The sequence below is a fragment of the Caloenas nicobarica genome, chromosome 12 (assembly GCF_036013445.1).
Source record: "Caloenas nicobarica isolate bCalNic1 chromosome 12, bCalNic1.hap1, whole genome shotgun sequence".
Taxonomy (NCBI): domain Eukaryota; kingdom Metazoa; phylum Chordata; class Aves; order Columbiformes; family Columbidae; genus Caloenas; species Caloenas nicobarica.
In genome coordinates this window covers 2,750,390-2,872,285 of record NC_088256.1, presented here as the reverse complement: position 1 = coordinate 2,872,285, position 121,896 = coordinate 2,750,390, and the positions used below count along the sequence as shown (strand labels likewise).

The 121,896-nt window shown below is 47.6% G+C and overlaps 5 protein-coding genes and 1 long non-coding RNA gene across 8 annotated transcripts; 3 read left to right on the top strand and 3 right to left on the bottom strand.

The window, feature by feature from the left end:
• Positions 1-7,441: 7,441 nt before the first annotated feature.
• On the bottom strand, positions 7,442-16,871 carry LOC135993484 (APC membrane recruitment protein 1-like). Its single transcript, XM_065643393.1, has 2 exons — positions 16,787-16,871; positions 7,442-15,456 (listed from the first exon to the last, which is right to left on the bottom strand). Exon 2 carries the CDS (start codon positions 15,360-15,362, stop codon positions 12,051-12,053), a length of 3,312 nt encoding a protein of 1,103 aa, XP_065499465.1. The 5' UTR covers positions 15,363-15,456; positions 16,787-16,871; the 3' UTR covers positions 7,442-12,050.
• A 1,278-nt stretch (positions 16,872-18,149) lies between these two features.
• On the bottom strand, positions 18,150-22,598 carry ASB12 (ankyrin repeat and SOCS box containing 12). Its single transcript, XM_065643411.1, has 4 exons — positions 22,429-22,598; positions 22,207-22,290; positions 19,686-20,532; positions 18,150-18,678 (listed from the first exon to the last, which is right to left on the bottom strand). The coding sequence occupies exons 3-4, from the start codon at positions 20,473-20,475 to the stop codon at positions 18,545-18,547; spliced, it is 924 nt and encodes a 307-aa protein (XP_065499483.1). The 5' UTR covers positions 20,476-20,532; positions 22,207-22,290; positions 22,429-22,598; the 3' UTR covers positions 18,150-18,544.
• Positions 22,599-22,738: 140 nt separating this feature from the next.
• LOC135993539 (uncharacterized) lies at positions 22,739-30,897 on the top strand. Its single transcript, XR_010606887.1, has 2 exons — positions 22,739-23,201; positions 26,616-30,897. It is a non-coding gene; the product is annotated as an uncharacterized LOC135993539 (long non-coding RNA).
• MTMR8 (myotubularin related protein 8) lies at positions 30,624-54,245 on the bottom strand. 3 transcript variants are annotated; one of them, XR_010606886.1, is made up of 15 exons: positions 54,146-54,245; positions 52,483-52,605; positions 51,649-51,811; positions 49,204-49,361; positions 47,543-47,671; positions 45,899-46,033; positions 43,868-44,000; positions 42,082-42,191; positions 40,669-40,794; positions 39,054-39,103; positions 36,855-37,055; positions 36,294-36,422; positions 35,287-35,413; positions 33,582-33,939; positions 30,624-32,572 (listed from the first exon to the last, which is right to left on the bottom strand). XR_010606886.1 is itself a non-coding variant. In XM_065643464.1 (14 exons), the coding sequence occupies exons 1-14, from the start codon at positions 54,167-54,169 to the stop codon at positions 33,649-33,651; spliced, it is 1,899 nt and encodes a 632-aa protein (XP_065499536.1). In that variant the 5' UTR covers positions 54,170-54,245; the 3' UTR covers positions 30,624-33,648. The 3 variants fall into 3 exon arrangements, 2 of the variants coding, with proteins under 2 accessions (XP_065499536.1, XP_065499537.1); XM_065643464.1 differs by having other exon boundaries at positions 30,624-33,939; XM_065643465.1 differs by lacking the exons at positions 51,649-51,811; positions 52,483-52,605; positions 54,146-54,245 and adding an exon at positions 50,093-50,245 and having other exon boundaries at positions 30,624-33,939.
• A 21,077-nt stretch (positions 54,246-75,322) lies between these two features.
• Positions 75,323-84,752, top strand: LOC135993518 (APC membrane recruitment protein 1-like). The gene is made up of 2 exons (XM_065643444.1): positions 75,323-75,407; positions 76,738-84,752. Exon 2 carries the CDS (start codon positions 76,832-76,834, stop codon positions 80,141-80,143), a length of 3,312 nt encoding a protein of 1,103 aa, XP_065499516.1. The 5' UTR covers positions 75,323-75,407; positions 76,738-76,831; the 3' UTR covers positions 80,144-84,752.
• An 8,280-nt stretch (positions 84,753-93,032) lies between these two features.
• On the top strand, positions 93,033-94,567 carry LOC135993325 (protein shisa-1-like). The gene is made up of 2 exons (XM_065643095.1): positions 93,033-93,303; positions 94,083-94,567. Exons 1-2 carry the CDS (start codon positions 93,033-93,035, stop codon positions 94,565-94,567), a joined length of 756 nt encoding a protein of 251 aa, XP_065499167.1.
• Positions 94,568-121,896: the final 27,329 nt, after the last annotated feature.

Here is a 121,896-nt window from a genome sequence, read left to right as displayed (position 1 = left end):
CAGCCCTTGCAAGCAGCTCCCACGGGCACCGTGCTCCTGCCTGGGGCGGCACAGGCAAGGAGATGACATTACGCATCATTAGTGGCACCGAGTCCCTCCTGATCACCCACTGGGAGAAGATTTCAGAAAAGAGGGGCTGGGGAAAGTCAATGCATGGAGCGCCAGCCTGGCAACAAGAGAAGGGCAGAGCTGGGCAGAGCTCAGCAAAGGCTGGGATGGACCTTGGTTGTGGGCAAGTGCCTGTGCAGGGAGAGTAGCCAGCAAAGGATCCTGCAGGAAAAATACTTCAGGGCTGTTAGTCCTTGTCCTGGAAAACCAGGACTTGAATTCACAGTTGGGTCAGTAAGACGGTGTAACAGCCCCCAGGGCTGGCTGGGGGTGCGAGCGCTGCCTTCCATCCCAGTCAGCCAGAGACCCTCGTAGCCCAAAACCAGCCGGCTGTCGACTCTGAAAAGCTGCATGTGTAACCGGGCAAGTCATACACAACAATGTCAGTCTCACTTCAAACAAACATTAACTCTGGGGCCAAAAGCTGGCGATATATTTGTCAGGCTCTGTTAATTTAGCTGTCTCACCACAGAAGCGCTCAGCCAGCTCCACTTCCTACATGCTGCTTCTCAGCTGCCAAATCCATTGCCTCTGATAAAAATCAGAATTATTCTCTTTAAAAAAAAATATAAGCAATCCTTTCTTGCAACCAATGAGGTATTGCACCAGCCATTGGGTCACACTCCTTTCTGGGGGAGGTCGGGCAAAACCCAGAGCAGCTGCCACGGACCAGCATCCCTGTGCATCCACATGGCACCGATAACATCGGCTCAGCCCTATGCGAGAAACGGCTTTGCCAGGGGCTGTGGCGGCTCCAGGGGTTTCAGCCAGAAGAAATTCCCTGCTGATTCCTCCATGAGGAAAAAGCAACAGCTTTACAACAAGCCCCGCTGGGGTTGGCTGCCAAATGTGTGACACTGTGGCCATGGTACAGATGCTGAGGTCACTTTATCCCAGATTTAGAGCCCGTCTCAAATAATTCCTGTTCATGGCCAGTCTTGCCTCTGTTACCTGGTGCCTTGGTCATCACAACTCTCCTGCTTCAATGAGCTCAGTGTCTCTCCTAGGCAGAGATGCCAGCATCTCTCCTAGATGCTAGGAAATTGTAGGACTGGTTTTGTTCTGTTTAATGGAAAAACAAAGGTAAACACCCACCTGCACAAGCCCAAGCTAACAAATCTACTGGATCCTCTTGTTCTGGGGATCTCATTACATCCACCTCTCCTCCTTGGTACAGGTCTCTCATTGCCCTCAAAACGCCCAAAACAAGGGGCTGAGGATGCTGTGCAGCAGCCAAAAATCTTCCTGGGGGGTCAAATGTTGTAAGAGGATTCAAGAGGAGCAAAAAAAGGCCCTAAATAAGGGCTGACAGTTGACGTGTCACCAAAAAACCCCACCAAGTGCAGAGTGCCCAAACCCATGCTAATGCTTCATTACTAGTCACCAAGGGGAGATCACCTGCAGACCAGCAGTTTGGCCCAGCATCAAGAAGCACCTGAGCTCATGCTGTTTTGAGGAAATATTGGGGCATTTTTCTAAAACACAGCGCAGCAAAATGGCACAGCCACCTCCCTGAAGGGGTCTGTGGGCTGCGATGGGTAGGAGCCTGGAGAAGCCGTGCTGTGCCACCGAGCAGAAATAGCATGCTGTGAGGCCAGGGGAGATGTTCCAGGGGTAGAACAGGAGCAGCAAGAGCTGGTTTCACGCTGGGCACTCAAACTTCAGCACTTCCCCACGGCCAACAGTGTCGTGCTAATGAACAATCTATGGGCGCACACCAGGGAGTTTTCTTTTTTAGATTCATTCATGGGGGTTTTTGGAAGATACAATAACAGAAAACAGCACTCCTCCCGCTCCCTGGGTCTGGCTCGATTCCAGACTTCACTTTCCCCCCGCCCAGTTTCACACCAAGAAGCACTTTACTTTTTGCAAACAAATAATTTATCCAAAAAGGAGGAGCAGCCTGTAGAAGATAGCAGCACATCCGTGGCATGATGTTAATATGCACATGGAATTTAACTTCCTCGTGTTGCAAAAAAGCACAGGGAAAAACATAGCAGAGTGCAGCAGGGAGGCGAGAGATCAGATCAAACGGATCAGATCAAACGGAGCAAACCTCCCGATCAAAGCCAACATGACTTTGCTCGTCACCGTTCAACAGCGGCGATGCAGGGCGGAGGAGAAAGGTCCTCAGACATGCTGGAAACACGCGCGGGCACCAACATGCGAGTTCCTGCCTTCTCTCGCCTGGCCTTGTGCGAGAAAGCGCCATTTCTTCCCACCGCCGAGCCCTCTGCACCGACACGCAGGCAGCGTGCAGCGCCTGGGGGGCTGGAAAGACATCTAGCAAGGTTTGCAGGAGGAGGTGTTGGTACAAAGCCCCATTGTCCTGGGTGGGGTATTCCCCAGGTAAAAAAAAAAATCAGGGTGAAGCTGAGCACATGAAAACTGAACAAAGGAGAAATTGCCCAGGAAACAGATGCAAGCAAAGGGAAGCAGCAAACTCTCACTTCTTAAATCGCTGGAAGGGGGTTAACCAAGGCATAAGCAGAAGATGGAGCACAAACTACGGTGCCTTGAGCTGGAGCCACATCGTACAGAATCAGAGAATCATTTTGGCTGGACAAGACCTTTAAGGTCATCAAACCCAACCATCAACCCAACACTGCCAAGTCCACCTCTAAACCGCGTCACTAAGAACCCCATCTACCTGGGGGCAGCACACAGCCCGCATGGTCAAGAAGAAGCCAAGCTCACCACCACCACCACCCCAGCAGCAGGAGAAACCTTCGCTGCAGATCCAGTTGAAGCAGCGCAGCCTTGCTCCCCATCCGCACTCACCCTTTGGAGATGCTAAGTAATACCCTGGAAACCTTCCCGCGCATTTCCGAAGCGTGGGGAAGAGAAGGGAGTCTTTCTCAGCCAGCTCTTGGCATGAGAACAGACACAGCCAGCCTTGTGTGGCTTTAGAAAGGATTGGTTTATTTATATGTTGGTGGCTTTCTGGCATCCTGCCCTTTTGACATCCCTTCTCCAAATACAGCAGCCCTTGCCTGGCCCCAGAGCACCCCTTAGGGACATTTGAGGTCAGCGGTAATGACACCAACGGTGGTGGCCAAGGGCCATAACCCAGCTGGCAGGGCAGGAGCCAGCCCCACAGCACCTGAGCAAGGTGAGCAGGATGAGGATGGTGGCCAAGGCCAACCAAGGCACATCCATGGTGATGAGGCAGCTCCGTGGTCAGGCTGGGAAGTCAACCCACATGTCAGGGTCTGGATCAACAGGGTCCGTAGCCAGGGATAGGATAGTACTGAGCTGGAGCCTTGCAAGACAGCCCAAGCAGGACTGGGGAACCAAGGCTGAGCTTAAATGGGCTCCCGGGCTCATGGGTGTGAGTGGGGGTCCCAGGTGAGGCTGTTCAGAGCCATTAAGGGCTATTAGTGCCCTCAGGGTCCTGGCAGCCTGACTCCAAAGCTGTCCCGCAGGAAGAAAGAAGTGCCATGGCCAAAGTGGATAAGTTGATGCAGCAGGAGTTGGGGTTCAGGGAGGGGCCGGTCATCGTTGGGGACCTCGTGGCTCTCAGCAGCCCCTGTGGGGACAATACAGGGGAAGCACAAGCCATTGCCACCTTTGCTTTGCCCTGTCAGGCCAAATCCATGCACAGCACCTATGGAACAGCAAGAAAAGCTGTAAGAAAGACGCAGTAAGAAACAAAAGATCTGACCCAAAAGGTCTAAATGTGTCCCATCCAACATGAGGGTAAATCATGGAGAAATCCTCCCCAGCGGTACCTGGGCTGGGAAATACTGGGTTGCTGGGACCAGAATGTTTCAGTCCCCAGCTACGTAGCTTTCAGCAGGCTCCATTCACTGTGACAAATAGAAAAAACACAGACAAAACCCCCACAAAATTCATAAACAACATCTGTGAGGTCTGGTTTGCATCAGACAGACTCGGGCTCTTCAGCTCAAGCCGTTTCACCATGCCAAGCAGGCAGTGAAATCCCTCTGTTTCTCTCATAGGATTTTTTCCTTGAGTCCTGTTTTTCAGAGCCAGCCTTTATCACCTTTTAATCATATTTGAGTCTTCTTTGCCTGAGAGATGCTTCCCATATAACAGTTGTCCTGTCATCCCTCCTGGGGCTCCCACACAGGGGCTACAGGTCTCATTCAAATGAATGTGTCCTTCACGTTAGTGGCTTCTCCAGCCCTGGAAAACAAGGGGAGAAGTTCAGAGCCTCCAGCTCTTTTTCTCCTCTTTTTTTTACGGCTCGGATGAAACGCCACGAAATTTTGTTTGGTGGAAAAATAGAGGGGCAAAAATAGGGGAAAACGGAGAAACCCATGAGGAAGGCCCGGTGGGGACGGAGTAGACCCACACGGAGGTGGGCATCCAGCCCGCAGTGCTGCGGAGCGGCAGGTCTGTGTCCCCCATTGCCGCGGGTCTGTGTCCCCCAGCGCCGCGGGTCTGTGTCCCCCATTGCCGCGGGTCTGTGTCCCCCAGCGCGGTGCCGCCCGGTCCCCGCGTCCGTCGCCGTGGGGCGACACTCGGGGCTGCTGATGCTGAGGGCTCAGGGGACCGAGGGAGCCCGGACAGGAGCACGAAGCTCCGGCCGGCCGCGCGTTCCCCCCGCCGTGTCCCCCGCAAGCGCCCCAAGCCCCCGGGCCGCCTTTGCGGCTTTCGGGGGGCCTTTCTCCCGGCTCAGCATCGCTCCAGCCCCAGAACTGCAGGAACTGAGCTCTCCCTTAGAGGTCAGCCCAGCGCCAAAACCGGCCCAAAAATCCACCCTGACGAATGGGATTCCCACAGAGAGCAGGAATTTGGTTAAAAAGGCTGCTCAGGGAGGGCAGGGGACGGTCCCCAACCCCCGCAGCCCCTCGCCCTGCCGTTGCCGAAGGGTGTTCCCAAAAGCTGAGCTCTCCTGCCCACTGGTGGCCTCAGCTGCTGCCTCCGTCCCTCCCCAGCGCCACGATGTGCAGCTCACACCAGCGTGCGGTTGGGACAGAGCAGGGATGGACCTGCCCAAACCCCTGGCTCCAACCCCCCTTCTCCTGCTTCCCCCAGCTCCTATTTTGGGCAAAACTCATGAAAGCTGCAAAGCTTCTATCCGCTCCCCAGTTCCTTCTCACACGCTGGATGTTCCAAACCCCATGTCTACCCCTGGTCGGGGGGAGCCCCCGTCCCAGGGGAAAGCCTGCCCAGCTCCAGCAGATAGCTTTGGGGAGCAGGAGGACCAGAGGCTGGTCTTGCTGCTGCTGCTCACACCCCTGTCACATCAGGCAGGACGGGATGGGAGCTGAGAAGCTCCGCTTGAGCTGGATGGGGAAAGAGGAATGGGCATAGGGAAGAAGTTAAATCAGCCGTAGCAACTGCTTGCAGGATCTTCCGTGGAGCAGAAGATGGAGATACGTGCTGCCACCAAGCTGCAGGTGACATGAAGGCCAAAATCAAGGCAATCAAATTAAACAGTATTCCCTGAAAATAAAACAAACAGTTTCAAAACAAATATGAGGCCTTGGTACTTATTTTTAAAATGTTCTTTAAGCTTCAATGATTGTTTGCTGCTACCCTTATCTACAGTCATGCTGAATAAAGCTATAGCTAAATGGAAAGTTAAATGTATTCACAAGGTGTTTCACATCGTATTTGCAGTCTCTCCACCTGCCAGTGTGGTTTTTTCAGCAGGGCCTTGTTTGCAGTGAACAAGTGGATATGTATTTACTAGCAGGCAATTAAAGCTGAAGGTTTGAAGCATCCCTGGTGGGATGGGCCAACCCAAGCCCTGATCATGTCACCCCCACCAGCAACACTCTGCTACCGTGGTCAAATGCTTCTCCTGCCACGTGTACAGCAGGAAAGCAGCAGGAGAAACAGAAAGCAACACCGGGACAAGGTGAAATCCATCTCCTGCAGCATCCCTCTGCTGAGCTGTGCCTGGTGGCTTCCAGCATCCCCTCCGGTACCTGGTCACCCGTATCCATCACTCTGCCAGGGGGCTGTTACTTGCTGCAGGTGAAGCCAAGGGGAATACGCCCCAGGCACCACTTACAACGTGGTATTAAACACCTGCAGTCATAAGCATTGCCAGCAGTCCCCCGAGTAACCCCTTCCCTGCCGGGAACCCCAGCTGGCACAGCAGGATTTGACATTGTCCTCAGCAGAAAATGCTTTTGCAGCTTCAGGAGTCTTACATCTCAAAAATGGGATCTGGAAAGCAACACAAGTGCTTTGGGGTACGTGTTTTAAGCCAAGAAGTGTGTAAGATGCAGGAAGCATGCTCAGAGTAACAGCTGCCAAAGAGGCTGGACAGGACCATGACTCCAGAAGGAGAATCTGAAGATGAGATTTGAGCTCACGACCCAGGAGCCATCAAGTGCCACCAGGCACACAACCCTTGCCCTGCTCAACCTTTTGAACAGCTTTTTTTTTAAAATTTCCTTTCTGGATGAGATTTCCATCCCTGGTGGGGGACAGCCCATGGCAGCGCTGACCCAGCCTCATGTTTCATTTTTCCCAGCTGATTACCTTCCAGACTTCAGCTCATGTTTAAAATGAAGGAAAATAATTAGAGCCCAGCAGCAGCAGTCAGCGCCTGCCCTCTGCCCTTTCCCTTGCCTGGGTATTTCTTTTTTTCTCCCTAAATTCAGTTTGGGATGATCAGGAGAAGTCCTGGGCTGGTGGCCTCTCCTCTGTGATGGTCCCACTCTGCTTGTCATCAGAGGTGGCCTCACCTGCTGCCTCTGTCCCCCAGTGTCCCCAAGAAGTGGAGGTCACACCAGTGCATGGTCCTGCGGGATGGCTGTCGGGGTGGAGCTGCCCAAACCCCCCTTCACCTTCTCCCTCAGCTCCTATTCCCAGCAAAAACGCACTAAAGCTGCAACCAACGTCAACCTTCCTTGGTGACGTGGTCAAACTACGTCCCTGAGACAGAACAGCCAAAAGGTCCTTGTTTAAACCCAGAGGGAAAGCACCTTGTGAGGACAGACCCACCAGGAACACTTTGTCCCCCGGGAGCCAAGCGGTCTCTGCTCCCGTCACCCACGTCACCCCAGCCAGCGCTTCAGCCCAGCGACAGCACAGGACGAGACACGCAGAGGGAAAGTTGGGCTCTGGGGCCGGTGCCTTCAATGACGGAGATTCTGCGGGTTCACTGAACGGCACGGGGTTTGGCCAAGGGGCATTCCGGACCAGCGGCGTGCTGCGCTCTCTGAAGCATCTCTTGTGTTGCCTTCTCCCACTGAAAAAAACACTTCACTTGCAAATAATCAAGAGATAGGAGGGGAGGGAAAAGGAAAAGATTAAATCAAGCATAAAACAAGCCAAGGAGAAAACCAAACCACAAGTGAAACCCACTGTTGTCTAAAAATCTGAAGTTTATTCATCAGAATTCAGTGAAAGGAACATTCATTTTAAAACACAATCAATGCATTAAAAAGTTTAAAGGACTAGTAGCAACGAGAGCAGAAAGACATCAGAAAAAAACCCCAAAGCTCAGACAAGTTGGTCACCTGGGAGGAGCCGCCTCTGCTCCCCGGGCACCCGCGGAGCAGCTGCCGCAGCGGGACAGCCCAGCGAGCACGGGCCGGCCTGGACAAGGGCCCAGCAGGGCTCTTCTCTAGAACCGAGAGGCTTTTCTGGATTTTAATTTATCACTTCACCCCAGTGTGGCTTCTGGGTGACTCGGTATGGGCGAGAAGAGCAGGCGGCCCCAGCTGGAGAGGAAGGAGCCGCACAATTCAGAGGCAGAGGGAATGTGGAACGCGGCACTGGTCCCAGCAACCCAGGAACGTTTGTCCAGTGACCTGCCCGTCCGGTCCCTGTGCTGGGAACAGGGGCAAACTCACTTAGGAAAAATTCAAAAAGCACCATTAGGTGAAGGCTAATTAATTAGAAGACCAAAAAAACCAAAACAAAACCAAAATACTACCTAGAGCCAAATGTCTCAGCAGCAATTGCCATCTCTGCTGGCATTGGCAGGGGGGCAAAGAAGAGGCAAAAAATCTGCTTTTGGCTGTAATCTTTCAGCTTTTCAGCATTTAATTTTCTTTCTGCGCGTCACTGTTTGACATCGTTCTTGTTTGCTCCATTAATCACCGTGGCCTTGTGCAGAGAAGTTATTTCAGCCCTTACACCCTAAGCAGGGTGACAAACTCCGCAGGGCCACAACTCCTGCAGAGCCGGGCAAACGCAGCAGCACATCGTTTGACTACATCAAAAACCAGAGCAAGAAGAGCCACGTTACCGGGGGGTGGGTCTCAGCTCGCCAGAGCTCTCCTTGCGTTTCTGATCCCCAGGTTCCAGGCAGCGTCGCTGCGGGAGGACGCGGGACTGACGCTGGCGATGCCGGCGGCACAGGAGCTGCCCCGGCTCCGGCCCCGCGGCGGGAGACAGGAGAAGGTGGAAGCCCCGCTGGGCCTGTGCAGACCCCGCGTTATTTAAAGAGCAGGTCTCAGACCCGGAGCAGGCGATGCTGCCCATGCCAGGGGGAGAGCCGAGTCCCAGCCCGGCCAGGGAGCACCGCGGAGACAGAAAACTCATCACCGCTGTCACCAGCATCGCCACGCACCCACCAACAGCATCTCCTGCCCGGGACTGAAGAAAAGCCTCAAGTTTGGATAAAATGATTTAAACCCCAACTGAAATCTCTGGTTTTCTAGTTTAAAGACGGTCACAATTCTTTCAGGGAGAAATCACCCAACTCCACAAATTCAGATTAAAAACAAAGCTCAGAACAAAAGACATGAAGTAGACGGGAGTGACAAAGAGGAGGAAAGCCCCGACGCCCAGCGGTGTCTGCACAGCGTGTGTGACGGGCCGGCTGCCGGTGCCAGCGCTGCCCGGGGTCAGTGGAGCAGGAGGTGCCGGGACAGAGCAGCCAGAGGTTCCCTCGCATCGCACGGGCAGCGGCAGCAGCACAGTAATGGCCTTTTCTCCATCGGAACGGGAACCACAGCACTTGAAAAGACAACGCACACGAGTAAAACCAAAGTCCGTAAAATTTCCCCATGAATATAAAATGCAAAACTATACAAAAATAGATAAAATCCACCGTTTTCTTATGTGTATAAAAACCAACAAATAAAATCCCCAAGGCCCCCAAAACGCAATACAGAATTACTTGGTAGACTGACCCGAATGTCAGTGGTTTAAGCGTGGATTAGCAGCCACAATTCATCCCTCTAAGGCAAGAGCTTCCCTGGAAGGGATGTACTCTGGAGAGTCCCTCGAGGGGAGGTTTTCCTTAATATCTTGGCAAGACGACCTGCTGTTCCTGACTCCTAGGACCTACTTCTGGTTCAGAAACCCTTTTTTCATAAAAAGCCTCAACCACCCCTCTCCAGTCTGAGTTCCTCGGTAAGGCAGGATTGGACTGACAGCCTGATCCGCATCAAGACCGGAGGATCTGCTCCTATTTATCCCGGGCAGACGGGTGTTGTAGGAAGAGCAGCACGTCAGGCAGCGAAATCCAGTCGCTCTACGGCAGTGAGAATTTACAGGCTGGGTGAGCACACTGAAAAGTCGGATTTCTTTGGGTTAATGGAGCCGAATGCACCAATAATCCAGCAAAGGGACACCAAAAATGCTTTTAGAAAACTCACTTTAACCCAACAGATCTTTGCTTCATTTAGTTCACATCGATTTAAGAGGAGGAACCTTTGGTATAAAGTCAGATTACCAAGTCTTGGCTGTATTGCTTTCACACATTCAAGTCTAGAAGCTGTTTTCACTAAGCCCTTCCATGACATACCTACACCCAGAAGAATTATTCCTAGAGACGCGCGTTTGCAACGGAACATTCATTTTAGCACCGAGACGCTTTCATACGTCACCAGGACTTTGGCAAAGGCTGCACCACGTCTGAACAAAACGCTACGCAAACCCCTTAACCTGCGAGAGCCTTTGGTGACACCCTAAAATAAAACAGCGATTAAAACCCAGCCCGGGGCTGCTCAGGCCGAGCAATTCCTGTGAGTGCCCGTCTGTGTGACAGTGGCCCCGATGTCACCAGCGGGGTTTGCTGCGGGTTTTGTGTTGTGAGCGGCGGTGAGACGTGCGGTGCCGAGCCCTGACCCTGCCCTGGCTCTGAGCAAGCGGGGAGCCTGTGCCAATGAGGCACGATGTTCGTTAGCAGACGCTCACGCGCTGCGCTAACGAGGGGTGACCGCACTCAGCACCGGGAGGCGAGGGGACCTTTCGCTGGTGACCGTGTTCTCCTCTCCAGGTGGGGGATGCGGAGCTGGAGCAGCATCGAGCGCCGGGTTTGCCCCACAAAATCCGCTCCGGTTGCACACAGGGATGGGAGGAAAAAACCACGGCCCGGCGGGTTCCTGCGGTAAGTGCCTGCAGCAGGACTGGTAGGAAAATCACAGGTTTGCCCATGGACACTCAGATGGGTCTAGTCCAGCCTCAGAAATCTGTCCGGGAAAGTAAAACAAAACAAAAAAACCCAAACCAAACATAAATAAGTTGGACCACAGGCAATTAAAGCCTGGCTTTGCCTTTCCCTGCTCCTTCACAGGTACACAGGGGCAGGGCTGTGAGGAGTCTCTTCTCAAAAAGAAGTTTTGGGACCTCATTTTGCTTGGGGGGAAAAAGAATAAACCCAAAGCAGCTCCTTGTGCTTGTAAACCCAGCAATGCTAGGGAGCTGCTGACTGCTCCAACCACAGCAGGGTCCATAACTTGGGGCATGGGAGAGAAACCAAAATCATCATCAGTAACTGAATTAAAAATCAGAATACAGAGCTTGGACAGGAGGAGGAAGCTTTGCGAGTCACAGACAGGGAGGTTTGCTTTAGAGACAAGTGTGTCTGAGATCCCGGAGGACACGGGAGACGTCTCGAGGACCAACAGCCTGAAACGGATGTTTCCAGGAGCTCGTACGACCTCCTCAGACAAAGTCCATCTCCCCCTCCCCGCTCCTTCCAAGAGGAGAAAGATGCAAAACCTGCAGCAACCTCCAGCTTTCCTGTTCCCTCCAGTCAGGAGGAAGAAGTTGTGAAGCCTAATTTAGGCTGCGTTACATCCTGTATTCCAATTAACAGAATACTTTCCTCATACGAGTTTCTGCAAAGAAAACAACAGTAAAATAATAATAAAAAAACAACCCACAAAACTTCCTTTTGGTGAAAGTAACAGCATCCACAACCTCGCGGCTCCAGGCACGATGCACATTTAGCTTATTTCAAAGACCTCGTCCGTGTGCCCACGGCCCGGGAGAGGCGAGGAGCATGGGACAAACACAGGAAAGGTTCCAGCGCGAATTGTGCTCCGTGAGGGCAGAGCAGGCAAAGAAGGGACCGACACGTGGATCCTAAAAGGGACACCACCGACAGCACAGCTCTCCGAGTGCGGTATCTTTGAGCAAATTCAAACCAGACCTGGAAAACGCTATCGGCACGCACACAAAAGCTCCCTCTTTCCTTTGGGACAACGGAAAAAATAATAAATAAAAATGTTACCGCAAAGTTCCCCTTTCAGCTGACTCGCCTCCCGTCCTCGCTCTGGAAATACCCGGCGTCCTTCCTCCCAGCCGGCCACGTCGAGACCGAGATGGAAGACACTCAAAGTGAGTCTGAACCAAAACATCTCACTGAGAAGATGAAGAAAACACCCCAGTTTCTCTCAAAGGTTCCCCCAGCTTGCTCCCACAGCTCCAGCCCTGCAGAAACAAAACCAAACCTGCCGCGCTGGCCGTGGCTCCGGTCCCAGCGTTTATTCCAGCAGCAGCACGAACGTGCCGGGGCTGCCGCCGCCCTTGGTGTTTGAGAGGCAGCGACGTGCGCTGAAAACCAGAAAGTGCCTCAGCATTAACGTGCGGATCCCGAGGTGGCTCTGAACCCCCCCAGCACCCACAGCAGTGAGACCCCGCACCAGAGCTGCAGGAGAGGAGCTCGTCCTGATCCGCCCAGCTCTAAACTCAGGTCACTCACCAACTGCTCCCTAATCTTTACGTTCTCCCTCCCTGCCCTTTGCAGCCCTTTTCACACCATCCCCGAGCAGCTACTCGGCTTCGGTGACGCTCAGGGCAGCGCTCCAGCAGCCAGCGGGCAGCGCGGGGCCGGCTCTGCCTTTCAGGGTCTCTCCGCAGCGCTCTGGGCTGTTCCCGGCGTCGGAGCTGCCGCTGGGGTGCTGGGGCATCCCCTGGGCGATGCCCACGGGTCGGCACTTGGCGCGTTTCTCCGGGGACAACGCGAAGCCAAAGCTGGGGGGCAGCTCGAGCTCTGTCTCTCCTCGGGCTGACACGCGGGGCAGCTTTTTGGCGGTGACTTCTCCGTGGTACCTGCAGGAACCGGCCGCCTCCCGGGCTGGCCTCGTGTCGCTCTGCAGAGGCAAAGTGCAGGGCCTGGGCCGGTGCCGGCTCGGCTCCGGCTCTCGGGGCCGCCCAGCCGGAGTCTCTGCAGTGACGCTCCGGGAAGGAGACAGAAGAAGGGACGCGGTGCCCAGCTGCTCTGACGGCTCCCAGGCGCTTTCCCCCGCAGTGGCCGGAGCGAAACCCCAGGGCTCCATTTCCCCGGCAGCCGTGTCGGTGTCGAGCTGGAGCTGCTGCCAGCCCGGCCAGCTCAGCCCGCCCTCGGGAACCGCCAGCTCGCCCTCCTCCTGGCTCCTGCTCCTCCTCGCTCGGCCGGCCTCCTGTTTGCCACCCTCCGGCTTCCACCAGAGCCGGCACGGCCCAGGGCCGCCCTTGGCAGCCTGCGGGTCGGCCAGCTCGAGCTCCAGGCTCTCCGTGTCCAGCGAGCGGCTCCTCCGGCCCACGCAGAGCGGCGCCGGCAGCGAGGGGCTCAGCCCGTGCAGGCGCAGGTGCCGGGGCAGGCTGGCGACCCCCCAGGGGCAGCTCTGCAAGGAGCCCAGGGGGTACCCCGGGGACATCGTCTCCTCGCATTCGGCCAGCGACTCTTGCTGTCCGTAGCCGTCGTCAAAGTCCTCGGCGATGTCCTCGCCGGCGTTCATCTCGGGGTGCCGCTCGCACTCCCCTTCTCCTTCCTGCTCCACGTCCACAACGTCGAAGGTGACCATGGTGGGGAGGGCAGGGAGGTTCTGGGTGAAGGAAGAGCCGGAGCTGGAGCTCCCCAGGCTTTCCGAGAGGCTGGAGAAGAGGGTCCCGCTGCTGGCGAACTCCACCAGCGCCTGCGAGAAGCTCACAGCGTGCTCGGGCTCGTGCTCGCTGCCCACCGGGGGCTGGGGGCTGCTGGCCCCCGCTCCACCGCCACGCTCGAGCTCGGCGAGTCTGTAGCCGGGGAACATCCCCGCTTTGGCTGGGGCTACGCCGCCGGTCACGGAGCCCCCAAACAACCCACAGTCTGGGTCCAAATCGAACCCCAGGTTGTTCTTTGGGAGCTGAATAAGGCAACTTCCTTGGGCTTTTTGGCTGTTGTAACAGTGTTCTGGACACAGAGTCCCTGGGAAATCCCTCCACTCGGGATTTTCAGCTCTGGCCACCGCAACCCCGCCGGTCACAGCCCTGCTTGGGGCGTGCGAGGCTGCCTGCTCACTACCAAGGCCGCTCTGATTCTTGCCAACCGAGCCGGCAGCTCTAGTTTTACATTCAACGCGCTGCTGCTCCCGGGGACACTTCTCCTTGCTGGGAACATCCAGTCGTTTCACGACCGGTTCCCGCTGCAGCTCCCACAACAGCAGCTCTTTCTGAATGGCCGCCAGCCGCTCTTCCTCCGTCTCCATCAGCCCTCGTTTCTGCTCCATCAGCTGGATCAGACTCTTCTCAGCAGGGAGGCACAAGTCCAAGAAGTAGCTGAAGAGCCCCGGGTGTGGGACTTTGCTCTCAAACAGGGATTCCTCCCCGTGAGAGGGACTCAGCAGCGCGTCAAACTCATAAAGTGCATCCCCGCTGTAACTGTCTCTGGGAAGACGCTCCTTCTTCATCTCCCCGAGCCCGTCTCCAGCTTCGTCCTCCAGCCCCGGCGTGGTGGAGTCGTAATAACCCTCATCGCTGTTGGGGGCAGACTCTTGCTGCTCGCTCTGTGGCGTCAGGAGCTCAACGCCGTCCATCGCGTCCCCCACGTAGGGCTGGGCCTCCGCCTCGTGCGAGGCGTGTGTCTCCAGGCTGCTGCTGGACATCTGCGCTCCGTAGCTCCTGTCCCCCGCTGCGCTGCGGGGCCATATCTGGGGCAGGTACTCCCCCGCCTCCTCGGGCATGGCCATCTCCTCCCCACCGCCCTGGTAGGTGACCAGGCAGGAGCTCCGTTTGGCAGCATCTCTGCTGCGCTCCACGGAGATGCTGCTCTCGGCGATGTCGGGCTCGGCGATGTCGTCTCCGCAGCCCGTCAGGGAATCGAAGCTCTTCAGGGACGCGGCGTCTCCTAAGATGAGGCTCAGCAGGTCCCCAGAGTGCAGGCAGGGAGGGTCGTTGTCTGTGAAGTCTGCGTGAGAGGCCAGCAGCAGATCACCACGGTCAAACTCTGCGCAGACACTGGCGTCAGCCTCTGATTTCATATCCAGAACGTCTCCGTTCCCCGGCATCGCCACCGCGTCGCCCTCAGAGCTGCCGTCAGCAGCCGGGACACAGCCGGGCTCGGCAGCCTCAGCGCAGCCGGCAGCGCTGCCCCCCGAGCGGTCGCCCCCCGAGCTCCCCGGGCCGGGCGCGGCAAGGGGGACGGGTCCCAGTGCCCTGCCCTGCGCGGCGCCTCGGCTCTCCCCTCCGGCCCCGGGAGCTTTGCCGGCCTCCTCCGAACCCCCACTCCACTCGGGCGCCTCGGCTTTCTCACACTCGGCAACCTTGCTCTTCCGGTGACGCCGGATGCTGTTCAAAAACCCTTTCAGGCCTTTTCTGGGCCTGGCAAAGGAGGCCTTGTCCCCATTGGGCTTTTTCTCACAACACTCGGCACTCCCGGCCGGAGAGCTGTCCCGCGGGCCAACGTCAACCTTGGCGCTGGTGTCAAGGGCCACGTGAGCGCTCTGGGAGCTCGGCAAAGGGCAGGGACGCGAGTCCCCGCTCCCCTCCGAAGGGCTTTCCAGCTGCGCCCCGTCGCAGGCAGCGCCGCTGAGCCCGTCGTGGGTCTGACATTTGCTGAGGCCCTTTTTCGAGGCGACTTTCCCCTGGCCTTTGCTTCTGCCTCCAAAGAAACTGGGCAGCGTGCAGATGCTCCTCTTCCCTCCAAACAGTTTGAAAGCCGTTTTCTTCATCTTGCCGGGGGGCGGCTGAGGCGGCTGCGGCTCCGCAGCCACGACGGAGGCATCGCCCCGCTCGGGCAGCCGGTCCGCGTTCTCCTCCCGCCGCTGGTCCCGTCCTTCCCGCTGCCCGCAGACCAGCGACTGCGACCTGCTCCGGACGGGCTCCTCCGCGCAGCCCGTTTCCATGGCAGCCGGTCAGTTTGGGTGCATCTAGCTGGAAACGATGACTTTGGTAACCGAGTCCACTTCTGGGTGCAGAGCTCGAAGCATCACAGCTGATCTAAAGCAAAGAGAAAGGGGACAGAGCTGAGGAGACGGCAGCAGACGGTGCAAAGACAGAGGCGCAGGTGGCACGAGGCCAAGAACTTTGTCAACAGCTGGAACTGAAGCTACAAAAGCATCCGACAGCCGCTCGGATCCTCCACTCCTTAAAGCCGTGAACAAAAACCTCGTGATGTTTAAATTTACCCGTGTGCAAGTGCAGGAAAACCAGGTGTCTCCATTGCGCAGCATCCCCGCTGCCCCAGGGCCGGGCAGGTCTGACCCCTGAGCCACCTTGCTCCAGCCCCTTCGCCTTCCCGGCCTTTTTGCCAGCGGGGAGGTCGGGTTCGGTTACCAGGCGCCTGTGAGCGGGGACACACGGGCTGCTCCGTCCACCTGCCCCACTCAGATCAGCAGCTGGGGCACAGCTGGTGGGGAAACCTCCTGCCCACCACCCAGCCGGGCTGGTCCAGCTCTGCCCAGCAGCCCCAGATGCCTCCAGAGCCTCCCTGGAGCCTCTGCAGAGATCACAGAACCCTGAAGGGCCCGACAGGGACCCACAGGATCATCGAGTCCAGCTCCTGTCCTGCCAGCACAGCCCCGAAGTTCACACCGCGTGTCTGGGGCCGGGGCCAAATGCTGCTGGAACTCTGAGAGCCGGTCGGACCGGCCCGAAGGAAAAACCACACGCACAGTGTGCGCGCAGGGCTGGCAAAAAGCAGAGGGGGGAATGGAACAGAAACACCATTCCAACAGTTCCACTGCAAAATGCTTTCGCTCTGGCTCCACGCCAGCCCCGGCACCAGCAGACGCTGCCGGACCGCACGGCTGTTCAGAGGCGCTCAAGACATAAACCCCTGTCAACAAATCGCGAAAACGGGGTTTACGGAACAAACCGCCCGATGCCGCAGGAAAAGGCGGCGGTTGTTTCCCTGCGCCCGGTGTCCCGGGCCGGCCGGGGCCGAGCTCGGCGTCTGGCCGGTTTGGGCCCCGCACACGGGACGAGCGGGCCCGGCCGGCCGGGCCGGGGCAGGAGGGGCCGGGACCCCCCGGAGGCTCCACCGCCCGGAACCTCCCGAGCGGGGCCCAGCGGGGCCGGAGCTCGGACCGACCCCCGCCCCTGCCGCCGTTCGCCGCTCCCCGCCGGGCTCGCCCGGCTCCGGAGAAGCCGCCGCGGCCCCGCAGCGTTCCCGGCCGGGCGGGCGGGGGAAGGCCGGGCCGCGGCCGAAACCCGGGGAAAGCGGCGCCGCCGCCCCGGCCGGCAGCACAGGCGGGGCCGGGCCCGCTCGCCGGCCGCAGGGCAGCCGCCCCCGGCCCCGCTTCCCCGGCGCCCGCTCCCCAGCCCTTACCGGCTGCGCGGGGCGGCGGCGTCCGGAGGCGGCGGGAGCGGGTCCGGCCCGGCCCGCCCGGGCCAGCCCAGGGACGGGCGAGTGGCCGCGGGGGCAGCGGGTCCGCCCGGCGCGCGGGAGGGGCGGGCCCGGGGGCGGAGTCTCCGGCACGGGGGCGGGGCTCTGACGTCGCGCTGGGTTGTGGCAGGGGCGGGGCCACGGGTGACAGCGGGACACGGGCCGCGTGACGCTGCACGGGGCCGGACACGCGGGGTGACCGCGCCGGCCGGGCCCGGCGCTGCGGGGACGGTTCCCGCCCGAGCTCCGCACGGTGAAGTCACCGCGTTCCCAGCAGCGGGTCGGTGCCGCCGCCCGGCAGAGCCGCGCTCCCCGGGACACACCTGGGGGGGCAGGGCGCACACCCTGCTGCCCCCTTCCCTCCTGCCTTTAACCCACCTCCCCCGGGGAAGATGCTGCTTCGGGTTGGTGGGAGACGAGCGAGACCCAACGGATCCCTCGGCCCCATTTCCCAGCCCCCACTCCCTACAGAGTCATTCCCAACACTGTCCAGGCTCATTCGAAGCCCTGATGCTCACGGAATCCCAGAATGTCAGGGGTTGGAAGGGACCTCGAAAGCTCACCCAGCCCAATCCCCCCGCCGGAGCAGGAACACCCAGATGAGGTTACACACGAAGGTGTCCAGGCGGGTTGGAATGTCTGCAGAGAAGGAGACTCCACAACCTCCCTGGGCAGCCTGGGCCAGGCTCTGGCACCCTCACCATAAAGAAGTTTCTTCTCATATTTAAGTGGAACCTCCTGTGTTCCAGTTTGCACCCATTGCCCCTTGTCCTATCACTGGTTGTCACCCAGAAGAGCCTGGCTCCATCCTCCTGACACTCCCCCTTTCCATATTGATCCCCATGAATGAGGTCACCCCTCAGTCTCCTCTTCTCCAGCTCCAGAGCCCCAGCTCCTCAGCCTTTCCTCACACGGGAGATGCTCCACTCCCTTCAGCATCTTGGTGGCTGCGCTGGACTCTCTCCAGCAGCTCCCTGTCCTTCTGGAACTGAGGGGCCTCCCCTCAGGAGGTGCTCCCACAGCCTAATCAATACAGGCTGATTAATAGATTCCGCAGCATTTGATACAAGCCTATAAATAATGCAAAAAGGCGCCCACATTTTGCAAAGAGCAATCCTCAGAGCCACATGCCTCTGCCCCAACAGCACCTGCGTTTGAGATGCGATTAGGGTAGGGTGGACTCAGCTGGAGGGGACCTGTTCTGCTGCATCCCAAAAGCGGTCCAGAGCATCAGCGGGAGGCGTGCGCTGAGCTGTCGAGGGCCAGCTCTGATTAAAGGATATTTCACTAAACAGTTAACGATAGTTTAATAAGAATAGCAGCAACAGTTTTAATAAAAAACCAAACCAAAACAAACTCCTCTCTCTGCCCTCCACACCTTTTCCCACCCCCTTCTCAAACCAGTAGCTATTAAAGGTGTAATATCCTCCAGTGAAGAGGGTTTAAAGCCAAACCCAGCTAAATCAGATCCTGCTCTGCCATCACCCTGATGTGGAGCAGGAGCTGAGGTCTCCTGTTTTCTCCCCAGCATCCCTTACCATCTTTTCGCACGGGCATCGCTTTTTGGAGACACTTCATAAGCAAATATTACTTTGCAACCACAAATTCATGGCAGTCTCACACTGCGCAGATGTCAAAGCAGCTTTCAGTTCGGGTGCTCGACACATGTCCGGGGCAGGGGGCTCTTGTGGGGGCTGCGCGTCAGGGCTGGTGTCGGAGGTAGTTCACCAGGGCCATCGGGATCGCCAGCTCGCCGAGGGCGTGCGGGCGGCCAGTCTGCTTCAGGAGCCGTCTCATCGCCAGCCGGGACTGAGACATCAAGGACTTGGGATGAGCTGCGTAAGGAGAGGGAGGAAAAATGAGACGGTCACCTCCAAGACACACAACCCCACTCCTCTCCAACCCAGGCATTGTCCTAAGCAAAGGGACACGGATAGACCAAAACTAAATATCTTTGCTAGGGCTGCTTACGCCGTGTTCAAACACAAGCTTTGCAGGATGTGTTTCACCAGAGCTGGGCATACAGAGATGAGACCTTCCACCATCATACAGAAATAAGTGCAGTTTACCTGGACATAGGCGGTACAGGAGAGGCAAAGCTGAGCAGCAGAAAGGAGAGGAATGGAGAAAAGCAGCCTTTAACTCAAAAGATTTACATTAAGGGGAAAAAACAGGCTGTGGAAATCCCCGTGTGCTCCAGACCAGCACCGACGACCCTCAGTGGAAGCAGCTCCTTTAGCAAGCATCTAGAAATACTCATGAAAAGCAGATGCTGCAGTGAGTCTGAGAGGGCAGATAACACCGCAAATGCAGGTGGTGGTTGCACCGATTCACACCTCAGACCCACACCAAGGTCGCCTGCCTCCCGCTGCAGCCAGTGGTGGAAATTTTGGACATTCGGTGGATATTTATTAGAAACAAGCCCTCCTGTGACAGTGTCCCCCAAATCCCAGCAACTTGTTTTAGGAGTTTCCTGCAGCAGCATGGATATCCAGCCATCAGATTGAATCACCAGTGGTGAACCTATGCTCCATAAACTTCTAGTGTCCTTCTCTTGCTGTGTTCGGTATTGTAGCCTTGGGTTTTTTGGCGTGAACACAGCAATCATTGTAGGAGAGGGAGGAATAAAAGTTCAGAGCAAAATAGTGATAATACTCAAGAGTTTAAGACTAGAGAGAACCATGAGCTCAAGTGATGCTGCAAAGGGAGTCAAAGCTTATAGGAAATCCTGGGTGGGGCTATTGGGAGAGAGACAAAAAAGAAGGGGAATCTGAAGGAACTTGCACCCAGATGAGCAAAATTAATGCTGATTTCCAGCCCTGGGGCTACACGTGCAGATTACCTCTCGCCTGCAGCAGCAGCTCCAGGCCCTCGCTGTGGGGTGCCGTCTTGTCTACCGTGATATTGGGCAAGTGGACGTTGGCTCCAAAGTCAATGAGCAGCTCAATGAACTTACTCCTGCAGCCATGCCTCAGGCAGGTTTCCAGCAGAGTCTTGGGCTCCTTGATCTGGGCGATCACCCTCTCCTCCGTGCAGTTATAGTCGGGATCGGCGCCGTAAAGCAACAGCAGCTTGAAGCACTCCAGATGCCCGTACACGGCGGCGAGGTAGAGGGGACCAGAACACGCCGCCGAGTTGGCAGCCCACTCGGGCAGCCTCGCTTGAACGTTGGCTTCCGCGCCGTGGTCCAGGAGCTGCCGCAGGATGTCCGCGTCCCCGTCCCTCGCGGCGAGGAGCAGCGGCGAGCAGTTGTTGTAGATGCTGCCGGCGGGGCTGGCCCCCGCCTCCAGCAGGACCTTCACGCATTCCCGGTGGCCGTTGCTGACCGCCATGAAGAGTGGGGTTTGAGCCTTCACGTCCAGGCTGTCCACCTCTGCCCCGTGGGCCAGGAGGACCTCCACGCTCCTGGCGTGGCCCTTGGTGGCAGCCAGGCGCAGCGGGGTGCTGGGTACCCCCCAGCCACTCCTGCGGTTGATGAACTTCTTGTACCTGTCCTGGGACAAGAGGTGATCTAGGGTTTGGTAGTCATCCTCCAGTACTGCTCGGTTCAGCTCCTCACTTTCTCCGTTGTCTTCTTCATCTTCTCTGGGCTGGAGCATGGAGAACATTTTAGTGATATCCATCAGGCTCATTTTTTTTTGCTCTTTCTCCCACGTACTGCTTTCATCGTAAATGGTAAAACCAAAGATCTACGGGACAACAAAACCAACATCACCAAAATGTTTGAACCAGCTCCCTGACACCAACACCACCTTTTTATTCTTTTTTTTTTTTTTTTTTTTGGTATACAATTTAAGGAAGTTTCTAAAAAGAGAAAGACAAATACTGTTGGATTATGATGCTTCTGACATGCTTATTGCCCTGTCACCACAGGTGAGGAAATCCACGCTGGTGAAGGGCTAAGGCAGTTTGTTGCTGTAGCACATACATGGGCCGCTTCCCCTTGAAATGTTGTGATCAAGAACACGCTGAGATAATTAGATTTGGCGTTCGAATGCTACATGGGGGAGCTCACAGCCTTTATTTTTTTAAAGCTCTTTAATGCTGTACTTCTAGCCCCTGAGGGGGCGAAGGGTATGAGACTACTCATGGGATACTCAGACCTTGAGCTCAGGAAGGCTCCTGGGTGGCCACAGGCTCCTGCAAGGACTCTGCACCCCACTGGTGGGTGAAACCGCCCGTTTTCCCAAACCCCTCAGAATTCACCCCATCCAGCTGTTCTCTGGGGGAGCTGCCGAGCGAAGAGCACGTTGGAAAACAGCAGGACTCGAGCCTGCTTCATACCGGCCAAGGCTTGGAAACCTCGCCAGCACCTGCACTCCCAAAGCTTTTGGGATCCATGGAACACTCGGAGGAGTTTTAATTTAGGAGCTGGCAGCATTGCAAGGTTTTTAAAGGGACTGGATTTCAAACCAGAAGATGAAGTGAATGTGAAGGCGGCTGGTTTGATTAAGGACTTTCAGCCTCACCCTTCCCAAAGCGACATGGGTGTTTGAGTTCAGCAAACCCTCTCCTCTGTCCTGCCTGTTTGAGCCCAAGGACCGTGGCTGCAAGAAGGATCTGGGATTTTTCCAGCAGGAGGTAGGGGCTGTTGGGCGAAGGCGAGGGGATGCTGAGCTGATCGTGCCGGAGCTGGGACCAAACCCCAGCATGTTTGCCAGGTGCTTGGCGCAGGATCTGGCCTCGCGGTGGCCGGGCTGCAGTGGGGACGAGGAATGTGACACCCCGGCCGGCACCTGAGCAGCTGGAAACGCCGCCCGCCGGGAACGGCCGAGGAATTCCTCACCGCGTCCTGGCGTCTCGGATTTCCTCGGGGAGAGGCGGCCGCGGCACAGCTCGGTCTCCCCGGGCGGCTCCTCCGATCCTCCCTTGGAGGAGGCAAGGAGCTGCGCTGAGCAATTAGCCTCTTTCTGCAAACGAGCCTGGTGGTAACGAGGCGGTCACAGGAGGCTCGTCCCACATCGCCCGCGGGGGCGAGACGCGCGAGCTTGGCGGAATCCCCCGCGCAAGGCCGGCTCCATGGCTCGGTCAACGAGAGCAAGCCTGATGGCAGCGAGCGACAGCAAACTTGTGCTGCGCTTCCACCTGTTCCACTAACCCAGATAAATTATGTAGAAATATGTGAAATTATAATAGTACTGTTATTCACTAGACACGCTGATAATGAGCTCGGGAGCTTCGGAAACCCCTCACCCATGTGGCTCATGGGGTGGGGTTTTTTTTGCAGATTAGATTCAAAAAGAAGGCGCGGTTATATTCCCAATGGAAATAGTCTGGAAAAGTAAAAAACCATCTGTAACATTTCCTGAAAGCACAAATAAGCATCTCCAAAGGGACGTTACCGCGACAGCGTAAGCACTCACGTGGGGAGCTCAGAGACGTTCCTCAACCAGAAGAGCCCAAATCAGATTTGTCACTTCTTGAGCTGAAGAAAGTCGTCCATGCACCTGCAGAGCCCCCCCCCAAAAAAAAGGTTACGACTGGAGCTAAAGGTGGCGGAGAACAGACCCGCACTTTTACAACTGGTTACCAAGTCACCTCCAATTGCCGAACGCTGCCTGGGCGTTATTCTGCTGCCGCCTTACCTTGGGGAGGTAGGTGATGCTCACAGCCCGGCTGAGCAAGGCAGCGGCGGTCCCGAGGTTGGTTCCCCCTGGGTTTAAACAAAAATCAGGAGGAAAAGCGAGCGGGCGCTGCCGCGTGGGGCCGGGCGCCCGCTCTGCGCGCCGCGGCAGGCTGTCGCGCTCACCGCTGAAATGCCGCTGCAGGGGGACAGGCCAGGGCGCCGGGGCTAATTTTAGCCCCTCGAGGGTTTTATCTTACCACTTCCATTCTTGGAAAGTTCCCCCGGGGTAAATATAGAGAGGGGCAGCGAGGCGGGGGGAGGCTGGGACAGGTGCTGGAGGCTGCTGGACCCATCCGGAGAGACACAAAGCGTTTGCTTCACCGTTTCCTTGCAGAAATCGCAGGGAATGGGGCAGTTCGAGTCCCCGGCCAGGGCAACGTGTTCCCTGCCGCAGCGCCAAGCTCTGCCTTGTCTTGGTTGCTGCCGATCACCCCAACGGATCCCCTCTTCCCGCTGCTCCCGGCCGCCGCCTCCACTCTCAGAGCAATACAAATGACCACCTGCAACATCCAGAATTGTTTGTTGGGCACGAGAAGGACAAAAGGCCCTGCAGATGGTGCAGATTTCTGACCTGAGCTTCTCCGCAGGCTTCCCTCCCCGCTACGCCCGCCAGGACAAACGTCTTTGGCTTTATAAACTTAAGCAGCACATCGCAAGGCGGAAAACTTCGCAGGGGCAAACAAAACAAGCAGGGAGCAGTGCCTGGGCTGTCTTATCAAAAGCTGTCAGCTGGTAAGTGTAATCGTATTTTGTCCAGTTCGCTTTAAAGCTTTTCCAAAGTTTTTGGTGGTGGAGCAGGAACAGTGTGACAGTTTGAGGCAGCGTTATCAGCGGTACCAGATAACGAGAGGGGAACTGAATTATCCAGCAGAAAAATCTCCACTGGTGCAAGAAGTAAAATCAGGGGGCTCTGCAAAACATTTACGGTGTTCTTACCGTCACCACCACACTCATCGTTCGTAGCGACACTGTGGAAAGCACGGAGAGCAGCAAAATGTTCAATATTGGTAGGTTTTAGACTATTGGCTTCCTCATAGTTTCACTCTCTCTAAATTCACTCAAAATGAGGTTGTTGCTTTAAAAAAAAAAAAATCCATTTCCTGAAGTCAACGCTCTGAAGGGAATTATCTAGTAGGAGAAACGTGGATAAACATCAGAGCAAAAGCGGGGAGTTCAGGGTTGATTAAGTGTCAAGAAGCTGCAACCCCAACGGGGATGCTGCAGTTGGAAATGCCAAGCCTGGCTGGAAACCCCCTCTACAAAATGCAGAAATAAAAGCAGCAATTAAAAAGACAGTGTATTATAATGGCAAAAAAAAGGGGGATGCAGACAACAAAATGAATATACATGAAATGCAGGAAACTGTAATGGAACTTAGAGATAAAAGGAAAATCCTTGAATGGAAAATTTCATGATAAACTGCATATTCTTTTGTTGTTGCTGCTGCTGTTCAGTTTTTAACCGAGAAAACAAATCTTAGAAACAAGACCAGTTCATTGGTAAGGAACAGAGACTAAACCGAATACTAATGAAAGAAAAAGTACAAAGTGCTCGCTGATAAATCCGTCCCAGCTGGAAGAAAGCAAACTGACAGACTCATCACGCTCCCTTAACAGCCAGAGAGATGCGTTAAGTAGCGTCCCGCGCAAATATGGAAATCCGCAGGTTCAGATAAACGCCAAAAGGGAGCCCAAGGGGAGGCGACTGATAAATCTGACCTATTTCGGACAAGCTTCCCAACTCCTCAGACCCCAGGGAACGCTGAGGGGTCGGGGAAGCCTCACCTGCTCCAGGCACGAGCCGCTGCCTGACCTGACGTGCTCCAGGCAAAGCAACTTCTTTATCAGCTGCCCATTAACTGGAGAGGAATTAACGGGCAGGAGGATATTTAATGCCAATCAAGAAGGTTTTTTGGGAAGGTAAATCCTGCCCAACAAAGTTGCTTCCATTAAAGAGATTATAGTTATTAATGCAGCTGGAAGGAGGTAAAGAGCTTTCTGATTTAACACCACTAAGCATTCTGCTTTAAAGGTTTAGCACTAAACAGTACCAAATAAATCATTTTGCGGGGATGAAGGGTTCACTAACAGCCCTCAAGGTCAGAAACACACAGCTACTGCGCAGGGCTACTTCTGTCTCCTGCCTTTGAACTATAAATCACTGCCAAGCCACAGCAAAGCCTTTCACCGGGGAGCGTCACTGTGATGATCAGAACATCCGCTCACAGTTTTCCAGCACTTACACCTGCCCGTTGCGTTGGCACCTTCTCAGCACCCAGCTTGGAGGTGGCTCCAGCAGCAACGCGATGCAGATATTGACCGTGAGAGGGCACGAGCCCCCGCAACCACCCTTTGCCTTCCCACCCGCACAGCAGCAGCTCCCAGGGCCCCTTCTGAGGCACTGCACACTTTAATCATCGAACCTTTTTGGTGGGAAGAGACCCTCAAGGTCATTGAGTCCAACCATAACCCAAATCTAGCACTGCCCCATGTCCCTGAGAACCTCATCTCCGTCTGTCCAGCCCCTCCAGGGATGGTGACTCCAGCACTGCCCTGGGCAGCCTGTTCCAATGCCCCACAGCCCTTTGGGGAAGAAATTGTTCCCCAGATCCAACCTCAACCTCCCCTGGTGCAACTTGAGGCCGTTTCCTCTGGTCCTGGCGCTTGTTCCTGGGGAGCAGAGCCCGACCCCCCCTGGCTCCAAGCTCCTTTCAGGCAGGTCAGAGATCAGAAGGTCTCCCCTCAGCTCCTGTTCTCCAGCTGAACCCCCAGCTCCCTCAGCCGCTCCCATCACACTTGTGCTCCAGCCCCTTCCCTTCTCTCAACTCACTCCAGCCCCTCAAGGGCTTTCTTGGTGTGAGGGGCCCAAAACTGACCCCAGGATTCGAGGTAATGGGTGCATTAACATCAAAATATGTAGTTGGAACTGAAGGATGAATCCAGCAACTGTTTTCTCCTCCTCCTCGAGCTGTGAATCCTCCAGGGGTTTCAGCAGCGCTGGAGCCCCAGGAGTCGGACAGCACGGCAAGGTGGGTCCCGGCTTCACCGCCGCCCGGGAGCCGCTTTCCTTTTCCACGCCGGAGCCAGCAGCCGTAAACCGATGCGAGAAGATGATCACGAAGGACCCGAAACTCAGAACCCCAAGCCAGCAGGTGCCCGCCCTTCGTCACGTCAGTTATTTGCGTGACACCGATGGTTCACATAAATCTGCCTGTTGGTCTCAGTGAGCTCCGGGGCTGGCAACACTTGGAAGTTATTCCTGGAGGAACTAGAGGGTCTTCTTTGCTTTTATTTTACAATATTGAAATGTGCTGGTTTTCATTCCAAAGCTTTGAGGAGGAAGTAAAGCCCTAATAATCAGCTCTGAGGCACGCCACCCCCAAAAGCCTCTTTGCCCTGAGATCACAAACCACATACTCAATAAACAAAGGGGTTTTTTAATTATTCAAAATATCGGGCAATAAGAGGAGGCAGGGGAGAACTATCTGCTCTTAAAGGATTCTCCAAAAGCAGGAAGGCGGCAACAACAACCTTTCAGAAACGGAAGTTCTGATCTGTGTGAATTGCCAGATTTACCCCAAACACTTTTCCAAGCCACACACACACTGAATCACTGTGCAACAAAAAAAAATCATCGCTTTCAAAACATTCTTCGTCATCCAAATAAACAAACCAAAACCCAACCAACAAACCAAAACAAAAACAGGAAAAAGAAAAGTACCAACTTCTAAAATGCTGTATGAAGGGATATATAAATAAGACAAAAACCAAGAATTGGACTAGATTTCCTTAAATGGCAAGTGGAGTCTCTGTATCTTTATCCCCTCCCTGGTTTTCCCTTTGACAGGTGAGATTTGTGAAAGTCTCTGTTGTGCTCAAGTCCCTTTAGGTGCCTCAGCAGGGAGGGGACCGCCCCGGGGTGCTGTACGAAACCTGCAATGCTTGCAGAATACTCGGATTTTAGAGACTCAGCTCAGCCTCGGCCCCTGGTCCGTCTGTCCGGCTGCCGGTGCGTTTGCCTGCGAAGCCATCGGCCGGGCAGCGCCTGCCAGCTCTGCACATCCAGACGTGGGGCTTTCGCAAGGGGGCTTGTGTGTGCATTCTTATGGATTCCCCTCACACCGGACTTGCTGCTTCTCTCCCACAGCTGAGAAAGCTCCAAGATCTGTTCAGCCTGGAGAAGAGAAGCTGAGAGGGGATGTTATTTCTGCTGATAAATATCTCCAGGGTGGGCGTCAGGAGGATGGACCAGATTCCTTTCAGTGGTGCCAACGACAGGATGAGGGGAAACAGGCACAGACTGAAGCACAGCACGTTCCAGCTGAACATGAGGAGAAACTTCTTTGCTGGGAGGTGCCAGAGCCCTGAACAGGCTGCCCAGAGAGGCTGTGGAGTCTCCTTCTCTGGAGACATTCAAACCCGCGTGGATGTGACCCTGTGCGATCTGCTCTGGTGACCCTGCGCGAGCAGCAGGTTGGACTGGGTGATCTCCAGAGGTGCCTTCAACCCCAACCACTCTGCGATTCAATGACCTTTGTTGAGAGAGAAAGAGGAAAAATATCACTTTTCCCAGACCCACTGCAGCAGGTCCATGGGGCCGTGGTCTGACTCACAGAAGGGTTATTGCTCTGTAAGACTAGGGGGTTTTGTATCCCCTCCATCCCTTCAACTCCCCCTCCGAGTGAAAGAAAATACAAGTTACAGGAGAACACTTGCATTTAGAAGCTGCTGGCATGTGAGAGAAATGACAATTAGCACACCAAGGCCCAAGCACATCTCCGCTCGGCCGGGAACAGCTGCGGTCAACAGCCATCAACCCAGAAATTTGGAGTCTACCTTCGATATCAGAGGAGTTGATGCGTTTTACATCTATGCATTTAGCCTTAACACCGATATACCTCCAGCAAATCATCACCAGCATCTTTAACTGCTGGGTAACGGCATTGAGTAAAACCGGAGTACAGAGATATGTTGCTGCTGAAAAACTCAAGTTTATACAACAAAATATTGCCCGATAATGAAAATGAATCAACATTTTAAGGTGTCCTGGGCACATGTGAACCTCAAAAAACCCCTAGGTTAACTCAATTGCTTTTTCTGTCTGAACTTGACCTTAAAACAGTGGGTTTTCAGTACCTACTTCCAGTTAAGTTTACTGATCGGTATTTTTACTCAGCATAAGGTATTCCCTGAGAGCTGTTAAAAACACATGTCTTTAGCAATACTCCTACGACGACTCTGAACGGAACCTGCCCCCTCAAAGCTGAAGGAGCTCCAGCGGGGAACTTCGAAATCCTCCTCAGCGAAGATGCTGCAAGATAGACACTACATTTTCCCCAAATGTAGATGACAGCTTTATCAATTCTAGTCAGTGTTAATGCTAATAACCCAATTCGATGCCAGCCAAGTCTAATTTAGGTAAATGAAGGATTTCACTGGCAACATTAAGAACATTTAAAATTAGCAAGGAGGAAAAAAGGCTTGGAAACATCTGGGGACTGAGTATCCCCAAGTGTATTTTTTGCCTCAATACATAGAAAAGAAATATCTGTTTTTAATGGACTTACGTGGAAAACATCTATCAGGGCTGGGTACCAGGTACCGCTCTGGTGTCTGTTCCTTGTGTTTGCGGTTTTACCGAGCGAGGAGGGACCGTTCGGAGCTGTTTGTGTTCAGGATTAAAAGCTGAACGCTCTGGTGCTAAACTGACCTGGGAAAAGTGGTTCCTCGTCCCTCCCGCTGACATTCTGCGTGTTCTTCTGCCGGTCACAGCCCTGTCGCTCCGCTCCCCCACCTCCCACACGGGGCATCAAGAATATCCACACACTTACTTTAAAATTAATTACTAAAATAGCCTCCATTGCTTTGCCAGGCCCAGACTTAACCCCTTTACGTGGATTTACCGATCCAAATGGCATCCTGAAGCATTTTGTGCAACCTTTTAAACATCCAATTAACTCATTTCACCTAATTTCTTTGCAGATCTAGATTTAATTGCAGGATTTGACTGTTACTACACAGTTGTAGGTGATGAAAGTTATTCCAATCTTGGTTATAAACACGAGGCAAGTTTTGTACCTGGAATCTCCCTCTTCCCTGAGCATCCTCCCACCCCACAGTGAGTCTGCGCTTAAAAAAATCCCACCTTGACTCACTACTGAAGTTATGATTGGAAAGAACCGGATCAAAGAGCATTTTTAAATGATACCATCAGCAAACGGGCTGCAGATTCCTCACTCCGTCGGAAGAAACCTTAGAAACCTTCAGCTGGTACCACGCAGTGCCCACAAAGGTCAGCCTTGGTTCCTCAGAGATGAAGATTTAATACAGCTTCATTATATTATTACTTTTTCCAAAGACACTGAGCAGTCCCTCCAGAACCGTGAGCTCACCCAGTTTCTATTCTGTAAAAGAAGGGCAAGTGGAATCTCAGTTTAAGACAAGTTCACTACTCAAGAGTCTTTAATTGACGTCACATTTCAAAGTGTAAAGTTCTGCTTCGAGTTCAATTATAACCAATAAACAAGACTAGTCGTTTACTTGAAAAAGGCAAGGGATTTATTTTTGTAGGGAATAAAAATAAACTGTAATACAAGTGAAACTTCATGGAACAAATACATTTAGAGAAAAAAAGACACAGTGCTCCTCTAAACATGGTACATTTATTTTTAAGCAGTGCATTAACTAGGGTGACTGACGTGTGTACAGCCATCAGAGCACATTCAAGAATATGGAATTTCATCATCCACAATTTTATACAACTGTCCCTCAACAGACACACCGACAAAAACAGCGGTTGACTTACAGAAACGGCAAAAACATTTACAATTTTCAGCTGAGTTCCACACATAATTTTAGGTACGTTCCTACAAAGCTCCATTTGTGGATGACTGGAAAAGCACGTATGCGTGCGCAGTGACACAGGACTAGATCCAGTGCTACACGTTATTCCAGTAGTACACTGCTACATTAAATACAGACGCGTATTCACAGATACATGATATGGGAAGAGATAGAGGTGAACCACTTCAACCCACCCGCTTTCTGCATTGCCTTTGCAGCTCAGAGATGCCGAAAGGACGCAGCGCTGTACGTTCAAATAACAAATCACGCCGACTGCAAGTGGCGCTGACCTGGCTGCTCCTAGTGCTGCAGATGCTTACAAAAACTTGCACTTTAACATCACCTGCTTGGAGACATTCCTCATCTAATTAATCAAGTGCTGTGTATTAATTAAAACAAAACTACTACATTCAGAAGAGATTCTTCCCCGCAGTGTGCCCCGAGGCGCGGGAAGTGCCCGTGTGTGCGGGAGGACAGCAGATAAACCAGGAATAACTGGGTTTGGTCCGTGCAAAAACTGATCCCAGCAGAAGGCCGGAATGGCAGGAGGGAAGAACAGCAGCACATCGGGAATCCCCCCGGTCGCTGCTTTGTCTGAAAAAAGAGGGCCAAGGGACAACTCCAACACCTATGGGCAAACCAATCATTCCTTTTATTTTTTTTTTCTGTAAAGCAAAGAGCACCAACTGGATTTTCTCTACCACAGGCGACAATTGCAAAACAAAACACGATTTAAGAATTGTGAAGTTCACATTAAGACATTTCAGCTGAGAAATAAAGCTACACGGGTCCCTCTTCTACTCCAAAGCAGCAGCTTTAATGCAGAACTTGACAGGCGCTTGCCTGTTTTCTCTCTGCTTGTAACAAGACAGACACTATGTACGGGCATGACACAATGGAGTATCTTGGTAAAGCAAGAGATGCTCCAGAAAAGGAGGAGTTTTACACAAACGGGGCCCGTCCACAGCAAATAGGGTCCCTCCTCCCTCCCAGCGAGAGGAATCCATAGGGAAAGCAGCAAGTTGCTCTGTTCACCTCCCAGCCCCAAAGACAGACCAGCATTCGTGACCTCACAATGGAATAAATAAGTTATAGTGAGTTATCACCTACACAGCGCTCACATCTGAGGATTCCTACATACCAGCTTTTAGATCTCCAGTGACGCTTTTTGGGAACAGCCACCGAGTGGCCCAGCGCTGGCAGCAGGACAGGCCCGAGCTCAGGCCTCCTGCCAGGCTTTGGGAAGCCAGGCCTAGCAGAGCAGAGACCTGAAGACACGCTGCAGAGCTTCAAATGGCTTTTCATTTCTGGTCGTGAAACACCCAAGAGTTACTGTCAAAACTAAAAAGCTTCTAGCTAATTGGTTTTTAAACCATGGAAAGCCAGGAAACCCTGGAATCTTTCCCAGTTCTGTACATTTACAGCACCAGCATGAAGAATTTTTAATACGTTGCAGACTTTGACCAAGTCTGTACACATTAAATTCAAGAGGTTTAAAAAGACAGATTATGACTTTTTTTTTTTTTGGCTAGGTTTTGCATTTCAAAGTATAAAGCCATTCCTTGTGTTGTTACTGAAGGCAAAAGCAGCAAGATTACTAAAAGCTTACTAATATTTTCAGTGTATGAAGTAATCTTTTCATGGTTATATGCACCTGTAGCAATATAGTATTCAAAAAGGATTTATGGAGACGTCAGCATCATGTTTTTGGAATAAGCAAGGACTATTACACTTTTTTCAAGGTAATCTATGGTAATTCAGAAGACAAGGCAATGTGTAAACATCTATAGAAACTTTCTGCAAAGCATTTTCATACAAAAATTAACCAATGGCATCTAAATCCTTCAGTAGTCAGTCAAAATTCTCTACAATTCTCTCTCTCTAATTTTCATTAGAGATCGCATTAAAAGAACCAATGACATCTAAAACGACTGGTCCTAAAGAGAGGTGTCCCCGCTCACGGCCAGGGCTTGGACTAGACGAGCTTTGAAGGTCCCTTCAACCCAAACTGTTCTATGATTCTATACAAAACGGGCTCCAAACCACCAAGACGCTTCTCCACTAGGAAGAAGCAACGGGAAATAATCTCCCCAGCACCCTCCAGTGAAAACCCACCGCGGATTCTGCACCCTGGGTGTCCACAGCACCCACAATGAGACGTAGGGTGCAACCTCTTCGCTTGAGTACGTGGGTATGGCCAACTTAGAAGGCTGGTGGACTATCTGACTTAGGAGCTTAGCTCCTTTTAGTAGCTCTTTTTAGTAGCAAAGAGACTCAACAGCAGATACTCACGCGGAGATTGAGAAAACATGCATTTGGAAAAGTGCATCCTTCAAAATAAAATACATCGCTGCTGCATTTTTGATACAAACATCTGCTTAAGCAGATCAGGTTCAGTATTTTACGTGCTTAGTTCTCAAATCAGTTGCGCATTGTAGTTCTCTTGCTCCTACCTCAAAACCAACTATTTTTTTTAAAGGAAGTAACGTTGAAGTAATTTTAAGATTGAAAAACCTGCAACATTAAAAGAAGTTTCCCTTTGCCATTCTAGTCATTGAAGAAACTCTGTTCTCGGGTATTGCCCTTTTGCTTTGGGTCTTTTGATATGCTTCATAAAATATAGATATTTGCTCACCCAAAGTGACATACTCAGTGGAGTTTTTGGTTTTGTGTGGTGGGTTTTTTTGTGTGTGTTTGTTATTTTTTGTTTGTTTTTTAAGTTTTCTACTTTATCTTGAACACTGGAACTAGCTTAGTCGTTTCACCAGAGGTCATAAGCACATGAGCAATGGCTATCGCATTTTACGATACTATAATGGAATGTTGCCACTATTTATTCTAGACTGGGAGTGCTACCTTAGAAAATATTTTCAGTTTGTTTCATAGTTTTATAAAACAGAAAAACTGATTTTCAGAGCTAACAGCAGCATGTAATTTAAACAAGATCCAAGAGCAAGCAGAAAAGCATCTGGACTGAGGCTGCGGGTCAGGGCTCTGTGCAGTGAAGCACAGCTCGAGGGGCTTGTCCGGAACAAGCGCTGCGGCTCCTGCTTAAATGGAACGTACGTCTCCGTTTTAAACCTGCAACTTCGAGCGAGCGGCTCCAGCTGAGATCGCTGCAGTTCACGGAAGCCGAGTAGCGTTAACAAGCACTGGGGTGAGTCCAAGCTGGAGCCACAGCCACGGTGTCCGCTTCTTGCTCCAATACATCCCTGATTTTGTCACCAGCTTCACAAAATGAGGACGTTCATCTCCCCGCGTCTTGACAGCACAGACAAAACATCTCTAAGGTTCATATAATTTTTAACATCCAAGATTACATTTGCTGTAATCACTCAGCACATGATGTGAAGTAATCATTTTAGGGCCCGTTTCTATAATAATAATCTGTAATTACTGCCTTCTCAATGGGTGTGAAGAAAGCACATTGATTCCAGCTTAGAGAAAAGAGTTCCTTCTCTTGCTTCAATTTAACCAAGATCATAAAACAAGAGAGAAAAATTCCATATAATTTTTCTCCTATGTTTTCTCATTTCTAATCCTCCTTCTGTCAAAACCTCACAGGTTACAGGCTGTCTTTGTGGCTTGCTGCACTCTCACATCAGTAAATGAGGTGCAGAAAATCTTATTCTTTGAAAGGTCGGCTTAGAAAGAAGATACTGAACTCAGGGGATCCGCAAAGATCCTGGAGAAGCCAACAGCAGGTAAAAAACCTTGTTTAAAAATACTGACTACAAAGAAGACCGAATACTACACTCTACACTACAATAATAAAAATAGCACATTGTGTGGCTAGACATTAAAATGGTCTCCATCAAAAGGCACAGGGGGGTCTGTTTTTGTTTAACAAATATGCATAGGAAACAAAAACCGAATCAGTTCTGCCACAAGGTGAGGATCCATGCAGAGATTCATTGACAGCTAAGATTTTTTTTTTTTTAATCATTTTAAGATAAATTGAAATTTATCATTTTAAGATGACCTGGCACCATTACCGAGAATAAATGGATAGCATCTCTCCTACTCCAGTGATAAACACCGCACAACTCCATTAACTGGCCAGGATTTCTTTCAGCTTGAAATACCAGCGCTGGCAAGTGGTCATAACCTCAAACACACGCTGTGCCTCCACTCAAAATTAAGGTTTACACCGCTCAGGGCAGCCTTCCCGGCAGCTGTGCGCGCATCTTCATCACTGCAAAACAACATGAACCAAACCAAATGCAGACTGTTCCCTGCAGCGAGCGCAGCTCCCTGCAAACGTACGTACCAGCGCCCGGCTGTGAGCGGTTTGGTGGGGGCACCCTCGCAGGGATGCAGTTTCCCAAACGCCGCATTCAGAGCCCGCCAGCGGTGCAGCTGCTTCCCGTCCTCGGCTCCGAGTCCAAACCGTCAGCGGTGGCGTGGAGAGGATGGAGGTTCTCGGAACCAGACAGGTTCTCTCTGTGCTTTTGGTCTCCATCTGACATAACCGAGTCCTCTGCCGAGGCACCGTTGCTCAGCGCAGGAGGCGGTTCCTCTTCGTAATCCTGAGGAGTGTTGAGCATCGGAGTTTTGGAAGCAGCACTTCCCACTTTAGACAAGGAGCAAGTTTCAGCGGGCAAAGGACCATCAAGGAAAGGAAGTTTCTACACAAAGACATGAGGAAAAATTAATTAAAGCTATTGTTCCCAGATGGCAGTGATATACAAAACAACTGTCAACACAATAGCCCTGTGTCAGTGCCTCTTTTTTGGCTCAGTTATCCAGCATTGAAGTACATGGGCATATTCCTTACATGTCTGATATAAACATCACTGTTTAATAAACAGCATTGTTAATAAAACAAAAATTTTCAGCATTCACATTAACCTAGCAAAGGATGCTAGCTTCTCACTGGTATATTTTTAGATGACTCTCATACTACCATATTTTTAGGATTTTTTTTTTTTAATATGCATAGAAAGGATATTGCAATTAGAGCCTGAACATAAAAGAAAAACCACACTCATCCTGCCAGGCAGCTGCACCGGACTGTCACCAGCTGCCCACCGAAGCTGCTCCATCACTCCCTTCCTCAGCAGTGTGGGGAGAAAATAAGAAGGAAAAAACCTCTTGTAGGTCAAGATAAAGGCAGTTTGATAAAGCACAAGCAAAGGCCGCACATTGAAGCAACGGAAACCAAAATCTATTCTCTACTTCCCATCAGAAGGTGATGTCCAGCCACTTCCTGGTTGCTCCAGAAAACAAACGTAATGATGAATGTTCCCCCTTCTCCTCCTCCTTTCTCTGAGCTTTTACAGCCAAGCAGACACCATACAGTACAGCACGTCCCTTTGGTCAGCTGTCCTGGCTCTGTCCCCTCCCAAGCCTTTGCTCCCCCCGCCGCCTGATGTAGCCACTTGGAGAGGATAATTCAGCCTACGCAATCCAGTTACGTTTTTGCCATTACATGAAACCCAACTTAAGTAACTCGACTGTTCTAATACCGGGTTGATCACCGGTTTTTCCAATGTGTCTTGTGAATGAGGAGGCAGGAGAAAAAAATGTGGGGGTGAGTAGAAAACAAGAATATTTTTGTATATTCACATTATTTATGTTGGGAGGAAAAAAGCACACTCATTCTTCTCTCTCCCTTGAGGTTTCCTGCGAGCGGAGTTGAAGCCCAGATGTTCTTTTAACACTTGCTTTGTTTAGAGAATTAGAACATCATGAGCCTGCAATAGGACTTGACCAAACACAGCTCTTACCTAGCAGGTGAGAATTTGGGGTAATCAAACCTATTTTTTTTCCAGTTCTTAGGGACATGGGTTAGTGCCAGAGTTAGGTTATGGTTGGACCCCACGATCTTGAGGGTCCTTCCAACCAAAACGATTCTATGATTCTGTGATTTTGCCCAGCATGTTGCAGCAATTATTCAGTGCCAATGTTCAATCCCAGTTACATTTGCCAAAACCATCACGTGATTTTGAATATTATTAAGATTAAGGACTCACATTTTCCAGTTCAGACGCATTGTCCTCCAGTTTCACCCTCTGGCTCATGCAGCTGAGCAGATGATCCAACACACTCTGTTTTGGGTGCATTCCTTTATCAAAGCGATTATACATCCCACACCAAAACCTCAAGAACAGGGCAAGAAAAGAGAATTAGGTGGCTAATCATACAATACTGGCCAACAAACTACATACTGCTTAAGAAAAAATTGAGTTTAGCGATTGATTTTAAAAAACGGCCACAGCCTTGGATTATAAAATTCAGTATCAACGAGCAAATTTTCATAAAGTTCAAGAATACTTCTGAGGAATTAAGTACTTCTGCCTTATGATCCACATGCATTGGCAGTAGGTATCAGCATAAGATGAAAATACACTTTTTTCTATGGCAGACTCACCGGAGGCTTGGGCAGTTCACCTTCAGCTGAGTTTGCCCTACTTTTCACAAAACCCTTTGCCCGCCAGTAACCACACACGGCACATAAAACCACATTTGCATCCCCCTCTCTCTCAGCAGGGAACAAACAAAGCAAAGCCCTGGGCAAGCAAACAGACACGGCAACAAGAAATCCCTTCTTGTGACCCCCCCACCTGACCGCACAAGCCTGGGGGTGACTGGGTGCTGAAATTCCTGTTTGAAAGACTTCCTTAATATGTATTAAAGAAGAGGAAAGCAGGAACGTTCTTTAACAACGGCCTACCCTATCACATGAATTTGACAGAGCAAGCAGTCAGGGTGTGTGTGGGGGTTGTCTATCTACACATCTGAAGTTCTTTTCCTTGCCTTTCCCCACTCTCTTTCTCAACATCAAAGAAAAATTATTATTTTCAATAACAGTACCTGCATGCACTTAGCAATTACCTGTGCACTACTACTCTCAGTTTAGGGATGAGGAATGGAGATAAAACCATGCTAATCAGTGAAATTTTATTTTATTAAACCTGAATTAGCAATCTACATTACAATGAAAAATGTCTCACTTATTCCCCTTAAATAAGCAACTTACTGGAAACTGAAAGGCAGCGTGTTTGGTTGAAGCTCTTTGTAAGCTGTAAATCCTCTGTACAAAGGATTTCTCAATTCCTGCTTCTTCTGTAGGAGGAAAGGCCACAGAGAATGGGTCTTCTCAAAAATTCTGTCGATTACAAATAACATCTAATCACTAAAAAAAGAATCAAGTTAAGTGGGCTAATAACAATGCTAGCTGTTCTGAGCAGAATTAGATTGAGGGAGCTAAGAATTATTTTTATACAGCATCCAATTCATTTTGCAAACACAAGATACATCACTGAGGAATATGTAATAACTTAAAGTGGACATCATCCAGTCCAAAAGGGGTATCTATAACTTATTACTGAGCTGCAAATTAGAATTTACGGATATAATAAGTCTCTGGGGACTAATCTGTAATTTTTTTTTCACGCTGTAGAACATAAGCATCTATCAAGACAATGTTACCCTTAACCAGTCTACGATTACATTAAAAACACACAAACACACACAACCTGCCCCTCTCCTGACATTTAAAGTGACTTTCAGACTGTTGGCTCTATAAACTCCAACTCACTTCAGATCCTCACGCTCCTTATGACAGGTCCCGAGGAAGTTGCCAAACTGGCAGGAGTAGACGTGGTCATGGATTTCAAGAAGGAAACGCTCGTTAAACTCAAACGTGCACGGGAACTGCTGCATGAGCTGCCAGACACACTCCACAAACTGCGTGAAGACGGGGGACACTTCTTTGGGGTCACCGTACAAATGGCCACACCTGGAGAGATGCAAACGCAACAGGGTTAAGTCCTGCACCACCCCACGAAAAACAAGAATCCCCTTGCCATTAAACACCTGGGAGGTTTTCCTCACTATTAAGAGTAAGAAATTATTCTGCAGAGTCAGAAAACAACCCCCTGGGGATTATCTTGCAGCAACTGTGCCACCCTCAGCATTACGTGTTCTCCAAGGGTACCTGGTAGGAGCGATGAGAATTGCGTGATGTCCGTTTTTCTAAAGTAAAATTCGTGATGGAAGAGCCCACGTAACAGACTTGCAAGCATCACACAAAATATTTGCAAAATAGAAAGCCCTGAGCCTATGCTATGATGTCAGCACAAGGAAAAACAGGAAACATTCTCCAAAGAAACATCTGTTGCTCAACTATAAGAGCCTAACGATAGCCCTTAATTGGGGAAAAAAATGTTGACATCAGTGGGGTTTTTTCTGTCTGCCAGGAACAATAAGAAACGGTGTGGGGGAAAAAGTGTCCTTTACAATCTTTTATGGATGTGAAAGTATTTTGTGGTGCAGGTGTAGCCACAATGGGCTGCAACAGTCAGAAAAACCTCATTTTGCTTCATGTGGGCATCAAGAATGAAATCCTGGTAAGCAATTACTCAGAAAGAAAAAGAAAAAACTCAAAGAAAACTCTAAAACAACAATCAAAATATATTTTTACAGCTTTAAATGACATTCAGAAGAACCCTACTAGTTCTGCACAAATCTAGCCAGGATCTATCGGTGTTCATTACAACCCATCACAAAAGAAAAATAACCAGAAAAGGCATTTTTGAAAGCAGCCAACACTCTGTTATACTGTAATGACTGTTAGTGCTTAAGTGAAAAAAACCTGGGGCAGAATTCTCCTTTTCTAGGATGGGATATAACCTGGGTATCCACTGAAAGGAACATGCTATCCCCAAACTTCAGTGGAATAATGAAGATTTCTTACAACGGAGATCTGAGCTGACGAAATCTCAGTTCCTTGTTCTGCGATTCCAACCACAATACCCTAAGCAGCAGCAGAAAGAAGGACTGATTTCCCTCAGAATTGTACAGCACCAGCCATCACTATAAGAATTATTTTGTCCACTGGAATGCAAGTTCATATTCTCAGTCAAAGCTGAAATTCATGTCTCAAGTACTTTCTGTACCCACTGCCAAGTTCTTGTATTTGGAACAATCCTTTCTAATAGAAGAAAAGAAAGTAGTGGTGAGGTGGTTGGTTTGTTTGTTAAAGCAAGAAATGTGAAAAGAGTCCCTAAAGAAGCAGAAACAGTGACCACAGAACATTCATTTGGCCAATAATGACCAAACAGCAGTTTCTTTGACTGCTGCTTCTTATATACCAGTATAAGGCTGTGCATATTGCTTATTTTCCCCAGATATGCTTTGCAGAAACAGATAGGTTTTATTATTAAAACCAGCTTCACATCAAGAGCAAAGCTTCAATCAAGTTACTATCACTGAACAGACTGGTCCCTTCCCTCCTCATAGTCTGAAAGAATATCTCAGTTACTAATTTTTATATGATAAATATATAAAGTAGTAATTGAAGGTAATATCCACATTAGATGCAGGCTATCAATTACAGGAATGACAGCATTTTTAATCTGCCTAGAGAACACAGGTCAAATTGGGTTTGAGCACTATGTTTGATGCAAGTTGATGCTCTGAACTTGGTAAGAGTCTTGAAAAACATCAGCTGAGATTTTCTTCCAGGAGATGATTGCAGAAGAATTAACATGCCGCGCCGGAACACTCCTCATATAACACAAATGCGATTTTACGAGTAGGAAAAAAAGCAGAATTCAAACAATTTGTCCAAGACCATATGATACAGTAAAGTAAGAAGAAAAAGCACTGATGAAATAACAACCCCAGCAGATACTGCCTTTACGTCATCAACTCCAGTATTTTCCAAGTCTTCTCTCCTCTGCCCTGTATTTTCATTTAATTTTTTCTCTACACCCAAGATAACATGTGCTCTTACCTGTGTGCAAACTTGTGGCCCATTGCAATCCACTCTTTTTCGATTAGAACCTTCAGTTTCAAAACAGAGGTTAAAAAAGAGCATTACTTCGGTTAGAAAAGGCAAAATGAAGCATTTAACGTTAAACTCTCAAAAGCTTACAACCAGTGCTACCTGCTGACTCTACTGTTACTATTTTGAGAGAGTTTCTATATTGTTAAAATCATAAAATATAAACACACAGAGCTAAAAGAATTAAGAGTTTAATATTACACTACGTGCTATTTAATTTGGAAAAGAATTATGGTGATATTCAGCAAAATAAATCAGCAACTGCAATTCAACAAACGTTTAACACACAAATAGGAATATAAGTAGTACAGCTGTGTATTGAGGAGCTCAGGATGAAACCAGAAACACCATATGGCTCTCTTTTAAATAGAATGTCTTTACCATATATAAGAAAACAACAAGAAAGCAGTATTTTCCTTAAAAACATGTCTCCTAAGGAACCAAATGACTGATGCTGAATCCATTATTACTTGCCTCGCTGGATCATATTTAAAGATCAATTCCTGATACCATCATCTAGAGACTTAAAGAACAAGAGGAAGACAGAAATTCCTTTGAAAAGTTATATTGCTTTTCAAATTTTTCCATTCTTTACACTTCTGTTGTGTTCATTTAGGGATGACCAGTTGTAGGATTTGTGTGTATCAACCATTTGCTCAGAGGACAGACAAGCATTTGTCTGGTTTAGTGACTGTTCCTGGTCCTAATCAAAATAATGTTCCTTAGTTCACACAGGATTGTCCAGAGCACAAGCAAGGCCCAGGCACATTTCACACTTTGATGTAATTTTAACTGTTGAAAGATTGCAGTATAATCCAGATGCAAAACCAATAAAAATGGCACGAACTCAAGGAAACAGTCCTGGCAGTGCAACACACTGGAGGAGGCAAAATTTGCATTGTTCTGATTTCAAGGTTTCTTTTAAGGAACTCTTCTGAGGAAGAGCAGCAACCTGTATTTCAGGTATTTAACAAAAGGAGATAAATGGAAAGATAACATCGCAGATCGCACTATAGTTACACAGTGACAGCTTCAAATAAGAAAAAGTCTGCAGTAGAAGCAAACAGCCAAATTCATGTGCAATGGCTTTAAAAAAAAGGTCTTAAATGATGCACAGAATTTGACGTGATACACAGAATTTTACACGATACACAGATTACATGCTGCTCTGTGCACAAGAGTGAGCCCACCCAATTTTAAAACCCAGCAGATAGGAGACTATTCACTATACCATTCTTAAACAACAAGCTTCTTCCCCAGTTTTTTGTGGATTGCTGCCAGGACCGCATCCTTTGCTCCCTCATCTCTTGCTGAAGTGTCTCATTAGTGGCTCTCGTGGACATTCAAGGAAACAAAGATTTGGGAATTGGAAATCAAATGCTGCCGTTTTGTGCCCATGCTGTTCAGAGCAATTAAAGCTTGTTTATAGAATCAAAGCTGGTTTTATATAGGTCACCTACTGTTCACTCCCGGAAACGGCCTAAAACACTTAATTAGGGCCTGTTTACATTTCAAACCCAGGAAGCACTTTTTGTTTTTGAAGTTCCATCATTTGTGTTCTTACCATGAAGCCTTTAAAAGTCCTATAAAACGGATCTAAGAGGAGGCTGGCCAGGGAGCAGACCTGCGCCGTGCGATCCCACCCATCCGAGCAGTGCACCAACACGCTGGCATTTTCATCTTTCACGGCCTGCGAAGGAGAGAGCAGACACAAGAGCTGAGCAGCTTTCCGGGTTGGTTACTGTAACTAAAAGCTATCCCTTCATCTGCATTTACCCACCTGGCCTAAAACTCAGAGGCAAAATTTGTCATTTCTCATCTGGACATAGAAGTCTGGGCACACAGCCATCAACCTATCGGAAACCCCAACAAATAAAATGCTGTAGCATGAATTGTCAGCACCACAGACCGTCAAGAAACAAAGCCCCTCTCATCTCAGAACATTCTGTCTTCTGAAAGGCCAAGAATTCTCAGTCCTCTGAGGAAAAACTTGACAAATGAGTAAAGAATAATAATTGGACACATGGGGACCAAGAATTTCTCAAAAAATAATTAGAAGAGCTCATGCCAGCTTCCTCCCACACAGATCACCTTCTTCCCTTTGTACTGGTGGCAGAAGAGAAACACAAAAGAGCTGCTTGCTTGCTATGCAGGAAAGTTTTAAGAGAGAAAAGACAACATTTACAAAAAGTCACTACTCCTTTACCATCACTGAGGAGCCATGGGACTCAGTGACTTTTCTCCACTTGCCTGACCTGCAAAGCCACAAGCTCTGCGGAAATGAGGAGGCACTGAATAACCAACGTTGGCAATCCCCACATTGCAAAGAACCAGCAGAAAATAAAACTGATCTGAACAATCCCCCATTCAAAGCAGAGCAGTTTAATAACTAAAGAGCACAAGGTTATGAGTTGTTTGCACTACTAAATATATTGCAGCATTAATAAAGGTGAAGTTCTCTGTTTCAAGTGAGTTCTACTAAAACCTGGATGACTGCTTGTTACAAGACAGTGAACAGGAAAATGTCTCGACCCCTACGGTATTTCATTTAATCACAGGCAGCATCTATCCTGTTTCCACAAAAACAAGATAGAGTCTTCTATTAATTTTTGCTCCAAAAGATGCTTCCTTTTTACATGGATAGCTGCCTGGACACTATTTAAATTGACGTTATGAACTGTAACTAGGGCTTATTTTTGGAGTAGGGCTTATATTTCGAGCATCCTCCAAAATCCCGAAAAAAATCATGCTAGGGCTTATTTTTGGGGTAGGTTTTATTTTTGAGGAAACAGGGTAGGAGAGAGCCAGCAGGGTGACCCACTTGATGTCCTCCAGCTGCAGGCTTGGTTTTGAGAGCTGAGGCCAATCTGAAGAGTTTTCCACCCTCTCTCCAGAGACAACTTCACAGCCTTGGAACAGTCCCTAACAGACAAGTACAGATTTTTTAATTCATCTGCAGGTTGGAATACAGTTTTACCTTGGCAAGAAAGACACCTGCATCCATCACAGCCTTAATGTGCCGTAACCAGCCCGAGTTCTCCAGCCCAGTGAGGAAATCACTCATTGAGGGGGACTTTGTTTCACACACTAAAAACACAAACAAAGGAATTAGCTGACACTCCATTAACACCACCTCTTTCTTTTTCCCACCTCCTCATCGTCTCTTCACAGCAACAGAGCTGGGTAGATCCTAAAAGCTGTTTTTTTAATCAGCAGCAATATCCTGTCTACAGGACACAGAAACTACTGTTTGCATGCTTAAATACACAAACCGGATTTTTTTAGCTGTGAAAGAACGTAAGAATCTGAAAATATCTTTTTTTTTTTTTTTTAAATGGCAACTACTGTTTTTCAGCTGAGTTTTTGCCAACAAAGGAAGTGTTTAGTGATCTGTTACTTGAGTATAAATCCCCATCGCACACACATCTAATGACCACTAACATGCGGTCACCATCACAAAGATTTGAAGCAAGGAAGGTTCTAATTTAGAGAGAGAAATAACAGGCATGACCTTGAAGGCAACTCAGATGCTATGCTGAAATCCAGCATAGAAAATACTTATAGTAAAACAGTTCAATAGTCCATAAGCACCACCACCAGAGATTTTATCACTTTCAAAGAAGAACATGGGAACAAACCAATATTTATTCTGCCTCTTCTTCCACCACAAAATAAATCTGCCAGGAACAGGCAACTGAAGGTTTATTTGTGATCAGGCCAATTTCTTTGTGCTGCGAACAGCCTCATTTTTCTGCAAGGTCACCACAGATCCTGCAGTGTTACCTGGCCGGGCACTTGGCAGCATCAATTCTTCAACTTTTATGAAGCAAGATGATGACCATTATGCTGGTTACTAAAATATTAAACTCATATTTTGAATGACAGCACTTGTATTACATTTTAGAAAACTAAGCACAGGGACCAAGCAGAATGATTTGCAGCATCTACTCTGGTTTGAGCCAAGCTACACCATTGCCTTTAATGGAACTTCTCCAGAGTCATTTAGTGAAAATATGGGCTGGGTCCACCTCGTGATCTCCAAGGGCTCAGGTAAGTCTTTCTTCTGCCTTGCTTTGCATTTTTCCCTAAGATCAATCTCAGAGTAACTTAATTATGTGAGCTACTCTGCATTTTAACATATTTTAATGTATTAAAGCATTAATTTAATATATATTCATGTGTTAAAAACAAGTTTGGTTAAAGAAATCGAATATATTAAAACCAAGAAATACATATGTATGAGATTAAAGTCTTTGGGAGATCATGCCAAAGTTTTATTTCAAACCAGAAATATTGTTAGCACTGAAATACTCCAAACTAAACATAGCAAACCCCAGAAAGCTATTTCCTCAACAACCTATGCTAATTTTGTTTCAATAGCTCACAAAGTAACCAGGAGACTCTCTTAATGGTAAAACGTCATATTTCTCTAGCCTTTTTCATTTAATTTGTCACATTTAAGAAACTCACATTTTATGTAACTGACACAATTAAGGAATGTTGTTAGCATTAGTTACTATTTTTGAGCCACTATAAAACTAAGCACAATAATAAAAAATGTCTGGCAGGAAAGCATTTTAACAACATCAATACTTTCAGCCACCTCAATACAGCAAATAAAGTAAGATATTGACGTCGCTTATCTGTTTCCAGATAACAGCCAAGTCCACGTGCACTTGTGCACGTAGCATTTAGATATTCAGCAAAAAGTTCTGCCCAAAAGTAGGTGATGAGCAGTGGTCCCTTGCACGAACCGTACCCACCTTCCAGGAGTTTCTGCAAGCTGTTCCGCATCACGTGGATGTTCTCTATGCCAATAAATTTAAAGCGAATGTTATCATAATTATCTTCATTCTCATAACCCTTCCCGGCAGCTCGGTTGGCCATGGCATTTAACTGTCAAATTCAAGGGAGTGGGAATAGGACAGAAAAGAAAGAAAATTACAACAAACAATACACAGAAATGAGCCTGTTTTGCAAGTCCTTCTGTTTTTAAAATCTCCCAGAAAATATACTGAACAAATTTGTTACTCAGATGTTCTTCCCCACCTCCCAAACGTTACTTCCAACTGTTTCACTAAAATTACGCCAGTGTCTCCAGTCCATTAGTCATATGTAGAGACTCACTAAGCCCCTGGATAGAGTTTCTTAGGGTAGGCAGAATCAGAACTGTGCCTAATTTCAGAATATTGCTGTCATCAAAACAGGTAAAGAGACATTGAGTCTGTCTTAACTGGGAAGCTACGTAAAAACAGTCAGACAGAAGCATATGAAAGTTAAACTAGGAAAGCCATTTTTACGAGTAACATACATACATGGTGGTATAGAAATAGAAAGAGAATTCCAAAGCTTTTCACAGACATACATGCACAGATGAAATAAAGCCACCTGAGGGAAACATAGAAATATTAAAGTTGAGCAGAAAGAACACAGCACCCAACTGGAACTGCAGAAAAGAAGTAGAAAAGAAGTCAGTTGCTCTAACAGTTACCCAAACCAGTTCAAGAGCTACCAGGAAATCTTTAGCAGCAACCCAAAAACAGAGCATCTCAACCGCCCACATATTAATTTGGTAAGAGGAGTGATTTGCCTCCATAGAGAGAAGGAAGAGTTGGATATGTTATATACATCTTTAGAACAATTAAATAACCCTAGTGCTTCAGTTCTACCATTGTGTTAGAAGGAGAAAGGTGATGAGTTATAAATTCTCCCTTTTCCACCAAATACTTCAGAACAAAATTACCATCGATGATGCATTTCAGTGGAACATCTATAACACTGGAAGCTGTCTATACCAACAGAACATGCAGTGATTGCTATAACCTATTCTGTAATTATGTGAATGTTTATCTCTAGGGAATGTCATGCTACAAAATGCCAAAATACATTTTGGAACAACAGATGAAACATTTCCTTTTTTCCCCAAAAAGACTTTTACCTTCTTGCCTTCGCCATAGTTTAACTAAATCTGTAGTTTCTATAGAATAACTGGAATATCTGAACAGTGAAGCAGTTTCTCAGAAAGCTCGATTTTAAAATAATCAGAGCATTTTAAAATCTTTGTATTTAAATAATTGTGTACTACGAAAATCCCTGCATTCTAATTTGCTTATACCAACAATCCAAATCAATATCCTTACAAGACAATAATTTGAATTGGTTTCTAAATTCAGTTCCTCAAGATGACAGTCATTAGAGACTTCATTTTGTGAATGTTTCTTCAATATCCTCTTACATGAACACCTCAGCAACAAAGTTCTAGCCCCAAATAGTGGCTACAGGCCAGAAGAGCTGAACTGTATTAAACTCCAAGCTATGCATCATGAGAACATTGGTGTTATTTTTACAAAGGCAAAGAAATGGAGGAATTGCTTTTCTCAATTGTTATCAGACTCCACATAGTCCCACTTCTTCCCAGGCCTGCTGATAAAAGCACTTCAGCCTGGTGGAACCGAATCCTAAGGCTTCTTTCTAACTCAGCACATTATGGACCTCGCTCTCTGGGGGAAAATACTTCACTGGCTCAGCCAGCTTCAGCTCATCCTTCAGACAAACCTCAACTCACAACAATCCAGAGCACAACATTCTTAACAGCACTAAACAGTTTTGTTATGCACAAGCATTCATCATGTTAAGATACCAAACGAGGAGCCCGATACCAAACTCAGGGCTGACACAATTTGACCTAATGCAGCAGAAGAAAGCATTAGCAGAGTTGCGAAAGGATGAACTGGAAACAGCATTCCAAACTCAAAGGCGAGCTTTAAAAGTAGCCAAACACCCCAGGCAGATACCTTTGGCCTTGTGTCTACAACATACATGAAGGGGCTCCCATGGTTGGCTTCTCTGATGGCCTGCAGCATCTGTTCATCCTCCAGACAGCGTGCACTGAACCCGGCAAGCGGCTGGCTGCACCGGCATATGGCAGCCTGCAACACAAACAACGCGAGGGCTGCTGCAGATTCGCTGCTGCACTGCCCTCCACAACACAAACTGGTCGGTTTTAAGCATCCTCTGTTTAACAGAATCACAGAATGTCAGGGGTTGGAAGGGACCTCGAAAGCTCATCCAGCCCAATCCCCCCGCCGGAGCAGGAACACCCAGATGAGGTTACACAGGAAGGTGTCCAGGTGGGTTGGAATGTCTGCAGAGAAGGAGACTCCACAACCTCCCTGGGCAGCCTGCTCCAGCCTCTGGCACCCTCACCATGAAGAAGTTTCTTCTCATATTTAAGTGGAACCTCCTGTGTTCCAGTTTGCACCCATTGCCCCTTGTCCTACCACTGGTTGTCACCCAGAAGAGCCTGGCTCCATCCTCCTGACACTCACCCTTTCCATACTGATCCCCATGAATGAGGTCACCCCTCAGTCTCCTCTTCTCCAGCTCCAGAGCCCCAGCTCCTCAGCCTTTCCTCACACGGGAGATGCTCCACTCCCTTCAGCATCTTGGTGGCTGCGCTGGACTCTCTCCAGCAGTTCCCTGTCCTTCTGGAACTGAGGGGCCCAGAACTGGACACAATATTCCAGATGCGGTCTCAATTCCAGATGCAGTCAACTGAAAAGCTGCTACTTAAACGGATGTACAGAAATACTACTGGATTATTTCTCCAAAGTAGAAGTTTAGGAATTTTGAGAAAGTAGTGAGGCTAAGGAGCCTCGCTGCAAACTTTTATTGCTGTGTTCTCAAACCCGCTCTGCCTGATGATCAGTATCCCAAATGTTAGCATTTCTTGTTTTCTACTTAGTTTCTACTCTCTGAAGCATTATTTTGTACAACTTTGCTTATTGGTTGTTACTGTTCCACACTCAGAACTGCACTAAGTACGCTTCAGGGAAATTTCAATAGTTGCCAGCACAACTACATAGAGTTGCCCAGGTCAAAGGACACTTCCTCAGGAAAACGACAATTTGATGTGACAGCATTTTGCTGACATCTGCATCAAAACACTGCTGAGACAGCAAAGCTAAAAATTTACATTCTGGTCTTCAGTGGAGAGGAGGAAAAAAAAAAAAAAAAATCAAACTGAAACCTTCACTTATTCTGACCTAATGGGGATTTACTTCAGGGTGGTTCCCTCCATCAATTCTAAGAAAATCCAGCTGAGTTAACATGTACCTTGTTAAAACATTATTCAACATACCTAAGCAGTAGAATTGAAAAATCCCCACGTAACAAGGCATTGCTGAAAGCTGATAAATTTCCAGACAGGAAGCTTGGAAAGTTTGTGCTTTTTGCACAGCTGTGGACACATCCCAAGTGTTTTTTAACCAGCTTATTCTGCGATTCAGAACAAACTAATACTAAAACTGTTAAGAGAAGCACAGTTCTCAAATACAAAATTAATATGCTCTAATAATTATCTAATTCTTTCACTGGAAGGGGACTGGACAAGAAGGGGAACCCTTACGCCCCACAAAGACAGCAGACGAAGAACTAACATTGTTTTCTTTGTATAAGTAAGAAAGCACCGGAATCCGCCCTCTGCTTCTGAACCTTGAACTTCCGATCACCACGGCCTTATTAGCAGCTCTAGGCACCACTATTTCTGGAGGATATGTGTTGCAAACCTAAGTGAGAGGAAAGAAAAAAAATCCAGATATCACTAGCAATTCAAAATTCATGACAAATCCGTTTTTAGCTTACAATCTAGCATTTGTAAACAACAGGAACAGATTGTTTGCCACAGCTTATCTAACACAGTCAACATCTGAAGTTTCGAGCCGTCAAGATGCATTTCAAAAAAACAACACAGGAATAGGAGCAAAATAAAATAATGTGAAGGAAACAAATTTTGCAATTGAACCTAAAAAAACAAAACAAAACCAGACTGCACAGTACACGATACATAGTAAAAGTTCTTTAAATCCATAAATTTTATGAAAGTTTCTGATTTATCACGAAAAGAGAAATTAAGAACAACCGTAGTTTAAAAGTTCCCTCTAAATCCTATTCAACTTGAAATGAGCTTCCAGCAATCAGGCAGCATCCACAGAGACCAGCTTTATCCTTTCTCCTCACAGTACAGTCTTTTCAGCCCGTAATTCACAGATAAGCTATTCTCCAAGTCCGGCTTTATTTGAGGCTTGAAAATTTAAGACATAAGCTGGAAACCCTGAGGAAATTATAAAGCGCTGGCACTTCAGAGTTACACATTCACAAGTGAAGCTTCAAAGTGATTAATGATTTTAGATGCCCACATTCAGATACCCGAATCAGCTAATGGAAAAAACACCTCTGGCGTCATATCTCAATTCAGGTATCCAAGATACAGTCATTTAAAATTACCAGTCGCTTATGATGGCACAAGATTTTATTTCTTCAACCCAAAGCATAACAGTAAAGAAAATGAGTGGGGAAGGGAGTGGAGAGCAGGGGGAAGGGATTCAAGACTGAATATATTGGTATCTTCCTTAGAGTTATTTGCTTTGTCTTTTAGACGAAAACATCTGACTGTACACAACATCCAAAGAAATAAAATAGGAAATAATAAGAAGCAGGAGTTTGAGTAAGTTTCCTGAAAAATGCTTTTCATTTAATGTTGTGTAGATCCAACCTGGCCTTACAGGGAGAAAGAGAAGAAAATTCCAGCAGCAGCCAGTTAGGACCGAAATGACTGAGAGCCCTATTTAGCAGAAGATCCAGCCAAGCAAGGAAAAAAAATGTCTGTTTTCTGTTACTGTTTCTTCCTTCCTTACCTAGTCCCTTTCCACTCTGGCTCATTCCCCCCCAAGCCAAACTGCTGCCATTTATTTCTCTTCCGCACATCTGTCACCAGCCTGGTGGGACAGGGTTTGGAAATACCAGAAGCAGCTAAGGGTACTTCAGGCTTTTCAGAACAGATGGTTTGACATCTCTCTGGAAAAATGAGTATCTGGTGCTTTGCCAGGGGGATCAAAGCAAACCAAGGTGACTCTGCAGCTCTGTTCTGTTCTTCCATAACATCGTTATCCGCAAGTTCACATCAAGACGATGCTGCTTCGATTAAAACCAACTGAGCTCATTCCTCCCCAGAGGCATCACTTATGCAGCAGTGGAAAGACTGCTGTATGTCATTAGTAACAGATACGGCACCTAAGTGGCTACTTTGGGCAAGAATTACCTCGTAGTCTTTATTAGCATCCGTTATTTCCCAATAGTCGTTTGGAATTCCCATACGTTGGTAATCTACTTTTAAATCAATCAGCTTCCATCCAATCTCCCGGTTTTCTTTAGACATTTTAGGATTATAAGAGAAAGCATAAAGTTCTTCAGGCTTCGCTGGGAAGAAGAAAAAAATAATTAACTAGTTAGAAAGAGATACAAAGACATAGGGAGAGGTCAGCACTTCTTCCTAAAGCCCAACTTTTGGATAATCCCACTGTGCAAGGCAACGAGCTGCAGGCTGACCACTACTGATAAAAGGACTGAAAAACATTACTCAGTCAAGAAAGATCAGGAGACTTAGAAATTATTTACTATAGAAGCCAAAGGGCCATGCCACTGCACCGCACAGTTGGCTATATTTTAATAACAGCTATTTTGCTTAGGCTTCTGCCTCCTCAAAGATCAGAAGCATGAAGTTTTCTTGTATCACTTTGCGTACTTCACTAATCTAAGCAAACTACTTTAGACTGATTCTTGCTCCTTAAAAAAACCCCAAAAAACAAAACAACACCTGAGTACCACACAGAGGAATATGGATATTTAAAATTTCTCAACCTCACATTTACAGGTTTTTGTTGGGGGTAGTACCAAGTGCCGACAATTCACATTCAAATCCTTGGGAATTTCCAATTTTCAGTTCCCATATGCTGGGAGATACGCTGAAACATTTTGTTAGAATTAATTAAAACTTCAAAGTAGTAGTTTTTCCTGAACAAATTATTTCCTACTGAATTTACTGCAACGGGCATGTTAGATGAGATTTACACAAGAATTAATCGATAAATGAAAACATACATTAAAAGATATATTTTCTGTGAAGAGTTCGTAAAACAGCTCTTGCGCACCTTTAAGTTCATTGTTTAACAGTGAGTTCTGAGCCACATGGAAAACTTGATGGATGTCTTGAATATTACTGTCAGCCCAACAAAAGCTTCAGGCTGTGTCTGACAAATGGTAATTTCTTCCTCCCTCCATCTCTAGCATCCCAGTTTCCTTCCCTCTCTTCATAAAATGCAAATCCAACCAATCTCTCATTCAGCTGATTCCCAAGGCAGCAGCAACAGAGTGAAACCTGTCAGAGTCTGATAAAGTAGCCAGGTTACCGGAGACGTAACCCATAGCTGTCAGTCATGCATTTGCAAATCATAAATAATTATATGCTCTGCCAAAAAAACCACAAAGGAAGCATACGTACAGAAATTTTAAAGCAACAAAAGGGAACTGTTAAAATCCATAAATAGAACAAAGAGCTACAGCATATTACACCAATAACCACAAGACAAAAGAAACTGATATAATCCCCTGCAGTGCCAGCTCCCACGCTTCAACATGCTACGTAGGTCTCTAATTTTCAAAACGGAAAGAACAACGACAGCTTCTAAACATAACACCAGAAACTTGCCAAGTACAGCATTAGAGTTAGAACTCTGGAACTAAGAAAACTCCAAAGCTCAGAGGACAAGAGAGATGCTGGGAATAGACACAAGCCTTAACTTCAATCAAAAAAACCCCGAACTTAGCAAAAACCATTTCTACCACAGTATTCCTATTCAAGTCCTATGTGATGGCCAGCATGATGCAGACTGGTGCTGTCAATTCCCTTCCCTTACACTTGTGACTTAATTACAAAATGCAATTACAAATGGCCTCCTTATAATAACATCGAACTCCAACTACTGGTTCGACAAAGGGGCACTTCAAAAACCAGAAGCCGCCGTAGGCAGAAGCCAGGTAGGAAACTTGGCGGAATGCTGTCCTGCAAGAACAAGGAGCCTGAAGGTCCATCTGTGATGGACCAAATAGCTGAAGCCAAAACAGAACACAGGCTTTTGAGGATGTTTTTCTTAGGAGCGACTCCAGGTCAGGGCAGCCAGGGTGAAGCACAGCACTTCACAACTGAAAGGAGACAAAAACTAAAGAGCAGCCTAACATGCTATTAGGAAACAAATTAAAGATGCCAATGTTTAAAGCTTTATTTGTGGGAGTCCAGAATTCTGTGAACACCTGGATCAACTGGAAAGGGCAGAACAACACGCGGCCAAGGGGTAAGTCACAGAAATGCTTTACGATGACCCAGCATGAGCTACAAGAAAAAAAACCTGAGGTGCTGCATACAGCCTGAGTCGGGAAAACGAACTTTGTGTGGGTTTCTCAGAAGTTACTTCTGGGAGACCATCTCATTCCCACTGCCACAAAGATTTGTGTTTAGTTCAGAAGCCAATGCCCCGGTCCACAGGGCAGCACTTCACTTACTGATTGTGTCTGGCAGAGGAAACCGATTCTGATTTCACATCCTTCCCCTCATGCACTGACACCGCAAAACCCACCGTCGGGCAGGCAGACGAGCCTTCCAGCTTCAAGCATTTCAGGGATTTCCAAACCAGACTCCCATCCTACATACCTGGTTGTGAAAGTTTCAGCAGTGAGGTATACACTTCATGGCAGTCGCGTTCCTGCCCGATAACAAAGTGCGCCATGCGGAAGTTCTTGCAGTGAATAAGGAGTGGATACCCAGCCGTGGTCAGAGGCAATTTTTCTACAGTTGCAATATGGTGATGCAGAATCTGAAAAACAGGAAATAACGTTTTTCAGAAGCCACTGATAAGGTTGCGAGCAGTACAAGCAGATATTAAGTTCTTGCAATACTATTGGCTATTTATGCTTAGTGCATCTAACTAGCCGCAGAAAATGAGTTTACCTGTGATATTTATCAAACAAACATAATAAACATCCAGACTGTGCACCCAAAGGCTAGATAACTAAGCACAAGATCTAAAAAATACAGACACATAATATAAATTACTTTTAGAGACTGATCTGCAGCTCAGTTTACCAGGTTCACTTTGCTTTCCCTCCACTCCACCATATGCAACATGTTGTCATCCCTATTTTACTTTAGAGTTAACAAAAAATGCTGCTAATTTCAGTGCTAAGTTTGCACTTGTAAAAGCTGTAAATTCAAGTTTGGTGGCTTAGTATGTTAAGTTTGAGATAGGAAACTAGACAAGGTTTTTGTATTACTGGAACTAACACTAACTCAGTGAGTGACCTCCATCAAGTTACACTACCATTGCGTTCATTTCCTTCCAAAACAGCTGTTTCTGTTAAGCATTTGCTATCAAAATGCTATAAAAGACCACTACAACTTTGGAATTCACACCTGTTCATTCTGGATACAAGATATAAAGTCATTTTTACACTCGTGTTTAAACAGACTCCCAGTATCACAACATACCCATGTTTCTTTTCTGACTTCAGCAGAAGCATCTACATAGATGAGGTGGGTGGCTGTCAGGTATAACGTCCCATTTGCTGCCTTCCTATTTGTATAGCGATCTAGTAATTTCACATTTTCAACCTGCAACATAAAAATAGTATGAGAAAAGGAATTTAACTTTGACCCAGGAAATATCTAAGCACCTGTTGAACAGCAGTCACGTAACTGCTAATACACAACACAGGAAGAAAGACAGAAAAATATAAGAATTAAAGTCTCCCCCACAATATTAGTTCAGCTTTACACTATAAATTCAAATTATTTCCCCAGCAATTAGAGCCAAAAAGGTTAAGCAAATAGCCAAGGTTTAGCACCAGTGTGAATAACAGGATTGCTGGATTTGGAGCCAAGATGATCGCAGTTCATTACTGTGCAAGGCTGCAGAAATAACGAGACAAAGGTCTGTGAAAGGAAAGACTGTCCATGTTCAGGACAACCACACTGTTGCTGGGAAAGAAACAGCCCTCTCCAGTCTGACTTCCACCTGTTCAGTCGCTACAAAAAAGTATTAGTAGCTACTTCTTGTAACATACTTCCCAGGCATGTAAGTGTCCTTCATAAACCACACTAAGCTAATTAATAAAAAGTTCTAAAAACATCAATGCAAACATAATAAAATATTGAAGTTTTTTAGATTATTTGTTTGATTCTCTCCTGGCCGCTTTGCTTCTTAATAACCGTAGATGGAATTTTTCTTTCATCATGAAGCAAAAGTAATGGAAAAAAATTTTTGAAGGACAACGAAAACGGACAATTTATCAATATACGATACATTAATTCTGGGTATAGAATGTGTAAGATTTCCTTAGGGGGTCATTGGTCTGAGAGAAAGCATGAAACATGTCAGCAAAAAAGAGCAGAGGTCTCAGCTGTATGTTTTCCTAGTACATCATGTTTTTCAGCACATATTATTATTATATCTAATATTGCCCTTTTTCAGGTCTCTAGAGACAAGCAAGTCCAGCAAAGCACCTTAGGCGCACGGGTAACGAGCATCCCCAAACTAATATCCTAAAGAATAAAACAAAATAAAACACAGCACCCTTTGTGGTATTAAAATAAACAAATGAACAAATGGATAGGCAGTTGCCTGGAGTAAATACACATTTTTTTTTTAGCTGTCATGAGCGCAGCATTACCAGAGCTCCCGTTTCGCTTCGTTCAACTGGAAAAGCACATTTTAATTCACTTCTTCAGAACGAAGGGGTCTGTGCACTTTGATATAAAAAAAGTTCACGCGAATCCCACCCAAAACCACCTTTCGACCGGTATCTTTACTAAAAATTTCCTTTCCAACACCACCAGAGCAGGAAACACCTCAACAACCACCACAAGCAGCTTTAAGCTTCCCAGGCTCATCCGTGACCCGCCTGAGAAGCACAAGGGGCGGTCGGCGATACCTCTGCCTTGAAGGAAAGCGAAGGTATCTGGTTTATTGGAATTCATCACGACCTTAAAATAATAATTTTTTAAAAAAGTAGTTGGAAAGGCAGGGCGCTGCCCGCCCAGCCCCGCCGCCCCTCAGGGGCTTCACCTCAGCGTCCCGGCCCAGGGACCCCCCAGCGCCGCGGGGATCCCGGCGGGAGGGCGGCGAGGCTCCCGGGGCGGCGCGGCCCCTTACCTTCGGGGTGGTGATGTGCTCCATGGCGGTGCCGCCCGCCTCCCCGGCCTCACCTCAGCCCGCCCGGCCGGCCCGGCCTCCGCGCCGCCATTTGCCCGGCGCAGCGGCGCGGCCCCGCCGCAAACCTCGCGAGAGCTCCGCGGAGCGGCGCCGCCGCCGCCATCTTGGGTGCGGGCAGGGGGTGGGTGCCTCAAAAGCCCTGGGCTGGTTTTGGGGTGCTGAGCAGCCCCCGAGAGCCCCCTCTGCTGTCCCCGGGCCCCCTGCTCCGCTCTCACCCCCCCTTTCCCTCCCAGCACGGGTACAGCCGAAGCTCTCGGGGGATATTTCAGGAAAAAACCCACTTTTTTTTTTTTTTTCCTCAACACGCAAGGCCACCAGCATTGGGTGGCAGGCTGAGCGCATTCCCCACTCGTGATGAAGAGAAGCTGCTAAATTAACGTACACTGTGGTTAACTTAAAGACATACCCATCGTCGACCAATTGGCATGATCAATGCTTCCTGACCACCTGCAAAATGAGGGGATTATTTTTCAAGTTTTAGATGCTTCTGCGTGACAAGAGGGAGATGCAAAATCGTTTAGAAGCAGAGTGCTTAGTTTATATTTAACTAATAATTAATAGAATATTGTAAGTAAGAAACGAAACAATTGTAAGTAACATCATCAATTATTTCTTAGTATAGATACATGTCAAAATTTTCAAAAATTGTAATGCACGAGTAATAATTATGTGAATATAAACAGCGCAAGAGCATCCAGCCTTTGGAGCACTTATGGAGGATGATCCCCAGTGCTGATAACATAAAGAATGCCGCTTAATGGTATAATCGACTCTGCCGTTAAGTTTTTTTCTCCGTTTTAATGAAAGACAGTTGGAGACACGTTTGACCATGTTGGTACAGGCACCTCACAGGACTAACAATACCTGTTTTGACAGTTTTTCCAGATATTTTAATTTCGAAGCCTGGTGCCATCTCATGCGGATACCCGAGGTCGATCCCGAAGAACGGCTGTAATTACGATTCACCTGCTGCTGCCTCTACAATGAATATTCACGCTGCCTTGCAAACCCAAGGGCAGCAGCTTCCCCACCCGTTTGTTGCAATCTAAACTCTCAGTTTGCCGACAAATCTACTTCAGGAGGACGACCTTGTATCAAGCTTGAGAATTTACATTTTTTAATCGTTACATAGCGGGCGATATCAGGGCAATGTGCCGGTGCAAGTGTTCATTACAGATCCCAGCAAGAAAGCTACTCTCACTCCGTAAGGTGGTGATTAAAATCCTGTTTATGACCAATACACAAGAAGGGAAAATGGGATGGCAGAGATGCTCCTGCGTCCCTTCAGCTGGTGGCAAACCCAAGCTGTACGGGATCGGATGGACCCCGAGCAGAGATCCCATCCTTACAGTTGTTAAAAGATGCTCTTAGAAGCAAGAAACTCTCTTAATTTCTACCGCTTACGTGAAACCACACTGCGTTGCTTCAAGATGAGACACAATTACACCTGGTGTAATTGCCGGGTGCCCAGCAGCACCTGCACACAGGCTTCTCCACTGCAATTACCCTGTTTCCCCCGAAATAAGACAGGGTCTTCTATTAATTTTTGCTCCAGAACTTATTACTTTTTTACATGTATAGCTGCCTGGACACTATTTAAATTGACTTTTAAAATGAACAGTAATTAGGGCTTAGAGTAAGGCTTATATTTCGAGCATCCTCAAAAATCCTGAAAAATCATGCTAGGGCTTATTTTCAGGGTAGGTCTTATTTTCGGTGAAGCAGGGTATTGCGGCAGCACTTGTTAGTTAGGGCTTTGCATTTGTGCTGCGCATCCATCCGAAGTCTTTTTTTTTCCGCCAGCAATGGAAGGATGGTGATAATTGACAACGTTAATAATAAACCGGGTGGGGAACATTGAGGGGAACTTTATGGTGCTACACAATATACGTGTATAATAGCAACAGTTCTTTCTCCTCAAAGGAAAGTTCACACACAGAAGGCAAGAAATAAAAAATGAGGGAAGAAATAAGCATGCCGAGATGAGGACTAGAAGACATGGAGTAAAAGATACATTTCTTAGCCAGACACTACCACTCCAAACTTATAATTATGCCACAGAGATCAGCTTTGAGCAGGAACTCCAAGGAATAAAGGGCGCCGGCTCCTTCCAGGGAGCTTTTCTCAAGTAACAGATGGAGCCGTGGGCAAAGTACCGAGCAAAACTGAGCTGCTGAGGCTGGCAAATGCTCACAGTGGAGAAACGTACTGATTCAGCTTAATTTGGGAGAAATTTGAAAGTATGGGCAATTCTAACCCACCTTGGTCATCGGTATGCTGTAAATGGGGGAGATGCTGCCCAACACAGAACTTGCTCCCTCTTACCTGAAGCAGGAGTGGGTTCACTCTTTGTTTTTGGACCCTTCAGGCCTGTGTCCACATCTTCTACCAGAAATCTGCATTTGCTGAACCTGAGGAGATGAAGCAAAGGAAGGAATCAAAAGAAGGCAGCTGACACAGAATTAGGCCACAGACTTGAGCTTAGCAAATGAATTTTGAGTGTATTTGGGGAGCAGAGTGAAATAATAAAAAAGGATCTTATAACCACCCAGATCAATGATGAGTAGGATTTAAAAAGAGGCTATTTCACCTGTCCTTCCGCTTCTTTTGTTCTGCGTTGCTCTGCTTTCTTGCTTTCAAAGATGATACTTAGAAAAGTCAATTTGATCGACTCTTCGCTAAGACAAGGTGGAGCTGCCTTTCATCGAATTAATCAGAGCTGTAACCTGCTGGAATGCTTTTAAAAAAAATCAAACTCCACTGCATTAGCTCCATCAGAGCATTCTCTCCATAATAAGGGCTAACATGGCTGCTGGGGTGAACTGGAGGCAGAAGGGTGAAGGAAACAGCTGGATTTTCCAGGTACCGGGAAAGTATTTTTACAACAAGAGGTGGAGTCAGCAGTAACTCCTGCTTCCAACAGAGTTGCTTTGCTCAAGTAGAACAAGAAGGACGTGGCACTGCAATCCAGCGTGTCCCTTGGAGGGCTGCAGCATCTCAGCTGAGGAAAATGCATCCTCGAAGGCCTCTCCTTTACAATATAAGTCATAAATACATCCATATGTCTCACAGCGGCGCTGTTCCCTGCAGAGGCACGTCAGATGCATACGGATCCAGGCAGAGCCCCACCAAATATTAGCACGTTGCTTCTGGCACTGGTGTAGGCACATCCCGAGAGATCAGCCCCACATCCACTAGAACAGTGGTTTCAGTGAAGATTTTTCCTGGACAGAGGCTTTAGAACATCCTCCACTGGGTCACGAGGGGCACTCGCTGTGTTAAAACCCCGTTTGAAGGGTGAAGAAAACTGACACAGAGCAGCAAGTGCCTTGTACAAGGTCACTGTCACAGAGGCACCTCGAAGTCAGTTTTAGGCACAACGAGTTCCAAACCAGACTTTTTTCTAGGCAGAAAAGTGCAGCCAATAAACTGACTAGAAACAGGGTTTATACAATTAGTTAGCACTCCGACAACATAAAATACAGGTTCAGATATCAGTTGAGGAGATTATTGGGGTACAACAAAATAAGAATAAAGAGGATTCACAGTGTGCATGCATACACTCACAAAAAACAAACCAGAGCCCTCTGACTCCAGGGTACCCACAAGAAATAATCACTCGTCTGGGTTAGGCGAGGACTCACACTTACCTGGGTTGGGCAAAGACTCATTCAAGGATATATCCAGTAAATAACCACTCACCCAAACGAGGAGATGAGGCGCTCTCAATCCCAGGAAGTCTCCTTAGACGGCGTCCCAAGGCTGCTCCGAGAAGACCACTCCAAGGTGGCCTTTGGCAAGGACCCCGTTTTATAGTCTGGTCAGATCTGGCTGTGGGCATTACAACATGGTCCAGAAGCTTCACAGCTACTCTGGGCACCTCCTCTGCTAATGACCCTGTCAACTGACTGAGAGGTCCTCATCTCCCATGTGAGGAAAGGCTGAGGAGCTGGGGCTCTGGAGCTGGAGAACAGGAGACTGAGGGCTGACCTCATTCATGGGGATCAGTATGGAAAGGGGGAGTGTCAGGAGGATGGAGCCAGGCTCTTCTGGGTGACAACCAGTGATAGGACAAGGAGCAATGGGTGCAAACTGGAACACAGGAGGTTCCACTTAAATATGAGAAGAAACTTCTTTATGGTGAGGGTGCCAGAGGCTGGAGCAGGCTGCCCAGGGAGGTTGTGGAGTCTCCTTCTCTGCAGACATTCCAACCCGCCTGGACACCTTCCTGTGTAACCTCATCTGGGTGTTCCTGCTCCGGCGGGGGGATTGCACTGGATGAGCTTTCGAGGTCCCTTCCAATCCCTGACATTCTGGGATGCTGTGATTGACCGAGGGTCCCACCCCTCCTGCCCACCCAGCTGGGGGAGGTGAAGTCACCCTGCCCCGGGGCAGGGGAGGATGTGACTGGCAGCACCTTGGTACCACCCCAGGTGTGTATGTGGGGACAGGCACAGTGGGGCACAAAAGGTGCTAAAGAGCCACCAACTGCCCCAGTGAAGGCTCCAGATCTCAGGGGCTGTGCAACTGCCACAGTCACCAAGACAATGTCACAGCTTCGACTGAACTTCTAGGCACAGCTCACAGCATCTTCAGACTACAGATTTTTTTCTGTCATTTTAAGTCACATTTATTACAGAAATCCTCCTATACTGTGGGAACCTGTAATTCTCTCGATCTTGCTCTGAGTTCCTTGCATTGACATTGCTTCTGACATTCACATGGTGCTACCATCAGACTTGCTTTCAGTGGTGTTACCCCCAGACATCGAATTTGCCGGGTTACTGATAGAAGAGTGGCTTTCTAAAATAATTTTGTAATCTGGAGACCAGTCTGAAACTCATCAGTTTGCAGCAAAAGGTAAGCTGAGTTGTAGGGATGATGTGTCCCACACCAAGCAATTCTTATAATCTCATTTTTATTAGTCAGTCACCACTTAGGACGCATTTGACAGGCAGTTGAAATCTACCACAATGAACCCCTATCAACAAAACAGGGAAATGTTGTGTAATGCGGATGAAAATTACATTTTGTCTGGGAAATATGTGAGAAAAAAATGATTTATTTTGCCATGTTTACTGAGTGAAGGGTGGGAAGGGGCATTGTTAGACACCCACACTGCCAAGCTCCTGGAACGTGATGCCAGAGGGGCTGTTGAAAAGGGAGCCTTGTCTACAGGTGATACACAGAGATTTGTCCCAAAAATACATAGAGGCGGTGGGTTTAGACACAATTCAATAAGCAGTTCCCGTCAGTATGCACAGAGTCCTGCCCAGGTGCTGGATTCTGTCATTTTGCAAGCAGACAGGATGATGTTTGTGTGGCCAAGACCATTGCTGATGCACTGAAGCTAAGGTATGTTGAGTGACACCAGGCATGAATTTGGCCTTCGGAGCTTGTTTTTCTCACTTTAATGATACTCGAGAAATAGCTGTCTCAAAAAATAGCCTTAGGGAGCACAGATTTTGCCCATATTTTAGAATTTTGACTGTCACAAATAGATTCTGAAGCATCTTCCCAGAGAAGAAAAATTTATAAAAGTAGCTTAATACAGGAAATATGAGGCTGCTGAGAAGCATGACAGCAGAACTTCAGTGGAAATTTTTTAAAGTGAGTTTAGATACCATGAGGTGGTGTCAGGGTCCTTATGTGATGAGTTGCAGCATCATCATAATTACAGCTTCTGCTAAGAGACCCAATACGATGCAACTAATGAGCTTCCCCTGAAGGTCTGGGAAATGCTTCATGGGAAAAATCTGTACCATTTCTTTCACCTTTTTCTGCTGACATCCCCTGGACAGCGGTGATTTTCTTAGTGCCGTGTGTCCTGACACCCGGGTCCCGATGCCGTACTGCAGTTCTGTCTGCCGTGTTGTAGGACATCAAGAGATACACCTGACAAAACACAATTAGTTTATCGCTTGCACAAAGGAGTCACAGGACTTGCACAACGTGTGTTCCCTTGAGGCGATACTGCTAAAGAGTCTCAGAAATCCAGTCTAGCCCCTGATCTCCCCTTCAAAAGGTTTTGCAGCGCAGAAGAGGTGGTGACTACAAAGAGGCACAGAGCAGGGACCGTCCCTCTCCTCCACTAAATTCTGTATAATCAAATGGAGCAACTCAGGGGTCCCTGGTATTTTTAGACTCCCAGGTTGTGTTGCTTTGCTTTAAATTCATATAATAATCTGCTCGTCATGCTGCGATGGGGCTGTGGGACAGCACCTCCAACCTGCTTAGAGTCAGAAGGTTTTGGTTAATTAAAGCATCACTTGCAGAGATGGAAAATCACTAAGGAGATGTGAGGTAGGAAAATGTTCAGTAGAGTGGGTGTTTTGTTTTCTTCCTTTGCAGTTGGTGTGGCTAGATGTTTTTAATGGAAAGAAACCAAATGTCATTATAAGAACCCTGATGAAATCGCCTGCAACCTGTGTCCCCCTCCCAGCAGAGTTTAGGAAGATAACTGAAAGTAATACAGTTTCATCTGGTTTGTTGCTCTGGGGACTGAACTGAATACTTTCAGAACAAATAGTTCATACAGGGAAGTTTCTTCTCTTTTCTCGTGAATAGCTTGGAGCAGGTTGTGATGTTTCTCAAATGCATTTTTTTTTCAAAATTATTCTACAACATTCTTCTTACTTCTTGCTGTGCAGGTAGAGTTGCACTTGTATTTTAATGGTCTTATCATCAAGTAGCATTGTTTCTTCCTCCTGAATAGAAACGAGTATCCCTGAACATCACAAGATCCGCTCATATAAAATTTACTTGCTGCCCGAACTTGAGAAGACACCTATAAATCTGATTTTTGCAAAGAGCAAGGCTACTGAGAACTTTCTTGCATGAACATTCATGGGATGGGACCATGAGAGAAGCCTGAGCGAGGCCAAAGCAGATGTGTTTACAGTTTCAAACAAATCTCTGTAGATAATGTTTTGCAGTACGTGTCTGTCTCGGTGAAGAATAAAACCCCTCAGCCTTCAAACATGACAGATCCCGGGCTTCCCTGCGGACACAAAGCTGTTCTCCCTCACCCTGCCGGCAAGTGGGAAAGTTGTTTCCTGGCACTTTTATTCCACAGCTCCCATTGCACACGGGGCTCCCGGCTGGATTAAAGCTCTGCATGAACGAGTGGAGGACGGAGAGCTGGGAACTGCTGTCTTCCCCTTGGCACGGTGCTGGGGTGGCTGAGACCCGAATTCATCTGTCTGTCCTGCTACGTCTGGAAACAGGAGCACCAAGACCTCTTATACAATAGAAGAAAAGAGATTGTATTGAATTAGATCCAAAGCAGAGTGGGTACGTTGTAAGGATCTGATGTGTACTCTTCTTCCAGTGTAAGACATGATCTAACAAAATACAAGAGATCTAGTGCATTAAAACTTGTATGGCAGAGAGACCGAATAGGATATTCTTTGCAATACTGACATGTTTCAGGGTCTTAAATGCTTCGTTCCAGCACACAAAGCTCTGACCCTGTCAAGCTTGTTAGGTTTGTTAGCAGTGGCAAATTTATTCCTAACTATTTTTCTTTGATGAAATGGAATTGGTCTTTGTTTTTGAGACAGGACTGAATCCATAGTGACGAAGGGTGGGACTACCTGCCTCTCAGCAAGCTACTGAAACCTACCCGAGTGAATTCAGGTGTGGGTTTGGGAAAGCTACTGAAAACATGCCGAGAACTGTATAATAGGGGGAAGGAGGGCAGGCATGGTACCAAAATGCAGGATGATATTAGGATGTTAGCAGCATCTGGAGAGCTGAGATGGTGTCTGGCAGATGACAGAAAGGGCTATAATTCAGGACTGGAGCCAAACTCAAGCTTTACTTGGCTGCAGACAGAATCTCCTCTGGGGTTTTCCCCTGCCATGCTTAGAAAATTGGTTTTTTCCCATTTGTAATGGAGCTCGAATTTCAATATCTATGCATGCACTATGTATGCACTATCTTTTTAGTGAGGAAAATTAACCAGACCTTTTCCTGAAGCCCAACTTTTATTCAAGGATAAACAGAGGAGCTTTTGGAGATAGCTTCTTGTTAGAGATCAAATTAAGGAGGGACGTCCCTAGGGCTTGCAGTGGGAAAAATACTTTAGGATTCTTCTGTGCTGTCTCTGTGAGAGCCTCCTTCTGTATGTTGTGCAGATCTGTGGATTTGATTCTATTGTTTAATTACAGTTCTAATCATCTTACTCATGCTTCATTTCTCACTGTAAATAAAAGGAATTTTAGGCTGTGCTTTGCTTTTTTTCTTCCAAGTGGCTGCATAAATTTGCCCTTTTTAAAAAAGCCACTGATTATTTTATTGTGAAATCGTGTGCTCATCTAGTCAACATGTCTGAGTTGAGTCAGCCCATTGTCAGGGGAAGCACCCCAGGGGACAAGGATGAACAATTGCAGGTTATTTGTCACCAGCGGGGTGTGGAGTGCTTCAGCTCACTGAGCGATAGCAAATGACAGCATGACGACTTTGTACTTACACATTTGAAATATAATACAGTCTGGTGACATCTTCGGTGGTTTTATCTATAGGGACAATGGCAAACTTCAAGGGAAAGCAAACTGAATGCGTATGTTTTTCCTTCTGTCTCTAAGGACAGCCGGGTCAGACCTTTTCTCAGATCACACCTGATCTGTCCCAAGCCAGTTGCCGTGCTCGCCTGTCCCAGTGTGCACTGATTCCAAGTTGCAATGTGCTTTGTTAGGTTACATTCCCAAGGAACGTCATCCCAGAACTTCCCTGCCACCTCTGTTCACTGCTGACAAGGTCAAAAGGGCTTCCAGAAATAAGCTGGAAAAAATATTGGAGAAGGGTGAAGGGGCAGGGAGGGAAATAAGGATGTTAACAACCAGTGCTCTCTCCACTCTGCTGCCCTTTGCCTACATCTGCCTGAGAACGGGCAAACACCAGTGCCAGCCCTCGCTGGGTCGTCCAGCACTGCAGGAATCCGCACACCGGTCCATACCAGTTACCACCACACTGGTTTCATGGGGCCTGGCCAGTCTTGTTCCAATAGTCCCAGCCCCATGTGAATGCCTTGGCTGGTTTTAGCCTTGTGCATTCTCCACCCACAGTAACCCTTAAGGCCCAGCACTGTAATGTTCTGTCTTCTTGTTGTTAAAGAAAACAATCTTAATTTTGAGGCTGCTGCAGGGAATAGAGTCTCTTCAAAGTCACCACAAGTGTCACAAGACTGCTTTAACCACAGAGCAATGAGAGAAGCGGTGAAGAACGGTGTATCTGGAATATTGTGTCCAGTTCTGGGCCCCTCAGTTCCAGCAGGACAGGGAACTGCTGGAGAGAGTCCAGCGCAGCCACGAAGATGCTGAAGGGAGTGGAGCATCTCCCGTGTGAGGAAAGGCTGAGGAGCTGGGGCTCTGGAGCTGGAGAAGAGGAGACTGAGGGGTGACCTCATTCATGGGGATCAATACGGAAAGGGGGAGTGTCAGGAGGATGGAGCCAGGCTCTTCTGGGTGACAACCAGTGATAGGACAAGGGGCAATGGGTGCAAACTGGAACACAGGAGGTTCCGCTTAAATATGAGAAGAAACTTCTTTATGGTGAGGGTGCCAGAGCCTGGCCCAGGCTGCCCAGGGAGGTTGTGGAGTCTCCTTCTCTGCAGACATTCCAACCCGCCTGGACACCTTCCTGTGTAACCTCATCTGGGGGTTCCTGCTCCGGTGGGGGGATTGGACTGGGTGAGCTTGCGAGGTCCCTTCCAACCCCTGACATTCTGGGATTCTGTGATTCTATGATTCTATGATTTTATGATCCCACTGGGCAATGGTGCCCAGTGACAAAGTCCTGCCTAGTCCTGACTGAACATCTAGGAAAGCTGAGATGTGGGTAGATGAAGGATGAATGTTCCCCTACAGTGACCTGGAAAAATAATAAGTGGTTGTCTAATAAAGCACTTCGAGGACACTCTAAAAACAAACTTGACAGAGGGCAATTTGTCCAGCAACTCTTTGCATTCTCAGCTACCAAGAAGTAGCGTCAAAGTCCATGGTGTGAAGAAGCACAGGCCTCTTTCATGCCCTTGGACAAAAAGCCCACACAAGGTGAAGAAAACAGCAGCCAGCTGGCTCACACTTGTGGTGCCACTGGACACTGTTGAACAGAAAGCGTTTGTGTCAGATATAGGTCCGTGCTGTTATTTGCAAACCTATCACATTACTCATCCACTGCTGGCCTGGCACTATCATCCTCAACTCCAGATGACAAATCGGTTTGAAAAGCCTATTGCATCCTGCACCCACAAGCAGAACCTTGTTGCCCCTGGGTAATATCATTCCAGTTCACAAGAACGGGTTTATACTTATATTGCCAGACAATAATCACTAACAACTCCCATTTCTCACTTTTCCCCCACTTTAATATGAAATCTCAGAAGAGAAACACTATAGATACCCAGACAGTTCTGCTTAGGGAACTTTGCCACATACGTCCCACTATTTCCTGTGCCCTTACTGAGCCAGGCAGGGGTGCTGGTGACTTCTGAAGGTAAAAGCTTTGGAAGAGTGAGGTGTGTGCTCACATCAGGGTGCTAACAGCAGGATGGATGTGTCAAATACCTGCCTAGGCAATCAGAAAATAATATGGAGAAAGAGTCACAATGGAAAGTCTTTTTTTTTTTTTTAATCTTAATAAGAGGCATAACAGAAAATTTAGCCTCGACACGTAAAGGTAGAATTCCTCTTCTTTATACTTAATATAATCTGTGCAACTACTACTTCGACAGGCCAATGAGACCACATGCCTTCTGGAAGATGACGGAAGCCATGATGTAGTCTAACAAAATATGGCTGGCTCAGAACTTAATTAGCTTTGACACACCAGCAGCACGCACCTGACCCAACACCGCAAATCAAATTCTTTCCAGTTCATTTTCAGTAGAAATCTTTCCTCTTTCTTTTTTCTCTCTTCTGCTGAACCCAAGTGAGATACTTCAGGGGCCATGGCAATTCAATTGCTCATCAGCAGAGCAAGCCTAAGTCTAGACCTCGTGTTTAATTTTCCTGGACCATCTTAGCTTAGTCAATTCTCTAAAAGGTTTAAGTGAAAAACAAAAAGATGCAGCAGAGCAGAAAAATAGAAATTACCTTTTAGCCCACGGATGAAGATTTTAAAGTTGAGAAAAATCCAATAAAGCTTCTTTCCATACAGATGAAAAGCAGTTTTTTGTTTTGTTCAGATTTCAGGATGTGTATAATAAAGCCAGTCTGTAACATTTGTTTCACTTAACATTTCGAAAGCAAAGAGCTTCCCCTAGGCCAGTCCATTGATAACCGATTCCAGCACAAGGACACTGAGCACTGTCCACGCACGGCTGCAGCGAGTGTAGCTCATGAGCCTCAGAGGAGAGGAATACGATCATTTTGGAAACAAAACTGTGCTGAGTGAAGCAAAAAAAATCATAAACCTTAAATCTGACTAAGATGTTCAAAATTGCATGTGACACCAATATTCCTTCCTTCCTTCATCAACCCCCATGTCACAAGGTTGTGCATGTGCAAAACAAACAGAACTAATCAGTTTGTACCTTAGCTGTGGATTTATCATCTTTCTGCATTTTATTCATAAAACACATAATTACCTCCCTCATAAATACTTCAATGCTCAGAACATCTTGGATGCTAGACAGACGAATCTACCCCTTTATGGCTTTGGGAGCTATTTTGAAATTACCTGTTCCTAAGAAATCCCCTTGCAGGGAGAACTTAATGTTCCTCATTCCAGCAAGAAATTCAGTCCAGTGAGAAATACTTTGGTAACATTTATAATTTGCTACCAATCACCCTGTATTTTGTAACACGAAATACTTTACTGAACAAAAGTTTTAGTCTGCCCAGGCCATTGGTGTACAAGATTGCAGAAGAGAATCCAAATCATCTTCCTTCCTCCAATTTCTCCAGCAGTGCTTGTGCAATCTGATGGAGACATCCCAGCATGGGAATAAATAAACCTGTGTAAGAATTTATACTCAGCTCTCATTAAACTGCAGATTTTTGCCCAGCCGAGATCTTACTAGATTGTATTATTTGTTTTCCAAATGGAAGCCTGAAGTTTTTCTTTTGCCTACATAAACGCCGACCTACCGTAATCCTTAGAAAATGAATTATCTATGTATTTCATGTCACCCCTTTCATTGAGAGTCTGTGAATGAAACTGTGCTGATGTCATTTAGACTTTTATTACCATTTCTCCTGTTGAGTCAATTGATCTGGGAAATTTTGAAGTCCTTCCTCCCTTCTTAAGGTTTTTTTTTTGGTTTTTTTGGTGGTTTGTTGTTTGTTTTTTTTTTTTAATTGACAGAAAGGTTTCTGTAGTGCTTTTCTTCCAGGCAGCTTTCGGAGTTATTTATAACCTCTTAAGGAAATAAAAGAGTTTAGTAACCAAAGTAACCTTAGTTTATCCTGTTTAATCTGCATTGTCCCCTTGTCCTTTCTCTTGTGTGTTTTAGGACACACGGATCCTCTGATAGGAATCTTGGATCTCACAGTGTGTCTGCAGCCACCCGCCACAGATGCGGCTTTCAGAAGTCGAGGTGCCCCTGGGAGCACGGAAAGGAGCACACTGGGCACACTGGCTTTGGATTAATCCGAATTAATCCCATGTGCAAAGCTGGGCACAAGCTCTGGCTGATGGCAATGAACTTGCCTGTGGCGTCTCCCAGAGATGGAAACTCCGAGCTTCTCAACTTGCAGGCTCGCTGCAGGCTCAGGGAGGCCGTCCTGGGTTATTTTCATCTTGATCATAATGTCAAGCTCTTCAGCCACCTCCACCCACGTCTCCTTCGCTGCCCAGTTTGGGCACGTGGGACAGTCCCCTCGGCTGCCACTGCTGGCAATGACCTTCCTGTGCAGGGGGACACAGTGTCAGCAGCTGATCTCTGGAATTCTGTTCTGTGTTTCCTCTTAATTTACTACGTGTGTAAGGCATTCAGTCACTGTGTCAGTTATTCTGCTTGTAAAATAAAATAATGGGGGAGGGGGGAACAACAAACAAAGCCCACAACATAAACAAACAACAACAAAAAACCAAAACCGAAACCAAAACCCCAACAACAACAAAACAACACAAACCAAACCAAACGAAAACCAAGAAGAAAAAACAAAACAAACAAGATCCACCAAAGTTGGAAGGCACCTCTGGAGGTCATCGAGTGCAATTTCCTGCTCAAGGGAAGACTAACTTCCACTAAGGTAAGTATCATAAATACCTCCATTAGAAAGTCTTGAGAGATGCAAGAGGAAGGGAAGTTTAGGTAAGATCAGCATTGCCCTGGAACCTCAGAATCCTAAAGGTGATATTCCCTTTAGTAATTCTGTTATTTCCATTAGTGTAAATAATTTCTTGCTCTCCTTGTACTCTGCTATTATATCTGTAGTTTCTAATATGCACATTAGATTTTATCTGTTGATTGCTTTTGGCTCTAAGACCTCAAACCAGAGCAATTTAAAGTCAGAGGGGAAGAACACCAGTTCTTAAAATAATGGTACAGCAACATTAATGTGTTATGGTAGAGTTTAATATGCATGATCAGTACAAAGCTGAGCTGCCATCCTTTCTGTAAGGCCATTAGCTACGCTTCCACAGAGACTATTAGGCTGGACAACATTGGCTTTACCAGTAACTAAGATTATTTTGCAATTTGGAAGTCAATAAACATAGCTGTTGTCTTGCCTGCCGATGTCCTCACAACCAGCAATTTTTCTCAGTCATTGTGAGTTTCAAAATTCATCTGTCGTACTTAGGATGACTAGCAGAGCATTAGGCAACATGCCATTGGAAAGAGCCGGGTGCTGGAGGGATGTTCTACCAGATCTCCCTTGTTTGAAGTTAGCTGGATTTTATGACGATTTTGTTTTCTTGACCCATGTCTGCCATGGGCAAAGAGGGCTGTGGGAACAGCAGGATGTGCGGTTCCAGCTAAATAGCCTTGGACAGGTTATACCAAAGTATGTTTTTGATGAGTGTAAGGAGTGATAGCCCAGGCCAGCGAGAATGATATCTCGGGTCGGAAAACCGCCCCCGTATGTATGATGTGTGAATGTTGGGCCTGGGCGTGTGAATGAGCGGGTCAGAACGCTGCCCACAAGATATGCATGGGAACGTGACTGAGAACAGTTACAACATGAGTGTGGTGTGTTTGGGATAACGTTTTTTGAAAAAACATCCTGTCTAACCTCTTGGTCCAGCCTCGTATCTGTAAACCTATAAATTGAGAATGGTTAATAAAAGAGAGTTCAGCTCTGCCTGGCTCTGCTCTCACTGCTAACAAGAACTCTGTGCCCGTGCGTCTCTGTCTGCGTCTGTATGAACCATTCTTCATCGCCGCATTCAGGGTCACATGGAGTGAATAAAGTGAATTATTGAGGTCCACCCTGAGTTTCTGTTGGGAGACAAATTACCAGTTGTATGTTTCAATTAGCAAAATCAAAAGCCTCAATTTCAGTTTAACAGTCTGAAAGATAAATTGGCAGAGGGGAGGTTTTATACACCTGCTGTTTGTGTCAGAAATGCCACCAGTGTTCTGCAGTAACATGTTCACAACATGCCCTGTGTCAGAGGCCGAGCGCAAGCTGCCCCCATGCAGTTCTGCAAACTCAACCCTGACTTGCAACAGCCCTAATTTCAGTCTCAAGGCTCAGTCCTGACCTAACATGTCATCAGCCCTTACTGGCAAGATCCTCTTCTGGGGAGTGTGCCAATCACAACGAACTGTTCCATTCAGGGACACTTCTGCACTTGGGAAAATGTCACTCAGCTGAGATTACCACATTAATTCCCACATAACATATGCCTCATTGAGCAGATGAAGATTGCTTCTTTGGTCTTACAATTCAACTTGTCTCTGCCATGTCTTGCTGTTCCCATCCCACCAGATTGTCTATGCAGCAGGTTCTTTCTGCCCAACATTACAGCAGATCTCCTGAATTTGTTACAATACCAAAGTGGAACTCTACTGTGAAAAGTGATTCTGTAGAATCAACAGCCAAATAAAATCTCGTCCCAGCGTTCTATCTCCAGTAAGTGTCAGTAAGTCCATATCACACTTGTGTCGGTAACAAGCCCAGGGCTGGGCTCACCCCATGGCTATTTCTGGACATTCAGCCCAGATGTTAATAATCAAAGAAGACGTGCAGACCAAATAGTGCCCTTTATTTCAAATGTGCGGCCTTGGTACTTTCAGTGGGACTCTGGGAATATGGCCGATAGCTTGATCTGAAAACAAGGGAATTGCACCGCTGTTTTTGCAATTGAAATTAATGTAATACATATGTTGATATCATGCAAGACAGGCTCCAGCTTGGTGTTGCCTGGCTTTGTTCTTTCTAGACAGCTAACAGGAGAAAAAAGCAGTAAAATTTGCCTTTGCTGCTAATGGGACAGTTGAATACATATGGCAAATGGGAAATAAACAGGCTGGTTTTATCTTCTCTGTCAAAGAAACAAAAGATTTTAGGCCAAACCTTCAGCTGATGATTAATCAGTTGAAAAGTTTTATTTCAGGTGAGGCCCTTTACATTTTCCCTTGGTTGGAATAGGGGATCTTGAAAAAGGGCCTTAGAAGACCCTTAATGTCAATGTTGCTTGAGAATACAAAGAAATGCTTTAGCGTGACCAAGAGCTATGAGCAAACTGTGCATTTGGAAAATACTCCAAGGGGAACCACTTCCCTTCTCAGCATCTCGCAGCAGCCGAGGGCTGGAACAGAAATGGGGCTGGACGCGGCTGTTTCTCTCCAACAGCTCCATGCCCACTCTGACGCTTTGTGGCCAGCCCTGCTGAACTCTGCCAACATGCAATATCTCTCCTTCCAAAGAGGGAGCTAAAAGTAAAAGCAATTTTTATCCGCTATGTGTATTCCACTCTTTCATTAAGACACCAGGGAATACGGGGGCTTCCGCAATCTTGCAAGGGGATGCCAAGGCAGGTGGTTTCTCAGTCACTGGCACCCTCTGATGGAAGAGAACACGGGGAGGATTTTACTGCGTAGACACAAGATCAGAGTTGTATTCTTCAAGAAAAGCAGCGTGTCTTTCCAGGCCTCTGCCAGGTTGTTGCTTGTCTGTTCACTGAAGTGCCACTGCTTGAACCTGTCCCATTTACCTTGATGTGCTGGGCTGTGTTTTGGGAGAGAGAAGGATGCTTAGTAGTTCTGTAAACCACACAAGGTCTAATATCTCCTCAGAGTACGCAAAAGCCTTTTTGGTAGTGGTGGCAAGTGATGCACATGCATTCAGGGTGAAAACAGACACTTGCTAAGAGAGGTCTTCTGCAAGGCCTGATGCTCAAGAAGCTACACCGATCTCTAGCTTTGGCTGTTGGTTCCTGGAGAAGAAGATTTCAATCGTGATGGTCTGCTTATAGAATCAGAATCATTTTGGTCGTAAGAGACCCTTAAGCTCATCAAGTCCAACCATAACCTAACTCTTGCACTATCCCATGTCCCTAAGAATCTCACCTATGTGTCTTTTAAACCGCTCCAGGGATGGTGACTCCAGCACTGCCCTGGGCAGCCTGTTCCAATGCCCCACAGCCCTTTGGGGAAGAAATTGTTCCCCAGATCCAACCTCAACCTCCCCTGGCGCAACTTGAGGCCGTTTCCTCTGGTCCTGGCGCTTGTTCCTGGGGAGCAGAGCCCGACCCCCCCTGGCTCCAAGCTCCTTTCAGGCAGGTCAGAGATCAGAAGGTCTCCCCTCAGCTCCTGTTCTCCAGCTGAACCCCCAGCTCCCTCAGCCGCTGCCATCACACTTGTGCTCCAGCCCCTTCCCCAGCTCCGTTCCCTTCTCTCAACTCACTCCAGCACCTCCAGCTACATTCCTTCCCCTACCTGGCAGCACTTGGATCGTCATCATCCCTGACACCAAGTGGAGTTTCCCTTCTTTCTCTGTGGCATGGGGAAGCCCCACCGAGGGTACTGTTGTGTAAGGAGCACATTGTGGGCGGTCAGGAGCTGGGAGCAGGTACTGGCCAAGCGCTACAGCTCCTGAACGAGCAGCCTGCAAGGCTGTGACCCAGGTGCGACATGGGACTGGAGCAGTTTTGGCAGCAAAACTACGATGTGAATTAACACATTCTGATATTAATTAGCTCGTTTGGGGCAAAAGGATCAGCAATGAGATATCTTAGTGAAAATGCAGTTCCGTGACCCACAACCAGTTCCTAATGCATCCTAACAGCATTCCCTGGTGGAACAGATGAGCCGCTGCAGATCTGGCCTAATGGCCTGAGTTAACCCTTCAGGACAGACACCTCTCAGATGGCTGGAAAATGAAGGGCAGCAGCTCAGAGTATGGGTTGAACTTCAAAGCCACACTTTAAACTGCTGCCCTTTTTGGCGCACTGATTATTTTTTTATTATATCTGAGATCGGTCAGCAAGAAAAAAAAAAAGACTTTGAGCCAGAGACTAAAGTAACACATGACAGAACTGTTCGATGTCTTAATGTCTGGGGGATTTAGTGCCTTACCTCTAATGCCAGCTGGGGAAAATGAAAGACTTTTCTTGGCAATAGATGAAAATTAAAACATCAGTTGTAAGAAGGAATGGTCAAGCTGAAAGGTGTTCACCTTGAGGTTTGGCTTTCATTAAGTATCCAGAAAAACCAATGCCTCTTTAAATGATCCAGACTTCTTGGTAATGACCGGGGCAGGGAGGACACCCTGTTTCTTCAGCATTTTCTATCGTTCACAGGGCATAAGAGGGTAGCGAAATGTGTCCCCTTTCCTTCTTTTTATACTCAGAAATCATTCAGAGAGGCTCTTATTTTAATGGCCATGAAGCAGAAATGTAAAAGAGTAAAATTACTAAGTGAACGGAACTTTTCTAAATTTCTGGAAAGGCTTGGGTTCTGTGAGGGGTTAAAATGAGGGACTGTGACAGGCGGTCCCCAAACCACAAGTCCGTGAAGATAAAGCCAATTCCACAGTGAATGTATGAGTGACACACAGTCTGCCAGCAAATTCAAATGGTTTGGTTTAGTGTTTATCTTCTTCAAATATTTCCCCTTGCCTAAAATCCAAAAAATCCGCTTTACTGTACACGCCATTGCTTGTGGTCCCATGCACTTCCCAGCTGCCTTCCCTCCCTATCTACCCGCGCTGTGCAGGACTCACCGGTCTCTGCTCACATGGGTGTTGTCAGGATGTTTTAGACCTCCAGGGCCAAATTCATCCCGTATGTAACTTTGAGGGAAATGGGGAGAATGGCACCAGAAAAAGATTTGATCCCTGTTGTATCACATGGTTTTGTATCCTGTTGAGTTCCGCTTTTATTACAGTCCGCGTGGCAGAGCTGTAATTTGAAACTGAAGCGACCAGCAATGCTGAGCTTCAAAGGGTTTGCTCGCAGATTGTTCTAGGAGAAATCTGGGTGAACGGCCCAGAGGTCGGGGGTCTGCAGCCCATCCTCATCGTTTACAGCCTGAGACATCCACGTCGGTTATTGCAGCCTGCCCCCATGCTATGGCGTGATGAATCTCACCAGCGCAATCACAAAAAAAAAGGATTGGAATGAGGGACTGTGACAGGCGGTCCCCAAGCCACAAGTCAGTGAAGATAAAGCCAATTCCACAGTGACTGTATGAGTGGCACACGGTCTGCCAGCAGATTCAAAGCAGCCGTAAGTGACTGATGGCCTATTAGGTTTCTCTCAAGTGTCAGAGCAATTGCAGAACTGCCAAGCAGATCACAGCTTGTGTCTGCAGAGTGTAAGAAAGTGTCAGGAGAGACAATCGCAAGAGACATCCACGTCATTTCAAGAAAGAAACAAGCAGTAACCAGGAAGCCCTACGAAGACTCATACCAAGAAACAGAGGAATTAATCTTGCAATGGATATCTAAATTGCTGCTTAATTTAATCCCCAGTACAGTGCCTACATCTCAGTACAGCATCGGGACTGACCTGTTGTAGGTCAGTCATCATGCACCTTAATTGTCTTCTGGACACCCTTTGGTGATGGGGTTTCTGAAAGGGCTGCCTCGTGGCTGGTTTGCACGTTTGCTGCGTGTCTGTCTTCCTGCCTCTGGGACTGACTGAAATCTGGAACTTACAGCTCTTGTGTCCCAAACCTCCATTTACGACATCACCTTGCTCCTACAGAAATTTAAAAAGGAAAGTGACTTAGAAAGGTATCTACCTTATCCCATCTTTGTTTCTTAATGTAACTGTGAACAATGTGTTCCTGCATGAAATTATCCAGTAATTTTCTTGTCTTTATTTTCAGTGTCTCAAGTGTTTTTAGGAGAAGCACTGCCAGACTTTCAACATATTGTTATGGCTATCACCTTGATAAATATAACCCTAATCTATCTGCTTCCTTGCTGACTCCTTACTCTCTTTCCTATCAACCATAAGTTTCTTTCCTCTGTTTCCAGGATCTTCACAGCCTTTTCCTCAACCAGTTTCCAAAATCTTAATGACTACTCTTTGCCTTTTCTACCATCTCTCAGTCGCTATGGAAATGTTCATTCCAATTCCCTGCTAGTCCACAGAAAGCCTCCGGCTTGTTAAAACTTCACTGATAAGGCTATAGGGGTTTTTTTTTGCATGTTCTATTGTCCTGTTTGAGAGAAGGTCCTTGTAAATAAATACTCCAAGACATGTTCTGCTGTGCTGACCCACAATACACCCACAGCTGTTCTCACTGCTGCGTTGTCTGTCACCTCAGAACGCCTCCCATGAAGACTATCAGGAACTATAGGCAGAAACTCTTTCTGTATTATTTTAGACAGCACCTTGCGCAGTTTCCTTAACTGACGGTCAGGTAATACACACACAGAAATATAAACGAAATTGCTGTTCCACAGCCAAACAGATGCCCTGTCAGGACTTAATCCTGACCGTGCTCTGATGAACCCAAATCCCTGCAAAGACCTTCAGTTCAGTTTATGAAGCATCATCCAGCTCAGAGCGAAAGGCTTTCCCCAGCGCCCGGATCCACGGTGCAGTGGGTGAAGCAGTGGCTTGTCCTTTGGGTTGACCATGTCACCAGGGAAGGTTAATGTTGGTTGCAGCTTTCATGAGTTTTGCCCAAAATAGGAGCTGGGGGAAGAAGGAGAAGGGGGGTTGGAGCCAGGGGTTTGGGCAGGTCCATCCCTGCTCTGTCCCAACCGCACGCTGGTGTGAGCTGCACATCATGGCGCTGGGGAGGGACGGAGGCAGCAGCTGAGGCCACCAGTGGGCAGGAGAGCTCAGCTTTTGGGAACACCCTTCGGCAACGGCAGGGCGAGGGGCTGCGGGGGTTGGGGACCGTCCCCTGCCCTCCCTGAGCAGCCTTTTTAACCAAATTCCTGCTCTCTGTGGGAATCCCATTCGTCAGGGTGGATTTTTGGGCCGGTTTTGGCGCTGGGCTGACCTCTAAGGGAGAGCTCAGTTCCTGCAGTTCTGGGGCTGGAGCGATGCTGAGCCGGGAGAAAGTCCCCCCGAAAGCCGCAAAGGCGGCCCGGGGCTTGGGGCGCTTGCGGGGGACACGGCGCGGGGAACGCGCGGCCGGCCGGAGCTTCGTGCTCCTGTCCGGGCTCCCTCGGTCCCCTGAGCCCTCAGCATCAGCAGCCCCGAGTGTCGCCCCACGGCGACGGACGCGGGGACCGGGCGGCACCGCGCTGGGGGACACAGACCCGCGGCAATGGGGGACACAGACCCGCCGCTCTGCAGCGCGATTCACTGCGCCCCCCACAGCAGTTCTCAAGTTTTCTCTCTTTTCCCCCCCTATTTTTCTACCGAGTGAACAGATAGGAGAGCGGAGGGGGTTGGGCAGCGAGCGTCCCAGGGGCACACAGGATGAAGCCGCCAGAGCCGGGCGCTGCTGACGAAAAGCCGTTGTCACCTCCAGGCCCCGCACGCCGCCATTGTCACCGCTTCGTGCCGCAGCCCCAGCCAAAAAGAAAAGCCACAAGGGCCCCCCCCGCGTGTCCGCCCCCCCGTGCAGCGTCACGCGCTCCGTGTCCCGCTGTCACCCGTGGCCCCGACGCGCGCCGCAACCCCGCGTAACGTCACCGCTCCCGCGCCGCCGGGGCCACGCCCCCTCCGTGCGGAGACCCCCACCAAGGCCACGCCCCCTCCGCCCCCGGCCCCGCCCCTCCCGCGCGCCGGGCGGACCCGCTGCCCCCGCGGCCACTCGCCCGTCCCTGGGCTGGCCCGGGCGGGCCGGGCCGGACCCGCTCCCGCCGCCTCCGGACGCCGCCGCCCCGCGCAGCCGGTAAGGGCTGGGGAGCGGGCGCCGGGGAAGCGGGGCCGGGGACGGCTGCCCTGCGGCCGGCGAGCGGGCCCGGCCCCGCCTGTGCTGCCGGCCGGGGCGGCGGCGCCGCTTTCCCCGGGTTTCGGCCGCGGCCCGGCCTTCCCCCGCCCGCCCGGCCGGGAACGCTGCGGGGCCGCGGCGGCTTCTCCGGCGCCGAGCGAGCCCGGCGGGGAGCGGCGAACGGCGGCAGGGGCGGGGGTCGGCCCGAGCTCCGGCCCCGCTGGGCCCCGCTCGGGAGGTTCCGGGCGGTGGAGCCTCCGGGGGGTCCCGGCCCCTCCTGCCCCGGCCCGGCCGGCCGGGCCCGCTCGTCCCGTGTGCGGGGCCCAAACCGGCCAGACGCCGAGCTCGGCCCCGGCCGGCCCGAGACACCGGGCGCAGGGAAACAACCGCCGCCTTTTCCTGCGGCATCGGGCGGTTTGTTCCATAAACCCCGTTTTCGCGATTTGTTGACAGGGGTTTATGTCTTGAGCGCCTCTGAACAGCCGTGCGGTCCGGCAGCGTCTGCTGGTGCCGGGGCTGGCGTGGAGCCAGAGCGAAAGCATTTTGCAGTGGAACTGTTGAAATGGTGTTTCTGTTCCATTCCCCCCTCTGCTTTTTGCCAGCCCTGCGCGTACACTGTGCGTGTGGTTTTTCCTTCGGGCCGGTCCGACCGGCTCTCAGAGTTCCAGCAGCATTTGGCCCCGGCCCCAGACACGCGGTGTGAACTTCGGGGCTGTGCTGGCAGGACAGGAGCTGGACTCGATGATCCTGTGGGTCCCTGTCGGGCCCTTCAGGGTTCTGTGATCTCTGCAGAGGCTCCAGGGAGGCTCTGGAGGCATCTGGGGCTGCTGGGCAGAGCTGGACCAGCCCGGCTGGGTGGTGGGCAGGAGGTTTCCCCACCAGCTGTGCCCCAGCTGCTGATCTGAGTGGGGCAGGTGGACAGAGCAGCCCGTGTGCCCCCGCTCACAGGTGCCCGGTAACCGAACCCGACCTCCCCGCTGGCAAAAAGGCCGGGAAGGCGAAGGGGCTGGAGCGAGGTGGCTCAGGGGTCAGACCTGCCCGGCCCTGGGGCAGCGGGGATGCTGCGCAATGGAGACACCTGGTTTTCCTGCACTTGCACACGGGTAAATTTAAACATCACGAGGTTTTTGTGCACGGCTTTAAGGAGTGGAGGATCCGAGCGGCTGTCGGATGCTTTTGTAGCTTCAGTTCCAGCTGTTGACAAAGTTCTTGGCCTCGTGCCACCTGCGCCTCTGTCTTTGCACCGTCTGCTGCCGTCTCCTCAGCTCTGTCCCCTTTCTCTTTGCTTTAGATCAGCTGTGATGCTTCGAGCTCTGCGCCCAGAAGTGGACTCGGCTACCAAAGTCATCGTTTCCAGCTAGATGCACCCAAACTGACCGGCTGCCATGGAAACGGGCTGCGCGGAGGAGCCCGCCCGGAGCAGGTCGCAGTCGCTGGTCTGCGGGCAGCGGGAAGGACGGGACCAGCGGCGGGAGGAGAACGCGGACCGGCTGCCCGAGCGGGGCGATGCCTCCGTCGTGGCTGCGGAGCCGCAGCAGCCTCAGCCGCCCCCCGGCAAGATGAAGAAAACGGCTTTCAAACTGTTTGGAGGGAAAAGGAGCATCTGCACGCTGCCCAGTTTCTTTGGAGGCAGAAGCAAAGGCCAGGGGAAAGTCGCCTCGAAAAAGGGCCTCAGCAAATGTCAGACCCACGACGGGCTCAGCGGCGCTGCCTGCGACGGGGCGCAGCTGGAAAGCCCTTCGGAGGGGAGCGGGGACTCGCGTCCCTGCCCTTTGCCGAGCTCCCAGAGCGCTCACTTGGCCCTTGACACCAGCGCCAAGGTTGACGTTGGCCCGCGGGACAGCTCTCCAGCCGGGAGTGCCGAGTGTTGTGAGAAAAAGCCCAATGGGGACAAGGCCTCCTTTGCCAGGCCCAGAAAAGGCCTGAAAGGGTTTTTGAACAGCATCCGGCGTCACCGGAAGAGCAAGGTTGCCGAGTGTGAGAAAGCCGAGGCGCCCGAGTGGAGCGGGGGTTCGGAGGAGGCCGGCAAAGCTCCCGGGGCCGGAGGGGAGAGCCGAGGGGCCGCGCAGGGCAGGGCACTGGGACACGTCCCCCTTGCCGCGGCCGGCCCGGGGAGCTCGGGGGGCGACTGCTCGGGGGGCAGCGCTGCCGGCTGCGCGGAGGCTGCCGAGCCCGGCTGTGTCCCGGCTGCTGACGGCAGCTCTGAGGGCGACGCGGTGGCGATGCCGGGGAACGGAGACGTTCTGGATATGAAATCAGAGGCTGATGCCAGTGTCTGCGCAGAGTTTGACCGTGGTGATCTGCTGCTGGCCTCTCACGCAGACTTCACAGACAACGACCCTCCCTGCCTGCACTCTGGGGACCTGCTGAGCCTCATCTTAGGAGACGCCGCGTCCCTGAAGAGCTTCGATTCCCTGACGGGCTGTGGAGACGACATCGCCGAGCCCGACATCGCCGAGAGCAGCATCTCCGTGGAGCGCAGCAGAGATGCTGCCAAACGGAGCTCCTGCCTGGTCACCTACCAGGGCGGTGGGGAGGAGATGGCCGTACCCGAGGAGGCGGGGGAGTACCTGCCCCAGATATGGCCCCGCAGCGCAGCGGGGGACAGGAGCTACGGAGCGCAGGTGTCCAGCAGCAGCCTGGAGACACACGCCTCGCACGAAGCAGAGGCCCAGCCCTACGTGGAGGACGCGATGGACGGCGTTGAGCTCCTGACGCCACAGAGCGAGCAGCAAGAGTCTGCCCCCAACAGCGATGAGGGTTATTACGACTCCACCACGCCGGGGCTGGAGGACGAAGCTGGAGACGGGCTCGGGGAGATGAAGAAGGAGCGTCTTCCCAGAGACAGTTACAGCGGGGATGCACTTTATGAGTTTGACGCGCTGCTGAGTCCCTCTCATGGGGAGGAATCCCTGTTTGAGAGCAAAGTCCCACACCCGGGGCTCTTCAGCTACTTCTTGGACTTGTGCCTCCCTGCTGAGAAGAGTCTGATCCAGCTGATGGAGCAGAAACGAGGGCTGATGGAGACGGAGGAAGAGCGGCTGGCGGCCATTCAGAAAGAGCTGCTGTTGTGGGAGCTGCAGCGGGAACCGGTCGTGAAACGACTGGATGTTCCCAGCAAGGAGAAGTGTCCCCGGGAGCAGCAGCGCGTTGAATGTAAAACTAGAGCTGCCGGCTCGGTTGGCAAGAATCAGAGCGGCCTTGGTAGTGAGCAGGCAGCCTCGCACGCCCCAAGCAGGGCTGTGACCGGCGGGGTTGCGGTGGCCAGAGCTGAAAATCCCGAGTGGAGGGATTTCCCAGGGACTCTGTGTCCAGAACACTGTTACAACAGCCAAAAAGCCCAAGGAAGTTGCCTTATTCAGCTCCCAAAGAACAACCTGGGGTTCGATTTGGACCCAGACTGTGGGTTGTTTGGGGGCTCCGTGACCGGCGGCGTAGCCCCAGCCAAAGCGGGGATGTTCCCCGGCTACAGACTCGCCGAGCTCGAGCGTGGCGGTGGAGCGGGGGCCAGCAGCCCCCAGCCCCCGGTGGGCAGCGAGCACGAGCCCGAGCACGCTGTGAGCTTCTCGCAGGCGCTGGTGGAGTTCGCCAGCAGCGGGACCCTCTTCTCCAGCCTCTCGGAAAGCCTGGGGAGCTCCAGCTCCGGCTCTTCCTTCACCCAGAACCTCCCTGCCCTCCCCACCATGGTCACCTTCGACGTTGTGGACGTGGAGCAGGAAGGAGAAGGGGAGTGCGAGCGGCACCCCGAGATGAACGCCGGCGAGGACATCGCCGAGGACTTTGACGACGGCTACGGACAGCAAGAGTCGCTGGCCGAATGCGAGGAGACGATGTCCCCGGGGTACCCCCTGGGCTCCTTGCAGAGCTGCCCCTGGGGGGTCGCCAGCCTGCCCCGGCACCTGCGCCTGCACGGGCTGAGCCCCTCGCTGCCGGCGCCGCTCTGCGTGGGCCGGAGGAGCCGCTCGCTGGACACGGAGAGCCTGGAGCTCGAGCTGGCCGACCCGCAGGCTGCCAAGGGCGGCCCTGGGCCGTGCCGGCTCTGGTGGAAGCCGGAGGGTGGCAAACAGGAGGCCGGCGGAGCGAGGAGGAGCAGGAGCCAGGAGGAGGGCGAGCTGGCGGTTCCCGAGGGCGGGCTGAGCTGGCCGGGCTGGCAGCAGCTCCAGCTCGACACCGACACGGCTGCCGGGGAAATGGAGCCCTGGGGTTTCGCTCCGGCCACCGCGGGGGAAAGCGCCTGGGAGCCGTCAGAGCAGCTGGGCACCGCGTCCCTTCTTCTGTCTCCTTCCCGGAGCGTCACTGCAGAGACTCCGGCTGGGCGGCCCCGAGAGCCGGAGCCGAGCCGGCACCGGCCCAGGCCCTGCACTTTGCCTCTGCAGAGCGACACAAGGCCGGCCCGGGAGGCGGCCGGTTCCTGCAGGTACCACGGAGAAGTCACCGCCAAAAAGCTGCCCCGCGTGTCAGCCCGGGGAGAGACAGAGCTCGAGCTGCTCCCCAGCTTTGGCTTCGCGTTGTCCCCGGAGAAACGCGCCAAGTGCCGACCCGTGGGCATCGCCCAGGGGATGCCCCAGCACCCCAGCGGCAGCTCCGACGCCAGGAACAGCCCAGAGCGCTGCGGAGAGACCCTGAAAGGCAGAGCCGGCCCCGCGCTGCCCGCTGGCTGCTGGAGCGCTGCCCTGAGCGTCACCGAAGCCGAGTAGCTGCTCGGGGATGGTGTGAAAAGGGCTGCAAAGGGCAGGGAGGGAGAACGTAAAGATTAGGGAGCAGTTGGTGAGTGACTTGAGTTTAGAGCTGGGCGGATCAGGACGAGCTCCTCTCCTGCAGGTCTGGTGCGGGGTCTCACTGCTGTGGGTGCTGGGGGCGTTCAGAGCCACCTCGGGATCCGCACGTTAATGCTGAGGCACTTTCTGGTTTTCAGCGCACGTCGCTGCCTCTCAAACACCAAGGGCGGCGGCAGCCCCGGCACGTTCGTGCTGCTGCTGGAATAAACGCTGGGACCGGAGCCACGGCCAGCGCGGCAGGTTTGGTTTTGTTTCTGCAGGGCTGGAGCTGGGGGAGCAAGCTGGGGGAACCTTTGAGAGAAACTGGGGTGTTTTCTTCATCTTCTCAGTGAGATGTTTTGGTTCAGACTCACTTTGAGTGTCTTCCATCTCGGTCGCGACGTGGCCGGCTGGGAGGAAGGACGCCAGGTATTTCCAGAGCGAGGACGGGAGGCGAGTCAGCTGAAAGGGGAACTTTGCGGTAACATTTTTATTTATTATTTTTTCCGTTGTCCCAAAGGAAAGAGGGAGCTTTTGTGTGCGTGCCGATAGCGTTTTCCAGGTCTGGTTTGAATTTGCTCAAAGATACCGCACTCGGAGAGCTGTGCTGTCGGTGGTGTCCCTTTTAGGATCCACGTGTCGGTCCCTTCTTTGCCTGCTCTGCCCTCACGGAGCACAATTCGCGCTGGAACCTTTCCTGTGTTTGTCCCATGCTCCTCGCCTCTCCCGGGCCGTGGGCACACAGACGAGGTCTTTGAAATAAGCTAAATGTGCATCGTGCCTGGAGCCGCGAGGTTGCGGATGCTGTTACTTTCACCAAAAGGAAGTTTTGTGGGTTGTTTTTTTATTATTATTTTACTGTTGTTTTCTTTGCAGAAACTCGTATGAGGAAAGTATTCTGTTAATTGGAATACAGGATGTAACGCAGCCTAAATTAGGCTTCACAACTTCTTCCTCCTGACTGGAGGGAACAGGAAAGCTGGAGGTTGCTGCAGGTTTTGCATCTTTCTCCTCTTGGAAGGAGCGGGGAGGGGGAGATGGACTTTGTCTGAGGAGGTCGTACGAGCTCCTGGAAACATCCGTTTCAGGCTGTTGGTCCTCGAGACGTCTCCCGTGTCCTCCGGGATCTCAGACACACTTGTCTCTAAAGCAAACCTCCCTGTCTGTGACTCGCAAAGCTTCCTTCTCCTGTCCAAGCTCTGTATTCTGATTTTTAATTCAGTTACTGATGATGATTTTGGTTTCTCTCCCACGCCCCAAGTTATGGACCCTGCTGTGGTTGGAGCAGTCAGCAGCTCCCTAGCATTGCTGGGTTTACAAGCACAAGGAGCTGCTTTGGGTTTATTCTTTTTCCCCCCAAGCAAAATGAGGTCCCAAAACTTCTTTTTGAGAAGAGACTCCTCACAGCCCTGCCCCTGTGTACCTGTGAAGGAGCAGGGAAAGGCAAAGCCAGGCTTTAATTGCCTGTGGTCCAACTTATTTATGTTTGGTTTGGGTTTTTTTGGTTTGTTTTACTTTCCCGGACAGATTTCTGAGGCTGGACTAGACCCATCTGAGTGTCCATGGGCAAACCTGTGATTTTCCTACCAGTCCTGCTGCAGGCACTTACCGCAGGAACCCGCCGGGCCGTGGTTTTTTCTTCCCATCCCTGTGTGCAACCGGAGCGGATTTTGTGGGGCAAACCCGGCGCTCGATGCTGCTCCAGCTCCGCATCCCCCACCTGGAGAGGAGAACACGGTCACCAGCGAAAGGTCCCCTCGCCTCCCGGTGCTGAGTGCGGTCACCCCTCGTTAGCGCAGCGCGTGAGCGTCTGCTAACGAACATCGTGCCTCATTGACACAGGCTCCCCGCTTGCTCAGAGCCAGGGCAGGGTCAGGGCTCAGCACCGCACGTCTCACCGCCGCTCACAACACAAAACCCGCAGCAAACCCCGCTGGTGACATCGGGGCCACTGTCACACAGACGGGCGCTCACAGGAATTGCTCGGCCTGAGCAGCCCCGGGCTGGGTTTTAATCGCTGTTTTATTTTAGGGTGTCACCAAAGGCTCTCGCAGGTTAAGGGGTTTGCGTAGCGTTTTGTTCAGACGTGGTGCAGCCTTTGCCAAAGTCCTGGTGACGTATGAAAGTGTCTCAGTGCTAAAATGAATGTTCTGTTGCAAACGCGCGTCTCTAGGAATAATTCTTCTGGGTGTAGGTATGTCATGGAAGGGCTTAGTGAAAACAGCTTCTAGACTTGAATGTGTGAAAGCAATACAGCCAAGACTTGGTAATCTGACTTTATACCAAAGGTTCCTCCTCTTAAATCGATGTGAACTAAATGAAGCAAAGATCTGTTGGGTTAAAGTGAGTTTTCTAAAAGCATTTTTGGTGTCCGTTTGCTGGATTATTGGTGCATTCGGCTCCATTAACCCAAAGAAATCCGACTTTTCAGTGCGCTCACCCAGCCTGTAAATTCTCACTGCCGTAGAGCGACTGGATTTCGCTGCCTGACGTGCTGCTCTTCCTACAACACCCGTCTGCCCGGGATAAATAGGAGCAGATCCTCCGGTCTTGATGCGGATCAGGCTGTCAGTCCAATCCTGCCTTACCGAGGAACTCAGACTGGAGAGGGGTGGTTGAGGCTTTTTATGAAAAAAGGGTTTCTGAACCAGAAGTAGGTCCTAGGAGTCAGGAACAGCAGGTCGTCTTGCCAAGATATTAAGGAAAACCTCCCCTCGAGGGACTCTCCAGAGTACATCCCTTCCAGGGAAGCTCTTGCCTTAGAGGGATGAATTGTGGCTGCTAATCCACGCTTAAACCACTGACATTCGGGTCAGTCTACCAAGTAATTCTGTATTGCGTTTTGGGGGCCTTGGGGATTTTATTTGTTGGTTTTTATACACATAAGAAAACGGTGGATTTTATCTATTTTTGTATAGTTTTGCATTTTATATTCATGGGGAAATTTTACAGACTTTGGTTTTACTCGTGTGCGTTGTCTTTTCAAGTGCTGTGGTTCCCGTTCCGATGGAGAAAAGGCCATTACTGTGCTGCTGCCGCTGCCCGTGCGATGCGAGGGAACCTCTGGCTGCTCTGTCCCGGCACCTCCTGCTCCACTGACCCCGGGCAGCGCTGGCACCGGCAGCCGGCCCGTCACACACGCTGTGCAGACACCGCTGGGCGTCGGGGCTTTCCTCCTCTTTGTCACTCCTGTCTACTTCATGTCTTTTGTTCTGAGCTTTGTTTTTAATCTGAATTTGTGGAGTTGGGTGATTTCTCCCTGAAAGAATTGTGACCGTCTTTAAACTAGAAAACCAGAGATTTCAGTTGGGGTTTAAATCATTTTATCCAAACTTGAGGCTTTTCTTCAGTCCCGGGCAGGAGATGCTGTTGGTGGGTGCGTGGCGATGCTGGTGACAGCGGTGATGAGTTTTCTGTCTCCGCGGTGCTCCCTGGCCGGGCTGGGACTCGGCTCTCCCCCTGGCATGGGCAGCATCGCCTGCTCCGGGTCTGAGACCTGCTCTTTAAATAACGCGGGGTCTGCACAGGCCCAGCGGGGCTTCCACCTTCTCCTGTCTCCCGCCGCGGGGCCGGAGCCGGGGCAGCTCCTGTGCCGCCGGCATCGCCAGCGTCAGTCCCGCGTCCTCCCGCAGCGACGCTGCCTGGAACCTGGGGATCAGAAACGCAAGGAGAGCTCTGGCGAGCTGAGACCCACCCTCCGGTAACGTGGCTCTTCTTGCTCTGGTTTTTGATGTAGTCAAACGATGTGCTGCTGCGTTTGCCCGGCTCTGCAGGAGTTGTGGCCCTGCGGAGTTTGTCACCCTGCGCAGGGTGTAAGGGCTGAAATAACTTCTCTGCACAAGGCCACGGTGATTAATGGAGCAAACAAGAACGATGTCAAACAGTGACGCGCAGAAAGAAAATTAAATGCTGAAAAGCTGAAAGATTACAGCCAAAAGCAGATTTTTTGCCTCTTCTTTGCCCCCCTGCCAATGCCAGCAGAGATGGCAATTGCTGCTGAGACATTTGGCTCTAGGTAGTATTTTGGTTTTGTTTTGGTTTTTTTGGTCTTCTAATTAATTAGCCTTCACCTAATGGTGCTTTTTGAATTTTTCCTAAGTGAGTTTGCCCCTGTTCCCAGCACAGGGACCGGACGGGCAGGTCACTGGACAAACGTTCCTGGGTTGCTGGGACCAGTGCCGCGTTCCACATTCCCTCTGCCCCTGAATTGTGCGGCTCCCTCCTCTCCAGCTGGGGCCGCCTGCTCTTCTCGCCCATACCGAGTCACCCAGAAGCCACACTGGGGTGAAGTGATAAATTAAAATCCAGAAAAGCCTCTCGGTTCTAGAGAAGAGCCCTGCTGGGCCCTTGTCCAGGCCGGCCCGTGCTCGCTGGGCTGTCCCGCTGCGGCAGCTGCTCCGCGGGTGCCCGGGGAGCAGAGGCGGCTCCTCCCAGGTGACCAACTTGTCTGAGCTTTGGGGTTTTTTTCTGATGTCTTTCTGCTCTCGTTGCTACTAGTCCTTTAAACTTTTTAATGCATTGATTGTGTTTTAAAATGAATGTTCCTTTCACTGAATTCTGATGAATAAACTTCAGATTTTTAGACAGTGGGTTTCACTTGTGGTTTGGTTTTCTCCTTGGCTTGTTTTATGCTTGATTTAATCTTTTCCTTTTCCCTCCCCTCCTATCTCTTGATTATTTGCAAGTGAAGTGTTTTTTTCAGAGGGAGAAGGCAACACAAGAGATGCTTTAGAGAGCGCAGCACGCCGCTGGTCCGGAATGCCCCTTGGCCAAACCCCGTGCCGTTCAGTGAACCCGCAGAATCTCCGTCATTGAAGGCACCAGCCCCAGAGCCCAACTTTCCCTCTGCGTGTCTCATCCTCTGCTGTCGCTGGGCTGAAGCACTGGCTGGGGTGACGTGGGTGATGGGAGCAGAGACCACGTGGGATGTTTGGGGTTTGTGAGCAACTGGGGGTGTTTATCTCCTCTTCTACTCCTTGCACTGCCCCAGCCTCCTTTGATGGGAGCATCTTCTCTGAAAATTATGACTTTCCTGATAACGCTCCGCTCAAAGCTCCTTCTCTGTGCCTCCCCTGATTGCCAGAAACCCCCTTGGCAGCAGATGGGCAGACATCACATGGGACTTTTAACGTGGCTCCTGTCGCCACACACTTTCCTGCTCCAGGAACATTATGTCTTGGTGAACTTCCCTGTGCCAAGCCTGGATCCTTCAGTGTTTTCCTTTTAGGTGCAAACAGGCTGTATCGTGGCCACTGATTTTGCTCCTGGAACACCAGCTGCAGCTGACCATGGGTTACTGGGGAAACCACCCCGTGCCAGGCTCGGCACAACCACCACCCCCTGTGTGGCCCCACCGGAGACGCCTTTAGCTGACAAAAAGCTTGAGGGCACCTCAGCACCAGCCCTTGCACAGCTCTGCACAGGTCACTCCTGTTTGTGCTTAATGCCTCTAACAGGAGGCAGCTGGGAAGCAGCAGTGCAAGGTGTAGGTGTTAAAACCCACTGTTTATTATAGAAAAGGTGGTGGAGAGGCTCTTGAGTAGGTAGCTGGAGCTCAGGTATCTGAAGCGCTTTCTCAACAGCCAAGTGCCGATCTCTGCTCCCTTTGGGCACAGCGGAGACAGCTCAGGGCTACCCCACAACGGGGTCCCCTTGTGCTGCCAATACATCTGTGCTGCACGTGGTCCATGGCACAGGGAGTATTTTCACAGAATCCCAGAATGTCAGGGATTGGAAGGGGCCTCGAAAGTTCATCCAGTCCAATCCCCCCACCGGAGCAGGAACACCCAGGTGAGGTTACACAGGAAGGTGTCCAGGCGGGTTGGAATGTCTGCAGAGAAGGAGACTCCACAACCTCCCTGGGTAGCCTGGGCCAGCCTCTGGCACCCTCACCATAAAGAAGTTTCTTCTCATATTTCAGTGGAACCTCCTGTGTTCCAGTTTGTACCCATTGCCCCTTGTCCTGTCACTGGTTGTCACCCAGAAGAGCCTGGCTCCATCCTCCTGACACTCCCCCTTTCCATACTGATCCCCATGAATGAGGTCACCCCTCAGTCTCCTCCAGCTCAAGAGCCCCAGCTCCTCAGCCTTTCCTCACACAGGAGATGCTCCACTCCCTTCAGCATCTTTGTGGCTGCGCTGGACTCTCTCCAGCAGTTCCCTGTCCTTCTGGAACTGAGGGGCCAGAACTGGACACAATATTCCAGATGTGGTCTCACCAGGGCAGAGTAGAGGGGCAGGAGAACCTCTCTTGACCTACTAACCACACCCCTTAATTTTAACCAAATTAATGTTTTCCTACTTTAACCTTTTTTTTTTTTCCCCAGGCCTGATGGACAGAGGGAAACACATGGTCAGGGGTTGTTTGCTGGCTGCACCCCAGCCTTGTTTTCTGGCAAGATGCTGCATTTCACCTGGGAATAGCCCCCCCGTTCAACTGTCATGATACTTCTCAGTGACTTCAGATCTAAACACAAAGCCTCTGATAGCAGTCTTTCATGCTTAGCTAGAAAATGCCTACTGCAGAAAAATTCAACAGAAAATAATAAGAGCCCAAGGGGTCAGATATTCATGCAGTTCAGAGCTGGATATTTTAAAAGCAGTTTTTCCTGTGAGATTTCCAGCATTTCAGGCTTCTAATCCTTTAAACTCTGAAGCAGATGCATCTCAAAAAAGAAAGAAAAACTTACAACTAACTATATTAAAAAAAAAAATGCAGACTTGTTTGAACTCCAAACACGCTGTGATTCGAGCTGGCACTGAAAGTTTGGCTCAGCTCTCACTGTGTTTGATTTTTAGGTTCCATTGTACAGCACCCTGGGCCTTATCTTGAGACAGATGGAGCTCCAGCAGCTCCTGCTGACTCCCAGTGAAGCTACAAGGACTCGTCTCCTCTTGAAAATCAGGCCTATTGTACATGAACAATCAAGAGCATTCAGGCTGAACAACCGGCCGTTCACAAAGCACACCTCGGTAAATCAGCATCTCAACAGGTTCTGCCATTCTCATTTCTGGAACTGCTTCTTAAGAGGTGGTTTGTCTTTCTAGGTTAGGAGGGGCATGGACCGTCCAGCTTTTTGCTGACATCAAGAGGGGGCTCATTCCAGAGGGGACAGCCCAGCAGGGAATACATGAACATACAATTTTCTTGCTCAAAAGACTTGTGGTAGAGAAGTGCAGAAATGAGGCTGGCTCTTCAGGAAGGAGAAAACAGACATGTAGCTGGGAGAAGGAAAGAAGGAAAATCACTAGGAGTGAAGGGGCTATCCAAGTCTAACTCAAGGAAAATTTAGGACCTGAATTTTTACTGAAGTCTGTTGGAAATTGCTGGTTGAGTCAAAAAATAATGCCCCAAAAAAGGAGTAATGGTGTTAAGTCCACTGATGGGAGCCACCTCTGTCCTGTCCCATTCTGTTTGCTGAGGGGGGTGAACAGTACTGACTGGATTTAATATTTCTTGCTTTTTTAAAAAAAAAAAAGGTGTCAATCTAGAAAATGAGAATGTAAAATATATTTGGATATATTTATCCATTTAGATATTTGGGACTAGGCAAGTCATTACCCATGGATCACATGCGATTGTGAGTATTAGGTATATACACTATTTTAACTGTATGTATAGATCAGGGTGTTACATTTATACAGTCCTAAAATTCCACGCAGCTCTTTGAAGGCGATGGCAAGGCTGATGTGGCCCCCGGTGAAAATGAGTTTGACACCCCTAATATGGATCAAAGACAGAGGTGTCTTCTTTTCCATGCACCTCTCAAAGCAGAGTGCTAATATGTTTGTTGTCTTTTTTTGTTCTTTTTTGACACTACTCACATGAGCGCACAGCACTATAGCCAACCAACAAGCTTCTCATAGGCACTAATTGTTTCTATATAAAACCTGCAGAGATTGTGTCCCTTTTTAAACTAAGCTTACAGGTCTGCTAGTTTTCCTCTGCTGGGCAGGGTACATTTTTAGAGATACTCATGTTCTTGATTCTCTACTCTGTTTTCACCTAAAGCCTGGACAAAGCGTTTACAGAACAGGTGAAGTCATGCACACCTACATTACAGAGAGCTTTTTCCTCCATAACATGAGCAGACTTTGGTACCACATCACAAAAGAAAACCTGATACCAGGTTTAAATCTGTGCCTTCAGAAAACAGTTGATACTGCAGCTTTCTCTTCTTCATTGTATTAAACACTCATTATTATTAGCTCATTATTAAACACTCATTATTAGCTCATTATGCTAAACACTCATTATTAGCTCATTGTATTAAACACTCATTATTAGCTTCTCCTGTAGTTTCCTCATTACAGTGGCAGCGCATGGGCTTTGCTAAATACATATCCCCAGCACGTCCCCTGGTTCAGGGCTGACATCCCTCCACCGATCATCCTCCAGTAAGGACACGCAGAGATAATGTGCGCTTGTCCATCATCTTGGCACATGGGCCTCCTGGCTCTATCCTGAATTACTGCCATTTATTTTCCTACATTCTCCACTCCCTTTAATTATACCGTAATAAAGCAATACTGTCATAATTACTAATAAAGGGACTCTCGTTAAAGGCCAAATCTTCAGTTAGCAAGCAGTCGCTGTAGGGAGCTACCTGTGTGCATTATACAGAGCCAGAATGAGGAGACTGCTCTTTGGGATTCACCACGCCCAGCACCAGCCTATGTGCCAGGAGTTGCTCCCTGCGGCTGCATTATCCTGATGTGAGCAGAGAATCAGGCCTCGGCAGCTTTGTGAGACCAGACCTGCTCAGCGCTATGACCCAGCATTGCTTCTCCGTTCCATGAGGCTCACGGTTTGGGCTCAGAAATCCCTCAGCAACACTCGCCTGGCATGGCTTTGCCTCCAGCCAGTGGGCTCCTCCACCTCATCCCTCTAAATCACAATCATCAATCTTGAGCCTTGGCTCCTACAGTGATTCTTCTGCCCTGGCAGCCCCAGCCTCCCCGTTCCCCTAAACTCCTCGGCCTTTGGGGGACTATACCTGCATGGAGAGAGGCAGGCAGAAGCACAGAAATCCCTAAAATCCCTCTAAACAGCCATCTGGGGTTCAGCTTACGCTGAACTCCATGATGCTCAGCCAGTGTTCTCCTCGTGACAGTGCAAGCAGCCCCAGCTCTCCAGAGCAGCTTTCCCCTTGGACATGTCGTGACCCAGATTTCCCTACCAGGCCCCTCATTCACACCACCATTCCGTCTCCCAGTTCTGGTTCCCACCTGCTCTCTGCCCGCCCAGGCTCGTTCCTTGTTTCCTTGCTTAGACAGGTCTGGTTCGCTCTTTCTTCACCGTTGAGCCCCTCTCAGTTCAATATTCACACTCAGCTAGCTCCTTCCCTCTTGTCTTAATCTTTCAGCGTGCATAGAGGCAGCAGGGAGATCCGGGAGAAAGAGGTTGCTGTATATTCAGTGATTAAAGCAGGAACCTTCATTCTCCGAGGCTCTCCGGCCAGCACCAGACATCCGCACTCCACACACATGTCTGGAAACATTCAGAGGAATAATGAGTTGCAGAGGGTCCCCCTGCCTTGCAGCAAACAGCTGGAGGCAGCTGGCATTCACGATGCACATCAAGCATGGTAAAAATAAAATATATGGAGTGGCTGGCTAGCTACCGTAGGGGATTTGTGTAATTTCTTACGGGCAGTATTTACCTAAGAGCCATACTCACGAAACGCAAACAACTAAGTTACCGTAGGGACTTCTCAGTGTGCCTCCCATATTTCCCTGTATTTTATTTAGGGCCAGGCCTGGCTGGTGCCAGCACCCAGCCCGGTCCTGACTGGCCCCATGGCAGAGGGAAGCAGCATCGGGAGAGGATTGATCAGCACTTAGAGGGCTGCAGGCTCCTGTTAGCAGAGAGGGGTTAGTTCTTCCCTTGTTTCTTGTCCTGTATTGAATATTCACTTGGCGTTAAGATATGACAAGAATATACATGAAATCTAGTGGCAGAGTCCAATCATCAACATTATAGAAGACTGTAAAATACTGATACTGAACAAAGGTACTGCAGGGAAGGCAAAGCAGCTGCAAATCAGGAAGGTTCCAGTTCGTGCTTTCTGCTGAGAATAACAGGAATTTTAAATCATCTCACTGTCCACATAAAACTCGGAAGGGGGAATGTGCATTTCCCTAAATAAGAGAAACAACCCTCACCTAGAAAAAAATATCTCTCTCTAAGGGCTATTTCCATGGTAACTTGTAAATTCAAAGCTCAAGCTGTTTTGGCTGCAGGGATACTCAGAAAAGGTAAGAAGATTGTTGTCGTTAATAATGGGAAACCATCATCACTGTCCTCTCATGCAAAATAGGCTGGATTGGTTTTGTTTAAAACTTCTCCAAAGCTGGCAAAGAACAGGCATGAAAAATTTCACCCAGGCAGGTGAAAGATTAAGAAAGCTGAGAGCGACTGAACACAAGGAATTAGAAACTTACTCATGATTTAGCATCATAGTTCACAACAAGCATCCTGATACATCCATGTATCCCTTTCATCCTGACAAAATTCCAAGTGGGTCGCAAGTTATGTAAGCATAGACAATTTTAATACACAGTTACATTCAGTGGTTAAGTGGATATCAGGACGAAGAGCAGCCTGTAACCAAATGAAGATGAGAGACTTTGAATTGGGAAACAAACGCCTCCTGGAACACACACAAACACACATGCAGACTCTGAGCAGGAACTTGGTATTTAGTTTGCAGGAGTTTATCCCTGCTAAGGAAGGTAGTGTAATCCTATGCAGGAAAAAAAATAATACATGACCGTGTTGTTAAAGACAGTGGATGTGCAGAGAGAGGAAATCATGGAACGGCAGCCATCATTCAAAGTGTTAATGCAACCATCAACTTAAGGCATTTTTAGCATTTGAATGCCTGACTTAGCAGGTGTCTTTACTCTTTAAAAGTGGAAGATGGGAGGAAATAATTGCATCCCCTTGTCTTTACTGAGGTACATTTTATTATCATGGAATCTGCAAAGCACTAAGCACATGCTTGAAGCCTGAGGCTGCTTTTTTCCATAACGACAAATAATAAGTTAGTATTTAGTCTGCCCTAGTGGTGCTAGAGGTTAAATGTGTGAATAAACTAGAAGTTGCCTTAAGGCAAATATAGCTTTGGGCTTAGAGTATCACTTCAGTGCTTTGAGAGCCCAAGCCAAGCCATCTGACTGTCTTTTCAAGGGTGTTGGGGCTGCTCAGTATTTTTTAGATCGTGCCCATGGATTTATAGGATTAGGTGCTACACAGTCCGCCAACTTTGCACTTGGAGAGCCGAAATGGAGCAGGGCAAATGCCTATTTCAATGTGCTGCGCAGCATTTGGAAAGGCCTCTAAACAGAGATTTCATTTACCATTTCTGAATGCAGGGATCTCTTTCACCACGTTTGCCAAAAAGCCAATTAAAAAATGATTCATGAAAGGTGACTGAGTGGCAAAGGTGATGAGCGCTGATGGCAGACTGAAATACGACTCAACTGAACCTATTAAATAGTTAATAAAGCATCAATGCGCAAGCTGTTATCTAATATTAAAACAAAAATCATCAGAAGGGAGATAATTTTGCGCAAGTATTTCTAAAAGCTTGCATCACTGAACAGCCTCCGTGTACAATCAGTGGCAACACTCCTAAAAATTATGTGGGAACTGGCTTTTGTGTGCATTCAAGAATACAAGTTGGAGTCTTCAAGCAAGCTGCAAGTAGTGCTTGCTATACATTACCAGGATGTTGGTCCAAGGTACTGCTTTAAGTCCCTGCTTTTCAAAGTGCTCAATTAGCAACAATTTTCTTCCTTGCTGCAGTTACGCACAGGCTAACCATGCTTCAGACACGGATCCTGTTAATATAGCAAGTAGGTAGACCTGTAAGGGGACTAAGACCACGAATGGTCTGGTTTAATTTTTAGTTCAAAAATGAAGAGGGCACGACCAGTCCTATGCTGCTATGGAGTCTTTGTAACACTGTAGGATTTTCCTGTGTAGATGAATCTTCTAGAGATCTTAAAACAGATGTTTTGTCCCCTGAAACACACATTTAAATCAATGGATTACACTGTGTCTGGGGAAAGAAGAAGTGCAAAAGACCCTTTAAAATTTTCAGCCTCTAGGTTTTCAAAACAGAGACTGAAATTAGACAAACTTACAGCTTTCAAAATTTTTTTTCCCTACGTTTGCAGATTAAAATCTTATTCTTTGTATTTGTGTAACTCATTATCCATGCTAAACAAGGTAAAAATTACCTTGATACTAGTTTGTAAGAGTTACACTCTAGAGCCCTCTAGAAGCTGGTTATCCTTGTGTTTTCCTTCTGCTCTGGAAATTTTACTTCTCACTTGTCATCACGTGTTGTCCCCAGCTCAGTCCCCAGCCTCCCACCCCTGACACTGACAGGCCCCTGAAGGACTGAAGCTTTGGTACCAGGACATCCCTGGGTTTTGTGTCTCCCGCAGCCCTCAGCCCTGGTCCAAAAGCCCAAGCATCGGTGTGAGATGTGCCACCTCCAGCAGGAACCAGCCGCTGCTCCCGGTGGGAAGGAAGCGGAGAAATGAGGAAGGTGGAGCTGGAGTAGCTGCAAATGGTTTTCAATTAGTGGGTGTTTCTTTGTTGCTGTAAAGAGAGGGGATAAGAGGCAGGCCAAGAGATAAAAGCTCCTGAAAGAGGAGCTCAGGCAGTGCCTTGGTGGGCAGCTGGTGGGTTGGGAGCATCACCTCTGCAGCTGCTGGGGTGCTGTGTGCCGTGCCTCTAAAATAAGAAGCGGGGGGGGACAAAAAAAGGGCAGCGTGGGCCAAGTGGCAAGAGGTGAGACAGCCTGCGTGACCTGCCATGGCACGGGGAGTTCTGTGTGCCCTGGTGCTGCTGCTGGCCGTGCCGGGCAGTGCGGGGCAGGCGGGCGAGTTCTGCCACGGCTGGGCGGGCAGCCCGCAGCGCTGGCACCGTGGCTTCCAGTGCCCTGAGCGCTACGATGGCCCGGAGGCCACCCTGTGCTGTGGGACCTGCAGCTTGCGCTACTGCTGCTCGTCCAGAGAGGCCCGGCTGGACCAGGGCCGGTGCCCTGGTGACCATGAGCAGCCCAGCCCCAGGCCTCCAGTGCCAGGTAAGCTTCCCGTGCCTCTAGCAGATGGGGGGGGCATAGCAGATGTGCTTTCTTCTTTGCAACCCCTGGAGCAGCCTTCTCTTGGTAGCACCAGCCAGATCCTTCCTGTGTTCCTCTGCCCTTTGGAGCTCCAAGCTGTCACCATTGCAGCAGGAAGGACACAGCGCTTGGTTTGGTGGCTACATGGGCCAGAGCCACCCAGTTCCCTGAAATGGGAAGAGGGAATGACTTGGGGCCTCACTCAAAAGTCAGTCCTACTCTTAGAAAAACTCCTGAGTTACTAACAAAGTGATCTGGTAACACCCCTGATGTTTCTATCCGTGGTGGAACATGTGTTGCTTACATTCCATTAATGCACGTGGATGACTCTAAGTAATGCATTTAACCTAAGTTCTGGCTTGTAAAAATGCTTGTAGCCCTCAAACCCATAGGCAACCTGACAGCAGTTTAGGTACTAACTGTAAAACTTACAAGTCTGAATTTTTAGTTAATGCACAAGTGAACGGTAGCTGTGACATTCGAGTACTGGAACAGCTCTTGCATGGATATTCATGGCAGATGCTACAGGACTGATTGGCCTGACCCTCTGTACTTTTTCAAATGTGCCTGCCATAGCAATTGCCAGTTTCTAATCTTTTTGCTGCAAAAAGAGAGAGTTGAGAGTAAAAGGACTCTGGCCTGCTCCCGGGTGCATGCGTGCCTTAAGGAATGAAGCCCAGAACAGAAATTAGAATAACCCATGAATGAACAGTTGGCTAATGTCACTCTTACATTTTCAGTGCCTGTGTACTTGCCATTCCTTCTTGTTGGGTCTGTATTTGTGACGTTTGTTGTCGGTGGTGCCTGCGTTGGAATTTGCTGCTGCAAGTGCTTAAAATCCCAGGACGAGGGGCAGCAAAGTGGATTTGCGCCTGGCCAGACTTGGCTACTAGAACCTGATCTTCCTTCTCGCCTCTCCAGTTCCAGTTCTGCCACCAGAAACTCCCTGAGCAGTGGTCCTCAGACCAGCAACCTCTGCGTGACTCTAGCTCCATCTCTTCCTATTATTGGGTTGGCCGATGATGCTCGGTTTTTAGGTCCTCCATCTACCAGTGGGCAACTCTTGCACCCTTCACACACTAACCACAGAATACCAACTGATCATACTGTGATAATGGCTCCAGCATCTTTCCTTAAAAGAACAATTTATGGACACAGTGCCAATGCATCCCCTCTTGGGGTAACACAGGGTGACCAAATGCTGTACTCGGGAGCTCATGTCTGAGGAGGTGACACATCAGCATACAGCCTGACACTATCAGAAAAAGTTCTGCGGGACTGAAACGAGGGCTTTCAAGTGTTTGATGCTATTAGGAAGTGCATCAATTTTGGCTTTTACAGCTCTGAAGATGACGTTTTAGAACTTTTTTTTTTTTTTAACTTGTATTGTTTCAATGCTGTTGAGAAGGCGAGAGATTCTGAGGCCTGTATACCCATTCAAGGAACAACTGCAACTGTAGAAATGAGTCTCTTTAAGCTGCCAGACCATGGTCATAGGGGACACGTCAGAGGACTTGGCTTCAGCTTCTGTAGCTGTGTCACTTCTCAGCAACTTAGGACACGGAGGTACCTTAGTGGAGCTATTAGTTGTGGACACTTGACAGTCTGTAGAGCAGAGGGAGACTGTACTTAATCTACACACTTCTACCAGTCGACTGATGCGTGGTGGTAAAACACTGACCCACCTGCCCCTGCTGAATTTTCAGTTCAGTGGTGCTGCTAAAGGAGCAACTTCTAGCCCAAATTTCAGTAAAATGTACGTTTAGTACAGATACTAGGGGAAGATAATAAAACAATGTATGTGTTGCTTCCTCTCTTCCAGTGCCTCAGTGGTCTTTTTTCTTTCTTTACATAACTGGACACTTCAAATGGATGAAGAATTACAGGGTAAGGTTAAGAACAAAATAAGACTCCAATCAGTTTTCCGAGAATATGTTGGAAAAGCTTTCTTAATTTGACTCCTTGTTAAGATGCCTGACTGCGGCCACCCCCCTCACAGCAGGACACTGATAGGAAGAAGTTGTCTAAATATCCTACTCGCTGCTGGAGTGTTTTAACACCTCCTCACAGCACAGAAACCTGAGTTGATTATGCTGTGAAAGCACGTTAAAAGGACTCCACAGGTGTTAGCAGCAGGAGCAGGGACCAAGGCTTAAAAATCTTGTGTACAAGAAGTAAATGCTAAAGCCTTTCGTATATTAGTACCGCCTATCAAACAGAAAACTGGTACAATAAAGATGGTTGGAGACTTCTCTTGTAAGTTAATGGGACTAATATATTTGTAAACACATGTATGACCTTCCACTACTTTATATATATATATATACTTTACTTCAGAATGTTATATCTTAATTCTGGTGAGCAGTGTGTCCTACAGTAATGCTTATACTAAGCACATAAGTGCCCTAGTTTGTAGGGGCAAGGTAATATATTTGGGTAACTTCTTACACCTTCATGGGCGTGAATCACAAGTTTCACAGAACTTAGCTGACCCAGGGCTGTGACTTCAGTTTGCTTGGCCAGTTCCTCTTAAAATTGGAATAAGAATATAAGCATGAAAACAGAATACCCTAAAAGGAAAAGCTTCCCCAAAATACTGAGACTTGTGTTGTATACTTGTTTTAGTACTGAAGAAAAAAAGTAAGTTAAGGCTTCCAGAAAGATGCTGGCTTGAACTGAAAATCATTGTCCTTGTTACAGTCAGTGAAAGGTCACTGGGATTTATTGATAATGCCAATACTCTGTATGGCCGCTGGAATGCTGGTTTTTAAAGTCACGTTTCAAACTCGTATTGCTGAAGGCAGTTAGAAAATAGCTTCCTTTTTATAAAATAACTTGTTTGCAGTTGGCTTAGGAAAAAAACATAGAAAATGGAGTATTTTATCTCCTTAAATGTCCCATTTGATAGTACATCATGACAAAAACTCGGGTCAGTTCAGAGACAAATGAACAAAACCTTCCTGGTGCTCTTTGTTCTGGGAAATAGAGAACAACTCATGTCACATTTATGCTTTTAGGAAGATACATTTTACGCTTAGTAGACTTGGGCATTAGAAACAGAGAACAAGTGGTTTTATCGGCTAGTCTCTCCTTTATTAAAACACCATTATTCTCTACTATAGCTTTTCTGAACTAGAGAGGTAAAGGAATATGTGACCTGACCGTCAGCACATTAAGCCTCACTCTGTAGTGTATATAGACCTCCTGTCAACCCCAACAGAAATGGAAAGTGCTCCAGGAGGCAGCTTCAAGATAAGGTTTTAAATTAAATAAGAAACTAGAGAAACAGCCTTCTTGATACCATAAAACAGAAAAAGGTCAAGAGGTTCACGTGTAACCCAAAAGAACTACAAGGAAAAAAAAGTTGATCAGAAATGAGGAACAGAAAAGCTAAATGGTTTTGTGAATGCTGCCTTAATTGCTCTCTGGAGAGGATTAGCAGGCTGTTTGGAGTCAGTGTACCTTCCTCTCCCCCACCTTCCTTTGTGTGTTCTACAACTGAAAAACATGCAAAGCAAAACCAAAAAAAAAAGGCAAAGGGGCTTAACCGAGCAGACATTCACCAGCAAAGCAGTATGGGATCAACAGGATTTTCTGGATCCCTATCACAGGATTTTCTATGTAGTTAAAGCTAACGTTCGCAGCAACAAAGCCAGGTCAAATATTTCAAAGGTTCGATATTTCTTTTCAAAACTGCACGAGAACACAAGAACTAACCAATTTGTTGCACTCTGAGAGACGTTTTTCAAAGAACCATTTGCTTACCATCTTCCATCAAGCACCATTGTCAGCCCGGATTACCTTGCTCTCCATGAGCATCTGCATTAAAAGCAGATCAACTCATGTGGCGACTGAGGAAAAAGCACAGAGTAGTTTTTATGTAAATTCTATCCCTTTACTAATTTGAGGGGCCTTGCTACTGAGTTTTGCACATCTTTAGATAGATGGGATATGTTCACGCTAAATCCTTTTTTTTTTTTTTTCCCCTCCCCTAAACTGCCTTTTCTGGTTCAAGCTAAATCAGAAGTACTTAGCAGAGACTAATAGGCTACTTACCACCTATTGTACTGGGTGCTTTGCTTTGTTTGCCTAATGATGCCCCCATCCCATTCCCCTCAACTTCTCATTAAGAAATTATTTACACTCTTTGCTCCTTAATCCTCAGTAATGACCCAGGTGATCTGAATTGTTCTGAGTGTATTCTTTCTGGATTTAGGAAGAAAGAAGAGCTCAGAACTGAAAAGGTGAAGATGACAGCTTTAGCCCTCAAAAGCTGCTTACAAGGCTTGCAGAACAGTGTCCTTGTGGTATCTTACAGGCTTGTCTGCACATGGTTTGAACAGGGGGTTTAATATTCTTTAGCTTAAATCTGCTCCTGTTTGGTCTGGGATAAATCAAAAGGTGTTTTTGTCCAGATTTAACCAAACTAGTTTAAAGCATAGTAGGTGTCTATGTTGCATATAACCGTTTAAGTATTTTTTTTTCACTGAATCAATATATAGCACTGATCAATCCACTCTGTGCTAACTAGAAAAGAAAACCAAAGCAACTTAAAAGAGCTTTTACTTCTCATGCTGTAAAGCCCTGATTTTTAAAGTACTGAATTAAAAGCAATGCCCCTTTCTGAACAGGCAAGTATCTCCAGTCTCCCGTTGGGGTAAACTGAGGTACAGAAAAGTTGTTCAAGATCTTTCACCTCTTTAGCTCTTCCAAGGCCACAGAGTGTCGGCAGAACTGCAAACAGACTCCAGCAATCCGCCTCCATAACTTGGAAAAGTCTAGTATTCGTATTAACAGCATAATGAACTTCTTTTGCTAAGAATAATGATCGATATTTGACTTGCATTAAGTGACGGAGTTGCTTTTATTCAGCATAGCTGCAGTTTTTCAAATGTAAAATCAGAGGTGACAGTTATGTATGTTTTTTTCATGTTTACACCAAGGGTTTCACAAAGATCTGCAACAATTCATTTCAATCAAGGCAATTCAACCCTGAACTGAAACAAGAACCCCTTCTATTCTTCAAGCAGAGCTACACTGATTTGCTATTCTTCAGTGCCAGGTATTCTGGCAAATGGATCAAAAATTATCAGAATGCAGAAGCCCATCAAACCTACAGATTTCTGTGGGATCTCAAAGCAAGGAGAAGCTTCCTCACATGGAAGTTACACCATTTCCTTAGGTCCTTCCTACAAGAAAGTGAAGGTAGTTACAAAGTAAGTTCAAAGTTGTAGTGGAAAATGTTATATACTTCTATTGCTTTGAAACTGGTTTGATTGTCTTTACGACATCACTTTATGTTGTATTAGATCTTAATATAGTAGAAAGGACGGTGCCTAAACAAAGGCCCACATGCTGGGAAGTGCCTGCTGGAATCCCAGAGTCTCGACACAGATGGATGAGGGTGAAGGAGGCTCACAGGGCAGAATGGGACTGGATGCTTTTAACACAGCAAGTTGGGCCCTGACTGGATGGATGTGCCTGCACAGCCACTGCCACAGTGTGACATGAGAGGGAATGTGCTGCTGCACCAAACCTCACACCAAGAAAGCCCTTGAGGTGCTGGAACAAGTTGAGAGAAGGGAACGGAGCTGGGGAAGGGGCTGGAGCACAAGTGTGATGGGAGCGGCTGAGGGAGCTGGGGGTTCAGCCTGGAGAACAGGAGCTGAGGGGAGACCTTCTGATCTCTGAACTGCCTGAAAGGAGCTTGGAGCCAGGGGGGGTCGGGCTCTGCTCCCCAGGAACAAGCGCCAGGACCAGAGGAAACGGCCTCAAGTTGCGCCAGGGGAGGTTGAGGTTGGATCTGGGGAACAATTTCTTCCCCAAAGGGCTGTGGGGCATTGGAACAGGCTGCCCAGGGCAGTGCTGGAGTCACCATCCCTGGAGCGGTTTAAAAGACACATGGATCAGGTTCTTAGAGAGTTAGGTTATGGTTGGACTTGATCATCTTAAGGGTCTCTTACAACCAAAATGAATTTATGATTCTAAGCATGGAGGAAGGGAGAAGGCTGCAATCTCTTGTTGCCAGTGAATCTGTGCCTGCCTAGGAAAAAAACCAGATCGTTATGTGCTTCCCCTTCCCTCTAGGGCCTCCGAGAGATGCAGTACATGAGCGCTCTTACCAGCACACTTTTTGCTTGTTTTTTGAACTTCAATAAGGTCTCTTGAGCAGGAGCACCGTGGGAGGTTTCAACTGGCACGAAATGCTGCCAGCTTGCTTAATTCCCTTTGGTGCGCCAGGGCGAGCAATGCAGCCCCGCTGCTGACTTCAAACTTCATCCCTGTTGCTGAGAAATCAGGCAGTCGCTGCTTCGGCAGGAACAGCAGAGGATCGCAGCGGCAGTCCTGGGTGCAGGTGCAGAATGAAACTGGAAATGTTTTTCCTTTCCTAGGAAATACGGCATAGAGCAGCATATAGTGCCTGCTTGCTTATATACCCGATGCCTGCCTGCATGCTTTCAGGTTGCTTGGCACATGGATTTTGCTGGATTTGTTTTCTCTTAAGCCCTTAACAGTCACTGTTTTACTGACAGAAGATTTTCATGTAGTTCTTGTATAATGGGACTGCCATCTCCTGTTTATCAGAAACAGGGATAGATTGATGGGGGTCCGGGAGAGGCTGGTCATGCTAGAGACTCATACTTGTTCCCTGATACTGGTTTATGACAAGGATCAAACCCGAGCTCGCTGGTTTCTGTGATTATCTTCTCTTTCAGCTGCTGATTATTTCAGTCTCTTGTTCAAAGCATTAAGACTATTGCTTTTACAAATGAATGAATGAATGACGTGACTCAGTACGAGACTTGTGCATGCATAAATTAAAATATGGTATGTTTTGCTAGTCCTTTTTTAATTTGCAAGGCAACATTCGGGAAGAATAAGGTGTCAATGAGTTTGGTGGGCACTTGGGATGCTGACGTTCAGAATCCTGTCAGTTTTTACAGTTTATTCACAGAGCCTGAGAAAGTTGGTTGTGGATTGAGGATCTCCCTATAGCTGGCACTGTACAAGCCCAGGCCCTGGCCCATACGTGCTCAGGCAATGTCTGTTCCAGCAACATTTTGCAAATACGAGCACACTGCTACTATGAACTGACAAAGTGCTTCTAATATAGATGCAGTTGTATTAACAAACATACAGTTCGTACCAGTAAATTACTTCTATGAACAAATCAAGCTCTAGAACAGCTGCACAGGATATTTTCTTACTTGGTCTTCTTAAGGGAATAGAATTCCTTGCTAGGACACTCAGCATCATGATTTTGAATAACAGAAATGCCAGAAAAAGTCTGGCATAAAGCAGAGGGGAAAAGAGATGTATGTCCCTTTATTACTTTCATGGATTGCAGCTGAATTTCTTAATTTCTCTGGGCTCTTTAATCAAAAGGATAACTGATCCAAATGCATTGTGAGGTTTGGAGAAATTTGCATTCAGTTCTGCACTTAGCAGAATATATGATGCAGACAACTCGCATTGTAACCTGCACACTTCAGATTTTTCCGCACCACATATTTAATTTCAGAGGACCCCCTTTGCAAAGGCCTGTCTGGGTTCTGCTCATTTAAAAATAGTCACAATGGCCACAAACATTATCCCCCTTCCAATAGGGATCTTATTTTAAATTTTTTTGTTTGTTTTGCTTCTTCATGCAAGCCATTAAGTTTGCACGTCTATGGTCTTGTGTATGCGTGAAAAATCTAACAGTTCTTCTCTCAGCATAACAAACCCACTGATAAGCAGTTCTGTCAGCAGCAGAAACTAATGAAGCTTGGCTTGCTCTGGAGTTGTCCCATGTTTATGTGCTCTGATGTCTAATAAGGTGAAAAATGAGTGAAGCTTTCCTTGGCTATCTACTGCAGCTCACCGTTCCATGGCGGGTCAAGCTGGGTGAATCCTATAAACCACCTCTCTGTGGGAGTATTAACAGGATTTGTCTCTTCCACCTGGCTACCTGTTTTCATAGAGCTTGTAGGAACTTCAGATCTTGGAGGTTTCAGGTCCTGTATCACATATGCTTGTTTTGGGCAATGGATTCAAAAGGTACTGGAGAAGATTAGGAATGGACACTTGACTAGCAAACAAGATATGCAGCTTGTTTCCTTGGGATGCCAGACCATAAACTGTGCTGTGCTGGGTAGCAGAGCCCTTCTTCAACCCATCAGGTCTGCCCAGCAATCAGGCTCGCCATTTGAAGGTTGGTTGGTTGTTTTCTTTCTGTTCCCTCATCTCCTGCATTTGAATATCACATTTCAGTAAGGATCTTGAGCTGGCTGTTATGTAAAAACTACAGACACGTTTCCACTGGAAGAAGGTGAGGCTCTTTGCATAAGCTCTTGGCCTAATCATTAGGAAAACTATTCCAAAATCTTTCCATCTCCTGCTGCTGTGATCCTGTCATATCAGAGGCTTGGAGACTAATGAAGATAAAAAGAAAGACTGATTTAGAAACTAACTCATGTTATTTCCAGTGAAATCTCCTTGCCTCACAGATACAAAAATAAACCTCCTATGTTTATTTCTGTGTCTTTAAAAAAAATAATCTGTAGATAAAAGCAAAACCATCATCTGCTTTGGGGATGGTTTTAGGAATAACTTTCAATGAACTGTGTTAAACAATGTTTATTCACTTTCATTGTGTGTTTCATTCACATTCTCTCACTATGAAATTAATATTTTACCTGAAGATACATCTTTCATGTCTGCCATGCAATCGCAGTGATGAAAAGGAAGGTGAGAGAGCAAAGGGTGGTGTAGGGAAGAATATGCATCAGCCCTCTAATAAATACCGCAGGCTGCAAAGATTTTCTGTATAGCAAGGTGAGCAGAATTCTTCGTGACTACCAATAAAGGCAGCTGCCAATATTTATGATATGGAAGTGTTACAAAAGGAACCCGATGTTCTCGGATGACCAGATTTTCTCTTATGCCACAGCATGAATTGCTGCTGCACCTGCTCACCAGCTCCCTTTAATGAGTCCAGGCAAGACCTTAATGGCTCCTCTTCAATTAAAAGATCTCTGTCCTCTTCCTCGCTCAATGCCCATCTTCTATATATGTAGCCAAGTAGAAGAGACAAATCCTGTATGTGGGGGAAACGGCAGCAACTGCAGTTACAACTGTTCACAGTATTTATATTACTAGTTTAACAGACCGGGAGATGAAAGCAGAGAGATTAAGGCTGAATTCTTCTAGGGTAGTCCACTAATACTCGAAGCTTTTGATTTTGGGGAGGTCTAACTTGAAAAACCCAGAGTTAGAGCAGGAGCAAACGGGAGCAGGAGGTGCTCTGCGCTTCTGCAAGTCAGGCGGCAGACGTCTCACAGTGTGTGTTCCAGAGAATCCCAAATCGGATATTGCTTATGGAACTTGGCCCTTAATGGCAGTTCCTGGCAACATTTCCTTTATTCAGGCAAAATTACCCAGTCACGGAGGCTGTGGTTTGACTTTAATGTCAGACACATGAAGTACTAGGTATACTGGCAGTATAAATTTGATTGAATTAGGCAGGACGATATGATCGCAATTTTTATTAAACTAGCCAGAGTGTATGCTATGGTGTTTATACAGCCTTTGTGGTTTCTGTTGCCTTTCTGCCAGCTCTGTAAAGATAAATGATACCTGATATGTCATAAAATCTGCTGAGACAAAGTTCTTACATGACATTTTTTTAACAGACTTGAACCAAACAGAGACTTTGCACTAGTTCAGCGCTTTGTTCCACGTGTCATCGGAGCTTTTGATCTGGTACAAAGTGCCAAAAATGAGACTCACTCCTTTGTAGAACTACAGGCTTCAGCTATCAAATAAATGTGTGACCTACAGGTGAAACCTTGAATGATTCTTTACAAACTACGTTGTTGATTTTAGTAAGAACAAATCTGATCATCATGAGAATTTTTGCAAGCACTGTAATCAAAACCAATTTAATTCCCAATTTGGTATGCAGTGGCAACAGGCACAGCTGGAATTCATGAAACCTCAGAGCTTCCACCCAAGCTCTTCCAATGGCAAAGAGTTTCTGCAGGGGATTCACTGAATAAATTGTATAAGAGACTCACAGCGAGTAGGAGAATTGGAACTTGTGGGAGTTTATTTTTCTTCTGCGGTCATTAAGGAGTGATGATCAGATTTCTAAAAGCAAAAATGCTGTGGCCCAGCCAGCACAGCGAACTTACACATTAATACTGCCCTGGGCAGAAAAAGAATAAATGCAAGACTGCGCACATAACCCTGCTTTATAAGTGGGCTTTTAACCCACGAGACCTTCAGCAGAACACTCTCGGGAATTCTCTTGTACAACTTAATACATTTATGCCTCACTTTCACTAAAAGAGCTGTTTCTGCCAAGACCGTAATTTCTGACAGTTTCTTCAGACATTTTCACTCCAGATCGCATGGCGCTTAGATAACGGATCCAGACCACCCAGCGCATCACAACCTGCTGCTTATCTGTGGGGAAATTTGATGGAGTCCCACTCATATTTTCTATCAGTGAGGTTAGACAGAGAGCAATAATCCTACCAAAGGGCTTGTTTCTAACCAGAGGAATTATTTTTACATTAATAATAAAGTCTTTTGAGGACAGATGACTGAATTCTTAACAGAGGTGTGGTAGTTCTGGAGGGCTGTATGGAAACAAATATAACAGGATGTCTAACATGAGCATGAGTGTTCAGGCCATTTCAACTGTTTACAGACATCATCTCACCTATCACAACATCTCATGATAATGCGCTGGGAGGCATCGATTCAGCATTAGCAGTCAAGTGAGGCAGAGCTTTAGTAACATACGGCAGAGCAAACCAGGCCTGCTGAACTCAAACAGCAGAGGATCTTCATGGGGTTCACACATTAGAAGTGGCCGCCTCACAAACTTGCTGGGTCAGTTTGGAGATGGGATCTCTAACAAAATGTTGAATCTCTGCCAGCCGGCGAGGATGGCAAATGAGTTAGGTAAGACTTTTCAGAAGTTCTGCTTTTTAACAAGCTGTAACTCAGTGACACAGGTGCCTTACTTTCAATTTCTATTGATAAAATTCTCAAATCTAATGAACTTGTGCCACCTTGTAGACTATAATTTACACAGGAGAAGTGGAAATAGGGTATCATTACTTGGAAAAATGTACCCATCTGTCCTGAGGACCAGAGAAGGCGCCCTGGAGGCAGCTGCCGAGGGGAAAGGCAGGAACAGCTGTGCAGCATCTCTCCTGTCACACAACAGGCAGGATTTGCTATGCCAACCAGTAGTTTTTTACAGATTACAGCATTCTCTTCTTAAATCTTCTCTTTCTCCGTCATTCAAATTAAGATATAGTTTTTTTCAAGGTATCCAAATTAGTTTTGAAATGACAGTATGTATATATAGTGCTTAGTATAGCTCCTGGAATTCCAGGGGTCTTCAGATCTCATTCTCTGAATCGCTTGGTTTACAAAAACAGGCCCTGGCATTCAATATAAAAGAGAATCCAGAAAACAGACTAGAAACTATTACAATAAACAGATGCTTTTGATTCCCTCCAGAAGAGAGCAGATGTGGTTACAAGCACAAACATATGCATTCACCCAAATTAATCATAATATTCATTTGAAGTTTATCTCACAGTTCATCTCAAATACATGAATTAAATATTCTATTAATGTTTCATATGTGGTAGGTCAGTGTGCTTTGGCTTTCAGACTGACTTCTGCAATAATGAAGTCAACATAAAATTGCATCTTGGCTGTGAGACAGCACCTTCAAACAGATACAACTCATTTGTCCTGTTTTTTACAAATCTAAATCAAACCAAAATAACCTAACAAAATGAAGACCTGGCAACAAAACAGGTGCCATACAGACTATCATCAGCTTAGAGGAGTACTTCAGAAAGGTGATGGATGGACAACATCCTTGGGACTTCTTTAACAATTACATCAATCAGGATAGTACTTCATGCACAGGCAATTTTTTCTCTGTATAGATACGAAACTATGGCAAACAATCCCTTGTTAAAGAAATGTTATGCATAAAACCAGATGATCTGGTGAAAATATTAATTCAGGGAAAAGTTATACTTTTCTGTGCCTGTATGAAGACAGCCTAATTCAGCCAGGGATTGCAAAACTCATTACCAATTAGTTTCCTGTATGCAACTCATATTATGATTTTTTTGTTGCTCCTGATAACTGTATGTTTTTCACTGAAGAAAACAGACTCATTTCTCAGTTCACAGGCCAGCTCTTCGGCTACCCATGAATGACATATGTATCTCTCACTAAGATAGTTCTGAAATTGCAGGGTAACATGATCTGCTGTATGCAGATACTGTTGCAAGAAGTTCCTGCAATTCTAAATCTTTGCCATACTAGATAATATGAGAAATATTAAATGTATTACTGCACTGTGATACCAGTCTTATGTCCATTGGATTTCTTTATCCACCCCAAGGCACTACTGGGCCCTGCCGTCTGACATCCCTGGGGTTTTGCCTCCATCCTCTTGCTTCTCCAGCCTGGTTCCCTCACCCTTTACCTGCTCCTCACTGTTTTCTCAGGTTACTGGACTGGACACATCTCCATTTACCCTTCTAGATATCACACCAGTTTCAGAAAGAGTCAGTGATGCCACAATTCCAACTTTATACCCAAGTGAAAAGCCCTGGATCACTTAAAAATGTATGCAACCACTTGTTTTGTAGAAATATACTTGAAAATAAAAGTATTTGAAAATTATTTTCTATTATTGAAACACAAAGTGCTGCTGCCAGGTTCCAGCCTGCAGCTGCTGGAGGCCAACAGACGTTCAGTGGCTTAACGACCCCACACAAGACAAAATGAAAAACCAGATCTTCTAAAGCTCCCTTTAAAGAAATCACAGCACTTTCCAGATGAAATTTGAATCTCAGTGTCACAGGCAAATGTCAACTACAGACAGTCTGCCTCTACACCCACTTGTTCACTATTCTGCATCCGTCTCCTTCCTGCCCAAACCCTATGTGACACGTTTTTGTTTAAAATCACTTTTTAATGTCATCTGAGTACAACCCTGGAAGGGGTTAACTATGATGAGGAATGATGATTTACTTCTGCTCAGATACAATGTTAAAGGATGTCGTGGTAAAACTGAAGACAGATTAGATAGAACCATCCACTCATTTGCAAAATGATGGGGATGTAGAAAGCAGTAAGATCACATCAGTGTCTGCCTAATAATACGGACTGCTGGTTTTACACGGCTATATTTACAGAAGCGATCACAGAAGACTGTAGAGCACCTTCTGTAGACCTCATCTGTGGCTGATCACAGTTCGTGCGTGGAAATTCCCTACATGCTCAGTGATAATTTCTACAGGCGCTGCTGGAAATGCTTTCATTTAACGATATATTACACTTTTCCTCTACACTTGTTCTGGAGAAAAACATCAATGCGCTGCTAAGCTACCCAGTCACAACAGCTTGTGGTGATGAGGAGTTCTGAAAAGATTTTAAAGGGAAGGGAAAGTTCCAGCAGTACCTGTCCCAGGTACCCCCCGAGCTGGTGAAAAGCCGTCTCAGTGCTACAGGATGCACTCATCGATGAGACACTTGGCATCAGTTATTCAGAGATAAATCAGCTGCAATCACAGAAGCACTCAGGAGCAAAGATACCCACCCAGCAACCCTGATATACACAGAAGTCTCCCTCGGTGATAACAACAGAGCTGGCTATTACAAAGGAAAACACATTTATTCCAGTATCGCAATCACAAAAAATATAAACAGAGGTCCCATATGTATGAAAAGTGTTTTGCCAAACGGGGTATAATATGTCTCCTGGGTTATAAGTAATTTTTTGTCATCAGTTTCCCTGCTTCTTCTGCTGAATAAACAATCCCAGCTGATTTCCCTGCTCCAGATGATCTGTCCAAGCAAATAATATTTTCATTTATTTTCCCCTTGCCTAGGAGAAAATCTTTCTTTTCTATTAGAAGTTGGTTGCATGGGAATTTTGGTCAATGGTCTATGAAATGGTCTATGAAAGAATGAGAGTGAAAGTCTGTGTTGATAATTTATATAAAGATGTATCTAGAGCCATTCTTCTGGGCTTATCCTCTCGGTAACTGTCATTTCACAAAACACAGAAGGAACAATGTCATTCTTACTGGAGTGTGTATGTCCATCGCTTCTTTCTACTGGAAAGAATCAAAATTGTTGATCTATGTGTCACGAATCCTAGAATGACATAATCTAATGGAAATGTATCCCCAGTTTATTGGGAAAGTGTCACCATTTTAGGAAGAAGGACACTATTTTTGCATTCTAAGGATCTGACTAGCACCAGTGGACACACCGCTGACATCTGTAAAATGTCCAGAAAGCGACAGATTTGTTTCAATATAAGCCATCACTTTGAAGAGGAAAACAGAACCGTGTGACACCTGGAGTATCTGGGTAATGTCCTACGAAGACACTGAGACATATTCCAACATGGTCCCCAAAAGAGCTGGACTGGCACAACAAGGGGTAGAGAAGAGCCGGGAAGAAGCAGCGAGGCAAGAGAGTAGGGGAAGCATTTAAACAGGCAGAGCCAACTAAGCCTGTGCATCCATTAGTTATCCAGTCTGCTTCAGTTTTCTCTAGAGTCAGAGCAAAGACAGAGAAAACTCTAGAAGGTGATCTAAGACATCCGAGTGATGCTTTTGCTGAGTAGCCCTCAGAGATTTGCTTACTCTTTGCCCAACTCAGAACAGCAGCCGGATATTTCACTAAGTTAGGCACTTAGGGGAAGCCTAAAGATAAAGATAAACCTAAAGATGAAACTCTTCCCCCAGATTTTGTAGCACATGTATTAATAACACTTGTACAGTGCTAAGACTGAAGGGGTCCAGGTTCCCTTTCCCTCTGGTGCTATGGAATAATTAATATATATATGAGATTAAGAATAATCTATTCTGAGCTCAGAGCCATCCTGGATGATGACCTATATACTTATTGTTTCATAAGAAATACGTATTCAAAAGCATTTAGCTATTTAAGGCATCATGTCTTCACATAATAAAGGAATCTGGGTGTCGGAAAGAGCAAAACAACCACCTCCTGAAAAACAAGGTCTCTTTAAAATGTCTCTAGTTAGCAACCTAGAAACACACCCAAAGGCACTGCTGCAAGAGATAGCGCTGCAGTGGCAGAGATCTGCTCCCGATGGCAACGCTTTTGGGATTTCTACCTTACTTGTACACAGGTGATGAATTTAAAATCAGGTGCAGGCAACTTGACAGCCCTTCTCTTTTTATCCTACCTATTCTTATTCATATAATTGTCTAATCCTTATTTGAAACTCCCCAAGCTATTTGCCTCAATAATTCAAGTTTTATTAATACTCTGGGGTTTGAAGAAACAGAGCATAGTGTATCCTGCAAGAAAAATCCAAATTATGTTTCTTTGTGGCTGGAATTTAATCTATTCTAAGTGCTGTCTCTGTTCCCTGGTGCTTTCCTTACCAGAGGTTAGCTCTCTAGTGCTGCAAATAGAAGATATTTTAGCATTTATGTGCAAGTGTGTGCATGCAGGAATGCAAATCTGTAAAAGCTCCAGAGTTCATCTAAAATGCTAATAGAATTATAGAGCTCCCAACCTACAAAGCTTCCAAACTAAAGAATACATGGTGCTCTTTGCTTCTTCCCAGACATAAGAAATGGAGCTGGAGGTCTCTGTCCCCACTGGTCAGCAGGAAGTGGTCTGCACTCTCACTGTTGTTATGCAAAGAAAATGGCCTTGAATTTTATTGAAGCTGTGGTTGTTGCTTATTATACATTCTTGATCTCTAGAGGTGCTAATTTCAGATATGGGAGCAGTGATTTTCTTCAAGGATTTTTAAACATCTATAATTCTGCTCAGGTGTAATCTAATTGAAGAGTCAGAGCATCCTTCCGCATACCAAAGGGAAAGAGACAAAACCAATCAGCGCTCTCAGCCTTATTCCAGTGAACAGAAATAACAACAGGCTAAATCTACCACAGCTGCCATGAAAAAAGAATATGGCCCAGCAGCAGCAAGCTCTGCTCTGGGCAGAATGACATACGGAGTGGGGAACCCCAGGTTCCAGTATAAGTTGGGGAACGACCTGTTGGACAGCAGTGTAGGGGAAAGGGACCTGGGGGTCCTGGGGGACAGCAGGATGACCATGAGCCAGCACTGGGCCCTTGTGGCCAGGAAGGCCAATGGGACCTGGGGGGGATTAGAAGGGGGGTGGTCAGTAGGTCAGAGAGGTTCTCATGCCCCTCTACTCTGCCCTGGTGAGACCACATCTGGAATATTGTGTCCAGTTCTGGCCCCTCAGTTCCAGAAGGACAGGGAACTGCTGGAGAGAGTCCAGCGCAGCCACGAAGATGCTGAAGGGAGTGGAGCATCTCCCGTCTGAGGAAAGGCTGAGGAGCTGGGGCTCTGGAGCTGGAGAACAGGAGACTGAGGGGTGACCTCATTCACGGTTATCAATTTGGAAAGGGTGAGTGTCAGGAGGATGGAGCCAGGCTCTTCTGGGTGACAAACAATGATAGGACAAGGGGCAATGGGTGCAAACTGGAACACAGGAGGTTCCACTTAAATATGAGAAGAAACTTCTTCCTGGTGAGGGTGCCAGAGGCTGGACCAGGCTGCCCAGGGAGGTTGTGGAGTCTCCTTCTCTGCAGACATTCCAACCTGCCTGGACACCTTCCTGTGTAACCTCATCTGGGTGTTCCTGCTCCGGCGGGGGGATTGCACTGGATGAGCTCTCAAGGCCCCTCCCAATCCCTGACATTCTGGGATTCTGTGACAGCTCTGCAGAGGAAGAGAAGCGTGAATACCACGTGTGGGCTTCCACACGGTACCTGCCAGCCGGAGTATCACAGCCTTGTGTGTGTACACACAGCATTCCTACAATAACTCTTCACCAAGAAGTAATGAACTGCTTCTGTTCAAAGAGTGCTCTAAATTAAATCACTTTTCAGGCAATCTAATTTGACAGATCTCCCTCCTCATCATATGTAAATGACATGTTCTTTATTTGCATAGTGCAACAGGAGCAAATGCCAAAACAAAGTTTGACAATCTCATTTCTACTTCTGTCTACCACTAAGTGACTCCAGGCAAGTTATTTTTTTCTGCATCTACTTCCCATTGAGACAAATGGGCACATCACCATCCATGGCTACTGTCAGGCCTTTCACTTATTAACATTTTAGAAGTAAAATAATATTAAATCCCTTGGTAAGGGCTCCTGAAAGTGAAGATTTTGACTGGCTCTGCATTTCTTGGCTCTCTCCACAATAGGATATGAACTTGTTCAGACATCACAAGAAAATGAATCACCAGCTCCCCTGGCACACCCAAGTTCCTTTAGAAAAGGATCCTGCAAGGTAAGTTAAGAACTGGAAAGCATATTTACCAAATAATAGTCTGAGGTAAAGTTTAGATCTCTCAAGAGGCTCCAGCTACATAATTGCAAATACTTGTTATCTAATCTGAACCTCATAACTCTAACCTGCAGTGATTAAACTAAAATTCCCATCCCAGATCTGCAGGAACACAAGTCCTAATAACAACTGCTAAATCTCAATATCACATTGAGCCACCTTAGTAATCTCTTTTTAAAAAGCAAACATCCGCAATCACGTTATCAGCTAGCCAAGGGGCTGAAATCTCCCAATGGAATATGCTGGGTTAGAGAGAAATTTTGCTTAAAAAGGAAGCTTATATCATCAAAATGAAAAATCCCAACCAAAGCAAGCAACTATGTGCTGTGAAACCTAACCAGTGTAATGATTAGCAAACTTTTTTGTCTCTCCTCAATGCCTGAAGAATTAAAAAGCTTATTACAGATTCTTCCCCTCTTCAATCCAGGTCCAGTCTGTTATTTAAAAAGATTGCTTCTGGTTTATCACAATGAGTGTAGAATTCTTTGTGGCAAGCACAACTATACAATAAATACCCTCCCATCCTTATGTGGCACTGGTAAACAAATACAAATAATACCTACCACTAACACAATCCCCCATATGTCATCACGATAACAATGCTCTGGAGCATCTTATGCCTGTGCACTGTCATCATCCCAACAGCATCAGCTGGCTGCGTGAGCCAGGACAGGTTTTCTTCTTTAATGAGTCAGAGAGAGAAACCAAATGTTGAAGCTGATCCTGCTGAACATTTTCTGGTGGCTGAACAGAACCCTCACAGCGTTATGATACATCCATGAAAAAGCAGAGGCAGACTCAGACTCAGTTTCACATGGCTAACAGCATTGCCTGCGCTTCAATTTCTTCTGTCAAGATAAAGTTTCTTTGGAAGAACTACAGCAAATATCATTCCTTGCAATCAGTTTATAGAGGCAACTGTTGCCAGTGACAACTTCAGTCAGAAGAGGGTAATGTGGTGCTTTAGGGAGAAGTTTGATTTGCAGTAGATAACAAACATAAAGACCTCTGACATATGGAAAGGTGGGTGGGAAGGGAAAGGGGCTGTCAGGGCAGAAGACACAGGGGGTACCGTGTCTTCTGTCCCCAGTTCATGTCATCGAACAGTGTCATTGCTCAGTGTTGCTGCTTCAAGAAGGATGCAATCAGGCATCTAACGTGATGCTCCACAGGACGCTCACCTGCTGCAGTTTGCGTGTGCAGCTGGTCTCAACACTCCCCGCTGCAGAGTTGGCCTGTGTCATTGGTGGCGGAGTCTTGACACTCAGATGATTTTAAGTGAGGTCTCAACATCTGTGAGGAGAGGCTCAGTCCAAATTACAGTGGGCTCTGCAACAGCACCAAGTTTCAGTAGTTTAGCAAGTTGCCATCTTCCAGCTGGCCTAAAGGCACTGTCTGGTCTGTGCCTGCCTACCCAAATGGAGGTAATGTGGCTTGGACTAAACCTACACGGTTTAATGTACATTACTTCACCGAAGGCACCTGATACTTAACCATTATCCCAAGTGCTTTTCTGTTTTTGTTGGATGTTGTAGTTGCAGTACACACAGGTCAATGGACAGCTCGACGCCTAATGCTTTGTTATCTTCTTGATAAATTACACTAATTGACTCTACCATTTCTTCTTCTTGAAAGAAGGTTGTATCATGGAGGTTGTTGGTCTCTTCCCCCAAGGAACAAGCGCCAGGACCAGAGGAAACGGCCTCAAGTTGCACCAGGGGAGGTTGAGGTTGGATCTTGGGAACAATTTCTTCCCAGAAAGGGCTGTCGGGCATTGGAACAGGCTGCCCAGGGCAGTGCTGGAGTCACCGTCCCTGGAGGGGTTTCAAAGATGTATAGACGAGGCTATAGGGTTAGTGCTAGATAGGGTTAGTGCTAGAGTTAGGTTATGGTTGGACTCGATGATCTTAAGGGTCTCTTCCAACTGAAATGATTCTATTCATCTGCAGTTTGAAAGGATTAAGAAGACTTGGACAATAAGATAGTTACCTAGGACTGCAAAGCACATTTTCAAGGACTAAATTTTACATCTTCAGTTCTCTATTGTTTTTCAGTGACTGTGAAGTACAGAATCACAGAATCACAGAATGTTAGGGATTGGAAGGGAGCTCGAAAAATCATCTAGTCCAATCCCCCTGCCAGGGCAGGAACACCTAGGTGAGGTTACACAGGAAGGCGTCCAGGCGGGTTTTGAATGTCTCTACAGAAGGAGAATCCACAACCTCCCTGGGCAGCCTGTTCCAGTGTTCCGTCACCCTCACTGAGAAGAAGTTTCTTCTCACATTTAAGTGGAACCTCTTGTGTTCCAGCTTGAACCCATTACCCCTTGTCTTACTGTTGGTCGTCACCGAGAAGAGCCTGGCTCCATCCTCATGACACCCACCCTTTATATATTTATAAACATTGATGAGGTCACCCCTCAGTCTCCTCTTCTCCAAGCTAAAGAGACCCAGCTCCCTCAGCCTTTCCTCATAAGGGAGATGCTCCACTCCCTTAATCATCTTTGTGGCCCTGCGCTGGACTCTCTCCAGCAGTTCCCTGTCCTTCTTGAACTGAGGGGTCCAGAACTGGACACAATATTCCAGATGAGGTCTCACCAGGGCAGAGTAGAGGGGAAGGAGAACCTCTCTCGACCTACTAACCACCCCCCTTCTAATACACCCCAGGATGCCATTGGCCTTCTTGGCCACAAGGGCACAGTGCTGGCTCATGGTCATCCTGCTGTCCCCCAGGACCCCCAGGTCCCTTTCCCCTACACTGCTCTCTAATAGGTCATTCCCCAACCTGTACTGGAACCTGGGGTTGTTCCTGCCCAGATGCAAGACTCTACATTTCCCCTTGTTATATTTCATTAAATTTTTCCCCGCCCAACTCTCCAGCCTGTCCAGATCTCGCTGGATGGCAGCACAGCCCTCTGGCGTGTCAGCCACTCCTCCCAGCTTGGTGTCATCAGCAAACTTGCTGATAGTACACTCAATTCCCTCATCCAAGTCGTTGATGAATATATTGAATAGTATTGGTCCCAGAACTGACCCTTGAGGCACTCCACTAGATACAGGCCTCCAACCAGACTCTGCCTCATTGACCACGACTCTCTGGCTTCTCTCCTTCAGCCAGTTTGCAGTCCACCTCACTACCCGATCATCCAGTCCACACTTCCTCAGTTTTGCCGTGAGGATGCTGTGGGAGACGGTGTTGAATGCTTTGCTGAAGTCAAGGAAGACCACATCCACCGCTCTGCCATCGTCAATCCACCTTGTTACGTCTTCATAAAAGGCTATGAGGTTGGTCAAACACGACTTCCCCTTGGTGAAGCCATGTTGACTGTCCCTGATGACCCTCTTATCCTTGATATGTCTTAAGATGGCACCAAGGATAAGGTGTTCCATCACTTTCACAGGGATGGAGGTGAGGCTGACTGGTCTATAGCTGCCCGGGTCCTCCTTCTTGCCCTTTTTGAAGACCGGAGTGACATTTGCTTTCTTCCAGTCCTCAGGCACCTCTCCTGTTTCCCAAGACTTGGCAAAGATGATGGAGAGTGGTCCAGGAGTGACTTCAGCCAGCTCCCTCAGCACCCGCGGGTGCATCCCATCTGGACCCATGGATTTATGGATGTCCAGATTGTTTAACTGGTACCTAACCCAGTCCTCATCAATTAAGACAAACTCCTCCATTGCCCTGCCTTCCTCTGGGGCCTCAGGGGTACGGGGCTCCTCAGGACAGCCTGCGGCAGAGTAGACAGAGACAAAGAAGGCATTCAGTAATTCTGCCTTCTCTGTATCTTCTGTCACCAGGGCACCCACCCCATTCATCAGTGGGCCTACATTGCCTCTGGTGTTAGTTTCATCTGCCATGTATTTGAAGAAGCTCTTTCTGTTGTCCTTGACCCCTCTCGCCAGGTTTAACTCTAAGGAGGCCTTAGCTTTCCTAGTTGCCTCCCTACATCCTCTGACAACAGCCTGATATTCTTCCCAAGTGGCCAGCCCCTCCTTCCATGATTTGTAAACCCTCCTCTTCCACTTGAACTTACGCAGCAGTTCCCATGCGTAATGGGAATAAGAATGAGGGGGCTTTACCTAAAAGAAGCAATTGAAGTCTCCAATGCATACTTGATTGAGTGCAATGACCCACCAACTCTTTTGAACATCCATTCACAGACAGGCAGAGATGAAGTATGGAGAGAAGGGACAACAACAGCTTTTTACATAACAAACTTTCATGCTCTTCGTTGGCAAGCAGTACGCTTAAGGCTTCAGAAGTGCTCTGATGCCCCTGCTTTCCTTCCCACAAGCAATGTACCGACAGTAGAAGGGATGCTTAGGATTAAACAATTGTTAATATGCTGTAGTTATTAAAAACACATGGCTTCAAGTCTCGGCATTAAAATTTGGATATGACAAAATATAGGATTGTCTAGACATGGGGTTTTACTTAAGCATGCTGAAAAAGACAGATTAGAACCAATTCTGGCTTTCAAAGACTCTCAAACGTGTCATTTCTCATGCACACAGAGAGAAATTATAAATGCTGGAGAGATGTCCTGTCAGCAGAGGATAGAATGAGGAGCATAGTGGGCAGCACTGTGAACCATATTCTGTTACTGACTTTTTTGAAATTGGAAAATTCTCTTCATCTCCCTTGCACAACCCATAGCTCTGAAATCAGGTCACTTTGGATGTGCTACTATTCAAGACCTTGCACTACTATGTTAATCTGCTTATGCTCCCACTGGCCCTAAAACCTAAATCAGCTGCCTTTTTTAGTCCTAAGTCTGCTATAGCCTGACAAGATGTCGTTCCTTCTGCACCTATTTTGCAATCAGTATCCCAAGTAGTTTAAAGTTCTACTGGGTGTTTTTACACGTGATCACATCTCTGACTGTAGCACAGGCATACCCAAAGTTCCTAACCCTCCGTCTCATTACAAATCAGAATAATGAGCATTTCACACTCTATATAATGCTCTGCACAGTGTTCATGACCAATGGCCAGCCCAGGACGATTCTACGTACCAAGTGACATCAGAGCTGTTCTTGGCTGCAGTCAGGCGAAAGCAAAACAGAGTTCTAAATGAGAACACCACTACATATCCTAGTCGCTCCCATCAAGCCATGCGTGTTACGCAAGGCTTACCATATTAAAAATCAGAAATGGTTGCAAAACCACTTATTAAAGGGCTGGCCATGGAATATTACGATGATTGCTGTTAAAAACATCATATGCTACAGGTCAGCTACAGCACTGTTTTACCATTAGAACAGAAAAGTGAAGAGAGACAGCAGGTATTTTTTAAATGATGTTTTTACCATTAGGACAGAGTAGTATATCCCAGATGATAAATATATGTGGCCCTCAAGATACCTGTAATCCATATATGTTCTTTCTGTTCATAGTTCACTGGCAGTTTAGGCTTAACTGCATAAGAAACAAGCAGGTGGAGCACTTGTTAATGCGTGAGGAGCAGGGAAACAAAGATCCTGAATGGCAGCAAAGAAGAGAAAGATAAAGGCACTCTAAGGATGGTTGGTTTTGTTTACCTCTAGGGACCCAACAGGCAACGTACACTCAAATTTTGGTTCACCAAAACCACATTGGCAACTTGTGAAGAAGAAAATACCTCCTTTGTAAGGGAATTTGTACTTTGATCATCCTTAGTAGAAATATGCAGGCTGAATAATCACTGAATTTGTACTGTCAGCAAGAAGCAGCTGCCTCGGTGTCTTTGCCTTGTCAACAAACAGCAAAACCAGGCACCCCAAGATGTTCATGGTGACAAGCAATGGCCTCTGACCCAGCAAAACTTGGCATCCCTCTGGTCTGCAGAGGAGGGGGGATGAAAGAGGCAAAGGATACCCAGGTACAAAATTGGTATTTTCTTTGGGGAAGCTACAGGTCAAAGTCACTGATGGGATGCAATAATGAGAGTTCTCATGGGGCTAATTTTTGTCAGCAGCTGGATTCCATCTGTTGATATTACTCAGGTCACTAGGGTTTGGTTGGGGTTTTTTTTCTGGTCCTAGATCAAAATTTTGCCTACAGATACTTAGGTGTGAAGTACCACCAGCGTGGGAGCCTGCAAAAGTCAGGTATAAATAAGAGCCCTCAGACCATACGCTGTGTGTATTTGTGTGCATGATATTTTTTTAAGCAAGCCATTTTCAGTTCCCTTATGAAAAATATTTAGGAAAGATGTATTCCCTTTTATTCCATTGAACCAGCTGATTCTGTTCATTAAAGATATGCTTTATTCCTTGCACACTGCAAGCTCCTGCTCGGCAGGTGTTGCTGGCAAGCAGGATCAGTATATTCACCCTCCACAGACCCCAGTGTGTTTCAAAGTCTCCTTGTCCTGCAGCACCACAGGTCAGATTTGGTTACAGAATAGCTCCTTAAACATTTCTTGTGATTCTGTGATTAAGTAATGTCTTCAACCTTTCGTTTCACAGGAGCACAGCACCAGCGAGGTTGGAAAGGACCGCTGGGGATCGTGCAGTCCGAACCCTGCTCACAGCACAGACAGAGCTCAGAACTGGGTCCATCTGGGTTTGAAATATTTCCAAGGACAGAGACGCCATGACCTCTCTGGGCAACTTGTCTGAGTTCATTTAAATTTTAAATTCACTCTCCGCAATTATCTCCACAGCTTTTATCTTTATACTTGGTGACTATGAGCAATGTCAGCATGTAAAGATCACACAGAGATACCCCATCCTTGCCTGCCCTGCTGAAAGAATGGTGCCTTTCACCAGAGGATTGTTGTTGCCAGTGTTTAAAGGACTATCATCATAATTAATTTGTTTTAAAACAATATCCAGATCACATGATAGGACTGAGTCCACAGTTATACTATTTACTTTGCCTTATCACTGATGTTTGGCATTTTAATTTCAATGCAAACATTAAAACTATAATATCTCCTGACAGTTTTATCTTCCATTTTTTTATCATGCTTTTATTTTGCTATAGGCCTCTCTCTGATACTGATCATTTTAAAGTACTATCTGATGTTCAACGCAGACTAGTACTAAAAGAAAATGGCAAATTGCTTTAGGAGATAAATAATCCAATCCAAAATAATTACCTCTACACATTTTGGTACTATAACTTTCCCACTTCCTTCTCCTCCTCTACAGAGCCTAATAACAAGAAACAGTGCTCTGGCTTCTATTCACTGAGAAAAGAGATGACTCTGCGAAGAACTGAGAAACATTACTAAAAGGGTAAAAAAAAAAAATCTGAGACTGGCCAGTATAAAAATAGAAATTTATTCCACGTTGACAGATAATTTGACGAAGTAGAAACAAAGGAACCCAAGACAGAGCTTTAGGAACTCTATCTGCAACTAAGCAAGGTTTTGAATTCTGTCCCTTCATTAAAGTTACTGCCGCTGCCTGCTATACAGGTAAAATCTGAGGGAGCTGAAAACTTCAGCCAGGTTATTGAGAAGTTCTAAGAGAACTTCATGGTCAGCACAACACAGAAAGATGCTCCCAAATCTGAAAATACTTGGGATAGTAATCCTTAAGTTTTGTTCATAAACAATATTTCACCCTAACAGTAGCTCATGTTTAGCAATCCGTGGAGGAAATAGGGATTTTCTAAATTATGGAGGTAATACCTTCCCTCGCTTTTGCAAAATTTGCCACACACTCCCTTGTAGGAGACGTTTCTTTAATGTCAAGCTTAAAGTTTAACATCCTTTCCTATTCAAAATTAATACTTGCAAGGATCTAGTCTGTTCTTGGTCCGTATTGAGAGACTATAGCCAAGATGGTAACTGTAGTTTTGAGGCCCATATGTTACAGTCTTCTTAATGTCTACACAAGTGCTGGAAAACACAGGTGTCCAGGAAAACAATTGTAAGACACCCATCTACGGTAGCTCTATAATAAAAATGGGCAAATAATAGTCAAATAGTCCTCACAAATAATGCAACTACAATTTTACAGTCAATAGAATTATCCAGTATTCTTCCATGACAATCACTGAATAAGTTATTTTTTCCCTTGTCCATCCAGAACCTTAAAATCACAGGTGAGATCAGAGGCAAATGAAGAGGAAATTACCATTCCAAGGACAGACATTATTATCTTCTGCTTCTAACAATAAATATATTATTGGTCATAGACATAGACAATAGACAAAGGCAGCCAAGGATATAGGTACAGTACAGCTGGGAGGGAAGAGAATAAAGTCGAAATGATAGCCTAGCTTTTAAGTTGTTAATAAAGCCTCTGTAACTCCTGGGATTATATCAACCTATATCAAGGTCACCTTACCTAGATGTTTTTTGTTTTCAGACACAAGCCTGATCTTGTGTTTAATGTTCTCTGATGCTGCAAAGGACTAAAATAATAGTAAGACCCTGTTGTAAGGACAAGCAATTTTATTTCAGGTACAGAACATTTAAACACACATAATAGATTCTGTTACATGTTAACGGAGCCATAGTTTCACTGTCTCATCTCACTCTGTCAACTTTGTGGCTGAATTATGGTTTTAATATCTTAGTCTCTGCTCTATGATTTGTTCTCTGTTGTTTTTCTGATCTGCATTTTAGAGTAATACATTGTTAGAGACACTTTAGCTGGTTATAACGCAGCATTGCAAAAGGAAAATCTCTTACAAATTATGTACATCTATTGCTGTACATGATCTAAACATGTTCAGAATTTGTAAATCTTTCCGAACATTTGAGTACAAATGAGTACAAATTCCTGACAGAACAGAAATACATCTTTACACTTCATTTTTAATTAAAACCAGCAGCACATTCCAGCATAACACTCTTCCCACTTTACATATTTTCATCACAACCTCCATTCAAAATGCATCTTCCATCCATTCTTTACAATTATTTTGCTTTAAATATTTAACGATAAACATATAAAATACAATATTGGGTGAACGTGGCCCTTATTTGCTAAACAATTCCCAAGGGACTACATACATGCACACAGCTTAATACATAAATCAGTATGCAGCACATCAGAGTCTATATTATTAATCATAACTGAGAGAGGACTATAAATGTACATTACTTTTAAAAATTCAGGAACAATCTAGCAGCAGAGTATTTTAAGTTGAGCTATCACAGGAGTCAGCAGGTGTTCTATGAATGAAGAATTTGAAAGCTCAGGGCCTCATAGCTGCAAGTGTTCCTTAGTTTGAAGAATTTATAAAGCTAAGTAGATGCAAGAAATAATAATGGAAAATTTAATACAGGAGAAAGGAAGGGTGGATGTAGATATATTCTTAATGAAGAGAATAAAGCTTGACAAGGTGTCGACAGACTAGCCAAAACCTTCAGTTCATCTGGGTAGCTAACTATCTCCAGCTGAATCCATCTACAGATTGTGCAAATCACAAGGGGACAAAAAACGGCCTTCCACCAAAGCAAGTGAAACACTTTTTCCACCATACCTGTTCAGACTTGATACTCCCCGACTTCATTTCCCTATATCTAACCTGCTCCACAGTCCTGCCAGGCAGCCCCACTCCCTTCATGAGCTTTTTGATAATGAATAGAGGGTTACAATGATTCACGAGATTCACAGAATACCAGAATACCAGGCTGGAGGGGGCCTCAAGCATCATCTGGTCCAACCTTTCTCACCAAAAGTTGCTAGCAGGATGGGATTTTCAAGCAAAAATTGTCAGGCTCTCAAGTCCACAGTTCAAAATGCACTGCAATGTGAAGATACCTAATCCAATTCTAATCTAGCTGTGGAGAGCTAAATTCTTAGATGTTTAAAGGGAAAATAACCAAGGCAGCAAGTTTTTATAGCTCTCCAGCTTAAATATAATTTTTGAAAGCATATGGAACTGAGGTAACCGAAACAGAATGATAGTTTAAAGACACTTTGACCGTTAGGTTATTAGAATCAGTTCATATGTTTCAGTTGCTTTTAATTATCTTCTGTGGAGTCATTTTGGTTTTATACTGGTGTAAACACATCACATCCCATGCTGTTTAATTTCCTTAAAGATTTTGTTTGCCTGGTTTTAATTTTATGAGGATTTCAACTTCCAGGTGTTTAAATCAGTAAGGAAAGAAAAAGATCATCTTAGAATGAAATGGAGTCAATTGAAACTGTATTTTAACTTTATGAGTGTTCATTTTCTTACACTGGCAATTCCCAGTCACTAATCTCAGGCAAGATAGCCTGACACTTTTAACCATATAAATACCATAATTTTGAAATAACTACAGGCTTCTGCTTGTTATTGCTTAAGATTCAGCAGAGGATACATCGTAAATAGGCCTTTAAGGAAACCAATTCTACTATTCCTGCTAGCTAGGGTAATGCCTGCCATCATGAAAATAAAATGACTGCCGTTAAATCAAGAAACTAATTAGAATCAGAGCATCAAGTTCATTTTCTGCTAGAGTCTTGGTCTACTGGCATGAAGTAGAACAATTTACTCAAGAGTACATCTCAGGGCTGTGCCAAATCTGTTGGTGTAGTATATTTCTGATATTCAAGCTGCCTGAAGGCAGCTCAGCAGTTCAAGAAGGTTCCCAGGCACTTGCGGGCCAGCAGCTCTCACCAAAAGGAAAGCTGGGAACACACACATCTGGAAACCGGGCTCATGCCTACGTATGGAGTCAAAAGAAATGAGACTCGAATCTTCCTCCACAATCCCAAGAGCACAGGGAGCCTTCAGACTGCATCAAAACCAAAGACACTATTTTCACTTTTCCCTTCCTTTTTTATTATCGACAGCCCTCCATCTCCAAACTCCGACAGCAAAGATCAATGTGATATCAAATGGAAAGGATTATGGTGTGTGTACGCTCAGGCTTCTAAAGTAGAGCTAATAAATCTCCTCAGTTCACATAACGAGACATAACTGCATTTGACAGTATTTGTGAGATACTCTTTACACTGAAAATCCTCCTTATACACCGACCCTGGAAATCCCCTGTGCATGTCATCATTTAATGTGTCTGCCAAACTCAATGTCAGCCTCTTACTGTCTGCCTTCTCCCTCCATAGGTGGTTCAGCAACTCAAAAGGCACATAATTATTCCATAAATATCCACCAGTGAGCTTATTAAATGTGGGAAAAAGGCACAGGATTTTATAAGTTCTGATCTCGTCCATACTTGAGAATGCCGTGATAAGGTGATTCACTCCAAA

Bases quoted from the DNA above. Each gene is read 5' to 3' on its own strand.
- LOC135993484 (XM_065643393.1), bottom strand. From the start codon at position 15,362: ATGGAAACGGGCTGCGCGGAGGAGCCCGTCCGGAGCAGGTCGCAGTCG.
- MTMR8 (XM_065643464.1), bottom strand. From the start codon at position 54,169: ATGGAGCACATCACCACCCCGAAG. The intron at 51,812-52,482 runs GTATGTTGTGAT...CCTGTTTTTCAG, and splicing joins AAGTCAGAAAAGAAACATGG to ATTCTGCATCACCATATTGC. The intron at 39,104-40,668 runs GTAAGAACACAA...TTGAAACTGAAG, and splicing joins GGACTTTTAAAGGCTTCATG to GTTCTAATCGAAAAAGAGTG.
- LOC135993325 (XM_065643095.1), top strand. From the start codon at position 93,033: ATGGCACGGGGAGTTCTGTGTGCCCTGGTGCTGCTGCTGGCCGTGCCG. The intron at 93,304-94,082 runs GTAAGCTTCCCG...TTACATTTTCAG, and splicing joins CCCCAGGCCTCCAGTGCCAG to TGCCTGTGTACTTGCCATTC.
- LOC135993518 (XM_065643444.1), top strand. From the start codon at position 76,832: ATGGAAACGGGCTGCGCGGAGGAGCCCGCCCGGAGCAGGTCGCAGTCG.
- ASB12 (XM_065643411.1), bottom strand. From the start codon at position 20,475: ATGAGCCTGATGGATATCACTAAAATGTTCTCCATGCTCCAGCCCAGA. The intron at 18,679-19,685 runs GTAATCTGCACG...CTCCTTACGCAG, and splicing joins GCTGCTGCTGCAGGCGAGAG to CTCATCCCAAGTCCTTGATG.